Source organism: Vicugna pacos, chromosome 1 (assembly GCF_048564905.1).
Source record: "Vicugna pacos chromosome 1, VicPac4, whole genome shotgun sequence".
NCBI lineage: Eukaryota > Metazoa > Chordata > Mammalia > Artiodactyla > Camelidae > Vicugna > Vicugna pacos.
The window spans coordinates 18,726,993-18,871,171 of NC_132987.1; the positions used below are offsets into that span (position 1 = coordinate 18,726,993).

The 144,179-nt window shown below is 44.7% G+C and overlaps 1 protein-coding gene across 2 annotated transcripts; it reads right to left on the reverse strand.

The window, feature by feature from the left end:
- Positions 1 to 5,201: 5,201 nt before the first annotated feature.
- NMNAT3 (nicotinamide nucleotide adenylyltransferase 3) lies at positions 5,202 to 107,953 on the reverse strand. 2 transcript variants are annotated; one of them, XM_006218019.4, is made up of 5 exons: positions 107,752 to 107,953; positions 63,225 to 63,374; positions 17,475 to 17,658; positions 12,362 to 12,444; positions 5,202 to 6,378 (listed from the first exon to the last, which is right to left on the reverse strand). In XM_006218019.4, the coding sequence occupies exons 2-5, from the start codon at positions 63,331 to 63,333 to the stop codon at positions 6,020 to 6,022; spliced, it is 735 nt and encodes a 244-aa protein (XP_006218081.1). In that variant the 5' UTR covers positions 63,334 to 63,374; positions 107,752 to 107,953; the 3' UTR covers positions 5,202 to 6,019. The 2 variants fall into 2 exon arrangements, with proteins under 2 accessions (XP_006218081.1, XP_072814180.1); XM_072958079.1 differs by lacking the exon at positions 107,752 to 107,953 and having other exon boundaries at positions 63,225 to 63,396.
- Positions 107,954 to 144,179: the final 36,226 nt, after the last annotated feature.

The window sequence follows — 144,179 nt, forward strand, 5'->3', positions numbered from 1 at the left end:
CACATTTGATGACTTGCTTGAAGCACTCACAAGACTCAGAGGCAAAGGGTTATTATGGTGAAAAGATGCACAACAGGGCTGGCCAGGGGAAAAGGCACATGGGGTGGAGCCCGGAGGAGCCCAGGTGAAGGTTTCCAAAGTTCTCCCTCCTGGGGGGAAGACGTACACAACACGCTTCTTCCTCCAGCAGCGAAGCACAGCAACACTGTGCCTTGTTTCTGCCCAGGGGAGCCTGCCTGAGACTCAGGCTCCACGGTTTTCATCATGGGCTGGTGATGTCAGTGCTCTGCCTGCATGACCAGCCATGATTACTGACATTCCAGGCTCCTAGAAGGAAAGCAGGTGTTCGCTATAAATCACACTGCTTGTACAAACCGTCCAGGCAAGCTGGTACACCCGGATTCTGTGCCCCAGGCAGACAAAATAGCCTTATCAGTTAGAAATGTAGGCAATATTCCAAAAGCCAACTTCTCAGATGCCAGCCAAGGGCCAGCCTTCTATTGAGCAGCACTGAGCTGCTGTGTTGACCCTCCCGTGCACGTGTCTAGTCCAGTCTTTGGGTTATTTTAAACTGGGTTTTTATTCTTTCTGTCTTTTATTTTAATTTAATTTAAAAAGTTTTAAATTGAAGTATAGTTGATTTATAATGTGTTAATTTCTGGTGTACAGCATAGTGATTCAGTTAGATATATATCTTCCTTTCCATATTCTTTTTCATTATAGGCTATTACAAGGTATTGAATATAGTTCCCTGTGCTCTACAGTAGGTCTTTGTTGTTTATCTACTTTATATATAGTAGTGTGTATCTGCAAATCCCACACTCCCATTTTATCCCTCCCAACTCCCCTTTCCTGGTAGCCGTAAGTTTTTCTTTTGCTTTCACTTAGTATGATAATATCTAGGTCCATCCACGTTGCAGCAAATGGCGTTATTTCATTCTTTCCTATGGCTGAGTAGTATTCCACTGTATAAATATACCACGTCTTCTTTACCCAGTCATCTGCTGATGGACATTTAGTTTGCTCCCATGTCTTGGCTACTGTAAATAGTGCTGCTATAAACATTGGGTGTATGTGTCTTTTCAAGTTAGTTTTCCAGACATGTGCCCAGGAGTGGGATTGCTGGATTACAGGGTAAGTCTATTTTTAGTTTTTTAAGGAATCTCCATACTGTTTTCCATAATGGCTGCAGCATATTCTTCTCATTTTAATTGTTAGAGTTCTTTATATCTTCTGGACACAAGTCGTTTATTAGAAATACATTTTGCAAATGTGTTCTTCAAGTCTGTGTCTTCCATTTTCTTAGTGGCATCCCTTGGAAGACGTTTGGGCAAGGGAGGGATATGCCCAGATTTGTGCACACGCCTCTTCTGACTTTGACTCGGAGAATGGATTTCAGGGGCCAGCAGTGACTTGGGGAGGCCATCGCAGTGGTCCAGATAATAGATGATGGTAGTCTGGATTGGGAGGTGACAGGAGGGATGGAGAAAAGAGGCTGCATAGGAGGGATGTACAGAAAGTAAGACTGCCAAGGCATGGAAACACTCATTATGCGTTTCCTACAGGAGAAAGACTTGTCCACAAGACATCATTATTATTAGTAATAGTGATACTCCCATGACTTGGTGGGATTTTAGTGTTCTGATAATTTGGAAAAGGTGGGCCAGATAAACTTTAGGGTCCCTTCTAGTGTCATGTACAAACCTTTTGGGGATTATTTGAACAATTCTAAAATATTCTGAGGTGTGTGCCTAGGTGCATTATTATGGATTCATAGTCACACACACATGTATCTAAAATCCTGAGTTTTGGTCCAAGAAAATAACTTCATGACTGAAAGGGAACGCCATGGATGCAAGAAGACCCTTGCAAAAAGCAAACGCACTGTTAGCATAGAAAGTGGGCGGGTGGGGAGAAGAAATTCACATTCATGTATTAACCCCATTACCACAGGTACCTTGCATGCTGGAGCGCTGTTTAAAATGGGATTTCACATCATTCTGTCCCAAGTGACACAGACAGTATTATAAATGAAAAATCCTCTCCTCAGGCTGGGATACAGAGCTCTGCTCATTTGGACAGCATGTGCTATCATAGGAAAACCTTTATTTAAGGTTGGAAATTCTATTTACCCAGGAGCCCAAATCACTGTTTTATCTGTTCTTGCAAAATAAACAAAACACCCTGGCAAACGAGATGCAGAGGAGGCCCTGTGGAATGGAGAAGAATATGAAATCAGGTGTGCAGGTCAATGTCAATGCAATAAATCAAGAGCACAGCAGTGATACACATTTTCTCTTCTGATACTAAAAAAGGGAGGTGGCATGAATCAATGAGACAGAGTGAGAGTATGGAAATTTACATATAGTGTGTGTGTGTGTATGTGTGTATATATATATAGTAGGTTTTGTTGGATTGTTTTATTTCAGGGGCAATGTATGTAAAGGCTAAGAAATAAATGTTTTGCCTGGTGGGAGCCCCAAGATACAGACATGAATCAGAGAGATGAAGGCATCTCCTCTATCCTGGTTGGGCCGGTGCCCTGAGCCTACAGAAAGGCAGGACAGGGAGACAGATGGTGGCAAGCAAAGATGCCTGGTGTGAGGTGCACAGCATCATAAGCAACCCCTTCTTCAGGAGGTAATGATGAATCTAGCTCATCATGTTGTTCATTTTGCCCTCTCCTGCCACAGGGCCTTTGTACGTACTGTTCATTCTGCCCAAAAGTCAGTTGGCCTCCCCTCATCCCCAAGTCTTGTGAACTCATCTTTCAGGTCTCAAATCTATCCTCTCTTCCCCCATCTGCATTCTGTCATCAGGGTGAATCCCTGATATTTTATAAGACCTAAACTTTGTACAATCTTGAAGGCCCCTTTCCAGAAAAAGAATAAAAATTATGAGTGTGAAATGAAAGATCTACATAATTAAGGTCCCTCCAGTGTGTTGGAAAGGGCCTGGCCAGCGAGGCGCTGGAGCTTAAAGCTTCCTTACTTCACAGCGAACAGGCTGCTTCTGGCTGTCAGTGTGTGGTGTACTTGCCCTCAGAGCCCTCGTCCCAGTTAGAAATCCTGTTTAGTTGCGTGAATATTATTCCATTCCTATCTGGCCTGGAAGCTTCTGGAGGGGAGATACTGTGTCCATCCTGCTCACTATCGCTCTCCAAGTGTTTAGTGCCTGGCACAGGAGAGGTCCTCAAGAAATAGGATTTGAATAAATGAATCCTGAACTTTGAATCATAATTAGAATCATAGAACTGCTAGCTCCCACTCACTGGGGGTCTCTGCTGGCCGGGCCCTGAACGTCAGCACTGAGGGTGCGGGCTACATTGGAAGCTTCAGCCTGTAAAACATGGAAGAGAAAACCAGTATGGGCTCTGGGAGGCAAAGGGAGATTGAAACTGAGGGGAGGGTGCCTCTGAGTTAAGGACGTGGCTTCCAGTTCCTACTGTCAACAGCACTGTGTCCCTCAGAATAACTTCGTGAGTGGTGGGCATCTCCCCACCCCTAGACTAGACCTTCATAAGATTCTAAGCTTCTGTTTCCTAATTTCCCCTCTTGGGAAGCTGAGATCCCTCCTCATATACATACCTACCACCCCCCCACCTCCCAGCCATACTCTTAAACCAATGGGTCTCGGACCAAGGTGATTATTTTGTGCCCAGGGGACATCTGGCAATGGCTGGGGGCATTCTGTTGTTACAAGGGGCCATCTAATGGTTAGATTACCATCCAACAAATCAAGGCCAGGGATACTGCTAAGCACCTGGAATGCACAGGACAAGCCCTCACAGCAAAGAACTGTCTGGCACGGATGTCAGTAGTGCCCAAGGGGAGAAGCCTTGCCTCAAACCCACAGGCTCCCTCTCTTACTTCTTCTGGGCACTACAGCTATTTGCTGTTTTTTGGTTTTTTTTCCTCCTTTGCCTTCTATACCCCACACAGAACAGGTGGGCAGCGTTGCTCAGACAGTAAGGAGGAAGCTATTCACCAAAGTAAATGTGATGCAATTTCACTCATACAGTTTATTCAAAACAAAACTAATAGTTATCATAACAGGGACTATTCTAGGCAAGTGCACTGAATGGTGGGGGAAGCTGATTCAAACGCAGATTCTTAGTCAGTAGGTCTGGGGTGGGGCCTGAGAGCCTGCATTTCTAACCAGCTCCCAGGGCAGACAGACACTGGGCCTGGAACCACACTTGGAGTAGCAAATTTCTTGTCACTTAGGATACAGCAGCCAAAAAAAAAAAAAAAAAAAAAAGGCCCCCTCCACCCCACCCCCCCAAATAACCCTCCAGAACAGAGACCCCTGCCCTTGGGGAGCTTCCAGTCTGATCAGAAGTGTACTGGACCCAAAGAAGGGTGGAGAGGCTGAAGTCAGAGGCACTCAGAGTCTTAGAAAAATGGAAGAGAATTTAGAGGCTGTCTAATTAAACCTCCCCATTTTAGAGACTGGGAAACTAAGGCTCATGGTGGGGAAGGGAGGCAGTCAACTTGCTGTGGCAGCTCCTGGACAAGGCCATTTGATCCCTATTCCCCTGAATCATCAGGGTCCTTAAGGAGCTCTTAAGGGCAGAGCTCATTAGGGTGGGGAATGGCCAGCAGCTTCAAAGGTTGCAGGGGCGGAAGTCTGGGGACCCTCACCGGAGGGTCCCACTACTCTGGATGCAGGAAATCCTGATGATTTCCTGCTTCACTCATGTGCATCATGACACACCCACCAACACTGGGATATATTTCGGAAGATACTAGATTCTTCCCACCGACCCTTTGTGTTTCTGCATGATTACATTTGTAGCAAGGATGAACCAGCGTAAAATCCTGGAGAAGTCAATTCTGAATGCGTTCAGTCGTTTGGTCAGGAAGTAGAAAGAGTAAACTCAAACTGAATTCGGCCAATCAAAACCACCTCCTCCTAATTGGGGGTGGAAAGACAAATCCTGAACACACACAAGGTTCCTGTTTGTATCTTTCAGGGCTCACCTGAACACAGCCATCGACCCAGAGCTCAGAGCACTGTCTGCTTGGTGTTGAAAGCAGTGTCTTCCCTCCACTGCTCATCCTCGGGAACAGAAACTTTTAAATTCATGCCAGTTCGATTGGAACATTAGCAAATTTCATGGAATAGCCAAAAAGAAGAGCAACAGCTGGTACATCAGGCATGAATAATATAACAAAGAAAGAAAAAAGAGAAACTTTTCATTAGCACTTTTTGATGTCAATTTATTATTTATCCCTCTGCCAATATTCAAACAGGCAGGCAGTCATAAAACATTCAAGAAGATCCTCTAAAATAGTCAAGGCCTCTGTTTTACCTCAGTTCCTTTTTACAAACCTGGAAATCGGGAGTGCTAGCATTCATAGATTAGCTGTATTAGAAAAAAATATATATACTGTATCAAAAATATTGTTTGAGTATCACTACTTAGAAAGACTTAAGTTTAAATTCTATCGATGGCCAGTAGGCAGGCAGACAGTGGTTTGTAAGGGAAGATTCAATGTAAATCAGCAAAGTGCCGCTTCCAAATTCTTGACACCTTGACAGAGTGTTATTCTGTTGAAGCAATGCATTGACAAAGCCCACTGTTTGGTAATTAGCATCCTGTCAAGCCTCTCCAATCAAGACCGGCAAGCTGCACCTGGTCCTGGTTAGAAAAACACATTGTGGGCAATTCCGATCTGACCCTCAGTGGTCCCTGTCACGTGCAGAACCTTCAGTGCGCAGCCAAAACTACCATTTACAAAATAAGATCTCTTCAACCAGAGGTTCTGAGAGCTCTTGCCTAACCCCAGTGACCTGCCACACCATTTTAACGTCTATGATAAATGTCCCTCCTTGTGATGTAGACGTTTGCTCCTCCCAAAAGAAGGTATCTCTTCCTGGCACAGAAGACTCCTCAGAAGCAAAACTGCTGTTGAAACAGACCAAATGAAAAATGGAAAAATGAACAAAAACCAAGACCTTAGCCGGCTGTCCTCAGGAGGAGCTCGGTGGGGGAGGAAGGGCTGGTCCAGCCCATCTAATCTTCATTCCTCTCCGTGCTGGTGTCCCTGGTGTAGAGGCCGTGCTCCTTGATGTAGGAGATGACGGCGTCTGGGAGCAGGTACTTCACGCTCTGCCCTTGGGCCAGGGCCCTCCTGATGTACGTGGCGCTGATCTCGTTCTGCACAGGCTCCCTGGCCAGGTGGATGTTGTCCTGGTACTTCTGCAGGATGGGCGAGCCCAAGATGTACCCCTTTGGGTCATGCCCTACCCGGTCCACACACACCAAGCCGAACTTCTCCACTATCTCCTGGATGTGTGCATCTTTCCAGAGGTTGGGGGTCTGGAAGGTCTTCAGCACATCTGCCCCGCACAGGAGCTTCAGCTCAGGCACAGCTGGAAAAACAAGGGTGGATCCCAAGAAAATTACAGAGGACTCAGGGCCTGGAAAGATAACATCATATTCTGTTTGAAAAATTCACTAACTGCTTTTCTTGGGATGTATTGGGAACTCAATGTCTCCTTGTTCATGACTTCAAAAGAAAAAGCATATAAATGAATCTGAAGCTACTTTAGGGACATACAGGTAGAAGTAATACTTTAATCAATACATCTCAATACATCGTTTGTTTAATATTGGCAAAGTGGCAAGTAATACAAAATGGATTTTTTTTTTCAGGGTTATACCACAAGTCTGTCTGTGGTCGCTGGACCCCACGGCAGAGTGGCCCAAAGGGGGCTGTGCTGTACCCAAAACCCTGTCTTGTGATAGAAGATGAAGTTTTTAAATCCCTGAGACTAATAAGCTCCAACCCACACTGCCTTTCTCAAAATCTATTTCAGCCCTAACACGTGGTACTTTCATAAGGAAAATCTCATCATAAAGGTTAATTATAAAGGATCTTTGGGTAGCTAAAAGGTCTCTGAGAGCCCAGCTGGCGACCTTTTCATCTGTTTTCAATAAAACAAAGCTCTAGAACAACTGATCAATGTGGATAAGCCTCTGGCTTTGTTCTAACAGAGGATGATGAGAGTGATGTTAAAAGAAGAGCTTTTATTGGTTGCTTACTCTGAGCACTATTGCTAAGCACTCTCTGTGTGTAATCTCATTGGAGCCTCAGAACAATTTCATGAGGTAGGTGTTATTGTTGTGCCCATTTTGCGGAGGGGGAGACCAAGGCATAGAGAAGGCAAGTGACTTGCATGAGGTCACGCATTTAGGCAAAGTCAGGATTCAAATCCAGGCAGCCAAGCCTCCAGCTGGGGCAGTTGAAATTTCTGGGCTCTGCCGCCACCCGCTGGCAGGAATTGGACACGCGCCACCCCTGCCTGGATTTCCCCAGTCCGATCCTGTTCTTGTCCCCTTTAAATGGGCTGCTCCGAAAAGGAAAAACCGAGTCCACGATAGAAGTAAGCAAGCAGGCTCTCTGGTCCTTTTGGAAGCCAGTGCTAGCTTCAGGGAATGGCAAAGGCTGGGCTCCCAGAGCACTGGCATCTCTCAGTCACTGTGAAACCTCAGCTGGGAGGGGCTTCAGGGATACCAGCTGCAGAGGGAAACCTACTGCAGAACCTTCCAAGGAATCTGGACGTGGACCAGAGGGATGAGTTTACAAAGGAGCATCAGGCCAGTGGTGGACTGGAAAGTGAGAAGCTGGGGGTGTCACGGAGAGGTCGGAGTTCCAGCCTCCATCCAGCACAGGAGGGGGGCTGGAGCTGAGATCCTTCCTCCTCTGGGCCTCAGTCTCCCCATCTGTAAAATGGTGGCACTGGACCTGTTTACTCATTTTTAAAGCAGCAGATGTAATTACAGAAACACACTTCAAACTCCTGAGCAGCATAATATTGGTATAATAAAGTGATATTCAAACATTTACTCACGAATTCTCCATGGTGAAGAACTAAAACTCAAGAGCCAGACTCCTTGGATTCAAACCCTGGCTCTACCAGCTGACAGCCGGGTAACCTCAAGTTTAAAATGAAGATATTCACAGTACTTATCTCATAGGATTATTTTCGAATTGAATGAGCTTATAAATGTAAAGTACTTAGAACAGTGCTTGGAACAAAGTTAGTGTGCTATGTGTTAACTGCCATCCACCCACCTATTTAACTACTTTTTCAGCAATCCATTCAACACTCAGCGGAGTGTCTCCTCAGTGCCCAGCCTTTTAATATCAGTAAAACTGCATTTAAAAATTATTCAGTAACTTAAGACTTTTCACTGATTTGGGCTGGTCCCATGCTTCCCACATGTATGGGGATTTGAGCTGTTCTGCATCTGCGAGGTTTTACTTTAATTTCTTATTTATTTGACCATTGTAATATAGCAAGAGACCAGCATTAGACCTTTCAAACAACTGAGTAGTTCTGTGGTCTTTCTATGGGGGAGGTTAAGTGCTGTGCACTGAATTCCAGGGTCTCCTGGAGCCTGGGGCACAACCCCCTGTTCCCACAGGTCAAAAGTTCCTTTTCTCCTGGTGGATTTTTGTGGGGATGACTTCCACAAGTTTGCTTCAATATTAGATACTGTTTGATTCATTACAAATGATTCACTCTGAGCCCTTTCTCGGAAGGGATAAGTACCCACCCCTTCCCCCTTCCCCCAAGTCAAAGGCATGTCTGTGGGGCTGGATCGATGCAGCACGTGTCTCAGACCCCAGCTCTGCGCAGTCCTGTCATCAGGCCCTCCAGAGGCACGTACATCTCCCTTTCAGATCCATCCACATCACTGCTATCAAATCTGCAAACCGAGTGACTCTGACTGTCCAAGTCCAAAGACTGTAACTCTGAGGTTTTGAATAAAGGCTGCCAATTGCATTTGCCCTAATGGTGATACAGTGACATAAATAGATGTCCGTGGGTGTTTTAGGACAGTGTGCTCTGTCTTTGAATAGCTGCGGGCTTTAGAAAGCAGATGAAGCGGAGATTAACATAGAAAGTGGGAGAAGGGCCACCAGGACCTTTCCCTTTGAATGTCCAGCTGTCCCAACTCTTTGCCATCAAAGAGCACCAACCCTGAGGTCAGTCAGCCCTAGGGCCCTGGGATAGTTACGGCTGATGGACCTGTTAGGTGGGGATGATAAAGCCTCCTTTGGAAGTTATGGGAGCTGAGTGATGGAGAGAATGCAATGGAAATTTCCCGCTTCGAGCAGGAGATGAACACCGGCACGGAGAGTGGTGTGTGGAGTGTGGGACTTCTGGGTCCACACGGGACACCCGAGATGAAGCCAGGCATTGACAAATCTGAAGGGCGGCACCCAAATTAACCACACAAGGCCACCTGGAAACTGGTGGAGTGTTTGCTCTGGTTGTATGAGAGGAGAATCTTCTGAAGGTTGCTTGGCCCCATCAGCCAAGGCAGGGACCACCTTCACAGGAGACAGAGTCAGGGTGTGAAAGGACTGAGCCATCATCCATCCCACAGTGTGATGCCCAAGTGGCCCAGCACACAGCAGTCCACGTGCCTCTGGGTGAGTCCAAGGAGGACTGCAGATCACAGGAGTGATGGGCAAAGCCGGGCTCTGGCAGCCCAAAATGCCAAGCTCAGCTGGTAGTTTGCAGTCCCAGAGTAGGATAGCAGGCAGCAAAACACACAGCACACAAAATGGCCCTTAGGAAGATGTCACTAGGAACATACAAGCAACCTCGTCAAATGCCAAACTTACAGTGAGAAAAACTCCACCTTCCTTTTCTTAGTTGCTCTAGTTTTTTTTTTTTCTGACTACAAACAAAATCTGTGTCAATTATGGAATGTATGGAAAATATTTACGTATTTAAAGTGGAAAATAACAACAGTTCTGCTTTCTACAAAAAACTCAATATTTTAGTGTATTTCTTTAGTCTTTTCTATTTAGACATGCAAATAGATATGAAAGTATATTTACACATTTTTTATGTACTTGAGATTACACAGTAATTGTATACTGATTGTTTTCCACTTACCTCCTAAGTGTTCTCCCTATCATGAAAACCTTTTTCTGTAGATTCTTCATCAGATATATACAATATAACTTACTTACACATTTCCTTATATTTAAACACTGAGGATGCTTTTATCTGCCATTATAAAATTGGCTGTGATAAATATCTTTCTGCATAAATCTTTGTCCCAATTTCTAATTACCTCCTCAGCCAGATTCCTAGAAGGGGAATTTCTCAAGCAAAGGGTGCAAACATTTTTAAAACCCCTGATGTATTTTGGTAAATTGAAAAGCCCACTTTCTAAAACTTCCGTTTTTAACAGTTACTTCGGATGAGGGCAAGACGAGTGGGATTTAGGGTTTGAACGGAGAGAAAGGGGGTAAGGAATAAACCCCTAACATCACAGGGCCAAGTAGAGCAGGCTAGTAGCCCCTGGAAAAAGAAATCTAAAAAGAATGTGGGGTGAGCTTTGGCGGAGGGAGGGGCTGGTTTTATGGGGAAGGTGGGTTCCAAACTGGGCCTCACAGGACAGACAGGTTTTCAATAGAGGAGCCAAGAAGGGAAGGGGGATGAGGGGCAGGCCAGGACAAGAGGCAGGGATTCTGGAAGCATCTGCAGAGAGGTGAGGTGTAAAAAGCTGGGAGCAACAGAGCGGCATTCCTCCCACTTCACTGGCTGCCAGCTCCTTTCTGCTCCACTCCCTCTGGAGGCTCCAGCATTTCCCCACTGGCACGGAATGCCCAGCCCCTGTGTGCCTCACTCAGCTGCCCCTCTGCCCCAAACATCCCAATCCCAGATGAGTCTGCACCGCGGTGCAGGGGTCTCCTCCTCCAGACGATCTCCCTGATCCATGCCTGGACTCACCACCATACACAGCCTGTCCCCGGCTCAGGGCAGGGCTGGGGCAGGCTGTCTCTGTTCTCAGCCAGCATCTCTAGAACCCTCTTAGGTGTGATGCAGAGCCAGAGGTGATTCAGACAGAAGGCAAAGACTGAGCATGAACACTGTGCTGTACTCATGACCTGGGGACAGGCAGGGAGGAGCCCATTGCAGACAACCGAAGGGCGGACAGGGAGACCAGAGGCGTGTAATAAACACTGCATGCACTGATTATATAGGACACTCTGTAACTTCCTTAGGTTCCTCCTCCAGTACCGCTCCCCAGACTGGCGGTAGAGCAAATCCCAGGACTGCCTATTAAACATGCAGACTCCCAGGCCCCGTTCTCTGCTAAGGAGGTCTGGGGCGTGGCCTGGGAATTAGTGTTTTTAACCAGCTTTGCAAGTGAGTGATCCTTTGACCAGCATTCAGTATATCCTTTAGGGCCTGGTGGGATATTCAAGTCCTTTTCATTTTTTATTTTGTTTTAAAAGAATAATAACAACAACAACAACAATAATAAAATAATAATAATAATAAAAAATAATAATTTAATGGAGGTACAGGAGATTGAATGCAGGACCTCATGCATGCTAAGCATTCACTCTACCACCAAGCTATACCTTCCCCTCTTTTCAAACCCTTTTAGAAAAGCATTTCCCAGTCTGTGTTCTGGGGAGCACCAGTTCTGAGAAATACTAACAATGCATTAAAAAGAGTCCTGTAATTAAAAAGTGATAAGAATGCCTGAGACCTGTTCCCCTTTCTTACAGAGTCACAGTACACATGAACACAGTAAAGGCTCTGAAAAGTTTTGCAGTAAAGACGCCACTTTAAGTTTGTTTAACTGTGAAATTCCAGAGCCCTTCTGATCTGGAAATAGTGTCCCACTAACCAAAGTTGGGAGAGCTGCTTTAGGAAACCCTGCAGATGAGCCGGCCAGAATTTCGGCCCAGTGGGACCAGTGATTCCTTGCCCGCGCGCATCCTGCCTCCCATTGCTGGTGCTCCTGTGTATCTGCATGAGGGGCTGTGCATCTGACCCCGGGTACCAGAGCTGGCGTGTAGAAGGGAGGCACCCGGAAATCACAGCTGAAACGGTTCTGTCAAACACCGGCAGCTAACAACAAGGTAAAACTCAGGACTACAAATTAGAAGGATAATCCAAATTGACTTTAAATTCCTTAAAAATAAGTTTCCTCTTCTGAGTAAAACATTGAGTAACACTGCTCTGAAGTATTAGCCTCTCGATTTAAGGGTTATAATGGCACTTTTTGTATTCGAAAAGGCTGAGGTTTTCCAAAGCAGCCCAGCAGAACCCCGCAGTTTATCCCTGACTGTAATCCAGGTCATAAGCACAAGTCACAAGGGGAGGTAAACTCCCTTGGGGGCAGAAAATCCCAAATTAGTGTAACAACTTACAAGGGATGGTGGCAGATTGTTTATTTTGAACTTCTAACATGAGAAGCCAAGCAGGTCTCAAAAACTTTTATCTGTGTCCAGGGGGCTGTGACTCCCATCCGTTCTCGCCGGGAACCATGACATCTCACCCTCCCACGGATGAGGGGGTCAGCACCCACCTGCGGGGGCCGGGGAGGCGGCTCTGCCTTGGTCTGCGCCTTCTGTCTTGGGCAGAGATCTGAGCAGTTCGTTGCGATGATGCCTGTGTTGTAAGCAGACGGGGCTCAGGGTGTGTCCGTGCCACCTACAGTCCCCCAAAGCCACCCAGGGCGGGTCTCTGATTTTAAGCCTCAACCAGCTTTTGTCCATTTTAGGCAGCTCATTCCACAAATATTTGCTGAGTGCCTACTGTGGGCCAGGCCCTATGCCCAGGGCTGGGAACTAAAGCAGACAGGGCTGGGAGCTCACAGAGGGCCCTATCTGACAGCTCACTGCCTTCCCTGAGCCCTGCAGAGGGAAGGAAATGGGCATATTTCTACTCCTTCAGTATTTCCTTTCAGTATCTCACTTAAAAAAAAAAAAAGCTGAATAGGGATTAAGGACCTGGGCTACTAGAATCAGATGGACCTGAGCTCATTTGTAAAGCTGGGATAATACACCTACTTTTTAGACTTTTGTGATAGTAAGTGAGCTACCACACAGGAAGCACTGGCACAGTGCATGGCCTACAGTTGCTGCTCCAAAAGGATGCTCGCTCTTATTGGAAGCTAGTACTTCAGAACTTGACAGGGTGATGGCTCAGTGCCTGGCTTGGGGCCAGGCAGCCTGGGTTGAATCCCAGCTCCCCCACCAGCCAGATGTGGGACCCTGGGTGGGTGGTTTCCGGTCCCAGCACCTGCAAAGTGAGGAATGATGACAGTACCTGCCTCCAATGGGTGGTTATGAAGATGAAAGTAGTTACACATGCAACGTGCACGAAACGATGTGCAGCACAGGGCAAATCTCATTACGTGTTAGCAGTTCAAATATGATCTGACTTAAACCAATTTGGCAGGCCTAGCTCTTTCAGTAATCTGTCTTCTGCAAATCAAGAGATACCCGGGCCTTCTTTTTTTTAATCAAGCACAGATAATCATTACGTCTTGTATCAATTTGATCTTCAATCTTCCACCAACTGTAACATGCATCTACTGGAGCTGTGTTCAGGAGGGAGCAGTGCCTGGTATGAACAGCAGGTGCTTTGTAGCCAGAGTGGCCAGGTTCAAGTTTAGGCTCCCCTGCTTGTATGACTCTGGGTGAATCACTAACACTCTCAGAGCCTCCTTGACCTCTGTTAATTGGTCAGGAAAGTTAATGCCCGCCTTGCCTACACTGGGATCATAAGACCATGAAGGAGAAGTGCTTCTTCCTGGCTGGGCAAGTGGCTGATGCTGACTGTCACTGGGAGAAGGTGCAGTGGAAAGGTCAAGTTCTAGAATGAAATGGCCTGGAATTCTGGTTCCAACTAGCAATTGTGGAATCTTGGTGTTCCACAGGCAATCTGCCTCCAGCTTCCTTATCTGTAGAATGGGGGATGATACAGGACCACTCCAGAGGGCTGTTGTGAGGGTGAATTAAAGAGCTTAGCTTGTAAACTGACTATAATTCAATCAAAATATATATATTAAAAAAAATCTATGTATGTTCATGTATGACTGAAGCATTCTGCTGTACACAAGAAATTGACACAACTCGTAAACTGGCTATACTTCAATTAAAGAAATATATATTAAAGAGCTTAGCACATCCCCCGCACAGAGTGTGCCAAATCAACACTAGCTTTATTAGCATCATTACTCTCAGTCTATCTTCCCTACCAGACGGTGAACAGGGAGCTCGTTTAATTCATCCTTATATTCTCGGTCCTGAGAAAACTGCTTACCTAAAGTCAGCGGAATTCAGGAATGGTAGAAGGGGTGGATAAATAAATATATTTCATTCTGGTCCAAAATCCTTCCTGATGCTGTCAGAGACTCAGCTGAGTCTTCTTAGGGCCTTGCTGGATTTGTCTGTGTTTCCGTTATTGTCCTGTTGCTTTGGTTTTGGTAAATGTCATCTCTGAGGATTCAGTCCCGGGTTAGTCTGGAATCTCGCATTGGACTGAAGTAGGTCTGAGTCTCACCTCCACTTTCTAACTGTAGGACTTTGAGTATGTTGCTGACCCCTTTAGAGCCTCCATTCCCTCATCTGTGAAATGCAGTCAAACCCACCAATTGCTCAGAGTTGCTGAGCTGACCAGATCTCATACACCTGGCACACATAGTAGGTGATCAATAAAAGGTGGTACTATCATTTAATTTTATTTACCTTGAAGCCCCTAGTTCAAGTCGACCCTACTTTGATTATTAGCTGGAGCTCTGAATGCTGGTGTACAAATGATTACTTTCCGTGCCAAATACATCTTCCTCCCAGACTTCCACTCTGCCTTTGTGGGGCAGTAGTCACTGCTTCCTCTTGTTGCCTGCCTGAGTGGTACCCTGGGCCTGATGACTGACCCTGGAAGCATGTTCTCTGTGTCCTCAGCAGCTCCTGTGCTCCAGGGATGCCCAATCAGAGTCATTGTGGCAGGAGCAATGTCAGCCACACTGTGTTCCCACCAGTAAGATGACTGGTTTTGAAGATGGCCCTAAGAGTGACTTCAGAGTCCAACAGACTGGGGTTCCACCATGAGCTTATTTGTTGTGTGACTGTGATTAACTCTCTGAGCCTCAGTTTCCTCATCTGTAAAATGGGAACATGATCATCTTTGCAAAGGGGTACATGAGATGCTGCTGCTGATTTGACCACATCAAATAGCATCATGACAAAGGACCTCCCCCAAACATGGGGAAAAGATGAGTGAAAGAAGTTCCTAAATGACCTAAAAGCACGAAAGCTGGCTCATATTAAAAAAAAATAGAGTAAAAAGAAGCAATCTGACAAAGAGAAGAATATTCAATAAACCCTAGAGTGAATTTAGTTCATAGTGACGTACGTCACTGTCACCATGATGTAGAGCCACTGTTGACTCACCAAGAAGACACTAAATGGAGCAAAGGGTGCAGTGGATTTCTGCTGTGCTGCTAGAATCACCCAACTTTACAGTTTCAACTGGCTTTTCAACCTTAAAAAAATGCTTTTGGTAATTTTAGGAAAACATTAGTAATGAAGCAAATTTTCTAATGAAGCCCACTACAAATATTGAAAAAAAAATCATAATCAGCTATCTGCTAAAATGGTGTCGACTGTATCAGTGGATTCACCTTAGCTGCACAAAATAAATTATTTGGAGACCTTTAAAAAAATAGTCACATCTAGACCCTGCCCCAGGAAAACCATAATCCTGGGGTAGGGAAGGTGGAGCATTTACAAAAGCTTCCCAGGACTGAGACCACTGGTATTAACCATAAGCACGGTTCACACACTTGGTGACTGAGGCTGGGGGGCTCAACCCTGGCCACGCATTAGAATCACCAGGGAGCTCTTAAAAATCCTAATGCTCCATGCTGGACCAAGGACATCCCAGCCTCTGGGGTAAGACTCAGGCTTCAGTGCTTCTGAAAGCTGCCTAGTTGATTCAATGCACAGCCAGGGCTGAAAAGCACCAGGGTAAGGGATACAGTAAAAGAAGAAAAAGAATGTGTCCAGGAAAATCTTAGGCCTGCATTTTGCAGCAGAATATTGATTATGTGGTACTGTGGTCAAATCCTGTTTATCCGTGAATGGCTTATCTGTTCTAAGGATAAATTACGGGCCAGGGTTAGCGATGCAGGGAAGGTAGCTAACATGATTAAGCACCTCCTATAAACCAGGTTTTTCCTACATCATCTCACTTAATTCACACAGTATCCCAGTGAAGTAGGTGGTGTCATCCCCATCTTATTAGGTGAGAAACTGAGACTCAAAGAGGCTAACTCACTCACATCAAGTCACTTCGCTAGTAAATTTGGCTCCAAGATCTGGGCCCCAGGTCACATTACCTCCACGGGGCAGAGAAAGAGAGTGTTGGTTTGTTTCTAACTATGTGTTAAAGCTAAATGATTTGCTGGATTACCTGTTTTGTTTCCACTCCTATCAGCCTAGATAAATGGGAGCTGACTATACAGATTGCTTATTCTGAAAGGACAATTTGGGTGTAAATTTATCCCTTATGTTAAAAAAAAAAGAGCATACACCCTAACAATTATTTCACATTTGCTCCCCTTTAATTTGGCAACAGGTTTTGAAGTGCTGAATGCTTCTAGCTGGTTCCTTCCCCGCAAAGGGTAAGGAATAAGAACCAGGATATGGAAACTAAATGTTTGCCTTTTCTAAACAGGTAAAAATTTTTCTCCCACGTGACTGTGAAGAGAAATAAAAAATGAAAACCCAAACAAATTATGGGCAGGCCTGCCAGTTATTCAACCTCGTCACTTGTGTCTCCTCTTCCCTGACAATCCTAGTGCTTTCATACAGATAAAGGCACAGCTGAGAGTTTGCAATCCCTTGAGCAGAGCTGGCTGTCATTAGCGACAGGCAGGCCCCCTCACAATCCCCTCTGACAGCCAGGACAGGTGGGACTTCCTGCTTTTCTAGAAAACTCCCAGTAATGTTTCCCAGACACAAGTCAGTGACCCGCTGGTCTAACATACAGGGCTGGCCGGGGCTTTTAGACAGCTACTGTACTTAAGCCAAATGCTAATAGTAATTTCAGGAGAAAAAAAAAAATCTTGTGTAACTACTTCTAGATTCATAGTCTGTTTTTCTAAGTCGAGATTTATAGAACCCAGAATGTGTACAATTAGAAAAGATGGCCTATTATGTAAATACAGGTTTCAATCTAGTCAGTTATGACCATAACAAAAGGTCTCACTGAATATGACTAAGTGGTTCTGGGTCAGAAAAGTGATTTACATTTTCTTAATCCTCATTAGGTTGTATTGTCCTCATTTTGCAAGTGACAACTGTGTCCCTGAGAAGCTGTCATGCACCTAATGTCACACTGCTACTAGGTGGTGGCCCCGGAGCCCGGTTGCTGCAGCCCTTTAAAACAAGATTGGGCGTTTTCACAAAGTGAAACCTGAAGGGCAGTGGTTTGAGATTGTTTTCACCCAGGACCTCCTTGAGAATGTGAATCTGTTGGTCTCTCCTCCTTTAAGGAGAAACACTTTTCAGATTTGGGTGAGAAGGTCTGGCTGAAGCCCCCTCGACAGTCCATCCCTGCCTTCCACCCCGCGGGCTCTGCAGATGTGACCGTGGCCCCTGCTTATCCCATGAGCACGTGCCCACCGGTACCTCAGCACCTTGACCGTCTCCATCCACTGCGTCTGCTCGCTCTCCCAGGGGTCTACTCGGATCCAGTCGGACGTCTGCAGGGCCAGCCGGGCCATGGCCACCCGGTGCCGGGCAGCGGCGAGGTCTTTCTTCCCGTAGTGGTCGTTGACCGGAGAGATGATACCCCCGATCACCTGGTACCTTCCTAGGTGGGGAGAGAAGTGGTGTTCTGGTACAGGCTTGCCACCTGGCAGCGGGAATTCAGCCAGGTGCTAACAATCTCTGGGCCTCATCCCAAGTGGGAGCAGACCCTGGAATTCTTTCCTGAGCGGGCCAGCTCTTGTGGGCCTGGTAAATGCACTTCAGGAACCATGTGCCTCTCCTCCAGAGACTTCTACAACCCAGGGGAGCCGAGAAGAGGCTGTGAGGGTGGAGCCCAGTCAAGGCTCCCAGACAGCAGTGCAGACAATTAGGGTCGGAATATGTTGGAAGAACATGATGGCTCCCTGCTGTGTGGGACTTACAGGGTGCTGCTGTCCTCTAATCATGTGCGGGGCAAGAGTTACACATCTCAGCCCAGATAGGGGATTTCATGGATCAAAGATGGAGGGATGGGATTTAGCCTGAACCAAGTGTATTGGTAATGCGACCCACTGCACAGGCCCACTGTGGGCTCTGGAGGACTGCTGCTAAGGGGATGGAAGGCATACTTTGGAAAGGAAGTGGGCTGTCTGATGGGCGATGCTCATGGCTCAGGGGCTGGAGAATGAGGCATTTTAGGCTTAGAGCTCCAGTGAACTGTAGAAGGTACAGAGAATCATCACGGAAAGAGTAGGAATGGGACTCAGAGAGATATGGAGTGGGCCTCGGGTGGAAGCTCTAGTTCTATCACTCACTAGGATGCTTCAGGTAAATTACCAAACTATTGGAAAAAATAAAACGCTTAGCCATTTGAAGTTCAGTTTGCTTATCTGTAAAATGGGTTAATACCTGCTTTGCAGGACCTTATGTTAAAGGTGAAATTAGATAATGTTTATGTGGTGAGATAATATTTTGACTTAGTATATGATATATTAAAAGTTGTATTATAAAATTTAACATGCACATAAAAGGGGATAAAACACATACGGGTTTGACAAAGAGTTATAAATTACAAAGTATATCCTCTTTTAATCATCACCTAGATTATGATACAGAAGTTCCCTGTCACAGCCCCCACACTCTGATGGAAGCTAATCACTGTTCTCACTTTTATAATATTAATTCTCTTGCTTTCCTTTATAGCTTTACCATGTATTTACACAACGTTAAAAAACAGACTCATTTCACCTGCTTCGGAAACTTTTATAAATGGAATCATACTGAACGTATTCTTTCGTTAAGCTTTTTTCACTTTGTTAGTAAAATTAATGTAGTCCAACCAGTTTCATTGCTGCATAATGTTCTATTGTGTGATTCTATACCAAATGATCGATTCATCTCATTCTTACTGGACTTGGCTTGATTATGGCTTTAGACAATCACAGACAATGCTGCTATGAAAATCCTCGCACAAGTCGCCCTGTGCACACAGGCATCTATTTCTTAGGATACGTACCTAAGGGTGGAACTGCTGAGCCATTTGGTAGATGTGTTTGCAGCTTTACCAGATGATGCCAAGCAATTTCTAAAGTGGTTGTAGATATTAAGCTTCCAACCAGCAGTGTTTGAGAGTTTCATTTGTTCCGCACCATCGAGCAAATAACCAGACAGGGTTACTGTCAGGATTTTCCCATCTGATAGACATGTAGTTATACCTTATTGTGGTTTTTATGTTCATTTTCCTGCTTATCAAGGAGCCTGCACATTTATTCATAGATATTATTAAATATTCAAGCTTAATTATTTTTGTGAAGTGCCTGTTCAAATCATTTGCCCTTATTTTGGGTTATCTGCCTTTTTATCGATTTGTAGAGTTCTTCACATATTCCAAATATTAGTCCTTTGTTGGCTGGTTATTATGTGTCACAAATGCCTTCTCTCACCTGATGGCTTGTCTTACCGTTCTTTTGATGGTATCCTTGGAAAACAAGTGTTCATAATTTTTACGTAATTGAGTGGTCAGGTTTTCTTTTACGGCTAGTGCATTTTGTGTCATGAAGAAATTTTTTTATATTATCTCATAGAAGCTTTATAGTTTTGTTTTTCACATTTGTGTCTTTGTGCATGATGTGAGTCCTATTAAATTATTTTCCATTTGGTGAGCCAATTATTCCAGCATTGTTTACCAAAAAGATTCCTCCGCCCCGATGCTGTGCATTGTCACCCGTGCGGAACAACTGGCGTCCATCTGTGCACCGGGCTGTTCCTCCACTCTCTGTTCTGTTCTGTGGCCCCGTCTACCATCCCTGTACAATGCCACATTGCCTTGCTTAACAGAGCTTTGGTACACATCTTGATGTCTGGTTAAGCAAATCCTTCTGCCTTGTTCTTCAACAGTATCTTGGCAATTCTTGACTTATGGCATTTTTTGTATAAATTTTAGAAAGCACTTGTCAAGTTCCACAAAAATGAAACAGTTCCCCAACTAAAAACAAACAAAAAACTTGCTGAAATTTTGATAGGAACTGAATCAAATCTATAATTCAATTTAGGGAGAACTGACATCTTTACAACACTGAGACTTCCAATCCACGAGCATAGTATATCTTTCCACTTATTTAGGTCTTCTTAAATGTTTCTAAAAAAAGTCTTCCAATTTTTCTTGTAGAGCAATTATATATCTTTTGTAAGATTTATTCCTAGATATTTGATTTTTTTGATGCTATTATACACGGTGTTTTAAAAATATTTTCCCTATTGTTGATAATTGATTTAGGTATCCTGAATATGTATCTTGTAAACCTGCTGAACTCTCTCATTAATTCTAACAGTTTATCTGTAGAGTCTTTTGAATCTTCTACGTCTAAAATAATACCATCCGAAAATACTGACAGTTTTGCTGCTTCATTTTCAGTCCTTTTACACTTTTTTCTTGTTGTATTGTTTAAGATCTGTTGTATTGTTTAAGACCTGTAGTATAATGCTGAATAGAGATGGTGTTACCAGGCAATCTTGTGTTATTCCCACAATCAGAAGAAAAATTTTCAAGTTTCATTATTACATATGATGTTTGCTGCAAGTTTTCCACAGATACCCTTTTTCAGTTGTGGCAGAGACCATGCCATGTGTTCATTAAGACTCATTTTTATTTTTCCCCTTTCTGGGCATACAGAAAATGAACACTTCTGTTTCTCTTGAAATTAGGTTGGGTTTATGTGATTTGACTAAATTATAGTCAATGGGATGTGGGTGGAAGGGATGTATGCTTCATCTAGACTTGGCCATAAAAATTCTTGTACGACCTTCCAGCTCTTCATGGTGAATCTGAAAGCTACAATTAAGATAGCAAAGCCATAAATGGGGTCTACTGGGATCCCTGAGACAGCTTGGAAGGGAAATGCCCTGTAGACCTTCTGAGCCTATGTGGGATTTATCTGATGAGAGATAAACTTCATGTAAGTGTTAAGCTCCTCAAGTTGGGGGATTTGTTATTGCAGCCTAGCCTGGTCTATCCTGACATATGTGTTATTTAAGAGATGTTTAATATCCGAAATATATAAAGAATGTATACAACTCAACAATAAAAAAACAAACACCCTGATTTTAAAATGGGCAGAGGAGATGAATAGACATTTTTCCAAAGAGGACACAACAGGCCCATGAAAAGATGCTCAACATCACTAAACATCAGCGAAATGGAAGTCAAAATCACCATGGGGTACCACTCACACATGTCAGAATGGCTATTATCAAAAAGATAAGAAATAAAAAATGTTGGTGAGAATGTGAAAAAAAAAAAAAGAACACTCTTGCACTGTTGGTGGAAATGTAAATGGGTGCAGCCACTGAGGAAGACAGTATGGATTCCTCAAAAAATTAAGAATAAAACCATCATACAATTCAACTATCTCACTTCTGGATATTTATCCAAATAATATGGGAATACTAATCTGAAAAGATATATGCACCCCTATGTCCGCTGCAGCACTATTTACAATAGCCAAGATATGAAAGCAACCTAAGAGTCCATCAACAGATGACTGGATAAAGAAGCTGTGGTGTATATATATATGTGTGTGTGTGTATATGTATATCACATATATACACACATATATAACACATATATATGTACACAAATATATACATACTATGTATATACCATATACACACACACACACACGTATACATACAGTGGAATACTACTCAGTCATAAAAAGATGAAATCTTGCCATTTGTGACGACATGGATGGATCTTGAGGGTATTATGCTAAGCAAAATTAGCCAGATGAAGAAAGACAAATACCAAATGTGGAATATAAAAAAACTAATAAACCAAAAAAAATCCCAAATGAATAAACAAAACAAACAAAAACAAACATGAACACAAACATGTACATACAGAGAACAGAGTAGAAGTTACCAGATGGGGAGGTGTGGGCGAGGGTGAAACAGGTAAAGGAGATCAATGGTATGTTGACAGGTGGAAACTAAATTGTTGGTAGTGAGCACATGGTTATGGTATCCAGAAGTAGAAATATAATGTTGTACACAAGAAACTTACACAGTGTTATAAATCAATGTTGCCTCAATAAAATTAAAAAAAGAGAGACATTCCCAGCTATTCCTAGTTTAAGAGCTTTTGTCATAAATGACTTCTCTGCAATTCTTGGAAATGATTGTGTGGTTTTTCTCCTTCAATCAGTTAATATAGTGCATTGCATTGATTAACTTTCTAATCTTTAATATTGCATTCCTGAGATAAACTCTGTTTGGTCAAGATATATTATCTTTTCAATGTGTTGATGGATTCACTTTGCTAATTTTCTTTTTAGGAAGTAAGAGAAGTCTACAATTTTCTTTTCTTTAAATGTCCCCATCAGGTTTTGGTATCAAGGTCATGCTAGTCTCATAACAAGTGCTGGGAGTTCCCTCCTTTACTACGCTCTAAAAGAGCTTGTGTAGGATTGAAATAACATCCCCCCGCTACCTTGGGTGTTTGGTAGAACTCACCAGTGAAGTCTTACGAGGCTGAAGTTTTAATTTGTGTGTAATTTTTGGACTACGGACTTAATTTCTTAAATGGCTATGAAACGATTCAGATTTTTATTTATTCATTATAATTTTTGGCAATTGACATTTTTCCAGGATTCTGTCCATTATAGCTAAATTTTGAAACGTATTGGCAGAAGGCTGTTCCTGATATTCTCTGATCTGTTTAGTGTCGGCACCACCTGCAGTGATGTTGTTTTCACTCCTAATGTTGGTTGTGTTTCCATGTTTTCCCTTGTTCAGTCTTGCTCAAGGTTTGCAGTCTTACCAGTCTTTTCAAAGAACCAGCTTTTGGCTTTACTGATCTTCTCTACAGAATGTTTGTTTTCCATTTCAGCAATTTCTCTTCTTAATTTTATTAATTCTATCCTCCTACTTTCTTTGTGCTATTTTGCTGTTCTTTTTCTAACTTCTGGTGATGGATGCTTGGCTAGCTAATTAGCAGTTTGTTTTATTTTCTAATATACACAGTTCTGGCAGTAAAATTTCCCTTTAAGGATGACTTCACTTGTATCCTACAAGTTTTGATATGTAGTGTTTTCATGATCATTCAGTTCAAAATACTTTCTAATTTTTTATTATTATGCCTTTTTTGATCCATAAGTGATTTAGAAGTATTTTTCTGAATTACCAAACATATTGAGGTTTTTGGTGATCTTTTTGTTACTGACTCCTAGCTTAGTTGCACTGTAGCCAGAGAACATACTCTATATTAATTTCAATCACTTGAAATGTGCTGGTACTTGCTTCATGTCCCAGGATATGGCCAGTTTCAATTAATGTTCCATGTGTGCTTAAAAAGAAATATGTATTCTATGACTGTTGGGTGTGATGTTCTGTCCATTTACTCAATATTGCTAAATTGTTTTGTTTAAATCTATGTTCTTACTGATTTTTTTTTTTGCTGCTTGTTTTATTAGGTACTAAGAGAGACATGTTAAAACCTCCCATTGTGATTGTGAATTTTTCTAATTTGCCTTTTCGTTCTTTCAACTTTTGTTTCATATATTTAAGGATATGTTATTTAAGTGCCTACGTATTTATGATTCTTACATATCTTCCTTTGAATCAAGCCTCTTTCTCTCTACCCTCTAGTCATACTTTTTACTTAAAGTCTATATGCCTGATATTAACACAGCCTTAATGCTTTTATTTTGATTAGTAGATGTATGTCATTTTTTTTTTTACCCTTTTAACATTTCTATACTTTTGTTTTAGGCAAAGCTTTTGTAAATAGCCTATAGCTGGATTAAAAAAATTTTTTTTGGTCAAGTTTGACAATTATTGACTCTTAATTTAAACATTAAGTTCACTTACGTTTAATGTGAATGTTCGTAGATTTAAGTTTAAAGCTTCCATCTTATATAGTATTTTCTTTCTTATTACACAAGTTTATGTTTTTTTTCTCTTGTCCTGCCTATGTTTGGACTTTATTTTATTTTCCTTTGTCTCAGAGTGGAATTGTACATAGTCTCACATCCAAAGTAAATGTAGACCTTTCCCCTCTTCCTCAAAAACATGGGGACAGGAGAGCTCTGTCCATGCTAGTCTTGTACATATTTTAAGCCTATTTTTCCCCTTAACCCTACTAGACCTTATTATTCTGTTTTATACAACCAATGCTCATTGAAATTTACCCACCTATTTGCCACTCTCTTTGCACTCCATTTCTTCTTGCACATCAGACCTGCTATCTGGGAATCACTCCTTCTGGCCGAATTTATCCTGTAGAATTTCCTTAAGTTACTGGCTTCATCCTTGGAAGACATTTTCAAGATATTACACCCTTATTCTCAAAATCTATTTTCATTGGGTATGAAACCATTGTTTGGCAATCATTTTTCCTTAGTATTTTGAAGTTATGGTTCTACTGTTTTCTGACTTTAATTGATGCTGTTGGAAAGTCAGCTATAATCTAACAGCTATTCCTGGGAAGGTAATCTGTATTTCTCTGGTGGCTTTCAATTCCTTCTTCATCTACATAGGGAAGTGTATCTTGTTTTGGGATCACTGGGTCTCTTAAATCTGTGGAGTGGTATCTTTGATTACAGCTGGAAAATTCCTAGTTATTATCTCTTTAAAAAAATCCTCTGCCCCCTGCCCCCTGCCCTCAACTGGAGGGCACTAAGGGCCAGACGCGCCTTCTCAGATGCCAGGGCAATAAGCCACTTAGGATGCTTAACTCACTCTCGGGGAAGTGAGCAGGAAAAGATAAACTTGACTGCAAACTAACCTATAAGAGAATAAGCTTAAAATCAGAAAGTAGTTACCTTGAAGTGGCAATTTTTTTCACCATTCAAGAAAATGGTGGCTTAAGAGCAAAGAAAGCAAAAGAAGTTATACTTCTGCACATGTGAGTCCCATGCTATACATGGAAGATGTTAGTCTTTTCTCTTTTCTTCTTTAAAAGAGATGGGGGCTAGGAGGACTAACTCCTTGTGGGTGCCAACCGTCTTGGGAAATTTACATACATTTAACCTTCATGTTAATCTCTGTTTTACAGGAGGAAACTGGGGGTGGGGGTCAGGGGCTCCTCCAGGCAGCTCTGCTGGGCATCTTGGATACTCAGATGTCATCTGCGATGGTTTAGCTCATTTTGACAGGGAAGGTCGAGTTGTACACTGAGAAATCAATATTTTGTTATAGTTCCCTGGAGAGAAGAGTCAATGAAAATAACAATTTGAGCTAAAATTCCTTCTTGCCCTCCAAATGGTCGCAAGTTTAAGTCTTTCTCCTTCCCCACAATCCTACAATCCCAGTGTTATCTCTTACATGACCCCTTCTCCCTCTTGTTAGAGGGAGGTACTTCTCTGGTGACCCCGCTGTGGCCCAGGTACACCTCTGTTACAGGACTTGCACAATATTGAAGTCCTTACCTTTGCCTTTCCTTTGAGGCTGGTAGCTTTTTGAGGAAGTGAACCTATCTTTTCATTGTGGGTAACACCCAGCACATCGCTTAGTATGAAGCTATACCACCCTTACCTAGGGGTTGTCATGGCAACACGTGGCTGTGTGTGTTTAACACGGCAGACAGAAGTCCTTGTTTATCTCCACCCCATCTGAAAACTAATAAAATGGCAATAAATGAATAAAGGAAGTACGAAATGACAAGGGCAAAGAGAGTGGGAAAGGAGGCAGCAGTAGATGGGAAAGGTCAACACAAGTTTGGAAGCTGGAGAGTTGACGAACAGTGGTACCAGAGCCAGCAGTCTGCAGGTGGGAGAGGCAGGAAGAGGCGTGTTGCCATGCATGGCAGAAGCCCAGAGGGGACTGGGACCTGGAGGGGCCAGCAACCTTCCAGTGAGGATGCCAGAGGACCTGAATGCAGGGGGACTACTTGAAAGTTTGTCTGAGGAGCCCTTGGATCTAACTTATTCTCCCATCCTTGCAGAAGGCCAGATTTCTGCTTTCTGCCGAGATTGGACCAGAGAGACCCTTGACTCCCAGGCACAGCTGAGGGGAGGAGGAAGTGCTATCTTTAAGACAGGAAGGTTAAGTTTGGCTCCCCGAATACCAGGTTGGAGTTGTCTCTTCGGACACCTACAGACCCCCACATTCAGAGGTCTTGGACTTTGGGGCTGGGCACACACTGTGAGCCCCACCAGCCTCACCCACACACCCAGAGCTTCCAGATGACACTGAGGGCCTGACCTGCAGATGGGAGTGGACAGCCCAGGAAGAGACCAGTTTGAGACAGGTGCTGGCCATGAAAGACAGAGAGCAAAATGGCCAAGAGGAGAAAAGGAACTGGGAGGACACAAAGACAAGGCAGAAAGCAAAAGGGAGCTTCAAAAATCTCCAAATAATATTTTCAGGAAGTAAGACATGATATCCTATCCATGAAACATGACTGGAACGTTCCATGAAGGAACTATTGAAAAACAGGATGAAGCTCTTGGAAAATGAAAGATAACTTGTTCACTTGACAATATTCATCAATTGCCTATGACATGAGAGGGGCTGTGCTGGGGACTGGGGAAACACAGCAGTGATAGAGTGGACTGACTCTTGTCCTCAAGGAACTAAGACTGCTGGATGAGAGCAGCAGCAAAATACGTTAGGAGAAGATCCAGAAGATACATTCAAGGCAATCACACGCTAAAAAGAAGATAAACTTAGAGGACTGATCTGGGAGGTCCCAGAACTAACTCACAGACATCCCTGAAAGAGAGAACAGAGGGAGGAAAACATCAAAGAAATGATACAAATATCTTTCCAGACTAGAAGGACATAAGTCTTCAGAGTCAGAGGCCCTCTGAATACTTAGCACTTTGAATAAAAGAAAGTCCACACACTTGCAAACCATTATAACTTTTCAGACACCCAGGTTTAAAAGTTCCCAGAGAGAAGATAAGAGATTGAATACACAGAACCAGGAGAGCATTGGCCTTTCTGACACCAATTTGGGGAACTAGAAGATGGTGAAGAAGGCCCTCCAAACATTAAAGGAAAATTATTTCCAGCATGGAACTCTACATTTGTCCAAACAACCAATCAGGATGGGGTCAGCAAACTTTTTCTATTAAGGGACAGATATTACATAGTTTAGGCTTTGTGGGTTGTGTATGGTCTTTGTGGCATATTCCCTTTTGTTTTTTTGAAACAACACTTTTAAAGTGTAAAAATATCATTCTTAACTCCCAGAAAGCAAGAAAACAGGTTATGGGCCAGATCTGAATCATGGGCTGTGGTTTATGGACCTGTGAATTGGAGTGTGGAGTAAACTTGTGTTCATATATGGGAGATCTCAGAAAATTTATCTCCCATGGAGTCTCTCACAGAAAGATGCTACAGGATGCACTCCACCTAAATAAGAGAGTAAACCAAAACAAGGCAGGAGGCGTGGGATCCAAGACACAAGGGTTCTAGATCAGGAAACAGGCAAAAATCCCCAGGCAAACAGTGATGGGAAATCCCAGCTGACAGTGGCGCAGCAGGCATAGGGTGCTAGCTGTCCAGAGAGGAGCTGGAGGACTCCAGGAAGGAGATGAGCAGAAGCAAAATGGAACAGATTATTGCGAGTTTGCTTGTACTTCGAAGATTTTACAGTTTTTTTTTTTAATTTGGGACTGAATTAGTGGTAGGTCTAAGGAACCTAAGGAAACAAACAAAGCAATTATTAGCTCTAGGAAAAACCAACGTTTATGTGAGAGGCAATGAAATCTTAATGTAATACATGGTTTTGTTAATATTATTTACATAGACATAAGTGTAAACAATAAATATTAATTTAACCCTAATCAGTTTGGGAACATGTGGTGGAGGTGAAGTGTGAGAGTGAGGGTGGAGGTGTGACAGCTAAATTCTCCTCTTTCATAACTGGAAGCCAACAGATAATGCCTAAATCTGAAAAATCAAGAAACAACAGTATAAGCTTATTATTCAGAAATAGGGAGTCAAATACCACAGAAAACAGCTAAAAAAGTCAAAAGCAATTGCTCTGGGAACCAAGAATCAGACGTGGGGAAGGATGGAACAAACACTACTATAAACCTTATAGTGACTTAACTTTTATTATATATATGTCTATAAATATATAAAGTAAATTTAAAAATTAATGCATTTGGTAGAAATACTTAAGTATACTGAAAAGTGTAAAGAATCAAAAATTAACAAAGAGGTTAATGCTGTTTATATTTTGGCTAATTTTTGATTAACTTTCTTTGTCTTTTTCTTCTATTTTTCACATAGTATGAATTCAATTTTGTATCTTCTTTATTTAGACAGTATCATAAGCACTTGTCTTGGCCATTAGTAGTCTGAAAACGCCATTTGCAATGGCAGCATTGTAATAGTAAAAAATTTTTTGTGCTAGAATTGATAAAATTATGACCATCTTTGTAGGTCTTGGTTGCAAAATCTGGGTGAATTTTTAAGATGAATTATTAGAAAGGAAAACGACTGGCTTTATCATTTTGGGTGTTTTTGTTACATCTCGCTTAACGTCTTTCCAGAAATTCTGAAGAAGGGGAGAGAACCACCAGCAAGAGTCTGAGAGGGTTCATCTCACCCCATACTGGCCAGTACTGGGACTGCTCAGTTAAAACCATGTGCCAATTTGTAGGGAATTTTGTTTTGTGGTTTAAATTTTGCACTTAAATTACTCATGTGATTTTTATTATTTATTAATTACAGTTCTCCTTCGTGAATCCCTGCTCAGATTTGTTGCTTGTTTACCTATTGACCTGTATGAACTCTTTGAAAACAAGTATGTTAAATGCTTGCCTGTTGGGTCTGTTGGCAAACATATGGAGAGGATTCTCCTCAAAATCATGGACCTTCACTGACTCCTGTCTGGTGGCTATGAATTAGGTCCAGGTATTGGCCCAAATAAAATTCCCCACATCCATGTGTAATAAAGCCTCAAGTCTTCATCTCAGGGATATAGATCTTCCTCGACTTACAACAGGGCTAGTCCATACGAACCCATCATAAAGTTGAAAATACGTTAAGTCCAAAATGCATTTAATATTCCTAAATGACTGAACATCACAGCTTAGCCTAGACGACCTTAAATGTGCTCAGAACACTTATATTAGCCTACAGTTGGGGAAAATCCTATAACACAAAGCTCGTTTATTTTATTTTATAATAAAGTATTGACTTGTTTGTGTACTTGATTAAATACTGTACTGAAAGTGAAAGACAGAGTGGTTGTAAGTGTATGGGTTGTTACCCTCGTGGCTGTGGGGTAGACTGGGAGCTGCGGCTGGCTGCCCTGGGCTGGCATCACAAGAGAGGACCATACGGATACTGCTAGCCCCGGAAAAGAGCAAAGTTCAAACTTGGAAGTCCAGTGTCTACAGAATGCATCTCTTTCACATCAACATCAAGTAGAGAAATGGTAACAGGTCAGGGGCCGTCTGTACTTTGTTCTGTCATTTGTTTTTTGCTGCTGCTCCTCTGCTGTATCCTCTCGAACCCATCCTCTGTCTCGTCTCATAATTTTCATATCCTTATTCTTGTCCATATCATTTCATATCCATATTCTTTTTCTTGTGCTCTGGGAGAACTGTCTGGACTGGTGTCCTGATTCTCTGTTCAGTTGCCAGAAATGGCCTCTGCCGCCTGTCTCCACGGAGCTCTAATGTGGCGATGACAGTTTTCATCCCAAAAGCCCCTCCCTGTCCTCAGCCTGCTCCTTTCCCCCGATGGGCTGCTCTTTCGCTTTATCACATTCTCCTCTTGTCTCTCACGAGAACCAGAGATTTTAAAATTTTATCTCAAATGGAGGGTCACGTGGCCTAAACCTGCAGGCTGGGGGCATCTTTGGAAGTGTAGTTCCTTCTCAGATGACCCCTGACTTCTCTCCAGCCAGTCAATTGCCTCCAGAAAGGTCCATCTTTCCAGTATGGAAGGGTGGGCAGCCCTGTCAGAGTCTGGGTAGGTCCTCGTTTAATTATTTTGTTCACAGCTAAAGGATAAAGGCAACATTTAGGTTTATTGTAATTTTTCTTTGCATCTTAGAAATATTTCAAGGTACAGGTCAAAGGAAACAGCCATTGACAGGGAATTCGCCACTTCTAAGTTTTACCTGTAATATTATACTGACTGAAATGTACAAGGTAGGAAAAAACGGATTTTTTTCTTCAAATACTTAGGTGACTGACTGTTTCCTTTAACTAAATAATCTGTACCCCCCACCATTGACATTTTGTTTTTCCCTTGTCTTATATTATCTTTTCACGTAGAATTTATGTATCGTTGTGCTGTCCTGAGTCACTATCTCACTCATTTAATCACTATTTTAAAAACAATCACATTTTAATGTCTGAGAGAGCTTTCTGAGCACCAGTTTAGTCTTCCATGAGAAACCTGGGATATTGGTTCTCAAATAGAGGAAAATATCCATTGCTAAAAAAACAGTACAAATGAACTTATTTACAAACCAGAAAGGAACTCACGCACATAGAAAGCAAACTTATAGTTACCAAAGGGGAAAGAGGAGGAGGGATAAATTAGAAGTTTGGGATTAACAGATAGACGCTACTGAATATAAAACAGATAAACAACAAGGGCCTCCTACATAGCATATGGAACTATATTCAATAGCTTGTAAAAACCTATAATGGAACAGTATCTGAAAAAGAATATATACATAAAATTCACTTTGCTGTACACCAGAAACTAACACATTATAAATCAACTATACTTCAATAAATATTTTTTAATTAAAAAAAAAAGAAAGAAACATACCCAGTGGCATGTTCACTGAAAAGTCAATCAATGAATGCCCATTCCCCCGAGGAGCTGATCATATTTCGCTTGGTCAAATCTTTCAGCAGGGGGCAGAGCCTCTGCCTTCAGAGCCCCTCACGTTTTCTGGTTCATGTTAGCCCCAAGAACAGGTGCCCTGAGCTCTTGTGAGTGAATCTTTTTTTCCCTCATAGTTTATTTTATACACACACACACACACACACACACACACACACACGTTTTCATTATGTTGTATTGCAACTGTTATATAGAAAACTCTGTACTTTGTTTATTTTGAATCTGGGCTATGTTACTGAGCTTATTAGTTCTAACAGTTTTCCAAATGCCACTCCTGGATTTTCTAAGGTTACACTAACACCGCCTGCAATAATGAAAACTGAGTCTCCTTTCTATAACCATGTATCTTATTTTTGACTGATGCCATCAGAAAGTAACAGTGGTGAGTAGGCACTCTTTTCTATTTCCTTGCTTCTGTGGGAGTGCCACCATGCATTGCGCTAGGTAACTATCCTTCTAGTTCTAATTTACTAAGAGCTTTTAAAAAAAATCCCTGAGTAGGTGCTGGCTTTTATTGAATGACTTTTAAGTGTGTACTGAGATGATGATTTAGGTTTCATAAAAATATACTGTCTCAGTAATGAGATATATTAATAGATATCTTTATGGTATACTGGCCTTGAATACTAGGATACATGCTACTGGTCATGTTGAATTATTCTTTTAGTAGCAATTTGATAACCTACTACTTTATATGGGTATTTTGCATCCAAGATTATATTGTTAAACACTAGCTGTAATGCCACAATATCCTGATCCAATTTTCTTTGTTCTCCAAAATGGCTGTGGTAGATTGAATTATTCGTCTTAATTCCTCACTCTGCCATTATGATATCGCACACCCACACCTCTGCAGTCTCCCTAAGGCAGAACATACTTCCCTGTCCCTTGGCTTTGGGCTTGGCTGGAGACTTCCTTTGGCCAAATGGGATATTAGCAGATGCGACGTGATCAGAGACTTAAAACTTGCTTGCTTGGTGCCCATACTGTGCCTGTGCCACCCCTGTGAGAGCAAGTACACGAGGCAGCCACTGCTCCTTGTGTTCTCCTGGCCCCCAGAGTTATTTAAATGCTTTATGCTGGTAGGAATGTGATAGCGTGCGAACACTTCATGGCGCCGGGCTGGTGCTCAGCCATTGTGACTCCCTGGCCTGGCGGGTCAGCAGGGGAGGGAACTGTGGCAGATTGTATTTTACAAAGATGGTCAGCTCATTATCTCCCAGCCGGAGTGCTCTTCTGGACCTGGCCAGTCTTCCATCGAGAGGAGGACTTGGCCGGGCACCTCTGCTTGTGGTAAAAGTGAGACTGTGTGACTTTCAAGGCTGGGTCATTAAAGTGCCATGCACTTCCACCTTGTGATCTGGGGACACTTGGTCTTAGAACCCAGATACCAGGCTGTGAAAGCCCCAACTAGCCTACGCAGAGAGTCCCCACAGCTCAGCTGTGAATACATGAATAAAGTCAATGTCAACGTCCCATCTGAGTCCCCACCGGGACCCAGTATCAACTGCCAGACATGTGAGTGAAGGAGTCTCAAGACAATCCCTGCTCCCCACGTCCACTCTCTCCCAGTCTTTTTTTGTTGTTAATTATAAAACTATTAATAAACAAAATAAGTAAACTGCGCATAGATTCATTGCCATGACGTGAATGAAACTTTGGCATTTCAAAAGATAAGATGATTTTGGTGATATTCTGCATTTCTAGCCTGTATGACAAAGTGAAAGAAAGAAAGCATGCAACTTGAATTGTAAATATTTCGAGAGTGTTTTCTGTAGTGTGCATTTTTTTGTATATATATATTTTTATTGACGTATAGTCAGTTTGCAGCGTTGTGTTCTCCCAGTCTTTGAGTCTTCCCAGCTGAGCTCACAAATATCCTGGAGCAGAGAAAAGTCATCCCCATGGTGCTCTGAGCATCACAAAATGTCAACTTACACCACTAAGGTTGTGGTGGTTTGTTAATAGTAATAATAACTAGAACAGGAGCAGAGATTCAGAAAGGTTATATGATTTTTCCCACAGTTCTACTACCAGGAACCGGCAGGACTGTGATTTCATGGTCTTTTTATTATTATTATTATTATTATTATTATTATTATTATTATTATTATTGAAGTATCATCAGTTTACAATGTTGTGTCAATTTCTGGTGTACAGTGTAATAGTTCAGTCAACACATGAACATACATATGTTCGTTTTCATATTCTTTTTCATTATAGGTTACTATAAGATATTGAATAAAGTTCCCTGTGCTATACAGTAGAAACTTATTTTATATATATAGTAGTTAGTATCTTCAAATCTCAAAACTCCCAATTTATCCCTTCCCAGTACCTTCCCCGCTAGAAACCATAAGTTTGTTTTTATGTCTGTGAGTCAGTTTCCATTTTGTAAATAAGGTCACTTGTCTTTTTTTTAGATTCCACATATGAGTGATATTATATGGTATTTTTCTTTCTCTTTCTGGCTTACTTCATTTAGAACAATCTCCAGGCCCATCCCTGTTGCAGCAAATGGCAGTATTTTACTATTTTTTATGGCTAAGTAGTATTCCATTGTATAAATATACCACAACTTCTCTATCCAGTCATCTGTTGATGGACATTTAGGTTGTTTCCCTGAGGACTGTGATTTGAACATGGGTCTGCCTGTACTTTTTCTGTTGCACTAACTGATGACTGACACTGAGGTTGGGAACCCCTAAGCCAGTCAGGCCTAGAAGGGTACCACTAAGTAGCCCCATCTTTGTTTGTGGGTATCCCCAGATCAGATCCCTTGGGCGAATGACAGAGATTCTGCACCCTCCAGAGCTGACCTGACAGACGAGACCATCTCTCCCAGCAAGACTGGGCTACAGTAAAATATTACTGCTGCTCAAAATGCCAGCAGCCTCACAAACCATGAAGCAAGGACTTAATAGAATTCCAAACTGTAAAGACTTCATTATTTCCACAGAGCATGCCTTGGCACATTTACCAGCGTTCTATTAAGAATTACTGTACATATTTAAAACAAAACTACAGTGGTCAAAACAGCTGAGAAAAGTTTAGATAATGCGAGGAGGCATTTGACCACCTCCAATTCTGGGGCTTTTGCTGGGAGAGGCTCGGTGTCCACTGGGCACAGGCTCAGTCCCACCTGAACCCACTTCATGGACCCTCGTGTCCATTTTCTTCCTTCTTTTGTTGTTGCTGAAAAGCACCCTGGGCACCAGGCCCTGGCAGGCAGGAATCCTTTAAGAAATATCAGGAGCAACTGTTGCAAAAGCACTGTTAGGAATAAAGTAAACAAGGAAAAGAAGCTGGAGGGATGATAAGCAGGTTGAAGGGAAAAAATTAAAAAGAGACCAGGCTCTCAACTAAACGGATCTACCTGCTTTATAAAAGCAGTTGGCGTGATTACCTGGGCCTCCAACCTAAGCCTAGCAAACAGGACCTGGCTAAGGCGGTTGAAGTTTTGAGGCCATTTAGGCCCCTTTTCTCTATTTTTCCCATCAGCCCTCAAGCTTATTTAACAACTTTTGCTCCTTTCTTCTTGTTGTGGTGGTTTGTTTGTTTCTTCAGCAGGATTGATCTTAGCTCTGAGCTTGCCTATTTAGTGCTCTGCTCTGTGCACCACTGGCCAGAAGCTCCCATCAATTTTGATGTCCACTGCGGGCCTGGACCAGGGAGTCTGCAGCAGTGGGAAGAAGGGATCCAGCGTTCCCATTACCCCAGCAGTGCGGCGGCCCTCTGGAAGCACTGTGGGCCGGCTGGGTCCTTAGTGGCCATTGCTAGAAGTGCAACCATCCTCCCTCCCTCGGAGTGTGAGCCTCTTCTGTCTGCCCTCCACTTCCCTCACTTCTTTATGTGCAAAGACTCTTTCAAAACACAAAGCCCCCTCTGGTCTCCAGAGTCTTTCAATGCCTGAGCTTGTCAGCTTGTGGCTTCTCTTTCTTTCATATCCAAATGCCTGGTTTTGTGTGCAATTTCTTAAAAACTTGGCAGAGTAAACAACAAAGTGGCAACATTTCATAGGGTTTAAATTTCCCTCTGGTCCTGGATAGAAAGGACTTTTTGGTTTCCCCCTCTCCCATCCCATTCTCTACAATCTCCCTGAGCCTCAGGCACTTGGTGCTGGTCCATTGGCAGTGCCTTCAATCTGTCTGAGCCCTGACAAAGCCTCCAATGAGGTGGCTGGCTCCTCGGGGTCCAATGTGCTGTCAGAGTATCAGAACCTCTTTCTTTTGCATGCCTCTGTTTTCCATTATTTAACTCCCAGCGACTGCGTCTCTGCCTGCTGAATGGAATGAGTGTCCTTTCAGAGGAGGTGGGTTTTAAAAAGAACTCACCAGAACTCCCAGATACTAGGGTCTCATGGCTCCTCAGAAACTTGTTACCGACTTGCTGGGGCCTTATATCCGGCAGGAACATCACACAGGAAGAAAGGCAGTAGGGGCAGTTCTGGCTCGATGTATAATCTGCTGAAGGGGTGACTGTAAATCTGCCAGATCGCTGCTCCCAGCAACCTCTGCATGTGGAATCTATGCAAAGCAGCCTCGTTTCCCAGTAATGGATAACTGGTCCTGGGCAATCAGTCCCTTCAACTGTCCTCTCAAGACAGGCTTTGTAGGGGCAGGAACTTGAGGATTAGTAGGCAGAGGCTCACCTGAGCTTGAGACACAGCTCTGTAGCTGCAGGGCTGTATGACCCATGGCAAATCACTTAGCCTCTCTTTCCCCATTCTCTTCACCGGAATCAAATGAGCTAATGCAGGAGACAGAGACAAGTTCAGGGCGAACACGTGGATGGAGAACATGCTAGAAGTATCAGTTGAATTTGAATTTCCCCCTACTTCTCTCTTGTTTTCACTACAAACACCATTTCTCTTCTTAAGGCAAGAAGGGCCAGCTTGGCAGGCACTTTAAGCTGGGTGGTGCGCCAGCACTGTAAATCTGAAATAAATATGGGGCAGCCCTGCCCTCATGGGGGTTTAACCCTGGGGAGACAGACTGTCACTGCGGGGTGGCTAATGTGGGGCTGAGATGCACTGGGAGCCCCGCAGAGACTCTGAAGGGGTGGAGTAGATTTTCTGGAGGAGGGGACATCTAAACTGAGTCATCCACCATGTAGAAGGCAGACGGTGACCTGTGAAAGGTAAGTCTTGTTAATCAAATCAATTCTTTCCATTTTCACTGTATTGAAAAGAGACGTTAAAAAAATCCTCAGAACAACTGAAGCTTGATGACTTTTTGATTCTGCACTAATATCCTTGCCCATTTCTTGATACATTTTCAATTTACCTTCATGGTAATTTACACTCAAGGAAACTGTCCAAGATCTGCTAAGGGATTCAATGAAATAGGTCATGGAGTTAAATGCTGTGGTGAAACCTAGGGCTTAATTTTATGGATAAAATTTAAATTGCTTAGCTGCCTTTTTGCATTAATCGTGTTAAGACTAACGATTGCTCAGTGGCTGGGAAGAGATCAAGGTAGGAATCTGGATGCCATATTCCTGTTCTTTAAGCACATCTGGTGAGGTTGTGGACTTTGCACTTGAGGTAAACAGACCTTACATCAGGGAAGAGACCAGAGCAGCCCACTAGCCCACTTCCACCACTGGGGCTGCTCCTAAAACTGCTTCGGGAGAAGGAGCCTGCAACTGGAATTTCCCCCAAGATCGACATTGGGAGGAATGAGAGAGATGACAATGTTTTAACATCAGTACTTTTCTGGTACTTCTCAAAGTGAGGTCTGCATTGATGTTACTGTGAAAAATGCACATTCCATGCTGCACCCAGACATGCTCTCTGGCAGAGAGGCTTATGAACTTTCATTTTTTCCCAAGCATCCCAGGTGATTCTTGTGTGCCAGTGGAGAACTATGGGTCAGCCCTGGCCGTAGAGGGATCACTTCCGTTCAGTTATCCAAGGTTCTTTGATTGACCCAGCATCGGGCTCTGTGGTAAAGAAGGACCACTCTTCTATAATGACCAAATTACCAATTTTATGCATATGGACTAAGAGGATAAAGTTAATTATATCTCAACAAAAATATTTCATTAAAAAGGAAAGGAGTTCTTAGGTTGTAAATGTTTTAGAGTTTAATGAAATTTCATTTTTGAGGTTAGTTTCCAATAATACCCTTACTTTACGTGTCTAACATAGTCATCAGTCAATTCTGATTTATGTAAATTATAGATGATCTTGCTCACTTGCAAAATAGGACATAATTTAGAGTTGCAAAACTAACCTAAAGCTAACCATTCTCAGAAAGTACTAAAAAAATTAATCCCTCCGGGGGGAACATTTTTCTTAAAGTGTTCTTTTTCTTTTCATTTCAAGTGTTGTTGAGATTAGTGCTTCTGTAGTTGTTCTGTGAAATGGTTACTAGGCACCTAGCAGCTCCCTGAAAGAAAAAGCATTCCGTGATCCAAAAAGCTTGGGAAATGCTGGGGCAGACAAAATGAAAGAGGTTTTTACTGTAGACTGCAGATCCTCTGAGAGCCCCTAGTATGTGGATGTGCCCAGCAACTCTCCAAGAAGGGGACAGAAATCTTAGAGTTTGCCAAGCTTCTTTAGCTTTCATGAAACATTCTGCTAGATGAGCGTTCAGAGGCCCACAAGTTGTGAAATACTCAGTTTAACCCACTGGCAAACTATAGCAGGGGAATCAGGCTGCTTTCACTCCAATGTGCTGCCCTTAAGACCCAGACCTAGGAGAGTGTTCTACAGCTGGGGGTGTATGTCAGATCACAGGGGAGCTCCCTCCAGCACAAACCTCCCACTCTTGACATCCAAGTTTAAGCACTGATCTAATTAGGGAATTACGGTCTGCCTGGGAATCACCAGTACTCACAGCCACCATCATGATCAGCGTTTTTGCCCAGCCCCACAATCCCTACCATTACCATCACACTGACAGGGCCGCCACCACCATTCAATGACCAACAATACCACTGCCATCACCATTACCAACACCACACCAACCATCACTACCACCACCACACTATGAGCAACCAACGCCACTACCATTACTCTACTGTGATCTACACGACCACAGCCACTAGTGCAGCCATCCCCACCACTGCAGCCACCAGAACTCTGTCAGAGCAGCTACCGCCACTGCCCCACTGTTGCCATCATCTTTCCTACGTCCAGTCTGAAGATCAAAAACACAATGTTCTTCTTCCAGGTTGCACTCAACAGTTGGAAGGCTAGATATAATTGCATGTATTTATCCCTCATCACTGTGTCACCTCAGTAACCACCAAACAGAACCTGACATGATGTCCCAGCAGAATCTAAAGTTTAGAGTCTAAACATAATCTCGATCCAAGGCCAGAGTCCCTCAGTGACCTCTGTGACAAGAATGAAAAATGCCACACAGGGCTGCCATGCCAGCTCAGCTGATGGGAAGATGCAGCCCCAATCTGCTTTCAGAAATGTGGAAGCTGGACTTCATTGAGTTGCTGGGGAACAGTCCCTGTGCTAGCCATGTGGTAACCGTGGAGGGGCTTCACACCCAGCACAAAATGAAGCCTGCTGCTCCTTGAGGAGCCAGTCCTGGGGGTCACAGCAGAAAAGAACTTACCCAACTGTATGCTCTAGCTTATGTAATTGAATTATTTTCAAGTTATACGTTATGTACACACCACTGTATCTACTGTACATATATAAGTGGGTAATGATAATTATAATAATCTGGACAGTCCCTGATTTTATGATGGTGCAAAGGTGATATGCATTCAGTAGAAACCACACTTTGAATTTTGAAGTTTGACCTTCCCCGGGCTGGTGACATGCAGCATATACTCTCTCGTGATGCTGGGCAGTGGCAGACACAGCTCTCTCTTGGTCACGTGATCACCAGGATCAATCATCTATACACTTACAGACATTCTGTATACATACAACCATTTTGTTTTTCACTTTCAGAATGGTATTCCATAAATTGCATGATACTATCAACCCTTTATTATAAAATAGGCTTTATGTTAAACAATTTTGCCCAAGAGTAGGCTAATGTAAGTGTAACTGTTCTGAGCACACTTAAGGTGGGCTAAGCTAAGCTATGATGTTCAGTAGGTTAGGTGTCTTGTAAATGCATTTTTGACTTTCAACGTTTGCAACTTACAGTGGGTTTATCAGGATGTAACCCATTATAAGAGGAGAAGGATCTGTCATGGGTGGCATATATTGACTGCTAGCAAAGTGTTGGGAACTGTGCCAAAGGATTTACATATACTGTCTCTTTAACCCTCACACTCCTCTATGAAAGGAGGATTGTGATTGTGATTGTCATTCCCATTTTCCTGACGAACAAACTGAATCACAGATGTTAAGTGGCTGGACCAAGGTCACAAAGCAAATTCACTGCAGCACTGAGGTGTTAACCTAGGTAGTCTAGTTCCTGGGATGGTCTTCACCGAAACTCTAAGCTGTTAATGCACAGTCTGCACACTGCCTATCCCATACGCAGTGTATAACATCAGCTGTACACACATCATCCTGCATGGAGTGATTTAAGGGGTGTTCGAGGGTATTGTTGATGATGTGTGATTTGTCTCATGTGCTTATTTTTGAGCCTAGACCCAGAGGAGATGTAAATCCACTAAATCCCAAGTGGTAGAAGAGACACGAAAGACCACTAAGTGCAAATCAATTCAGTGCAAAATACGATAGTGGAGAGACAGTTACTTTCTAGGCAAAGTTCTCATAATTCATGTAATAAGTATGTGATGAGGGGCTGCGGTGTGCAGGGCAATGGGCGAGGCAGTGCCAAGGCCCTGCTCCTTATCTCATAGCTTGTGTGTGTTGAAGTTCTGAGCATTCTCAGGAAAAGATATCCTAGGTTCGAATAGTTGGGAAGTTTTCCAAGCACTGGAAGATGGTAGCAGCACTAGAGACAGATAGGGGATGATTCTGAGGGCAGTGCAGAGGGTGCCTGCCAAGTGACTGTCATCCTTCCTCCTCACCCTAGTTTGTTCCTTAGACATCTTGATATTAGAAATGGTCACTTTGCAAAGGTACCTATTTACTCTTAAAGATATACATATATGTGCAGACTTACGTCTACATGTAAACAGATACACCTAGATAGATTTTTTTAAAAAAAGAAATGGACTCCTTCAAATAGCGTTAAGCTGTGCCCCACTCTGAGTGTCTACAGTGTGGCCTGGACCATTGTCAGGGATACTCTGGCACCTGTAGCAGAGGAGGTTGCTGAGCTGAACTTGAAGGCACCCTCAGCCTAAGAAATCATCGCCACCACCCTCATCATCTCTTTCTTATCAAGTGCCCAGGGCGTGCCAGGCTCTGGACAGAGTGCTTATAGGGTTTAGATCCTCACAATAATCTCAAAATCCCCAAAGCTTTCTTAACCGTCTTGGCCAAGGTTGCATAGGATGGAAATGGCAATGCTGGGATCTGAAAGCAGGTCCATTTGTCTGGCTCTGAAGTTTTGCTTGTTTACATGCTTTGTGCTTGTTTTAACCATACCAAGTAACTCTTAGAGTAAGATTCTTCATTTCTAAAGCGGGGGGAAATAATGCTACCTTACGGGTTTGTTTGGGGGATTAATAACAGAATGTATATAAAAACATTTTATAAAATGCAAGGAGACATTCAAATGTAATATTATTATTATTATTTTGAATTCAAGCAATAAGATTAAGTATTTCTTACTATGTAATGTAACAAATTTGCTTAGTTATCTAGATAAGGATTTCACAATATAATTATTGGCTTCTTTGGTAATTTTATATCTTTTAACTTTTAATTTGAAAATAATTTTAGACTTAACAAAGATAGTACAACACTACTATATATAAAATAGATAAACAATAAGGACCTACTGTATAACACAGGGAACTATATTCAATATCTTGCAAGAACCTATAATGGAAAAGAATCTGAAAAAAATATATATATTTATATTTGTGTAGCTATATGTATATATAACTGAATCACTTTGCTGTACATCTGAAACTAACACTACATTGTAAATCAACTATACTTCAATTAAAAAAAAAAAAAGACAGTACCAAGACTTCCCATGTATCTTCACTCAGCTTCTGCTAATGTTAACCATCTTATATAAGCATGGTACAGTGATGTAAACCACGATATAACATTACCACCATTCACTAATCTACAGACATTGTTCATATTTCCCCTATTGTCTCACGATGGCTTTTTTTTCTAATGTAGGCTCTGATCCAGGATCCCACATTGCATGTAACTGTCTTGTAGCCTTCATCCCCTCTAACTGGGAACAGCTCGTAAGTGTTTCATGACCTGGACATTTCAGAAAAGTAGTGCCCAGTTATTTTGAGGAACATCCCTTAGTTTGATTTGTCTGATGTTTTCTCATGATTAGATTGAGCTTATGAACCTCAGCCAAGAAAATCTCAGAAATGACCTTGTGCCCTTCTCAGGTGCATCATATCGGTGTTGATTTGTTCTGATCAGTGATGCTTGGTTGAGGTAGTGTCTGCCAGATTTCTCTATTGTGAAATTACTATTTTCTCCTGTGTATCTGTAATTAGTAAGAATTTCACGGGAAAATACTTTGAGACTGCAAATATTATACTTTGCCCCCCTAATTTTAGCATCCATTGAGGATTTTGGTGTGCAACATTCATTACTATGATGTTGGCCAAATGGTGATTTTCTATTTCCAACATTCTTTGTAGAAAGAATTAGAATTCTACTGGAAGGAAGAAATGTCCTTTTTCCTGCATTTACTTATTCATTCAATCACTTATTTACATCAGTATGGACTCATGAATATTTATTTTATTCTATGGGGTGGGATCCATTATCATCATTTATTTTGTTTCTCAGATTATCTCAGATTTGCCCAATGGAATCTCCTTTAAATTGGCTCTTATGCCTTTGTGACAAGCTCCCATCATTTATTGAGCATTCCCTTGTTTTCTAGGACCACAGGATATTCAGGCTTATCCTGTACTTTCTCTGCCCCAGCTCTGGAATCAACCATTTCTCCAAGAAGCACTTGCTTCTTTTATTGGAGAATGGTATTTAGAAACCAAGAGGGCCAGCTGTGCTCATTGCTATTGGGGTTTTGTGGTTTCTAGGCACCTCTTAGAAGACAGAGCTAGGAAATTATATACACATATATATTTACATATGTGTATACCCACCTCACCATATTTATTTCTATAGCTGCCCATCTGGATATATATTAAAAACCATGAGTTCATACTGATACCTCCAATTCTCATCCAACACCACAGAGTTCATTCTGGGCTTCCCCTCCTTTCCTTTTTTGTAACTTCTTTCTTCCACAGTGAGAAATTTGGCTCTATTCACAGTAATTTACTCATTTGCTTGATCCTAGTACTTATATAAAACAGTTTCAAAATTGCTCACCTATACTCCTGTGGAAAACACATTTGCTAACTAGAGAACCGTATTTATGTACTTTTTTTTTTTTTTTTTGTCTTTAGCCTTGCAGGATCCGGTCATAATGCTGCTTTCCAAGTTACTGAGGGTTGGTTTTTTCCTTTCCCACTGCCTTCAGTGTGGTTATGTCTTCATTTGTTATAGAGACAGGCTCATTTGGGTTCCCTTCACATCCTGGTTGACCTTAATTATATAGTTTTTTGAAGGGGGTGGTATGAGGTTCCACAGTTCTAAGAGTCAGACTAAAAGCAGAGGTGAACTCAGAGAAGGCTGTCTCCTCCCTCATCCTAGTTTCTTTCCGGTTCCCATCCCCGCATTTCTTCCACTCTGTTCCCATCCACCCACTGGAAAGAACCAATCTCATCAGCTTATAAAATCCATTTTTAAATGATTTTGTCCTCCCAAGATTTTTTTTCCCTATAATTATCAGAACACATCTATCTCCCCAAGGTCGAACTCTTTCTTGACAACCTCATCTTTAGAAGTATTTATACAGACACATCTTTTCAATTCGTCTTAATTAATGCCCTTTGTGCTGTTGGGAGTGTTACTTCGCTGACTGTTTTATCTGATGTTGGCAGGGGTTTTCTGAGTGCTGTTGCATGAGTTCTCTTTCTGATCTGCTTAGCAAGCAGCCAAATGCTGGTGACTGATTCTGAATGATCTTTGCTTCCCATTTGGAAGACAGAGAAGGTTGCAAGTTCTGGCATATTAACTCTGGAGCTGTCTCCTCAGGGAGTTGAAGGTTCACCTAACTGGCTGGGGTGGTGGCAGCAGCAGCAGGTAGGGACAGCATGGTGTGCTCAGGAGAGGGGGGCCCCCATGGAGAGATGACAAGAGCACTGGCTTTGTATTCTGAGAGACTGAGGCTTTATCTTTTACTTGCCGGGGAGGTCTCATGCAAAATGTGTCACCTCACCAGGCCTCAAGTTTCCTTATACCTGTAAAATGGGAATACTAATACTCATAGGACTGTTTTGAAGATGACAGAACTGTATGTGAAAACCCAACCTAAATGTCCATTGAAAGATGATGGGATAAATAAGATGTGAGATATATATATATAGCAATAATATTCAGCCATAAAAAAGAATAAAATAATACCATTTGCAGCAACATGGATGGACCTGGAGATTGTCATTCTAAGTGAAGTAAGACAAAAAGAGAAAGAAAAATACCGTATGACATCACTCATATGTGGAATCTAAGAAAAAAAAGACACAAATGAACTTATTTACAAAACAGAAATAGACTCATGGACATAGAAAACAAACTTATGGTTACCAGGGAGGAGAGGAGGCAGGAAGCGATAAATTGGAAGTTTGAGATTTGCAGATTCTAACTACTATATATAAAATAGATAAACAGGATTCTACTGTATAGCACAGGGAACTATATTCAATATCTGTAGTAACCTATAATAAAAAAGAATATGAAAAGGAATATATGTATGTATATGTATGACTGAAACACTATGCTGTTGCCAGAAATTGACACAACATTGTAAACTGACTATACTTCAATTAAAAAAAATAGAAAAAAAAAAAGGAAACCCTTGGCATGGAAGAGGTCCACTAAAGGAAACTGCCCCACTTCACCCTTTCATCCTTATATTCATAAAATATATTGTTTCAATTTTTTCTTTTGTTTTTTAAATTAAACTTTTTGAGATGTAGATTTTTATGCATTTGTAAGAAGTGATACAGAGTGATCCCATGTGCCTTCACCCAGTGTCCCCCGGTGGTGACCTAAGTGTGATTCTATGATATCGCACCCAGGACATTGAGACAGATAGAATCCACCAATCCTATTCAGATTTCACACTTCACATGTACTTACTTGCTTGTGTGTGTGTGTGTGTGTTTAGTTCTATGAAATTTGTTTCTCTCCTGTTCATGTATCTACCATCAATAGCAAACTACATAATGGTCCCTTCACCACAAGGACCCCTCGTGTTGTCTTTTTATAACCACATCCACTTCCCTCCTGTTGCCCCCCAACTCTCATCCTAACCCCTGGCAATCACCAGTTTATTATTTATGCAAATTTGTCATTTCAGGAATGTTATATAAATGGAATCATTTAATATGTAACCTTTTACGATTGGCTTTTTCCACTTAGCATTACTCCCTGGAGAGTCATCAAAGTTGTTGTGTGTATAGTTCGCTACTTACTACTGAGTCTACTCTATGGTATGGATATATCCCAGTTTAATTGTTCACCCTTTGAAGGACATCTGGATTGTCTCCAGTTTTTAGTTATTATAAATGGAGATGTAATGAACATTTGAGTACAGGTTTTTGTGTGAACGTAAGTTTTCATTTCTCTGGGATAAATGCCCATGAGTGCAGTTGCTAGGTTATATGGTAGTTGCACTTTTAGTTTTACAAGAAACCACCAAACTGCTTTCCTGAGTGGCGGAGCCATTTTATGTTCCCACCAGCAATTATGAATGGTTCTGTTTCTCTGCATCCTTTCAAGCATTTAGTGTCATTATTTTTTATTTTAGCCATTTTGATAGGTATATGGTAATACCTTGTTATGTTTTTAAAGTTGCATTTCCCTAATGACTAATGTTGTCAAATACCTTTTTCATGTGCTTATTTGCCATCTGTGTATCCTCTTCAGTGAAATGTCTCTTTGTGTCTTTTGCCCATTTCCTTAAGGGGTTGTTTGTGTTTTTATTAAGTTTTGAGAATTCTTTTTTTTAAATTGAGGTAAAATGGGTATATAACATTATATTAGTTTCGGGTGTACAACACAATAATTTGATATTTGTACACACTACAAAGGGATCAACATAGCAAGTCTAGCTCCCATCCACCACCATACAATTGATGCCCTTCCCCATTTTTCATCCCCCAACCCATTCCTCCCTGTTAACCACTAATGTGATCTCAGTGTCTATGAGTTTGTTTTTGCTTTGTTTGTTCATTTTTTGGTGTGTTTTAGATTGTATGTATAAGTGAAATCATGGTATTTGTCTTTCTCTGTCTGGATTATTTCACTAAGCATAATATGCTCAAAGTCCATCCATGTTGTCGAAGTTGGCAAGATTTCCTTCTTTTTAATGGCTGGGTAGTATTCCATTATATATTTATACATTTTCACCATTCATTCGTCGATGGGCACTTTGGTTGTGTCCATATCTTGACTATTGTAAATAATGCTGCAATGAACATAGGGGTGCATATATCACTCTTTTTTGAATCAGTGTTTTCATATTCTTTGGATAAATACCCTGAAGTGGAATAGCTGGATCACATGGCAGTTCTATTTTTAATTTTCTTAGGAACCGCCATACTGTTTTCCATAGGGGCTATACCAGTTTATGTTCCCATCAACAGTGAATGAGGATGGGATTCTTTATACAATTCTGGACACTAGTTTTTTTTGTTGGATATGTGGTTTGCAATTTCAACTCTTTTTGAGGAATAAAACAGCAAAAAAAAAAAAATTCAACAAAAACCATGTGGTTGGGGGAAAGAAGAGGGTGGGAAACAAGGGGAAAAGGTGGCTGGCATCTTATAGTTTATGAGGACACGAGCAATGGCTTCCATTTTTCACAGCGTGTGCGTATGAGCTGCGGTGAGGCAGATGGAGACTAGGATGCAGGGGGCTCACCAAGTATCTGAGGGTCTCGCTATGATGCATACTCTCGGGTGAGGTTTTGTTCACTCCCTAACCTGGCGCAGCTGAGTCTGGGGCAAGAGTTCATGCTGAAGAAACTGCCTCCCCTTCAGCTCCTGCCAGACCAGCATCTGTTTCCTTTAAGCCACATCCCAAGGTAGACATAGAAGGATGAGGAAAATGCTGATTTGTTATTAAATCAGAAAAGCACCTCCTTTCAAAAGAATTTGGAATGTTACACTTGCACAGCCTCAAACTCTTGAAGCCTCACAAGATAAGGAACAAATTCCAAACAATTGCTGGAGTTATCCAATATTCTTAAGTCTATCTTCTCCAGAAAAATCTCTTAAATTAGAAATGTGAAAAGGAACGGTTTTTCAGACCAGGCTGGAGGATTGCCCATGAATATATATTAAAATCACTCTATTTGATTAATAAATGTCCGTGTCGGCCCAAGATTAAAGTAACATGCTGAGCTTATACAATATTTACTCACGCTCTGATGCTATCTACTAAAGCCCAGAAGACCTGGAACTGGGGCTGTCACTACCTTAAAGAGAATTATTACAGCTTAATTTTCCCCCTTATCTCAGATTGTACTGCACCACCATATCACGGTGCATTTAATTCTCTCTATATTCAGGGTGTAATAGAGAATCAAAATTAAAGTCACAGGGGTAGCAAAAGTGACGTGCCTCACGCTGGACACTAACTAGACATTTTTTCTTTAACACAGAAAACTGCTGGTGTAGATGATATTGCAATAAATATGCTTCCACTTAAAATGCAAGTTGCTGAGAGGAAAACCTGGGAGCCATAAAAATGCCTTTCCCCTCCTCAAGGTTGTCCAAAGGGAAAAAAAGGACAAGGCTTTCAACTGGGTTGTTATCTTTACGATGCAATTTAATCTGGGATGCCACAAACACGTGGGGGCAGGATTGTTAGGGAACAACATCATAAAGCATCAGGAAAGGGCTAAAGAAAACAGGAGGAACTGTTTTGCGGTTTTCCCGCTCCCATGCATAGATGTGAGACTATTGTGTTAAGCTGTCTGGTCGTGGCCACGGGACCAGGGGTGCTCTGAGCCGGCGCTGGGAGAGGCCTGCTCAGGGTGGAAGTGGAGAGACCAAACATGTACTGGATTTCTCGCACAGATTAGACCCTTCACGGACATCATCTCATTTAGGTCTTATTATAAATGACCTTGTAAGGTTGGGAAATATTTTTCCCATGTTGCAGTTGGGAAACACACATTGGAGGGGTGAAGTAATTTGCTCAGGATCATCGACTAGCAGATGGGTTGGACCCCAAGGCTGTCTTCAGAGACGCTGCTCTTCCTGGGACCTCACGGTCACAGGGAGGAGAGAGTGTCCTTTCTAAGGTTCAGCATTCTGAGATTCTTTCTTCTGTGGGGTGTGGCATCCAAGGGAAAGCAGAAACCAAGCTGAGACTCTCAGGACCCACGAGCAACTAAGTCAGAGCCGAGCGTGGCTGGGCGGGGTGCTGGCAGGCTGCCAGGCAGAGACACAGCCTCCGGGATCCTGCCTGGGCTGGGACAGAGATTTGGCTGTGAGCAGATCTGTGCCCACTTCGGCTCTGTGAGTCTAGTAAATTGATACTCTTCTTTTTTCCTGAAGGTATCTGTTGCATTGATTATAGAGTAAGTATAAAGAATAAATTCTGGAGACCATAGTTTGGGACCCAGAATGCAAACCAGAGCAAAATCAGGAACAGAGTCTGAAATTGACAGCTTCTGAGCGCTTAGAAAAAAATGTTGACTGTTCAGAGTTGGTAAGAGTTCACCAAGAACAAGTCATTTCCCTATTTGGTAGAGTTTTCAGATGGGCAGGAATGTAACAGCCATGAAGGCAGAACCTTATCTGGGCATTTGCCAAGGTCTCACAAGGTCACCTTGCAACTGGGCCCAGCTGCAGGCAGGAGGAGCTGTCCAGGGCCGTGTGCTTGCCCCCGAGGCCAAGTCCTGCTTGCTCTGGGGAAGAGGGCCTGACCTCTGAGTCAGCCAGTCCTGGCTCTGGCTGGGGACTGGGCTAGCCGGGTACAGGCTGCAGGGAGTACTCTGGCAGGTGCTCTTCTGAGGCCATCTATCTGAGGACCCCTGGACCAAGGCTCCTTCCAGGGCGGAGACCTCACCTGCTGGGCATCTGGCGGGGCAGCTGGTTAAAGGCTTTCAGTGAATCCCCTTCACCTAAAGTTTATACTCCTTACCTAGCATTTCAGACTCCAGCATCAAGCCCTGGCCATTCCCCACTTTCTGCTAGCCCACCCGGACTCTGCTCTCACCAAGGCTGTCTTTGGGACTCGCGCACTCAGGAGGCCTCACAAGGGTCTGCTGGTGCGTCTGTGCGGCACAGGGCAGCGAGAAGAACGCTGGCCTGGGGGCCCGAGGCCCGGGTTCAGGCTCCAGCTCCCCGTGTATTAGCTGTGTAAGTGCCAACCTCTCTAAGCCTTGGTTTCCCTGTCTGTAAAGGTAGGGACCATACCATCTCCGGACCCTGAACACGCGAGGTGCTCCAGTCTTGTACTTACACGGTCTCCTTTAATCATTACAGCCCTTGTGATGGTCTCTTGCACGTTGTTGTTACTCTTGTGCTCAAAGTTTTCCTTCTCATCCTGACTGCTCTCCTTGTCCCATTTGATTCAAAGGTTCTCCACAGTAGGACTAGAAGTACCTTTATCTTAGTAAAACCCTTCTGCGTTTGGTGGTTTGCACGTGATCAGTCTTTTATCTCCTACCCGATGGTCATTTTCACAAAGTTCTGTAGTTCCCCGCCCTGACTCAGCTGCCCACCCTCCTGTACCTCCTTCACTGAGAGCTCCGTCACCCCCTTACCCTCTATCTACTGAGCCACAAAATCATGGTCACGCTTGGTGTTAGCACTTGTGCACCATGAACCTCTCCACCTGGGGCAATTTCCAAGTCCACACCGACAACCTTTCTAACACATCTGTTCTCTGCCCCTCACCTCTGAGGGCTTCCCCTGGCACCCTGAAGACACCCAATGGTTCCATTACACACTGGATGCTGTCACCCCCCACACTGCTCCAGAGTCACTGATCCTTGTCCCTCCAGCTCTTCACAGTCACTTATTCCACCACTTCTGACAAGAATGTGCTTCCACGACACTGGGGCGTCCAGCCTGTGATGACCCTGCCCAGCCCACCCAGTCTCTCCTCCTGCACTGTACTTTTCATCCACCTGGGATCCCGGGTCATTCCTTTGCAGGATGCTCATGGTGGTACCCGAAGTTCCATGCTTCTTCATGCTTCCATCACACTCAGCCAGCAAACTCCTTCCTGGTTGAACCCAGCTACCCTCTTTCTCTGTAGTTGCCCTGCAGCAGCCAAAAGCCACTGGGAAAAGCCACCTCATGGGGACTGTGGCAGCACTGACCCCAGGGAGACTAGCCACATTGCCCTGCATCCGGTCCCCACAGCACATCCAATATCTTCCCTCCTCAAGCCTCTGAGCTCCCAGCAACCCTCACTCTCCGCTGGGGACCGTGCCACTGACCTCCGAGGACAAGAGAAGCCACACAGAGGAGCAGCCCCATCTTCCTGCAGCCAAACACCACTGACCAGCATCCCTCCTTGTCCAGCCTGTCCACCTGCCAGTAAAACCAGAGCAGCAGCCTGGGGCCAGTCTGTGCACCCGGGCTCCCAGCCCCTCTGGACTCCACAGAACGATGCTATGGAGGCCAAACACAGTCAGCTGCAGCCTGAAGCTGCCCACGGCGGGAGTGCCTGGCTTGGTCCACTTTTTTTTTTTTTTAAAGTCCACAATTGTTTTTTACTCTTTAATGACCCAACATGTAATATTTTAGAGCTTTCTAAAAAATACTTTTTATTTTGACATAACTTCAGGCTTAAGGAAAAGTGGCAAGAATAGTATGAAGAATTTTCATGTACACTTCACCCAGATTCCCTGAATGGTAACACAGACTACATTTGCTTTATCCTTCTCTCTTTCTCTACACACACACACACACACACACCTTGTTTTATTGCCCTTCACTTTATTGGACGTACTACAAATTGTGCTTTTTACAAATTGGAGGTTTGTGGCCACTCTGCGTGGAGCAAGTCTATCGGCAACGTTTCTCCGACAGAGTTTGCTCACTTCACGTCTCTGTGTCACATCTGGGTAATTCTCCCAATATTTCACACTGCCACATTATTGATTATATTTGTTTGGTGATCTGTGGTCAGTCATCTTTGATGCTGCTACTGGAATTGTGTGGGGTGACACGAACCATGCCCATACAAGACAGTGAACTTGACTGATAAATGTGTGTGTTCTGACTGCTCTCTCCCCCTCTCCGTGGGCCTCCCTATTCCCTGAGACATGACAACATTGAAACTGGGCCAATTAATAACCCTACAACGGCCTCTGAGTGTTCAAGTGAGAGGAAGAGTTGCATGTCACTCACCTTACACCGAGAGCTAGAAATGATTCAGCTTAGTGAGGAAGCTATGTCGAAAGCCAAGACAGGCCTCTTGCACTGAACAGTGAGCCAAGCTGTGAAGGCAAAGGAAAAGTTCTTGAAGGAAATGAAAAGTGCTGCTCCCGCGAACACACAAATGATAAGGAAGCAAAACAGCCTTGTTAATTTGGAGACAGTTTTAGCGGTCTGGATAGAAGATCAAATCAGACACAACATTCCCTTAAGCCAAAGCCTAATCCACAGCAAGGCCTGAACTCTCTGCAATTCTGTGAAGGCTGAGAGAGAGGAGGAAGGTGCAGAAGAAAAGTCTGAAGCCAGCAGAGGCGGGTTCATGAGGTTTAAGGAAAGAAGCTGTTTCTATAATATAAAAATGCAAGGTCAAGAGGCAAGTCCTGGTGGAGAAGCTGCAGCAAGTTCTCCAGAAGATCTAGCTCAGATCATTCATGAAGGTGTCTGCACTGAGCAACAGACTTTCAATGTACACAAAACAAACAGCCTTATTATATTGGAAGAAGATGCCATCTAGGACGCTCATAGCTAGAGAGGAGAAATCAGTGCCTGGCTTCAATGCTTCAAAAGACAGACTGACTCTCTTGTTAGGGGTTAGCGGAGCTGATGAGTTTAAGCGGAAGCCAATGCTCATTTACCATTCTGACAGTCTGACGGCCCTTAAGAATTATGCTCGACCTACTCTGTGTATGCTCTAGAAATGCAACAACAAGGCCTGGATAACAGAACATCTGTTTACAACATGGTTTACTGAATATTTTAAGCCCACTGTTGAGAACTACTGCTCAGAGAAAATGATTCCTTTCAAAATATGACTGCTCCTTGACAGTGAACCTGGTCACCCAAGAGCTGTGGTGGAGATGTACAGAGAGATTCATGTTGTCTTCATGCCTGCTGAACACAGCATCCATTCTGCAGCCCATGGATCAAAGAGTAATTTTGACCTTCAGGTTTTTTCAGTTAAGCAATACATTTTGCAAGGCTATAGCTGCCATAGACAGTGATTCCTCTGATGGATCTGGGCAAAGACAACTGAAAACCTTTTGGAAAGGAAACATTAAAAACACTTGTGATTCATGGGACGAGGTCAAAATGTCAACATGAACAGGGGTTTGGAAGAAGTTGATTCCAGCTCTCACGGATGACTTTGAGGAGTTTAAGATTTCAGTGGAGTAAGTAACTGCAATTGTGGTGGAAACAGCAAGACAACTAGAACTGGAAGTGGAGCCTGAAGATGGGACTGAACGGCTGCAGCCTCACAATAGAACTTTAACAGATGACGAGTCGCTTCTTAATGATGAGCAAAGAGATTGGTTTCTTATGATGGATCTACTCCTGGTCAAGATGCTGTGAAGGTGGTTGAAATGACAACAAAGGACATAGAATATTACACAAACTTAGTTGAAAAGCAGTGGCAGGATTTGAGAGGCTGACTCTAATGTTGAAACAAGTTCTACTGTGGGTAAAATGCTATCAACAACATCGCATAGTGAGAGAAATCATTCATGAAAGGAAGAATCAATCAATGCGGTAAACTTCATTGTCTTAGTTTAAGAAATTAACACAGCCACCCCAACCTGCAGCAACCACCGTCCTTATCAGTCAGCATCCATCAACCTCCAGGCAAGGTTACTACTTGCTGAAGGCTCAGAAGATGGTTAGCATTTTTTAGCAATAAAATATTTGAAAATTAAGGTATATACATTGTTTTTTAAGATATAATTCAATTGCACACTTAATACACCATAGTAGAGTGTAAACATAACTTTTATATGCACTGGGAAACCAAAAAATTCGTATGACTTGCTTTATTGTTATCTGCTTTACTGGGGTGGGCTGGAACTGAACCCTTATCATCTTGGGGGTATGCCTGTGTATTTTTTCTGAACTAGTTGAGTAAATTATAGACATGATGCCCCTTTATTCCTAAATACTTCAGTATGTTTCCTTTAACAAAAACGTTCTTTTATATAGCTACAGTAAAATGATCCAAATGAAGAACATTGATACAATACTATTATCTAACGTACAGACCTAACTCATATTTTACCAATTTTTCCACTGATGTCTATTACAGTATTAATAAATAAATAAGTTGGTCCATGATCATGGATTGCATTCAGCTGTCATGTCTCTTTAGCTCTTCTCTCATCTGGAATAGCTCTTTAGTCTGTCTTTCATGACACTGACATTCATCCAGGCCAGTTATCTTGTAGACTGTCTCATGCTTTAGGTCTGTCTGCTGTTTCCTCAGGAGAGATTCAGGGTGAGCACTTCCAGTGGGAAAGACACAGGAGTGATGGTGTGCTTTTCTCAGCACACCGGAGCAGGAAACACCTGGTGTCATTATGTCCCAGACCGGTGGTGTTGGCTTTGGTCATTTGATTAAGGTAGTGTCTGCCAGGTTTCTCCACTGTAATCATTTTTTTCCTTTCTAATTACTGAGTTTCTTATCAGGAGTTACTTGTTATTTCAACCTGCTAGTTTTAGAATCCATTCATGGTTCTTGCATGAATCAGTAACTTTATAGTTGCCAAATGGTGATTTTCTAACTCCACCACTCCTCCTGCGTTGGTTAGCTGGCATTCTACTGTAAGAAACAGTTTCCTTTCTCTCCCATTTATCCACTTGTTCATTTAATTAACTAACAAATTGATTTATATCAGCTTAGGCTATGGATTGTTACTTTATTCAATGAGTTTTATGTAATCCTTAACTTCATTATTTATTTTTAGGCTCAAATTGTCCCATATTTTATCAGTGGGAACCCCTTCAAGCTGGCTCCTGTGCACTATGGGTATTTTGGTGTCCCCACTATTTGAGTACTTCCTTACTTTCTGGCACCACAAGATGTTCCAACTTCATCTTCTACTTGCCCTGCCCCAGCCCCAGAACCGACCATTTTTCCAAGGAGCCCTTTTCATACAGAATGGTGTTAAGAAACCAAGATTAGAATGCTAGGTTGTTCTATTGTACTGGGATATAGTAATTTCTAGAGCCTCTGTAGATTAGGGGTAAGATATAGATGTATGTGTGTGTGTATGCATACTGACAGACATGTTTGTCCGTCTGTCTGTCTATCCATCCATCCATCTTTATCTATCTATCTATCTATCTATCTATCTATCTATCTATCTATCTAATCTATCTAAACTATCCATGAATTCACACTAATACCTTCAATTCCAATCTCACATCACTGGGATATTTCCAAGCTCCCTCTGTCCATATCTGTAACTCCCTTGTCCAACAGTGAGAAACCTGACTTTCACTGTCCACAGGATATTTAATTATTGCTTAATCCTAGGATACACAGAAAGTAGTTTCAGAACTGCTAGCCCGTAACTCAGGGAGAAAGAGACCTACTTATTAGGGTTGAATATTTGTTTACACTTGAATGTTTTATTTCCCATATTTTGCGATCACAAACAATGCAGCAATCAACAATCTTTTAAACATGAAAATTCATACGTGCACCTTCTCTTGAGAAATCAGAATGGCTCTTGCCCCCTTTGGACAGGGCAGGACAGGGCACATGTGCTGCCCCAGGGCTGCGGTCTGTTTGCTCTCTCTGCCTCTCTGCAAATAATCCCTCCGTGCTCTTGCACTTTCGAACCCCGCATGGCCTGGACCCATGCCATTCCTGGAAGGACTGTCTCCTCTAGGGCCTCCTTTCCCTTTCTGTCATTCCCTCCAACCTGGTCATCAGTCCACCGCTGCAGTAAAAGTTTTCTCACAGGGAACCAGCTCCACGCTGCCAACCCCACGGATGTGATTTTTCAGTCTTCCTCCAACTTGACTGCTTAGTCACGTTAAATGCTGGGATGCCTGGCTTTTTCTGTTCTGTGAAAAAAATCTGCTCTGGTTCCTTCCTACTCCTTGGCTCCCTGTGCAAGCCCATCCTCCTTTGTGGGGCTCCCCAGGGCTCACCTCCTACGGCACTCTCTGGGGCTCTACTTACCCCCACGGACATCTTCATTTATTGTCTATAGGGGACCTGCAAACGTCCATCTCCAGGTCTGTCTTCTCTGAGCTCTAGCCACCACCTGCTCTTAGACGTTTCACGGGTCTCTCAAAGTCAACAGGTGTGAAACTGAACTTGGCCCTGGCCCAAGTCAGCTCCACCTCCAGACTCTCTCCTTCCCCGACTCAGACGCAATCTGTTATCAGGTCAGCTTTGCCTTCTAATGACCTTCCCCATCTGCCAACTTCTTTTCATTGCCTTGTCACCCTTTCATCAGAAGTATTGCCTCAATTGTCTCTTTTTTATTTACTTATGTATGTATATATCTATGTATTTATTTTAATGGAGGTACTGGGCATTGAGTCCAGAACCTCGTGCATGCTAAGCATATTCTCTACCACTGAGCTATGTCCTCCCCCTTTCAATTGCCCCTTGACTGGCTTCCTTCCCTGGGCTCTTTAGTGGGGGTGTAGGCGGGGAAGGTATGGAAGGGAGGGAGGAAACGCAGCTCTTCTCACAGCTCTTAGGATGAAAAACAGATTCCTTAACAGTGGCCGGGAAGGTCCTCATGGTCTGCCCCCGCTCCTTTCCCTCCCGCAGTGCTCCCCTCTGTTCCTGCTTCCTGGTCATTACATCTGTCCATCCCTTGGGGCCATGTCCTCTTCCCCCACAGGGCCTTTGTACACGTGCTTTCCCAGCCCAAGACTGCTCTTTCCCTGCATCCGCTGGCCAACATCACTTTTAACCTAAAATGTGCCTCGCTATTCTTCTCCAGCTCAGTCCTTACGTTTTCAGAAACACTTTCCCTGGACTCTCTGTCTCTGTCAAACTGTCTCATTGTCCACCCTGATAGCATCGGAACCTCCCCTCGGGGGCATGTGTCACCTGAGTCATTCACCTCTGTGGGATGTGATTAATGTCTGCCTCCCTGTTATGGACGGAATGCTTGTGTCCCCCCAAGTTCATGTGCTGAGACTGTACCCCCGATGTGATGGTATTTGGAGATGCAGCCTTTGGAGGTGACTGGGGTTAGTCAAGGTCATGAGGGCGGAGCCCCTGTGAACGGGATTTGTGTCCAAGAGTCACGAGAGAGCCTGCTTTCTCCCTCTGCTCTCCTCCACATGAGGACATAATGAGAAGTCGGAGTCTGCATCTCTGACGAGGGCTCTCCCCAGACCCCAGCCATGTTGGCACCCTGATCTCAGACTTCCAGCCTCCAGACAGGGAGAAATAAACTTCTCTGGTTTACAAGCCACCCGTCTATGGCACTTTTGCTTTTAGCAGCCTAAATGGACCAAGGCTCTCCCCCGGGAGCACAGGGTCCGCTTTTGCTCTGGTGTTGCCTGCTTCTAACACGGTTCCCAGCACCGGCCGTCTGCTGAGTGACTGGAGGCAGTGTGGTGTGTGGCTTGGAGCACAGAGCCTGGGGGGGGGGACTGGCTCCACCACTGACTGGCTGTGTGATCTCCGGCAAGTTACCCTATCTCTCTGAGCCTCAGCTCCCCGCTCTGTAAAACAGGGAGAGTGATGGCACCCTCCTCACAAAGCTGTTATGAAGATTCAATGAGTTCATGCACGCAGTGACCCCAGAATACTGCCTGACAGATAGTAGGGATGAAGTATGTTTGTTAAGTATATAAAACGTATAGGTGCTAAATAGCCATTACATGAATAAGTATTAATTAAGCTGACAGAAAATCTGATTTTCAAAAAGAAAAACAAGTGGACTGTTGTGGAAATATAGGCCAACGGCCAAATTCTGTTGAGTAGAAATAACAGACTGTCTAAATAACAGAAAACAGGATTTAAATTTCAATTTAACCTCCATTAGTTAAGTTTGTGACTACACGTTGGAAAAACGGCTACTTACAACTGGGAAGACATCCAACACCTTAAGAGAAATGCGGGCTCGAATTCCTAATCTATTCAACGGGAACTTTAGGTGCATCTGATGCTACTGATGAGCCGTATGTTGGGCTGAACCATTTCTGTCACAAATCAGCAATCGAAGAATAAAAATTCCAAGTGAACTTCTTCAAAGCACCCACACCCACTACATGAATTTATCCATCAAGCCTTTGAGAACCTTCTCTGAGAGTCCTCGCACGGCACACAACACAAGGCCAGAGCGCGCCCACGGTTAGAGGACGACGCTATAAAACACAGAAAATCCACACTTACCACACCCTCCTACCAGCCCGCGTAGTATTCCTCAATATGATTTCAAGCACAGGAGGGTAAAACAATACAGCTGGCTCAACACCTTGTCCTCTGAGCATGTGTATTAACAATCTTCTGTCACTCTATTTACGATAAACACCTTCAGATCTAAGTTTTCACCCAATGTGTAACTTTTTCACTGTCAAGGGGTACGTTGTCACAGGACTAAAGATAGTGAAAAGTTCGGACATGTTACAGGGCCTCTGTCAGTTTTTAAGGCTTTGCTGTTGTTTCAGGAGTAAAAGGAAGGGAGGACAGCTGCAGTCTGAATTAGGGATGCTTGGGAAAGGGGGGAGCGCTCAGCACCAGAAAGTGACTAGAGCTGCGGCAGGAAACCAGGAAGACACTATTAATTTCTACTTAAAGGTACTAAACAAATTGCTTCAGCTTGTTTAGTTCAATTTATATGCACGCAATATCGAATTAAAATTGTGAGTTGTTTTAGTGAAAATACATTAACAGAAGGGAGTTTGCATTTTCTTCATGGAAAAAAAGAAAGTCAGCTGTGAGGCCAGATTTTTATCCAGACTTAACTGTGAGCTGATTCTGAGTGAGGGAAAAGGCTTGGTTTAAAATTTGTCCCTGGAGAGACGAGGGGTTGGGTGACAGCTTGGTGCACAGATCTATGGGCTGAGGGAGGCTGCAGCCGGTGATGGGGGCTGTGCGTAGGGGGAGACGGAGCCCAGCTGTGCGGGAAAGGGAAACACACCACACACTCCTCTCCGTGACCTGGGTCCTCCCTACCTTATCAGCCTCCCCTCTGTCTGGCGTGCTGGACTGTGATTCTCTTCCCTCTCCGTGTTTCACTCATGCTGCTTTCTCTGCCTATCATGCTCCCTAAACTGTGCTTGGCTAAGTCTTTCATGTTCTTCAAGACTTGGTGTCACCTCTCCCAAAAGCTTTCCCCAACTGCCAGGTGGGAGACGTCCCCTCCTTGGAACACAGTGCCACAATCACTTGCTGCCATGTGTCTCTCGCCACTTACAGTGTGCATCTCCTTTTGGGCAGGAGATGGAATTTAATCAACTCTATTTCCAGCGACAGTGCCTGGCTTGGAGAATGTGCAGTAAATATCTATGAAACATTGAAAGGTATCAATCTGTTGTCTTACACTCAAAGACACAGGCAGCAGAATCCGTTCTGGGCTTTCAGAAATGGCCAAGCATTTTCCATGGAGGAATGGCTGAGAATAAAGGCAACATGGTGCTTGAGGTCACATGTGGGGCCCCTCTACCTATAGCTAAATAGTCATTAGTTTTAGCGGTTCTAATAGTGGTGCAGTGGTATCTCACTGTGGTCTTAGTCTGCACTTCCCTTGTGCAATTAGGCATCTTTCCACGTGCTTCTTTGCCATCTATGTATCTTCTTTGGTGAAGAGTCTCTTCATGTATTTTTTTCAATTTTTATTGGGTTATTTGGGTTTTTAAAAAAATTACTGAATTGAGATATCCTTATATATTCTGGATACAAGTCCTTTAACAGATAAATGCTTTGCAAATCCTTTCTCCCAGGTTGCGGCTTGTCTTTTATTCTCTTAGTGCCTTTTGAAGAACAGAAGCTTTTAATTTTGGTGAAGTCTAATTTGTCTCTCCCTCGTTTTTTTTTTTTTTTTCTCGATTTTGGATCATGCTTTTGGTGGTGTCTTACCTAAGACATCTTTATCTAATTTAAGGTCATAAAGATTTTCTTCTAGAAATTTCATAGTTTTAGGTTTTACATTAAAGTTTATAATCCATTTTGAGTTAGTTTTTGTATACAGTGCAAGCTTTGGCTGAGTGCTTTGTTGGGGGGGCTGGGGGCGGGAAACAGACATTCAATTGTTCTAGTACCATTTTTAAAAAAGACTATCCTATCTCTTCCGCATTGCCTTTGCACTTTTGTCAAAAATCAGTTGTCTATGTAAGTGGGGGTCAAATTTGGTCCTCCGTATCCTGTTCCATTGATCTACTTAACTATTCCACACCAATACCACACTGTAACAAGCACTGCAGCTTTATAATCAGTCTTGAAATCAAATAGTGTTGATCTTCCACTTTGTTCTACTTTTTCAAGGCTACTCTGGCTATCCTAGGTCATTTGCATTTCCATAAAAAATTTTTAGAATCAGCTTATCAATTTCTACCAAAAAGCTTATTGAGACTGAGTTGAATCTACAGATAAACTTGGGGAGAAGTGAAATCTTAACACTGTTGAGTCTTATAACTCATGAAACAAGGTATATCTCTCCATTTTAATTAGGTTGTCTTTAATTATCTCAACATTTTGTAGTTTTTAGCAGATAGGTCTTGCACACTTTTGCCAGATTTATTCGTATTTCTTTTTTTATGCTATTGTAAATTGGTATTATTTTAAAATTTTAATTTATGATCCTTTGTTGCTTATATATAGAAATGCAATTGATTTTTATATATTGACCTTATATCTAGCAACCTTTCTAAACTCACTCATGAGTTCTAGGAGCTTTTTTGGTAGATTTCTATGTATTTTTCCCATAGATGACTATGTCGTCTACAAATCATTTTTTTTCCTACTCCAGTATGGATATCTATTATTTCTTTTTCTTGCTATTGTTCTGGCTAGAACCTTCAGTATAATGTTGAATAGAAGTGGTAAGAATGGACATCCTCATCTTTTTTATTTTTTCTAACTTTTTTTATTGAGTTATAGTCATTTTACAATGTTGTGTCAAATTTCAGTGTAGAGCACAATTTTTCAGTTATACGTGAATATACATATATTCATTGTCACATTTTTTTTTCACTGTGAGCTACCACAAGATCTTGTATATATTTCCCTGTGCTATAAAGTATAATCTTGTTTATCTATTCTACATTTTGAAATCCCAGTCTGTCCCTTCCCACCCTCTGCCCCCTTGGCAACCACAAGTTCGTATTCTATGTCTATTAGTCTGTTTCTGTTTTATTTGTTTGTTTGTTTGTTTGTTTTTTAGATTCTGAATATGAATGATCTCATATGGTATTTTTCTTTCTCTTTCTGGCTTAATTCACTTAGAATGACATTCTCCAGGAACATCCATGTTGCTGCAAATGGTGTTATGTTGTCAGTTTTTATGGCTGGATAGTATTCCATTGTATAAATACACCACATCTTCATTATCCAGCCATCTGTTGATGGACATTTAGGCTGTTTCCATGTCTTGGCTATTGTAAATAGTGCTGCTATGAACATTGGGGTGCAGGTGTCTTTTTGAAGTAGGGTTCCTTCTGGATATATGCCCAGGAGCGGGATTCCTGGGTCATATGGTAAGTCTATTCCTAGTCTTTTGAGGAATCTCCATACTGTTTTCCACAGTGGCTGCACCAAACTGCATTCCCACCAGCAGTGTAGGAGGGTTCCCTTTTCTCCACAGCCTCTCTCATCTTCTGACTGGAGAGTTTAATACATTTACAGTTAAGGTAATTACTGATTACTGATAAGGAATTCTGTAAGTTTTTGTTTCTTTTGTATTTTAATATTCTATAATTAAATTTTAAAAAAGGTTTAGGATTATTATTTCCTCTTAAAGAACTGACTGGCCTTTATGATTATGAAATGACCCTCTTTATCCCTAGAAATAGTCTTACCTCCGAAACCTCCTTTCTCTGATACTAGAACTATTTCAGCTTTCTTTTAATTAGTGTTAGCGTGGGATAGTTTTCTATTCATTTACTTTGAACCTAATTGTGCCTTTATATTTGGTGCGTTTCTTAAAGGCATCAAATAATTGTAGTTGGGTCTTGCTTATTTTATCCAGTCTGACAATGCATGCCTTTTAGCAGAAGCTGTTAGACTATTTATATTTAATGTGATTTAATGTGATGATTAGGTTTAAGTGTATCATTTTTAAATTTGCCTTCTATTTGTCCCATCTATTCTTTGGTCCCCCTTTCCTCTTTTTCTTCCTTCTTGGATTAACTGAATATATTCCGATTCCATTTTATCTCCTTTGTTTGCTTATTAGTTATAACTGTTTACTTTTTTATTTTAGTGGTTACATCAGGGTTCATAATAGTTATCTTTAATTTATCACAGTCTATCTCTAAGTGATATTATACCACTTCATGCACAGTATAAAAACCTTACAATAGTATTCTTCTGTTTTTCCCCTTCCAGTCTTTTTGACACTGTTGTCATAGATTTTACTTCCACATGTGTTATAAACTCCACAATATACTATTATTATTTTTGTTTAAATGGTGAATTATCTTTTAAAGATATTTAAATAATAAGAAAACCTTATATAGCTGGCCATGTGGTTATCAATGCTCTGTATTCCTTTGTGTAGATCCATTTTCCCATTTGGTATCATTTTCTTTCTTCCTAAAGGACATTAGCATTTCTGGTGGTACCGGTTTGTTGGTGGTGAAATCGTTCAGCTTTTGTAGATCTGAAAATGCCTTTATTTTGCTTTTGTTTTTGAAAGATATTTTTGTCAGATATAGACAGTTTTTTCTTTCAGAACTTTAAAGATTTGTTCCACTGAAATTCCCTTTTGCTAAATTCAGAAACAGGACATCTGTTATCTTCCTTATTTGTTCTTCTGGAGCTGCCTTTAAGATTTTCTCTTTATTCTTGGTTTTGAGAAATCTGATTATCATATACCTTGGTGTTGTTTTCTTCATGTTTCTTGTGCTTGTGGTTTGTCGGGCTACTTGATAAAATTTTCATCAAATTTGAAAACATTTTTCAGTGATTATTTCTTCAAATATTCTTTCCTGTCCTTCCTTTGGTTTTTTTTTTTTTCCCCTCTAGGAGTTCACTTACAAGTATATTAAGATGATTTAAGTTATCCCACATCTCACTGATATTCTTTTCTTTCTTTTTAAAAATCCCTTTTTTCTGTTTCATCTCGGATTGTTTCAGTTTGGATAGACTGCTGTATCTTCAAGTTCACTCATCTTTTCTTCTGCAGTGTCTAATCTGTTGTTAATCCTATTCAGTATCTCATTTCACATACCGTAGTGTTCATCTCTAGATATTTGATTTGAGTCCTTTTTTATGTTTTCCATGTCTCTGCTTAATTTCTGAACATAACTAGACTAACTTTCAACGTCTCTGTCTGCTAATTCTAACATCTATATCAGTTCTGGTCCAGTTTTCCTCTCATTACAGATATGAGTACAGACTTTAACTTTTTTTTTTCCCCACAGAGAACCAACTTGTCTTCCAAAAATGTTTTATCATTCACCCCATCACTACCAGTACATGAGAGTGCTCCCCTCCCTGTCCCTCCAGCACTGAATGTCGACAGTCTTTCATCTTTGCCAGCTTCATGGGCTAATGTGACTTCCCGCCACAACAGCTGTCTATTGAGCATCAATCATAAGCCCAGTGACAGATGATGGCAACTCTGTGGTGCTCAAGCAGCCACAGCAGCTGCCCTCGTGGTGCTTATCACCCTGTGGTGTTTATGTTTTACTTGCATTTGCATTGATTATTAGTGATGCTGAGCAGCTTTTCTCAAGTTTATTGTCTGTTTAGATTCTTCTTTGGTAAACTGCCTAATAATGTTCACTGACCAGTTTTAACTGGGTTGTTTGGATTTTTTTATTCCTATGTAAGAGCTATTTATTTACAAAGAATAAACTCCTGTTTTCACTTTTTGAATAATAAAAAATGTTTTGTAAACAAAGATATTTCTATAAAATAAATTGACATTTGTATGTAATTTCTTTGAAGAGATAATTTACATGTTATTCAAATGCTTTTTTCTATATTAGAAGTAAATAAAAATTGATTGTGGTGTAAAAAAACCATGCCCTTAAAGAGCATTTTTGATGAATACAAAAACACAAAATACATATATGAATACCTAAAATATACATAAATACATAATGAATAAAAATTTCATAGTTATCTGACACCAACAAATAAATGACTTGCATTTTCTAGAAATAATTATGCAGATTCCAAATGCCATTTTACTCTCTTAATAATGAAGTTGAAAGTCAAGGAGATGAAACATTCCCAGATTAAATGTTTTCAGCTGATTAAATATTTCTGGCAAAGCCATGCCATCTGTATTAGAAATGCCCTATATACGAGGCTGTTAATTTGTAATTGTCTAAGATCTATTCTTTCAGAGGAGAAAATGTCAAAATCTCCATTATAGAACATTTGCTTACCCACTGAAGAGTAGCAGGAGTTCTCAGAGGCACAGGCTACCTACTCACCTGAATGTGTGGGTAAATGCTTCCTGGAGCCCCAGGAAGGATGTCCTGATGGAGACACAGGTTCTAAAATGTGTCCAGTGTTTTTTTTTTAAGCATTCACGGACTATGTGAAGTGAACAGAGGGGTAGTGGACCCTGAGAAGCATTTCAGCTCTATGGCCAGGGATATGACTTGTACACATGTAATGTGGCTAAGGGTGTTAGTTCTCTGATTATGATGAAGGAAATGTGAATGAATAAACTGAGCAGTTTTATTTTATTTTATTTTTTACTTTTTTTTGTGGGGGGAGATTAGGTTTATTTATTTACTTATTTTTGGAGGAGATACTGGGGATTGAACCCAGGACCTTGTGCATGCTAGCCATGCACTCTACCTGTTAAGCTATATCCTCCCCACCTGAGCAGTTTTAATAATGTGGATAATGAAGGCAGTCAACAAAGCCTCATGAGGTCCGACCAACTAGTTCTTCCAGTGGACCCGGGCCTTCTGACTGACCTGTTTGGTGAAGGTGGTCCCTGGCAACCTCGAACAAGCGGAGGTGCATGTTGGTGATGGGGTTGAAGGAGCCACAGGCCAGGAGCACCACAGGGATCCGGCTCTTCATCTCGTCAGGCACATCGACACTTGCTGCAGCAGCCACCCTGCCTTCAAGGGGACAAACATTCATGTCAGGGAGGTGGTGCTAAGACAAGTGTCCAGATCAGTGTCTCTAAAACACATATAGGCCATTACTTCTCACTCGTAAGATGACTAAGGAGGCAAGAATAACAGCCTTTACGGGGGGCTCACCACAGGCCAGGGACTGTGCCAAGCACTACGCCAAGGGAAGCCCCCATCTCACCAAATCCTTTCAGCTCAATCCTGAGCAGTTACTTACACAGCTCAGGGGCTTCAGAAGCTGCAAGGCCAGGACTGGAACCCAGGCGGCCAGACCCAGAGACCATGCTCTGCTCATAACCTCGACACCCTCCCTGTGCCCTGATGGGCCACCTTGGGTCCAAAAGGAGTTATATGAGACCTCCAAAATGTCATCGCTGATAGCCAAGTAGAAGTCACAAGGTTCCAGAATGGACTGGTACTTTTTAAAAACTGATTTTAAAATAATTTCAGACTTACAAATAAGTTGCAAAATTTGTACAAAGAATTCCTATATACCTTTACCCAGATTCCCTAAATGTTAACCTTTTACCACATTTGCTACATCATTCATTCTCTCTTTCCATACACACGCACACATGCAGATCTGTATGCATCTGTAAGAATTTTCTTCTGAAATGTGTGAGAATAGGTTGTAGACATAATATCTCTTCACCTCTAAATACTTCAGTGTGTATTTTCTAAGAGCAAAGACATTTCCTTATATAACTGCAGAGCAATGATTAAAATCAGAAAATCAACATTGCTAGACGACTATTATCTAATCTACACATCTTTTTGTCCTTTATCAGAGACTAAGCATCTTGGGAGGGCCCAGCACATCCTCTTGTCTCCTCCCTCTAGCTTTCAGCACCAGGGTGAGGTGAGCATAAAGCTAGAAAACAGCCTGGGCTCCAGGGCAGGCCAGCCCCCTTCCCCTGAGGCGCTGCCTCCTGGAGTGATGGGGAAGAGCTCTGGTGGAGTCAGGCCTTGCTTTGACTCCTAGTTCTGTCTCTTACTGGCTGTGTGGCCTAGGGCAAGTCACAGTCCCTCTCTGAGCCTCAGTTTCCTCATGTGCAAGATGGGGATAATATGACTTACACTTACAGGAGTGTTGTGAGGATAAGTGAGCTGTGTGTGGAAAGTGTCTGGTGCACAAGGAACATCTAATAAATAATCACTGTGGCTGTGGTGATGATGATGCAATGAGGGAAAAGCTGCTGCTACTGATGATCAGAATAAGGAAGGTAGAGGGAAAAGATGGTGGCAGTGTGCTTGTGATCAGCAGCTTCAAAAAAGGCTCCCGGTGCTTCTCACCTCCTAGTAGTCCCCTGTAGACCCCTCCCATTGAGCAGGGGGTGGACCTAGTAACTTGCCTCTATGATTTAAGCACAGAGCCTGGCCCAGAGGAGGGCTGGGTGGAGACTGAACAGGGCACTGGCCAGCTGGGGAGTGGACCTGTATCCTGGTACTGGCAAGCCCTAAGCACCTCCTCAGGTGCATAGAGACTGTCCTGGGCATGTTCTGAGAAACAGCGTGAAGATAAAGAACTCTCAACCCAGGTGGGCTGTGGTTTCTTCCCGCCTACTCTGAGGCAGCATGGAGAAGAAAGCAGCCTGCTGGCGCTGGCTTCTTCTCGGGGAGGGGGATGCTTTAGAGAGATAGTATGTGCAGGGTGTGCGGAGCTACTCGCCAGGGCAGCCTTGTGATGAGTGTATCCAAAGAGGTGGCTGTTTTCCACCACTGTTAGGAAGCCTTTCGAAATTCTATTTCATTTTGGCAAAATATCATTTTTTTAGAGCCCTTAAAACATGTAACGGTAGCATCTCAGGTAACCTGGGGTTTTGATCTATTTTCCCCAAAGTTCCCAGAAATTGTAAATCAGAACATTAGTTTGTATGGGGGCATCAGTGGCGGTGCAGTGTGACGTTGGGAAGGAGAATAAACAACATTTAGGAAGTGTCTGTCTGTCTTCTTCCTCGCGTGGGCACACCAAGCCATGCTGCTCTACAGTGACTTACCCTACCTCAGCCGCATCGCAGGCGGGAGGCCGCCGTGGGTGCACGTTCCCAGGCTCAGAACCGAGGTCAGTGCAACCGCATCATCTGTACACTCCAGCTCGCTTCAGTTAAACACCCTCCCAAGCCCAAACTCAGAGAAACATAATAGGGCTGAAATGGACTCCCTCCAGGTGTCCACCAGGAGGATAAACCAGGTTCTGATCCGAGCGCAAGTCTCATCAGACACAAGGCCAGATGCATGCCATACAAGTGAGTCATCTGCCCTGTCATGCCATGGCATCCAGCGAGACGAAGCAAGCACGGGGGACTCCTGCTCCTGGGAAAGGCTCCTCATCAGTAAGCACTGAACGGGGTCCGCAGAGTGAGCTGCCGCTGCCGCTGAAGGATTTAACACATTGAGAAGGTGGCATACGGCGTTCTTGGACTTTATCATTAAACTGGAGTCAGGGCCAACAGAGTCCACCTCTAACCTGTCCCCTCTCCAGTTTACTGCCTCCGGCTTACAGCCGTCCCAACGGCATTTCATTCGGCTTCTCAAACGCAACATGCAGCTTCCTTTCTCTTGGCTTTTGTAAACGCTTTCCCACCACGTGAAATGCCCTCCTCACTCCTGCCTTGGGGTTGCTACCCAAGCCTCGCCTTACTCCCCGCCAACCCCGACCCCGTGCTAACTGTACTGTTACACGTTGTATCATCCTCTTCCTTCCTCCACCGCAGACCTGTCATTGCTTTGTTTCCACATTGCTCTTCCCCGAGCAGAGGGGGAACTCCTCCTGGGGGTTTCTCATTCCTCTAGGCCCCTCCACTCCTGCAGTGTGCCAGGTGCAGGTGATTAGAAATGCGTGTAGCATGAATGAGAGAAGGAGTGAATGTCTCCAACCAAGCATCCTCCTTCTCGGACGGTGACATCCTCTCTTTGGTTCTATCCTAGGAAGTCCATGGACTGGGCCTTCCAGGGATATAAGCTGACCCTTCCAACTTCTGAGAGTCACGTAAGGCCCTTCCCCGAGTCCCCGTTCCATCCAATTCAGACCGAAATCAAACAAAGTATTCCCGCACTGGTGTGCCACCTTAGATGCCAGGATCCCATCAACATGGGTACACCACGGCCTCCTGCACACTGACACCAAGGTCATTCCTCCACCCCGGAGAACTAGGGGTCATCAGCTGCAGCTTTGCTGGGCAAAGGGGCTTTGCAGATGTGATTAAGAGTCAGAAATGGGGAGGGTATCCTGGATGATCCAGGCGGGCCTGATTTTAACATGATTAGGGTCCTACTAAGAGGGAGGCAGGAGGGTCAGATAGATAAAGACATACAGACTGAAGCAGTGACCCAGAGAAAAGATGCTCTGCTGCTGGCTTTGAAGCTGGAGGGAAGGGCCATGACTGAGCAGTGCAAGTGGCCTCTAGAAGCTGGAATTAGCAAGGAAATGGATTCTCCTGGGAGCCTCCAGAAGGAGTGCAGCCCTGCAGACACTCTGATTTCAGACTTCCGACCTCCAGAACTAGAAGAAAATAAAATTGTGTGGTTTGAAGCTAACGATTTGTGACAATTTTGAAGCTAATGATTGTGACTATTACAGCAGACATAGGAAACTCAGACACTCGCCTATTTAGGGGCAGGCTTTCTGAAGGGGCCTTCCAGCTGGGGCAGAAAAGGCACAGGGGTTGAGCTGGTGAGGATGTGGACGTGTGTCAGGCCCAGGGAAAAGCACTGCAGAGGTTCAGAAACCGCCACTGGAGGTGGGCGATGAGCTAACAGCATGTCGATGTGAGCTCACGAGCGGGCGGCCCAAGATGAGGGCACGGAAGGTGTAAGGATCACACAGGACCCGCAGGGGTCTGTGGAGTCTAGATTTCATCCTATAGGCAATGAGGACCTGCTGAAGGATTTTAAACAGGGGTGTGATTTACTCATTTTTCTGTTTCAGAAGGAGCTCTCCATTAGGGGTTTGGGATTAAAATATACACAATACTGTATATAAAATAGATACACAACAAGGACCTACTTACAGCACAGGAACTATATTCAGTATCTTGTAACAACCTATAATGGAAAAGAATCTGAATATATATATATACACATACACATATATATGTATGTATATATATAACAGAATTGCTTTGCTGTACACCTGAAAGTAGCATTGTAAATCAACTACACTTCAGTAAAACATAAGAATTGGGAAAAAAAAAAAAAGAGCTCTCAAGTGCTCCCAGGATGGTGCATCAGGAAGCTCCAGGATGGTTACCCCGGGGACCCCTCTGCCTGGCGAAGGTCAGGCAGTACCCAGCTTCCCAGAAGATGGCCTTTCCTGCTGCCTACATTTCACCTCAATCACCAGGGAATGTGATGCTGGCCAGTGCCCCCCACGCACTAAATTCTAACTAAGTGCGTGCCCCTCGGCCCATTTGTCACAGGCCATCGCAGAGACACAGAAAGGAAAGGCGAGCTGGGAAGGTTAAGTGCCGTTACTGCAGATGTAATGTACTAATGCTCATCGCTTGGGAGACAGTCAATTTACCTTTCCCCGCGGTGAGTGCCTCTAACAGGACCCGGCCTGGGAAAGTGGCCGAAAACAGCCCTGTTTATTATAGACATAAAGCAGATGGCTTCGGGCAGAATGGAAATGGATTCCACAAACATCTTTCATTACGCAGACCTCTTGACTGGACTCCTCGTCTTAAAGAAAACAAGAGACGCAGTTTATATTTGTGGGGTTGATGAGCCCATTTTTCAGGACCCGGGGACATCGTTTCCATCCGTGCGAGTGTGCCAACTTCTCCGGGGCAATCAACCTTCACACAGACTCTGGGCACTTTTTCTTCTTGACTTTGCTAGATTCACCCGCTGTTGCTACGGGCACGTGGTGCTGCTAAGAACAAAAGCTGAGCCAGCATCCTCTGTCACTTGAGGATCCTCTGCCAGCCACCCCTTGGAGGAAACAAACATGCCAATTAAGTGCTTGTCCTAATTATGAGACTCGCAGGAAAGCAGGCAGCCTGGCTCTTCAGTTCTGAGAACTTTTGAAAGATCTGGAGGAGCCCAAGAAATGGAACGAAGTCTCTTGCAACCCCACATTCGGGAGCTGGGACTGATTTCAACAGCCATAGGAGGGAGTAACACTACTGTGTTTATCGAGTGATAGGCTAGCTGCTGCACTCATTATACACATCGGTGCTGACTCTTTCAACTCGCCTGGAAGCAAAGGGTTGGTGCTTGCAACTTCCCCGAGCCTCATCGAACCACACGGAAAATGCGGGTAATTACACGTACCTCCTAGGGCTGTCTGGAAGGTTATAGGAGTTGACTCACCTAGCACAGAACCCATAGTGGGTTCTTCAGAAATATTAGCTCTTTTTTGCTTCTTTTCATTATACTTAAAACAGAATTTATCATCCCCACATCTGCTTCCATATATCTGTTTACCATGTGTGAAAAAGCTCCACCGTTTTGCCGCTACCGGCAATTAAAACCTGGCAGGCTTTAGGACCATATCAGCATCCCCTTCCCGGGAGGCAGCTCACTCAGACCAGCCTGAGATGTCTTCACAGAAGAATGCTTCCATAAAGGCCACTTCCACACACCACTGCTGTGGTTTCTGTCTGGCTTCCACCAAAACCATCAGCAATAAGCATCACTTATCCCCAGAATTGAGTTAAGAGTTAAGTGAGAAACAGAGGAATGGGTAGTTTAATGTCATTCTGGTAGAAATAACATCTTCTGAAGATGAAGAAGAAATAAGCCCCAAATCACAGCCGACTTGCCAACTTGGAACAAAGAAGGTAGAAGAGGGGGTAGAAGGTGAGAAGAAGCACCTGGGGTCTGCTGTGAGGAGTGCAAAATAGCAGACAATTAAAATCACAACCGACTGGCTCTTGTGCTAGTGCCTTGGAGGTACAGGGACAAATGAAATCTGGCCCCTGTCCTCGAGAGAGTCACAGTCTCACAGGAAGAACAGACATCGAGGACATCAGATAGGGCAGAGTTTACTGGTGAGCTCCCAACATCCACTCTCCCCATTTTTGGCTGGGCATGTTGCTACGTTCCCCAGTCTCCTCTGCAGCAGGATGAGTCCATGTGACTAAGGCCTGGCCAGGGATCTGTGTATAAGCGTGTTGGGTGAGACTTCCAGGAACCCTCTTTAAAAGGGAAGATGCAGGCCTTTTCCCTCTTTTCCACTCTTGCTGTCTAGAATGTGATTGCTGGAGTATGGCAGCTAGATTGGACCCTAAGGATAAGGACCACCCAGGTTTGGTAGAGAATAGCCAAGAGAAAGCCAGGATCCTGATGACCCAGACTGCCGACCCCCAGGTTTCTTTTACTAGGGGGAGAAATAATCTCCTAAGCCACCACTATTTTCTGTTGTCTGTGATATGCAGCTCAACCTAATTCTAACTGGTATACTGATACCTAATGAATGTTAACTGACTTAGGATATAAAGGAATGAAAAGTGCGTGAACTTTTAGAAGTTTCTATTGCCCCAGTTAAACCTGTTTTACATGCAGAAACTCAAATGGATATGGTTTCAAAGGGAAAATACACCTAAGAGAAAAATTCTACCAGACTTAGTTTTTTATACGAATTTTTCATGGGAGGAAAAATCCTTACTCAGGACTCTACAAGGCTGAAACATGCAGCGGAGAATCTGCTTTTCTGTAGATCACGAAAGCCAGACTCTGTCCTATCTCCTTTCCCCCAAAACAGATTCATTATGGTGCATTGTCACACTCTGCTTCAAGTGGGCATTTGCCATATGGCTTGGCAGTTTAATAGTTTTCTGATACTTGACAAAAATGAAGCCCAATCATTTTGCAAGGAGTTTGCGTTCCTAGATGGGTCTTTTCCAAATAACAGCTGTGCCTCAAAATTGAGTTACTCAATTTGCAATTTGTGGACACAATACTCAAACATTTACAAGTGAGCAAAACCTCAAATCACATGGGCTATTTCCAGGCTTCAGAGTTTATGAAGTTTTTAGCAATGTTATGAGTGTGCAGCTGTCGACAAGCTCAAGCCAACATCTCTGAACTACCAGACTCAGCAGGCAGAAGAGATGTCCTACTTAAGCGGCATGTGGAGCCGACCACAAACCCTCGGGAGAGAAAGAACATGAGGGAGAGAAATGAGCCTCATGCCAAAGTCTATAGACTAATTCCTTAGCCCTTCATCTCTGCTCCATATCCCATCTGTGGAGATGACACCCGAATCTACTGCTCTAGTCCTGACCTTGCTGATGGCCCCTACAAGTCCATGAGTAGCCACCTGGCACTGGCTCGATAACAAGGCAGACAGACATGGATTCAAAGCCAATTAGCACTTCCTAATTGAATGACTATGGGTGTATCAGTCAGGAGAAGAAAGGCGAGGTGCATTAACAAATAACCCCCAAGTCTCAGTAGCTTAAAACAATGAAGGTTTATTTCATGTAACTTTATCTGCCCAGTCCATGCTGGCTGGGGACACTGCTCTGCTTCATCTTTGTCCCTCAATCCAGGACTCAAGCTAGTGAAGTCTCCACCTGGAATATAGTCTCAGTCACTTCCAGGAGGCTCTGGAAGGCTGCTTGACCTCAAATGGCCACATATTGCTTCCAACAACCCCACTCACCTTTGGTGAGCTGGAAAATACAACCTGAGTCTGTGTCCTGAACGTGGAGACCCAGAAATATTTGGTGAACAGCCCTGTGCCTGTGAGCTAGCCAACCACTCTGAGCCTCAGTGACCCACACAGAAAATGGAGATTATTACACATACCCCTCAGATCGTGATGGAGGTTATCAGAGTTCACTGTGTAGGGCACTTAGGATAGTGCCTGGCCCATAGGACTTTCTCCAGAAATATAAGCTCCTTTAACCTTTCTTTGTGTTCAAAACAGAACTCACCACCTCCCACAGCTGCTTCTGGCCGCCCATACCCCTCACCTGAAAAAGATTCCACTGTGTTCTAGTCACCCGTGACCAAAACCTGCCAGTTAGCTATGACATCTCTCCATCCTTCATCATGTCTCCCTAATACAACTAGTCTCCAGGTGCAGCCAATATTCTCTGCATAAGGTCCTCACCTTCCATCAGGACTCAGACCCTCCCTACTATAGGATTTCATCACTTTCTTGTATCACTTAGGGAAACTGCAAATGAGAAATGAGCTTTGGTTATCTTAGTTCCCTTCCCCACCAAAGGCAAAGCAGTGAAGGAGCATGGAATTATCTGAAGGCCACCAGGCCATCACACGGAATAAAGGAAGAGCTGAACAGGAGATCTCAGGGTGGACAGGAGACAGGGCAGTGCCATGGTCCCAGCCTGGACAAGGTCCCATGGTACAGACATGGTCACTGGGGCTCACACCAGTGGACAGTGCTGATCCCAGGGAAAGGCAGTTGATGTGGGCTGGACGGCCTCCATCTCACCCCCTGGGGATGGCTTCCACATTTGGCAAAGTGGGAGAAACTCTGGAATCTCATCCCCACTACCAATTTGGGCCCAATCCAACCTTTTTTCAATATGCTGAACAGACTAACCAGTTTTAAAGTTTGGCTTCAATCACTCAAACTGATGTGATAAACTGTTGAGTGTTTACCATGCACCAAGCACTGTATAAAATCTGGGCCTTTATGCTAAGCCAGTGATAAAGTCTTCAGTAACTTATTCTCCACTGGCCATGTCCTTCATTGGTGTAGAACTTTGGCGGCTCTGGCCTCCTCTTACCTCTCCTAACTGTCTCCCGGCCACCCGCTTTGGTCCCTACACATGCTCCACATTCTCACCAAGATGAGACCACCTGCCTGCCAAGCTCTGCCGTGCCTTCTGAGTCTTCCTGCTTCTGGGGCCTCTGTTGATGCCACTTCCTGGAGCTAGAATGGTCTCTTCCATGTCAACCCTCCCACAGAGCTCCCCCTGGTGGCCTGCCTGGATGTCAGTGTTTCGTCCTTGACCTCTTCAAGCTGTCAGTCTTGAATATCGTCCGGCCCCCTCACTTTTCTCACTTAGCCCACTGTAAATCCCGAGGGTTCTAATGCAGAGTGGAAGGCAGACAAGGAATGTTCACCTTATTCATTGGGGGACAAGATTAAAAGTGAAAAGTAGATCAAAATGAGAGCCAGGGAGCACTGGCCACTTCATGGCATGGTCTTGGCTGAAGCAGGCAGAAGCCACTGAGGAGGAAACCCCCTAAACCAGAGCAGCAGAGCCCCAGGCTCATCCACCCTCCCATCTCCCTTCTCTCTTCCAACACCCAAGTCTTCCTGGTCTCCAGTTTGCTTTATTTTACCCCGTGCAAACTTCTGTCTCACCATCTGGGCTGTCAGCTCCTTTCCTGACTGGAATTTTGCACTCACCCCATGAACTGTGTCTTGCCTTGACTGGGCCCCACCCAGGATCCTGATTCCTGACCCTCACCTCAAGGGCATAATTTGATTCCTCTCCCTGTCTCTGCCCGTGCCTTGTCCAGGGTGCGTGCCCAGGGCCCCACTCTAGTCTGGCAGGGGGCAGTGAGCCACAGTGAGTGCTGGGAAAGAAGATACACACTCTCCACAGCCCTGGGGGCTTTCCTATGTGGCAGCAAAATGCAGAACTTTTCATGTTCATAACGATGGCAGGGGATGTGCCCAAACCCTGTTAGAGCCCAAGCCACAAAACTGACAGCCATCTGGGCTCTTCCCTCTCCCTGGCCTTGACAGCCTGCCAGTTAAAATGCTGTAATATCTTTATTTTCCAGCCCTCTCTCAAATTCCACAGTTGCTGCCTTAGATTGGGGGTCATTATTTCTTCTCAACTGGACCTGAGTGAACTCTTAATCTGTCTCTTGTTTCCAGTCTCACCTCTGATCCATCTTCGGCTCAGCTGCCCAAGGGACCTTTTAACACACATATCTGGTCCCTGCTTAATCCCCTGCCACCCAGTCGCATCCTGGATAATGCTGAGACTCCTTAGCATGGCGTCCATTGGTCCTTATAATCCAGTCATGACCTGTTTCACCAGTCTTATCACTTATGTGCCAACCCTTCTCTGTGCTTGATCCATCAAACTGCTTTCCATTCCATCCCAGGTCCCCTTGGATTGAAATTTAGGACCAGCCTTAGAATCAAATGTAAAAATTCTAACAAAGAAGGCAATCTTGTTTAGCTCGTTTGTTCATTCACTCATTAGAAAAGAAAACAAGTTGCCACTGCTATCAAGCTCCTCCAGGCAACAGGAGGATGACAGGGGTCTCCTGAAATGCCTGGAAAGGCGAGGAGCTGGCTGGGCCCTCCGTGAAGGCAGGCCAGTCTAGTGGAGGCCCAGTGACCCACAGCAGGGGAGATGCAGGGAAGTCTTGCTGCTGAAGGATAGGAGAATTTCACTGGACATAATATAAGCAAGTCCAGAGCAATCCTTTCCCATCTCATGTAATATAATTTCCTCTAGAAATTTTAAGCCAAGCCGCCCATCTTCCCTTCTTTATTGCGCTATAAGCAGAATGCGACGGCCATAAGCAGATAACTGCAAATCTGTGCAGTGATCTACGAAGTCAGATCAGACCTGAGCCAGGTTTGGGGCTGTGATGAATTAAAATTTTTAGCTGAGTTCATCCAACATATATTTAATGTTATGCATAATCACTGTTGGCCGGAAATGAGGCCCAAACAGTGGGCAGTTCATAGGAACAACTGCTGTCTCTGTGAGTCTTTAACAGACAAAACTTGTCTTGTTTCTTCCCCCAGTTCCTCCTTCAGAATCCAGTAGGACCGGCAGCACAGGCCCTGTCCACGTCCCCACCGAAGCTCACACACAAGACAACATTCCTCGTGTGCACGAGGACGTGAGCACGCCAACACTGAAGGCCACGGGGCACTTCCTCTGGCCTTGAACTGAGGCTGCCTGTGCTGGCACTTGAGGGGCCTCTGAAATGGAAAAAACTTGGTTTTTTGTTCCAAGCTCTGTGACCCCAAATAAGCCCTCAGTCCTCCAGAAAGTGAGGATAACCCCACACCCATGATCCGTGGGGGCGCCATGAGGATGAACTAAAGAGACGCATTAGCACCAGGCCTCCTACACGGCTTCAAGAGGAGGAAGTCTTCTGTAACAAAGTTAGGGAACAGGATTCACACGTGCCAACCCTGGGTAAAGACACCACTGCCCATGACAGATTCGACCTGCTCCTGCCAGAGCAGACCAAATGAAGCCACTATTTGTCTGAGGACACCAGCCCTGCATGCACAGAATCAGGGATTTAATGAAGCTAGTGTTCCAGCCAACTCGGGCCTAGGCTGGGAGAGTCAAGAGGCCCAACATATCCACCAGCATGTCACATACAGCACTCTGGGTGACCTGTACCAGGCTCCCTCCCACAAAGTCAGTACTTGCTATCTTCCTTTACTACGCATGAATTAAAAAACTAGCCAAGACATTAATTTGCTCCCATGAGTTCTGAAGAACTAAATGCATTTAACTGGTTCACTCTGGCTGCTGGCATTTTTTATAGACCATTGTGATACACAGTGATCTGTGAGTGTACGTGCCATTGCACGGGGTTCCTAGTTGCTGGAAAGGAGAGGATGCCCAGAGGCCCCCCGGGCAAGAAGGGCCCTTGGGGAACAGGAACATTCTGGGACCTCACAGATAATGAGCAGAGCTAGAACTCAGTCAGGCCGGAAGAATTACAGAGTACCCCACACCCAGAAGCTAGGGTAAAGCCAGACACAGACATCTGGAGGTATCAGCTTCAAAATTATGACAGTGAAGCATCATCCCACAGGCTTCTGGCTCATGTAAACTCTCCTGCACGTGTTGGTCTCGCTAAATCAACAAAATAACAACTTAAGTGCAAAAGGAAATGGAACAAAAATGAAATAATTTAAGCTCACTGTCTTCCATGAGCAGATGTTCCAGAGGGAGTGAGATGTGGCAGAGATTTGGCTGGTCCTTCCTGCGGCATAGTGATTGCCAGCTCCCCTTGCTAACAAACCCCGATTTTGTTCAGAGACAAGAAGCATGGATCCAGACTGGAACCACGGCACCATGCCCACCTGGGTAGTCTGTCCCCTTGGGTGATTGGTCAGGTGTGGGCACGTGACCTGGTCCCAGCCAATGAGATGTGAGAGGAAGGGCCTGGAGGCCTCAGGGAAAGATGTCCTCACCCCATGAAAGAGCAGTGACAGGAAGTCTCTTTCTCTGCCCTTTCCTGCCCCGGACACTGGGGTATAGGGATGTGACACTCGGGGCTGCCTCAGCTCTCCTGCCGCCCCAGAAGGGAAGGCCTAGAGTGTAGCAGAGAGCAAAGGCCACCCAGAGACCTGATCTCATCAAGTCACTGAATTAACCTAGTCCTACGTCTCTCTAGGCTTTATTACACGAGCTCCTAAAATACCTTTATTGCTACAGCTGCTGCTGTTCAGGCTTCGGTGGACCAAGGTATCCACACAGATACACCTCAGGAGGCCTTGGTTCTTGCCTCCCCCTCACAGTGTGTGCACATCCATAGGCCGAGTGTGATTCCAGAGTGAAGACCTTCTGTATGACATGGTCCCTGAAGTCAAGGTGGCCACATCGTCTGGGTTGCAAGCTGAAGAGAGACTGCCCCTGTGCTTGAGGACATTCTGCTCAGTGGGACCCAGGGAAGGCTGGTATGTTGAACCCCAGTGTGGCACTATCAAGGGACTGTTTTGAACAAACATGAGTTTTGATTGACACTGGGCCCTCATAATCTAATCTCAGGGGAAGCTGCCTGCTAAGGCTCTTAACAGACCCTCTGAGCTGCATTCACTGTCCCCATGCTCCTGGCAGGGACCTCCTGGGGCAGCTCTGTATCTGGTGGGACTGTCTTTGAATCTTTGATGGCTCCTAAGGAGGACACCCTCCTCACTTCAGCTCTCCACAGGTGGGGACAGCTCTGCCTTTCCTGCTTCAGTGCTGGCTGTTTGCCTATCTGTGCCTTTGGCCCAGTGTGTCCTGGTGACTCAAGGAAGCCTGAACACATCCACACTGTCATCTCTGTGCCTTTGCTCCTGCTGGTCCCTCTGCCTAGAATGCCCTTCCTACCCATTTCTACCTATTAAACTTTGCTCCCCAGCACTCATCATATATTAGACCCACATAAAAGGTCTCCTTAACAACAACAGAAACAAATAACCCAATTGAAAAAGGACTTGAATAGACATTTCTCCAAAGAAGACATACAAGTGGCCAACAAGCACGTGAAAAAATGCTCAGTGTCACTAATCACTAGGGAAATGCAAATCAAAACTACAATAAGACCTACCTCATACCCATAAGGATGGCTACTATCAAAAATACAGAAAATAAGGGCTGTTGAGGAGGTGGAGAAACTGGAACCCTTGTGCACTACTGGTGGGAATGCAAAATGGTGCAGCTACTGTGAAAAACAGTATGGAGGGTCCTCAAAAAATTAAAAATATAATTTCCATATAACACATCAATTCTACCCCTGTCTAAAACCCAAAAGTATTGAAGGCAGAGTCCCAAAGAGCTATTTGTACGTGCATGTTCACAGCAGAATGATTCACTATAACTAAAATGTGGAAGCAACCCAAGTGTTCACTGATGGATGAACAGATAAGTAAAATGTGGTCTATACATACAATGGACTATTATTCGGCCTTCAAAAGGAAGGAAATTCTGTAACATGCTACAACATGGATAAACCTCCAGGGCATTGCTAAATGAAAAAAGCATCAGGAAAAGACAAATACTGAATGATTCCACTTACATGAGGGACCTAGAGCAGTCAAAGAGTCATAGAGACAGGCAGCAGAACAGGCGGTGGCCAGGGGTTGGCCGGAGGAGGGAAAGAGGAGTTGTGTAGTGGGGTATAGTTCCCGTTTTGCAAGATGAAGAGTTTTGAAGACGGTGTATAATGGTGTGAATGCACTTAACACTCCTGAACGATATACTTGGTTAAATGGTTAAGATGGTAAATTTTATGTTTTGTGTGTTTTACCACGATTACAACTTTAAAGTAAAAGGTTTTCTTTGGCGAGCCTTCTCTGCTGCCAGGCTCTGACTGCGCTGCATTGCCCATTAACCTCTGCCTTGCTTCCTTGTTTTCTGCTCTATCAGACCTACCCTATTCTTAAACCAAAAGAATCACAGAGAAATAGAGCCAGAGCCCTGACTGAACTTCTCCTAAAGTCAGTCCTATCTAGGGCATTTGATTATGTGAGCCAATAAATCCTCTTTATTAAGCAAGTTTGAGCTGGTGTCTTGTTACTTCAACCAAAATCACTCTAATTGCTAATACACTTGATCTGAAATAGCAGAACACCAAGGATAAAGAAAAGATGCTAAAGATTTTTAGGGAATAAGAAAGCTCACAAAGGAATGAAAATAAGACTGGCATCTGACCTCTCCTTTGCAACATTAGATGCAAAAGATAATGAGCCATGGCTGCAGGCTTCTGGGAGAAGATGACTTTGAATCCGGAATTCTCTAAATGGCTAGACTATCATTTAAGTATAAAAAGACAGAGTAAATACATTTTAGACTTGAATGGACTCAAAGTTTTCCTCTCAGGCATTCTTTCTCAAGAAGTTCTTTGAGAGCGTGTTTCAGCAAAACCAGGGAGAAAAACAATAAAGCAGAGGGCAAAGGATCCAACCTCAGAGACTGGTGAAGCTAGCATGAGAGTTGAACTGGCAGCGGAGCACAGCCCAGGGCAGAACAGGAAAAGGTGGGCCTCTAAGAAAAAGGTGCACGCCGAGAGGATGGATAAACTGAGCTTACAGTGAGAGTATTTCTCTCTCAACTATAACCGGAAAAAAAAAGTTCAAGTAAAACAAAATCCTATATAATAATATAATGTAAATTAAAATGTGATACAATTTTAAGCCCTTGATGGAATCTGAGAAAACAAAATTCATTTGATTCTGATATTAGGAATTTCCCTTTGAGTGGTCCAGGGCTACCTGACCCTGGAGTGAACATTCATGTAATCCAAATTATTTAAATGCTATGTAATGGTTTTCAACTTTTATAGTCAGTCTAGTGAAAGGTACAGAAGACTCAATTGTGAATGCAGAATAGAAAGACAATGTTAACACCCTTGGCAATGTTAGAATAAAGTTATCACAAGGGAAGTGGTCAGGGAAAGGATAATGGGACAAACAGGAGAAGCTCCAGTTTATCGTGTTACCTCATAGAGAGCCTAGATACTGATTACAGTTTATGAATAAGAAACAAGAGATTTGGCTGTGAGTAATAGATATGGGGAAAGTAGTGCTTTAAATAAGACAGGGCATACTTCTCACCTATAAAATCAAGCTGGAAAGGTGGGCAGTTCAGGGACAGGGCAACAGCTCTGATGTCATCAGCATCTCGGGATCTCTCTAGATTTCTCTGTCATTCTTGGAACATGACTCTAATCTACCCTCAAGATTGCCTCAGGGTCACAGGATGGCTGCTGCAGCTCCAACCATCATATCTGTGTTCCAAGTAAGGAGGAGGAAGGAGGAGAGGGCAAAAGAGGCCTACCTGCTGGGTCAGCCCACTAATTAAAAGCTTTCCTGAAACTTCATACAACAACTGCTTACCTCTTAGTGGCCAGAACACAGTGATATAACTGCCCCTATGACAAGGAAAACTGAAAAGTGTAGTATTTTTTTTTTTTTTAGATGGCACACGGCTGCTTTCAACAAAACTCGGTTTGCAAGAAAGGAAGAGGGATGGATATTGAGAAGGCAATTCTGTGGCAAGAAATAGAAAGTATATTATTTGAAGTAAAAAGGTAATCAATAAAAGAATTAAAATTGATAGAATCATCCAAAATGAGAGGAAGGAGGAAGGGTAGGGTGCAGAGTATAAATGAGTGAAATTAATCTTTCACAATGGGACTCAGTGGCTCTCTTACCAGGATACAATTCAGAGTTTTGCACTGAACCCCCAAAATAATGCAAAAAGACTAAAGAGGTGCTACCTTTGGGAGGCAGACAAGGGGGTAGGGGTAGAGCTCTAACTTTTTATTAAAAGTCCTTCTGAATTAGTTGAATTTTTAAAATATCATGTGCTCACATTTTTTATTACAAAAGTATCAGTGTTTAGTCTATTATATTGGGAAGCAAAGCATCACTCTATTTCCTTTATCCTCGACAACCTGGTTCAATGGTGTTTTTTAATTCCCCTCACTGGCTTAGAGAGGGACAAAACCCAGCCTAATTCCAGGCTTTATTTCACTTCTTTAAATTGATTTTTTTAAAAAACTCTAGCCATTTACATTCAAGATTCTTTACACGAAGACAGATTGTTTCTGGTGGGGCAAGTCCTCCTGAGCCCCACACTCTGTCTGAAAGGCAGCAGCCAGCATCTCCCTACGCTCATCCCCTTGGGTCTCCGGTCTGCTGGCAGACCTCTGTGCAGGAAGTGTGTTCTTTACCTGCCCGCTCTGCACTCTCAAATCGCTGTCCTAATGTCTCTATAATATATTAACAGGCGGTGGCCAAAGGGAGTTCTGCTGAAATAGGCAGTAGTTTGGGCCATTTTGGACTAAATCCTAGAACGCACACGATAATGCTGAGCGATGCAGTTTAATTTATGAGCATGCAGGTCTGCTGTGAAATTGGGAAATGGAAGTACAAGATACTAGCATTCACATGGCAAGGGCAGGGCCAAGTCCAAAACTGTAATAGGCCTTTCACACCGGAGACTTTGAAGGAGCCAACACTCTGTCAGTTAAATGTGCACTCACGAACCACATCCCTGTATTTTGACGCCACCACCCACCTGAGAGGTATATGCTTCTCCTGGTCTTATGCTCTTAATATTGCCCAACGTCTCCTGTTGTTTTCACAACAGTAGAACACGTGCATGCACGTCCTCTGGGCAGGTTTAAAAGATGAATTTCATGGTTTAATCTGCAGGAGGGAAGGTAGAACAGACGGTTTCTCATCTCCTTCTAGCTGGGGCATGCAAACTATCACGGCTAAATAGTTCCAAATTAAAAAGGGAAGACAGACATGTTTGTAATTTAACTCCTAGCAGCTGTACATGCAGTTCATGCCGTGTAGTCTCCACTTTAAAGAGCTCGTCAGCCAGAGATTTTGTCTGACTTTGACTTTCTAGCCCAGTTTTCAATGCACAGAGCAAAACAATATCTCTCTGTCTTCCCTATGAATGAAAATACACTCTTCTAAAGTTCAAACGAAACACTAAGTGTGCCTCAGCAGTAAGTTAAAGTATGATGGGAAAGAGGCTGCAGATCCCACAGTAGTAGGCTGAATGGTGTCCCCAAATGTATCAGGTCCTAATCCCTGGAACCTATCAATATGACCTTATTTAGAAAAAGAGTTTTTGCAGATGTGATTAAGTTATGGATCTTGAGATGAGGAGCTACTCTGAATTACTCAGAGGGCCCTAAATGCAGTCACATGTATCCTTGTAAGAAGGAGGGAAAGAGAGATTTGACACACACAGAGACAAAAGGCCATGTGAAGATGAAACAGAGAAATCTGGAGATGCTGGCCTTGAAAACTGGAGTGGTGCAGCCACAAGCTAAGGAATGCTAGCAGCTCCTAGAAGCTGAAAGAGGCAAGAAACAGACCCTGCCTCCTTCTTACACACACTCCCAGAACCTCCAAAGGGCATGTGGCCCTGCTGACACCTTGATTTTGGCTCAGTGATACTAATTGCAGACTTTTGGCCTCCAGAACTCTGAGAGAATAAATTTCTATTGTTTTAAATCACCAAGTTTGTGGTCTTTTGTTATAGCAGCCCCAGGAAACTAATACAACCATAGAGGTGCTGCAGGGGAGGGTTTGTACAAAACCACCCCAAACAGTCTGTGGTTCTTTTGATGGTATTTGGCAGAATTCATCTTCCTGCCTCTGAGCAAGTGGGATGTGAAAGGGGTGAATGCAGGGCATCCAGATCCGTGAAGCACAGGGTAAGAAAAGCAGGCAGCCATGCTCCTGGGTCCTTGGGAACCTCCTGGGTTCTCTGGGCAATTCCCCTCCTGAAGCAGGGGGCTGAGTGCATGAAGAAAACATGAATAGTCCTTAGAGCTATTATCTGAATAGGTAAGTGTGATGGGGATATCAAGGATTTAAGAAAATTCCCATAAATTAAACTCATAGCTCAGATTGGGCTATGTAGGTTGTGTGCGTGTGCGTGTGTGTGCACTGGGGGAGCAGATCTTCAAATAAATGCGTGTAATTATTAATAAACATGGCCAGATGCCTGCGAGCATATGTTACAAGGCTGTTCTCTGAAGGTACATCTGGAAGAGTGAAAAATTAGAGACTCAAATGTCTACCAACAGGGGAATGGTTAAACCCCATACTGTACCATGCAGCTATCAAAAAGTAACATTTCTATATATATACTAACATGGGAGGTTATTAATGAGTAAATGTTGAGGGAGAAAAAAGCACGATGTAGACAGTACTATAGTATTATCTCATGTTGCTTGAATGAAGCCACCTATGTTGCTGTAATATACATGAACATTGCATGGTATATACACCTATATATGTGTATAGATCCACTGGGCGGATACTCATCAAACGTAAGTCAAGGAGAGGCGGGAGGTTGTTGAGGGGATGGCAGTAAGAGTGGATGGACTTGGACTTCTTACCTTACATAAATGAGCTTTTTCCTTAAGTGTGTACACTTTCTGTAGTTTTAAGAAAAAAAAAGATGGACATGCAATAAAGATACGCTGTGAAAACATTGTCTAGTATGGTGCCAGGTAAATTGTGGCCTGAGGAAGGACTGGGCAGCCAGTGGTCTTTAGAGACTGGCTGTGGCTTCTTGAGGTTGCCTGTAAGTCAGCTAACGTCGCAGCGCTGGAGGCAAAGATCTTGGCTTTTACAGCACGCTCCCTCGTGGTGCTGCTGCCATATTTTTATTTATAAAGGAAAAAAGACACAGTCAGTAGATCACAGTCCCAGGCAAGTGTGTCTACTGTCTGTTCCACAGGAGTGGGGCAAAGTCTCTATTCATCAGCTCAACCATTTCACACCGAAGCTAAGGAAAATCTGTCTTGGGAGCACTTTCCTCCTGAGGAGTTAATTCTACATGAGGATGTTTCTAAAGGTTACTTCGCCCCCTTGAAGGGTGGTTTTTCTCACTGGCAAGCAGAACTGTCTGAGCACAGCCCTCTTCCTGCTGGTGGGCTGCCCAGCAGGACAGGAGCCTTCTTCCGTGAAGCACACCTCAAAGTGCACCCCAACCACACTCCACCATGTAGGAAAGCAGGGTTCTTGGATCAAGAGTCCCGCAGTTACTTACCCACTGGAAACACTCTTGGATTAATGTACAATTGGGTTGATCAACTGTGCACCAAAAAGACATTAATATAGCTGGGGCATATAGGCATTGACCTCCCACCATTCAATTCAAGGACGCCGAAGAGATGATGGGAGTGTGCCCCGGGATGCCAAAGCAGAGATGAGATTTCTGGACAATAAGAAACTACGAACTCAATTCCCTTTTGGATAAAAGCAGGGGTGCGGGTCACTTCTATCTCAAGCACACGCCACATGATAATGGTGCTCTGAAGGTAACAAGTCTCTGCAAACACTTCTGCAGTGATGGCTCTTTGGGAAATTATTGCTTTTTGTGAAATGAAAAGAACCAATCGTCTCTCTCCCCTGTATCATATGAAGTGTTTATTTTTCAAAGTGTGTATCTCCAAGATTTGCTGCAAATCCTAAAACGTCATGACATTTTATGATTCCTTATTATAAAGTTCAAAAAGGACTTTCATCTCCTATTTTTTAATGAAATTGTCCCCAAAACAAAGATTGGGAGCTAGATTTTTCCTTAAGCACAGGGGCTAGTGTATCTAGAAGGCTTATGTGTAATCAAAATATTGAGCCCTGGTGGTTTGGTGCTTCCATTTGCAGAATTTGAACATCTGGTCCAAACTCCCTGTTTTACAGTTGAGGAAACTGAGGACCAGAGAGGCGAAGTTGCTGATCCAAGGTCACACAGTAAAGTAGTAACAGAGTCAGAATCAGAGCTTGGGCTGGGGCTTCTATCGCACTGTGACACTGGGTTATAAGCCAAACTCTTTGGTTATGGAGATTTTTAAGTTTTATCCATGGACTGCATCCTGACATATAATCCTCATCACTAGACCTAATGAGACTGGTACTCTGGAACAAAAGTGGGGGCATGTGTAAGTCCCCTTTAGCACAGGTAATAAATTCAGAGAAATATGAGGTGGGAAAGGACCTGCAGGGACTCTCTACTCCACTTCCTTTCCTGGAGGCAGAAGTCGCTGACATCGTTCCAGGGGAGAAGTAGCTATCTTATTTCTAAAACCCTTCAGGGAAGATTTCATAACTCCACTTACAAAAAGGATATCTGATTTCCTCACAACAACAGGATCCAAGAAATAACCACAGAAAACCACCACATAGAAAATATAAGACTTTCTTCACCCTGATACCTCAGAAGTGATTATTTAAAATCACCTCCTAATTTAACCCAGTGTGAACATTTCTACTGGAAAAGAACAACATTTTGGAAAATAAGTATGGCGTTGTCCTGACACCTGAACTAAGATTTCTGTACGAATCTGTAAGAATGTAAGAGGCTCACTTGGGTCTGGTTGTACGAAGACCCTTGACAGAAGTGATAACATAGACCTGCAGAGAATAATACACTTGTAACAGGGAAGCTCCTGAGTTAGAAACTTCCCACTGTATGATTTTTATCTCTTAAGTTTTGTAAGGCATCCCATTTTTTTGCAAAGCAGTTTTTGTACTGGGCTTTAGCTGGAGAAAGTACATTTCTAAATAATCTGAAGGGGAAAAATTTTTGATTAAAAACTCCATCAATGATTCCACATATATTCATGCCAGATGAGTCAAAAGCCAGAGGTTATTCTGAGAGGAGGAAGTCTGCCTAACATCCGTGAGATTAAGAAAGAGGAAGCTAATAATGTGTGGCACTTTATCTGAAGATGATATCACTGACCCACCGCCAACCGCTTTGAACGGCTTTTCCATCAGATGATGAGATTCCAGTCTCCCGAGAAGCAAGGGGTGCATCTCAAAGGCAGCGGCCGGAGTTAAGGTGGTCCAAGCCTGTGACACAGTACCAGCTGGCTGCCTGTGTGTGGAGCTGGCAGGTCTGAGAACAAACATTCTGAACTCCATCCCCCTCCCCAAGGTGTTCAAGACTCTCCCATCCACTGATGAAGTATCTGGGGCCCACTCCTTGATCTGTGTCCAGTCCTCATCTTCCACCCAGCTTCAGGCCTGAGAGGGAAAGGTCTTGGTCCTCACCTAGAGCCCAGGCTGGAGGTGATACTTGGAGGACACAGGCCTGGGGAGGACTTGCACCCTGGGGTCTGTCATCAGCCAGCCAGTGCCCAGGCCAGGTGACGGGTACCAGGGGAGATTCAGCAGCATCTCAGCCTGGAGGCAGCCCACGGCTGGTGTAAGAGCCCTGTGAGTCAACACCCACAATCCAGTGAAGTGTGGGTGCCCACAAAATGCAAGGGAGCCCAGAAATGAGGTGAAGTGGCTCCGAGTGGATGAGCGGAGGAGTTAGCATCTGAGCCGGAGAACACTGTCACTAACTATTTATGGGGCACTGCTGCTAGCTGCTGACACACATTATTTCAATTAGATGCTATTATCTCCCCTTTGCGGATGAGGAAACTGGGGCTCGGAGAAGTGACCTAATTGTTCATGGTTACACAGCAAGAAGGCGTGAGTTGGGATCTGACCCCACACCACTGGCTCTCCAGCTGTCTCCTGGGTGTGAACCAGGTGACAACAGCGTGGATCTGTGAGCGCACGCTTGGGGGACTTCACAGCCTGGGTCCCAGGTCCCCAACAGCACAATGTTTAAGCGGAACTTCAAAATTCTCAAACATAAATTCATTTTAATTTTGAAAGCAAGAGTGAACAGATGCCCTACAGCCCTGGGAAAGGGGATGGGGAGGCTGTAAACCCCTGTCCCTTCCCTCCCTGGACTGGCCGGGAACCGCTGGAGAACCAAACACAGTCTGCTTCTCCGAGAATGAACAGCCTTGGCTGTAACTCTAGAAGTCCAGAAGAAATGCAAGAAAAGAAAAACTTGACCTTTGGGGGCTTAACCATGAAGATGTCCACTGACTCAATAGAAGACTAAAAACATTCAAATTCAAAGTACAAAACAGGGTTTCATGATAAGCATCTTACCCCTATTTTATTGAAACAACGGAGTTAAAATGTTAGAGGAACAGATGAATAAAGGGAGAAAAAGATGCAAGATGGTCAGTTTAAGGAATCCTGGTTTCATAAATGTCACCTTATTGGTGTTATTCTGTCATTTCCTGTGTCAACTCCAGTTTACAAAAAGATTTATGCCTGGATTAAAAGGTTCCTGTGCGGTCATTCTGCAAATAAAACCAGACTCAGAGATGGTTTTTTTAAAAAAAAATTCTGATGCACAAAACCTCACATCTCTTAATGTGTCACGGAATGATGTAAAAGGTAAGTGATATTGTTAAAAACCTCATAAAAAGGATTTTTAAAAAAACTGGTTTAATGAAAAAATAATAGAAAACTATAAATTGCTGACCTCTCCCTCTGCTCCCTCTCCTCCACTTCCTGAGTTGAGTTTCTGGCCTCCATCCAGGGCCCAGCACACTGCCCCCGCCCACAGCCCGCTCACCACCTCCCAGAACTCAACTGGTCATGACTCACTGTTTTCCACAAGAGTGGTCCCTCCTCCCACATCACTGACCCTGTGGATGGCCCTGTGGGTGGAACCCTCACACCTCGCTGCCCACCAAGCAGCCAAGCACCTCCCAGGTTGGCCCTTTCTCCTCTGTGTCTGAGACCCACCTGCTTGTTCCTAGCATTCCTGGCCTTCAACCTGGTACATGGATGGTGTTTAATCATCTTGCCGGGAGCCCCTTGCTTCCTTGCCTTCCTTTGAGCTCTTCTCTCCACCTGGAATGCCCTCCTCCACTCCCCACCTTCTCCAATTTTCCGTAAATGAACAGCACCACCATCCAGGCAGTTGTGTGGGAGGGATTCTGGGCCCTCCAGTTTCCTCCCACCACCACCCTCCTCTCAATTCATCCATCACCGAATCCTGTACACTCCACTTCTCAGATCTCTCTCTGACCTCCTTTCTTCTCCATCCCCCTGTAATGGCTGGCCCTGGGCTTCCTCCTGTCCATGGGGCCAATGGGGCCATCACATGGCTCCCTGGCTCCCTGCTGCCCTATCAAGCCTCTCCTGAAGACACACTGAGCCCCTCCCTCCCCTGCTCCCCTCCACCCTCAGGATGGAGCCAAGCTCGTTGATAAGGCAGAGAGGTGGTCCGTGACATGGCTTTTGCTGACCCCAGAGGACTCAGCTCCTAGCAGTCAGCCCTCGGTCCCACCCCAGCTGCTGCAGAAGCCCTTACCCAACCTTGGCTGGCCGCTACAGCAGAAAGGAATGGTCAAAGACTGGTTCGCTCAAAAAACGTCCAGGCGAACTTTATCTTTAAATTAAACCTATACAAGTAAGTGGTCTGATGTGGGACCAAGGCTTTGTTTTCAGAGCGGGGCTTGGAGCTTTCACAAACCCCACCCATCAGCGACAGTTCCCCAGGCCAGCTTCTTTCGAGTGGGGAGGGAACCTAAAGACGAGGACAGGGATCTGTCTCAGTTTCCCCGGTTCCCCTGCTCCCCTCCACCCGTCTCTTACGGTCTAGTTCTTTCACCAACACCTACGGGGATGGCAGTGGGGGGAGGTCAGCCACTCTCACCTTTTTGAGTCTTTTCATGGATTCAATTCATTCCTCAAAAAAACCTTCTTTCTTTTATCCTCATAACCCATCAGTTTAGGTAATATTTAATAACGTATTGGACTTACTGACAAGTACAATGAGCAGCAACACGTTTGGAGACAAACACAGCTGACCAGTAAGCACCTCGTGCATGACGTGGGCCGGGAGACTGTGTGCATGGGGCTTGGCCGAGCCCTGGGGGTGGCAACCGTGGCCAGTGGGCATGTGTGCACAGCGTGGCCTGCCTGCCCCACTGGATTATGCACTCTACATGAGAAAAGCCTGGCTCAGCTCGTGCCCTTGAGGATCTCTGTGTCTAGCATGGGACTGGAACATAACCTGGACTTAGGAGATGCTGGCTGAATGGAGAAATGAGCCTCCCCATAGACCAGCCCTACCCTGGCTCCAGAACCTCCTTGACCAAACCAGGTGGCCGAGACACCCCCTCCTCTCCCTACTTGGATTCACTGCCAGAGTCACATAGAGGACAACACCAAGTTCTAACTCAGACCCAGGGTGTGAGCGCATCTCAGAGCCAGATGAGGATACAAGGGATCAGAGATACTCGCTAGTGCAGCTGCATGGTTCACGGGTCAGGAAGATGGAGACCAGCCAGGGGATCCGGTCGGGCACGCAGGGCCTCCCACCTCCCAGTCCAGACTCCTTTCCTCTCTCGTCCCCTGGGTCCCAGAAGCTGGGAGAGTACACAGCACACATAGAGTCCCGTGATGGTACAGCCCCAGGCCAAGGATGGCTCTGGAACATCCCCACTCTATATGAGCGTCTTATAGGTGAGATCCTTTGGGCAGGAATCACACCTTACTCCCTTCTTCCCTGTGGCTTGGGGCATGAGAGGTAACTAGCTGGAAAGCGAGCCTTCAGCAAGGTAACCTTAAAGTCAACTTTAAACCAGGGGGCTGATTTCCATGTAAACGTTGCATCCCTACAGCCCATGAGCCTGGAACCGGCTCAGAATAAGGGCAGTGATGAGAAAGTCAGCTGCTGGCTGACGGCAGGCAGAGAGAGCGCTGGACGCTGGGTTACAGCAGAACAAGGGCGTAAGTGGAGAAAAAGTTGTTTCCTGGGCTCACAAATGCTTCATTTATAAGACTGACCTTCTTTTCCCACTGAAAGCATTTGTGTGCCCTTCAATACTTCCCATAATATCACAAAAATAAGATGTAAAGCAGTAAGCACACTTCAGTCCTCATTATGATACTGAGGCACATGGAATTTAAGACACAAGCAAAACCATTGACGTCTCTTGGGTTGGTTTTGCTTTTGACTTGAAAACTGGGCTGGCCTACCTCATGATCCACCCGACAGTTCATCACAAAACGAAACGTGGGCACAGAGGATCTACATCTCTCAGTTGGCTGTGGAAAGCATTATGGATTTATCGGATCAATGTGCTGTGTTTTAAAGACAAACTTTAAAATTGTTTCCAACTCCTTCACAGCCATTAATAATCCCTTCATTCAGCAAATATCAATCAGCATCTACTCTGTGTCAGGCAGTATGCCAGGAACCAGGGAGTCAGAAGTGTAAGCCACATTCTTGCCTGCATGGCTCACCTGACTGGGCTGATGGGGGGCAGATGGGATACCTGATGTTCAAAATGCATATTGAAACTGGCATAGATGGAAACAGAGGAAGCCTGAGTGCACAGAAGAGGGTCTCCTGCCAGCCAGGTAGAGAGTGTGCAAAAGGGGTATGGAAGGGTTCCAAGAGGAAGTAATAGGTGCTTTGGGTTTTGAAGGATGAATAGGAGCTGAGCAGGTGAATGAGTTCGGAAGAGAAAACTGTTTGTAAAGCCTGAAAGTGGGAGGCCATGGGGCATGTCAGGGATGCAAGAGGGTCAAGAAAGTAGCTAAGGTTGGTGGAGGGGGATGTAGGGGTGGTGGGGGAGATGACAGGGATATCCAGGGCCTGGTTGCCAAGGCCTTGTGTTCTATGTTGACAAGGTCAAACTTGATCCCGATGGTAGGGGCTGGTGAGCCCCTGCATGGCTTTACACAGGGTGATCAATCCATGCGTGACTACCTGAGGGTCTCCTGAAGAGCTGAGCAGCCCCAGGGACACCTTCCTTTATTCGCTGATTCTGAGGCAACAGCAACTTACAAGCCTCATTAGCAGGCACATCTCCAACAAACAACTCAGCCTGCTTCCCCTTCCACAACGCCCTCTCTTTGAGGCCACAGTTACCTTCTATTGCATTCTAATTTCAAGAAGTGATAAACATATGCTCATGTTTCCTTTTAGAAGTCTTTGATTATCAGCCTGGCATTGTAGCTGCAAATTACCCATTTTCTATTATAATTATTTTTACTTCTCTAGAGGAAGAAGGAAAAGAAGTGCTTTTAAGTGACTAAAGTGCCCGAGCCACAGAAGGAGGGAAGAATTAAGCACTGCTGCATCTTTTGCCAATAGCAACATAATAGTAAGGGTTTGAAAAATGGCATGCCAGCTTATGGGCTGTGTCAGATCTGGCTTTCTGAACAGGTGCGTTTGCTCACCGTGATCAGTTTACCTAAAACACAGCCTGGTCTGCAGCAAACCAGGAAGAGCTGGGCTGACGGCAGAACGGCTCCCTGAAAACTGGCTACTTTACGGAGCAGGTGGGTCCGTTGCGCTCTTGGTAATTTATTAACTCTTGCTTTTTCTGTCTCTGGGAGGAATTTTTTAGGATGGGATCGTCGCTAATTCAGATGCACCTCAGCAACTAAAACATTTGGTCATATTCTGGTTGGACTCCCACAAGGGTCTAGCCAGGCTCACTGTTGTCACGAACCCCTCTTCCAAAGGAGACCAGCACAGGGCCAGGTCGGGTGGTCTTCCTGTCCAGGTGGAGGCTGGCTGGGATGCGGGTGAGGAAGGCCTTGGGAATGGATGGGAGGGAAGGAATTCAGGTCACTAAATGAAATGGAGAGGATGTTAGTGTGCAGAGTTGTGTGCCCATTGGCAGCTTAATGTCCCATTTAATTGGCACGTAACATTAATTGACAGAGTAGCATGTAAATGAGAACATGGTCATGGCTTTGTGGAGTTGAAAGGTGATGGTGGTGGTTTTGTTTTGAAAGCTCAGCTCTGATGAGCTACACAGTTTCATTATTGGGATGACTTGCTCATCAAGAAACTGTGCCAGCCATCCTAATTCCTAACATCTTCCATGTGGGACTGTGCTCAGTCCTGGGGATGAGGTCACGGAGGACCCAGTCCCTGATCTCGCGTAGGGGGTCAGACGTGGAAAAAATAACAAGCAGCTACTTAACTGTTCAAAGTGACAGCTGTGGTCAAAGCAAAGACTCATCATCGTAGCTGTGGAAGCTCTAAATGCTCTCTTCACATTTAAACCCTCATGGATGACAATAATAAATCACAATCATCATAAATCAATAATACGAATAATGCCCACAGCTCGAAGTTACTCAGTGTACTGTGCAGTAGGCACTTTGTAGTTTGTTTTGGCAGCACCGACACCGTGCATGTGACTACACCGTCCTTTGTGTTATCTGTAATCTTTGCAAACATTGTGCAGAGAAGTACGTGTGGTCATTTTGTTTCTGACAGGGCTGCTGAAGCTCAGGGTTCATCCAAAGTTAAGGTCCCTGGAGACGCAGAGCAAGGCTCCTCTCTGAGCACAGAGACTGGGTCATTTCACTCCCCACTTCCTTAGAGGTGCAGAAGCCAGCAGGGGACCAGACCGCCCCTCCACCCAAGCCCTGGGCTCTTTGGTATTCAAGACGGGCTCATTCATTTTGGCAGGAAACAATAGCTGTAATCAGCACATTAACCATCCTTTAGATATAAATCCTTCCCTCAAGAGTAAATGGTTCGCCTTTCTGGGAATCTCAAGATCCTTGCGTGAGTAAGGAAAGGTGAGAGCAGGTTAACTCTACCCTCAATAGCAAAGGTAAGGGGGACTCCAAAGTCTGGCAGGGTGTGTGTGTGTGCATGGAAGTGTGTGTGTGCACAAGTTCAAGCAGTGGGGAGTGTGCTGTGGCTGTGTTGGGTTGTGTGTCATGGTGTCATGGAGGGGTCTGATGGAGGACGGGTCTGTGGATGTCTCATGGGAGGTGTGCGGTGGATATGGGGAAGTCAAGGGCAGGTGACAGAGGAGCTATGAAGCCCTGTGTGCACTGGAGGGGGGTTCTTGAGGGCTCTGCTGTGGGGGTGTGCTGTTAGAGGGTGATATGGAGGGTGCTGTGGGGTTGCACTGTGGGATGTATCATGGGGGGGTGCAGTGGGGGTCTGCTCTGGGGTTGCAGTTGGGATGTGTCACCATCTGCCTCCACAAGGATTAGGTCACGGGCCACTACAGTCACTGACCTTAACACTTCCTGAAAGGAGCTCAGGACGGAGATCAGGCATGAGGCACGCTGTGCTCTGGGAAGACTGGCAGAACAGGCCAGTTTTCAGGAGAAAATTTTATGAACCCCAATCTTGCATCATCCCACATGGAGAAAAGCACTGAAACCATCAACCAAGATGTCTATTCCTCGTGTCTGGCAGCAACCTTCTACTGAGATGTGCGCCTGATTACATGAACCCTTGGCCAAAAATCACATACACACTGGTCTCACCCCTTACCTCTTTGAAGCAGTTCCTCAGAGCTCTCTGAGAAGACGTCTCCTGGGAAGTGTCAGTGTCAGGAAGACACTGAATAAACTCAACTCACAGCACTTACATCATACATTTTCCCCCAAGTCTCTTTCCAGATGTCTTGTGGGGTTGTGCTGTGGAGGTGTATCGTGGGTATGGGGGTGTATCATGGGGTGCACTGTTAGGGGGTGCACTGTGGGGGTGTGCGGAGTACTGGGAGGACCCTGCAGCTAGAGAGCTGCCTCAGGTCCCTGTCAGTGCTGTGGGGCACCCTAGACGGCCCGAGACCAGGTCCGAGAAGGCCACTCTTGCCCACTGCACCTGCCTGGTCCCCATGATGGGAAGCTTATGCCTCAGCACCCCACCTCCCTCACCACATCCCCAGGCTCCGGATGCCCAGGGAGACACTGGGGTGGCATGTTCTGGAGTTCTGCTGGTTGGAGGAGCCCGGGAAGCCCCTCTCTTCCTCACCCACTCACACCTGCCTTTCAGTGGCAGGGTCCAGATGCTATTTTCAGGTCACATCTGACACAGCCTCCACACAGCCTCTCCCAGGGAACACTCAGGACACAGCGTCGTGAGAGGAGGGAGTGCCCTTGGCTTTCTCCTCTTGCAGGGGGACCAGCACAGGGAGCCACAGTCCTCTCTCCCAGAGCAGCAGCCTCTCTGTTAAGGACCCTGCCCTTCCACGCCTGGCTCAGCCCTCCGATCGACCATAGGAGCCATTGGAATGGCACATGCCAGAGGGCTCAGGCATGTGCGGGAAGCACCTGTTTGCTGTTTTGAATGTAGATGCCATTTTCCCCTCAATCTTTAAAAGGAAAGATGTTCAAACATACCGCAAAGTTGAAAGAATTTAAAAATGAACACCAGGATATTTCCCACCTGGGCTCTACCATTCATATTTTATTATGTCTGTTTTATGTTTTATCATATATCTAGCTCTCCCTCCATTCATCAATCCAGCTTACTTTTTTGATACCTTTCAAAGTAAGCTGAAGACAGCAATGCACTTCTCCCTGAATGCTTCAGCACGCATACCACTGACTGGGGTTCAGTATTGGTTTAGTGTTCTTTTTCCTTTTTTTTGGAACATAGAATGAAATGCACAAATCTTGAGGGTACCAGTCAATGAATTTTGACAGATGCATGCACCCATGTTACTCCATCCCCTACCAAGACACAGAACATCCTATCGCCCCAGGAAAAGCACAGCTCTAGAGTAGAGACTCATAAAATATGAGGGAATGCCACAACTTTAATATGTTTGTTTTTACAGGTGTGTTCCGTATCTGGCCTGTGAAACTAGTTTCCCTACATGAGGAGGATATACAGTTGCTTTAAAAAATTTTTTTTGGGAGGGAGAGGTAATTAGGTTTACTTATTTATTATTATTATTACTATTTTTTAATTTAATGGAGGTACTAGGGATTGAACCCATGACCTCATGCATGCTAAGCATGAGCTCTACCACTGAGCTATACCCTCCCCTCATAGTTGCTTTTTAAATAAGTTTACTTACTAAAAAAAAAAAAAAGAAAGAAAAAAACCTTTAAAGAAATACTAAATATACAGGGGGTAAAGATAGGGAAAAAAATCATGAGATTTGTATGCAATCCTGGATGCACATTCAAATCACCTGGGAGCTTTGAAAACACTGATGCCTGGGTCGCCACCTCCAGAGCCACTCGCATAACTGGCCAAGGTGTATCCAGGCATCCATAGGTTTAAAAAGCTCCCCAGGTGATTCTAATGTGCAGCTGGGCTGACAAGAACAGCTTGGAAAGCCTCCAAGCGTGGTTCCTGGGCTGGCGGGTATCACATCACCTGGACATTTGTAGGACATACAAATCCTTAGGCCCCCCTCCAGACCTACTGAGTCAGAAACTGGGGCTAGGGCCCAGCAATCTGGAGCTTCACAAGCCCTCCAGATGTGCCTGACACTGCCCAAGTTTGAGAACCACTTCTCAAGGGGCGGGGGACACAAGTTCTAAAAGCAGCCTTCATTTAGCTCCCAAGACTGAAGTCTGTGCCATCATGGTAACTACCTGGCCAAAGTCAGTCAGCTCTGCCTGATCCAGCCTCTGGAAAGCCCTTCTCCTCTCTGGGACAGAGAGGGAGCATGGAGGCCAGGTGGTGAGCAGCTGCTGACCAATTACCAAGGCGATGACATCCTAGGGTCCACTGTGTCTTAACCTCAATTAATACACAAACCAGTTAATCAGCCCCCAGAAAATCCACTGTTGACTGTAATTTTATTTTCACCATGATTTTTGATTATCACTGACCTCCTTCCACTCCATTACCCTTGTTAATTGAGAATTGACTATGCAGTTAAAATGAATGTTTCCTCCACTAACAGAGCTGTACCGGATTCATCTTAGAGTCCCTTGCAGCTCAAAAAATGTGATGAGTCTACGGGTATATTGATCTGATACAATTCATTTCACCTGGAATTTATGAAATTACCACTCAGAGGTCACCTATTATGCATTCCAATGTCCAAAGTCTTAAAGGGAAGAAAAAGAGGGTTAGTGGAAGAATAACATTGTATTTAGAGAGCTAAGCTAGTACTTAGCCAAGTCTGGCCTCTCGAGGAGGCTTGCTAGTCTACTGTCCCACGTGAAGGACGGCGTGTGGATGTCACACACTGCAGGGGTATCTGCCAGTGATGCCTGTATTAAAAGATGCTTAGCCCAGTTCTACAGATTTGGCAAACACTTTGAAAATATTGAAAAGATAAGGTAAGAACAAACACTAAGGGTTGCTTCTCTTCACCAGCTGGTTATTTTGATAAGGAAAAATGCAAAGAAAGAGGAGGCTACTAGAAGGGGAAAAAAAAAAGAGGCTAATGGAAGATCAGGGAATCTGATTATCTCTTCCAATGCTAAGTTTGAAAAATGGAATTTTCACGTACAAACCAAGAGATTACAGGTTTTGCCAAAGAAAATGTGCTAAGGAGTCAGCAGCAACAAATGGAATTCCTGTTAAGTATATGTATCGGGAGATGTTGGACAAAACACCACGGTCGTTTTCTCATATCATATAACACAGAGGAGTAATGCCACTGCGAAGGACAAATCAGCCCGCCTGAGGACAGACGGTCACACACTGCGAGGACTCTCTCCATAATCAGGCATCAAAAAAGACTCCAGCTGCCTCGTAGTTACCTGACTGGGAACTAACTACAAATAGCTGGGCAGGAGCAACTACAACTGGGAAAGCCAGAATCCAGGCGACTGCGTGACTTCCTCTGGGAGCCCGCCCCCTCGGAGGACCGCCCCTGCCACGCCCCTCCGCCTCTCCCTCCCAAGCTCTTTCTTTGTGGGTCTTTTGAGTGCAGAGCTGTCTAATTCAGCCTAAGACCGAGTACATCCTAAGACCTCACTGAATGACTTAAAAAAAACTTTATTATAAAAAATGACATCATACGGAAAGTAGAAGAAATAGTGTCATGGACTGCAATGCAGCAGTCTCCAAATGATCATTAACACATTTCCATGTTTACTTAACCTTTTTTCCCCTGGAAGTATACTGAAGTACATATATTATAAACACCATGACACTTCACCTCTAAACACTTCAAAAATAAAGGACACTTCCTAAAGCAAGGACACTTTCTTACTTATTCATAACACCATGTTCACACTTGACAAAATTAACAATTAACAAAAAGTCCTCAGTATCATCTAATACCAGTCTAAATGTCAGCATATGTCTATGGAAAGAGAGAGAGCAGATGTGAATGCCCCCACAAGGCCCCCAGGAAGCAGATGGGCCGAACTCGTCCCACATGGGGGCTCAATCATTCTCAGAGGTGTAGGAGGGTGGAGGGGCATCCCCTCGAGTGAGGGCCTCCTTTTGGAGACTTCGGGCACCTTGCTCCCAAAGTTCCATTGCATCCAAAACCCCTCCAGTCAGCCTTCTCCCACCCAGTGACCAGTCTTGTCCAGGAGGCTGGATCTGGAGTCAGACGATCCTAGCTGTGGTCACTGACTACCCTGGCTCTCCCACTGACAAACTGACCCAGAGCAAGATGCCTGGGCTTTTGGGGCCTCTGTTTGCTCCTCTGTAATATGGGAAATGAGGCCTGCCTCAGAGGGCTGTCATGAAAACAGAAAGGGTCAGTGACACAGGCTCTGTCACAGAGCGCCTAGCACACTGCTGGGCTGTAAGGAGCTCACGAAGTTCCACTGCTGCCCCAGGGGAGGCAGTCATCACCTTTAGGCCATAAAGGCAGCCCAAGGCATGAGGCTGAGTGTCAGAGAGTGTTCCTGGGCCGACCAGGAGAGTCCATGAAAACTGGGCTTTGGCCCTGGGCCTCCTGAGGTACACCCATGAAGCCGGGCAGGACAGAGTGACAGTTTCAGTGACAGACTGAGGGAGGACCCCCTTAGACCTCAAGTGGTAACTGCCACAGAGAGATATGGCTACAAACGAAATTAGAGGAGGTAGAACACAGGCTATCCAGGAACCTGTTCTCAGTCACCCTCCTCAGCACAGAGCAAGATGCCTGGCCTCCTCTGCACAGCGTGGATACCGAGATCCCTGTGCCAGGCAGTGGGGAAACGAGCTTCACCGCGACAGCCCATGGCCTGTGGGAGCCCACCTCCAGTGAGAGGAGGCAGGTAAGTGCATGATGGAAGGCGATGGAAGGCCCTGTGGGAAGAGGATACACGTAACGAGTGAGAGCTCTCGAGGAGGCTTGCTAGTCTACTGTCCCACGTGAAGGACGGCGTGTGGATGTCACGCACTGCAGGGGCATCTGTCACAGCGAAAGACTACGAACAGCCCGGTGTCCACCCATACAGAGCTGGTGGAGTAAACCGGGTAAAGTTGCTCAGTGGAATACTGTGCATCTGTAAGAGAGTGGGGGGAAGGGAGGAGGGAGAGGAGAGAAAGAAGGTGGGAGGGGGAAGGGAGAGGAGGGAGAGAACGCTCTATGTACTGATAAGGAAATCTCTCTCAGACATATTGTTAAGAAAAAACAAAAAGCAAAGAGCAGAACAGTGAGTATAGAATACTACGTTTTGTATAAAAAGGGTGAAATGTAAAAATAGCTATAAACTCTAAAAGGATATAAAGAAACACAACAGTGGTTGTCTATGGGGAGGTAGGGGTATGGGATATGGGATGAGAAAGACCATTTTCATTGTACACATTTTATTTTTCATTTTATTTATTTATTTATTTATTTACTTACTTATTTTTAATTGAGGTACCATCAGTTACAATGTGTCAATCTCTGGTGTACAGAACAATGTCCCAGTACATAATGTACATAACATTTTATTTTTTCTTAACTTTCCATTCATGTAAATATGTTATGTCTTCAAAAAAATTTTTTTTAATAAAACGTAAAGCTCCTGCGGCATTTAGGGTAGCTCACAGAGGGATAGTTAGACATGTTTGGGGACTGTAGCTAGATGCATTTCCAGCATGGTCACAATGTGACACTGATGTGCGTTCCATTGAGAAGCAGGTCTATGTTGCATCCCTCTGCAGCCGGGCAGGCCAGTAAATACGGCAGAAGTGATGCTATGAGACTTCTGAGGATGTGTCATGAGAGGTGACGAAGCTTCCACCCAGTCCTCTTGGGATGCCTGTTCCTAGAGCCTAGCTGCCATGCCATGAGGAACCGAAGCCATGACAAGGCATTCCAGCCAACAGCCTGGTCGAGGTCCAGCCACCAGGCCCTGAGCAAGGGGCCTCTGAGACGGCTTCAGCCCCAGCCACCAACTAACTGCCACTGGATGAGAGCCCTGGGGTGGGACCTGCCTCTCTGAGCCCAGTCAAGCCCCAGAACTGGGAGAGACAACAACCAAATAACTGTTTTCTTTCAAGCCCCTAAGTGATGAGGAGCAGTTCTTGGTTTGTGCCCTTGTCTTACACTGAATTTTCAAAATGGAAGCTTTCTGACATGCTTAGAACAGTTTACCTAAAACCCCAAGGAGGGAACAGAAATTGCCCAGGGTGGGGGCAGGGGCCAGGTATTTAGTTGGCCCTGTGAAAGTAGGAATAGTCCAAACAAACAAAACACATGACTCTGGGTGCCTAAGGGGACCACAAGAGGCACCATGTAGCAGGCTGCTGATATCAAGGTCTGGACTCCAGAGAGGGGATGTGATAGAGATGAGGATGCAGGAGGCATCTACGTAAAGGTGGTAGTTAAAACCCAGGGGGTGGGGGAGGGGGATGAAATCATCCACATGGAGTGGACGGACAAGACCCCAAGGTAAGAGCCCTGGGGATGCCCCCGCTGAGAAGGCAAGCAGAGGAAAGGGAGCAGGAAGAAGTCAAACAATCATCATCAGGGAGGGAGGAAGAAAACGCAAGAAAGAAGAATTCAAGAGGTGTCAGATTTTGCAGCAAAGATACAGACAGAGAGCCCAGAAGACGTGGCAACGCAGAGGTCACTGGTGACCTACTTATAGTCATCCTGAAGGGGTGGGAAAAAATGGAAATATCAGTGCATTCCCATCAATACAAGTCACTTCAGCCAAACTTGATGAGGTCAAAGAGCAAATAATTCAAGGCTCCCTGTTTTTTCTTCTGAGCAACATTAGAGGAACAACAGGAAGAACGGAAAAAATAAAAATGCACAAAATAGAAGGAAAAAAGGAGGGGAGACAAACACTGACAAATTGAATAACTACTGTCTGCATGACAAAGAGGTGACTAAAAAGGCACAAGCTGATAAAACCAACTGCCTCTTGAATACATGTCTCTTCTTTTTTTTTTTTTTTTTTTTGAGAGAGAGACTGTGGAAGATTCCTTTGCTGACCATTCAGACCAGTAGCAAGGCTGGGTAAAGAAGTGTGCAACAGCGTAGGGGAGTCTACCGGCTTCATGTAGTGAGCCGGTACTGATGTAAGGCAGTGGCTGCCAGAAGCACGTTGTACAGGAGGATGCAGGCTTGGGTATCAGGGAGTGATGTCTGCTGTGAGCACAGGACCCGGGAATTTGGCACTGACACCGAGCATTCGCCATCTATGTCTTCATGGTATGCATACTGAACCATACCTTAAAAGGAAATGGCCTTATTTCTCTAAAATACCAGGATCTTGAATCCTTTCTATGTAAATACTAAAATGCCCATAACTCAAAGCTTATGAAATTTCACCACTAAATCTTACTGAGAGTGCTACTGGAACAATTTTAAATCACCTCTTGGAGTAAGGCCTTCATTTGTAGTGACAAGTATGCCAATAGACAATAACAATAAATACAGGGAAATGTTTCTAGAATCTGCACTATGCCCCCAAATTTCTGCCATTATTTCTCCTGCATGCATAGAAAAAACAAGCAAATAAAATGGACTGGGACTCCAACTACAGAGTGAATTAAGTTGAAATGTCAGCACAACCAAATTGTACGCCTCGATTGTTAACAGATATTTTGATGAAGAGCTTACTAGATCTTTAATTGGAGATGGAGTGTTTGTATATAAAGGCAATGACCACAAAACATTTATCACAGTGCCTAAAGCCGGAAGTACATTCTCCCCTGTCCTCTGGTATTAGTATCAGTGTGGTGAATCTGGTATTAATATTAAAACATGGCATTGAAGGCATAATCATGGGTTGATACAGATGAGGTTATACAAAACAGAAACAGACTCATAGACATAGAATACAAACTTGTGGTTGCCACGGGGGCGGGGGGTGGGAAGGGACAGACTGGGATTTTAAAATGTAGAGTAGATAAACAAGATTATACTGTATAGCAAAGGGAAATATATACAAGATCTTGCGGTAGCTCACAGAGAAAAAAATGTGACAACGAATATGTATATGTTCATCTATAACTGAAAAATTGTGCTCGACACTGGAATTTGACACAACATTGTAAAATGATTATAAATCAATAAAAATGTTTTAAAACAAAACAAAAACAAAAACAAATGAGGTTAGACGTTTTTTCCCAGTTGAGCTTTTCTTTTAGGATCATCTTCATGTACTTGCGAAATAACAGAAAAAAAATCAAGCTGCAACAGAGGGGGAAACGTTGCCATGATAAAGATACATCTTATATACTCAGGCTCTCGCAGACCATTGGGTTTCAAAGTGCACGGCTGCAGAACACTAGTGTTCTGCCACTTCAGACAAATACGGGTAGTCTAGCCCAGTTCACGGGGGAAAATACGGTAATGTTCTTCTTAACTCAAAGAAGTTTTCTTTCCATAATTTTACTTTTTGTGGTTGGTTACTACTTAATGTAATTTTCAATTGAATACAAACGGGTCTCTGACTCAGCACAGAATTAGGGACTTGGTTATTTCCAGTTAAGTGCACTGATGATGTTTATGGTGTTTAGGGAAGATGCTGTCAATGCTGTGCCCTGAGTTCTCAGGACTCATCGTTTTAGACCAAGCTGGCTTGACTTCTGTATGTGGACATCTTCATCCCTTTGCCCTGATGTTTTTTTTTTTTTTTCACCTGGTGACTGGAGGCTGCCGGAAGTCCCAGAGAATTCATTGCCCCCTAATGAGCAATGGTGTATATATACCCAGCCACCAATTCCCATGAAAGGTTAATTCTGGGATGGGTGCTCTATGCTGGCTGCTGGAGACCCCCAGCAGGTTTAAACTCTGGTGGTCCACACTGGTGACCTGCTGGATGATGTGCTTCTCTGGCTCATTTCCCTACTTCTTTATGTGGGATCTCCTCCCAAATAAATCACGCAGACTGGAATCCTTGTCTCAAATAAGGACACGTGTCGTGATTTCCCAATGTATGGCCAATCGTGTTCAAGAACTGCTGCTTTAGGATGTGCCATTGGCCACACACTAGGCCCCTGCCAGCATTGAGCAGCAGAGGATGCATGGGGACAGGGCTGAGTCAGGGAGGGGCTGGTATCAAGAATGTAAACTCTAGTCTCCGAGATGCTGGAGTACCAAGGCCTGAGCAGGACAAGAAGCCCCAGTGATGTAGGGCTGCCCAAGGCCAGTGCTGATCTAAGGAGCATGTGCGTGCGTGCATGTGCATGTGTGCATGCGTGTGCGTGTGCGTGTGTATGCATGAGTGTGAGATGGGGGCAGAGTTTGAAACAACCAAATGAGGCCCCAAAGGTTGCAAACCCAAACTCCCCATCCCCACCCCACCAGTGAGGACCAGGTAGGGAACAAGGACGAAAGAGACTGGCAGAGGGTCCTGAGGCTACAGGGCAGGGAGGGGAGGAGCTTACTCCAACGTAAAAACTCTGAGAACCGGAATCTTCAGGGACAGAGGGAGCCTATCTGTGGGCAACTCAGCCAGTGGACCCTTGATCAGAGACACGGAGGCCGGGAGCCAAGCCCGGTGTTAAAAATTGTTTAGAGAAAGATTTAATCAGAGGGGCATGGGTATAGCTCAGTGGTAGAGCACATGCTTAGCATGCACGGGGTCCTGGGTTCAATCTCCAGTACCTCCATTTAAAAAAAAAAAAGGGCAATCAAACAAACAAAAAAGATTTCATCAGGATAAGGTTTCGAATGCAGTGACCTCAAAACTGCAAACACAGCATAAAGATCATTACTTAACTTGCCTCATTTTAGGATTTAAAATAAGTTATAGGAATAGTAAAACAACATAGAAAGTTTAAAATATGAAAAAAGTCATTCATTGTTCTACTCTTCAAATGCGATTCTTATCCCTTTGGGGCATCCTTTACAGCCTACTTTCCTGAACACATCTTTCATGAAATGGTATTCTGTTCACTGAGCAAGTAGTAACTTCCTGCATTACTAATCTTTATATGTTTAAATACTGCATAATATTCCACCAACATGGTGTTCTGTAATTTGACTCTCCTCCTTTATTCTATATTCTAGTCACTTCTAAGTTTTCACCATTACAAATAAAAACGTATCTTTATACAGTGGCATTTTCCACTTTTCAAATTATTTTCTTAAGACAGAATTCCAGAAGCAGCCAAAAGGTAGTGGCAATTCAGTGACACCTGAAACAGGAAGCCCCCTATTGTCTTTGGTTACTCACAAAATTTAAAGTAGGTAATGGACACTGGCATCCTTTTCCTTACAAAAAATATATTAAGACAAGATTTATGCTGTACACCAGAAATCGACACAACATTGTAAACTGACTATACTTCAATTAAAAAAAAATATATATACAAAACAAGAGACAATATTGACCAATAGGGAGGGAGGGAGTATGTGTACGTGTGTGTGTGTGTGTGTGTGAGAGTGTGTGTGTGTATGTTACTACACAGAAGAAGGCCAGATGGGAGAATTAAAAAGCAAAGCAGTCTTTAATACTAAGTATAGGGTCCATGCAATCAATACCTATTTCTGATCTTTAAAATGAACCTTTTAATGTCAATAAGAATTTCAAGTTAGACTCCTGCATGCTAATTCATGCAACAGGCACTCTGTCCTAATGATCACCTGCTCAGAGAGAAACTTCTAACCTTTTGAAGCCTACTGTTTACCTGGCCTGGTGGGATTCCCTCACTGACACTGACATTCATTCTCTCCCATATGCCACTTACTGAGCCCAAATTTGGCTTAGTTTGCTTCACTTGTTTTCATCATTTTTCCCCGCCCCCTCAAACGCCTCCAATTGCAAACCTTTTTCAGTGAGCAGACTGGCTGACAACAGAGTCGCCGGTGGCTGTGGCAGGGGGCAGTTAGGCTGAACCCACGCCTCTCTTCCGGACACTGTGACTAGGTGGGAAGGACAGGAATCCAGACACTAACCCCTCACACATCTGCCTTTAATACATTAAGCCTGCAAGTCAGTTCCCACACTCCTACCTGGGCTATATCCTGCCCTGACAGTTCATTTCTATAAAAGGAAGCAAAGGGAGGAGGGTGCTGACGGAAGAGGGAAGGCAGGTAGGAAGATTGGCTCTAATTTAAAACCATCTTAGGAGCTCTAAAGAGTTCCAGGCTGACGGATGGGCACATTTACTCCTCAGAACCCTTTTCATAAATACCTACCACTTAACATGCACTTCCAAGAGGCATAAATACCATCGCTGCGTGTCAGCCTTATGCGAGGGAGATTTTCAGAGCCACTTCTTTTCTCCATGGCTCAGAGCCACACGATTACAACCCTATTAAAGCCGTACGCTGAGAATACAGCAGTCAGCCCCACCCCACCTAGACTGGCGCGAGGCCTTCTCAATGTCTGCTCCGCGATGCGAGTTTCCTTCCTTTGCTCCGGGGAAGATGGAAGCTCACCTCTCGTAATAAGGTCTACCTCTGAGGCAGGTGGAGATGGAAGAGGTATTCTGTCATTAGCACTGGCCAGATGAATAAAATAACTCTCCAATAACATTTAGTCATGGAGAGAGAATGCTTCCTGGGGCTGTTTGGATCATGTCTTATTTAAAACTGGACTTTAGTATTACTTTCTCCTTCTTTTCAGAGGAAGTGAATGGGCTTGCAAGCAGGCGTGGTGTCCCTCTGGAGGATGCTGGTTCCTCATGAGGGACCTCACAGGGACGGCATGGCTCTGCTGGGGTAGGTCGCTGCCATCTCGCCCTGCCTCAGCTGTGTGCAGACCAGTGGTCCCCCCAGCCTGGATGGCAGAAGTGAGCTCTGCCCTTCTTTCCCCTTGAATGGTCACTGGATGCAATGTGATGGGATCTGTGCTGGAACCGCAGTCTGGTGTACCCAGGGGTGTCAAAGGAGAAAAAAAAAAAACAGGCTCTCAGTGGACCTGTCACTCAGAAGGGAGGGGGCTTCGATGTCCACGGCACCAGATCTACTTTCAGGTGAGCTGGATGCACATTTACGGCCAGCACCCAGCATGAGAAGTAGGATGCTGAGAACTAGAGCATCCAATGGGACACCAGCCGAGGAGGGGCTCTGTAACTCTAAAGGGTCAGGAAATTGGAGCATGAGCATTATTCTCCCTTTCTGAAGCCAAAGCATGATGACTTTTCAAAGCACATATTCTTTTAAGATTACCTTGGCCACATAAAACATTGTTTGCCAGCATTTATAGAAAAATACCATCCAATGGTCTTCAAAGGTATATTTATAATTGAGTCTAAGCCTCTAACCAACATTTAGGGGCCCACTCTATCTAGACTGATACTGACTACATTTCTGTATCTGTCCCACCTCTACCCATTCTTGTGACATGCTGGGCTTCGCCTTCATGGCAGTTAATCCAGTTTCTAATTTGATGCTGTGTGTGTGTTCATGTGCTTAATTCCTGCTTTATTAATAATCTGTCTTGTGATGCCTTTGGGTGGAATGAGGGCCAACACTGTGTCATTTAGTCTCAGCATTTTAATCCCCAGGACACTGCCTGAAGAATGTATAGGAGGAAGAAAGGGCAAGAAGGAGGGAGGATAATGAGCCAAGTACAGTGCTGGGTACTAGGGATGCTTGGTCTAATAGCTGTGGAAGGGCTCACAGTCTCGTAAAGAAGGTAATTCCAGGGCAGCTGGAGAAGGGATGCCTGGCAGAGGTGCCCACTGGGACTATGGGAGTGCAGGGTCGATTCAGATAGGCTTCCCTGCAAGAGGCAGGTGATGCAGGGATTCTGGCTTTAGGAGCAGTTCTGGTCAGAGGCAGGGACAGCAGGGAGGCACAGGGATACAGATCAGACCTTTACTGGGCAGGTCGGACCCAGGGATGGTGCTCCTGGGTGGTAAGGGCAGACGGCTCTGACTTCTAGAAGACATGCCATCTTCATCCAAGGCACTTTCACCCAAAAACCCAGTACTGAGAAACTTAGATTTCCCCAGATTCACACTAGGGGCAGAATGCCTTTCTATTCCTAGTTCCTGGATTGGTGCTGTGGGCCTATGTGCACGTGGTGAGGGAATCATGAGTCCACTGTGGTTTGTTAAACATACCGTGCAGAACTTCACGGCTAGACAGTGGGGCAGGAGCTGCCGTCCCGAGGCCTGCCCTGCAAAATGGGATGTCTGTCTTTACCAGGGAACTATGATAAACGAGCAAAGACAGACACTGGTCAGGACGAGCCACTTTATTTAAAAGCTTCAACAGCACAAAGTGGTTTAACATAGATGCAAGGAAGATTTATCTAGATGATAAAATACCTGAACTTGAAAGGCACATAAATTATAATTTTACAGTTTTTTTTCCTTTCAAGATTTCAGAGTCAAGTGCCTTAAGTAATGAATGAAATGCACATAAAGCTGTCTAGTTAGTGTCTGCAGAGCGCCTCTGCTTCCAGATGGGACTGAGTTCAGAATCAACACCACCTATCCGTGTCTGTGGCCTTCGGTTTCCTCATCACAGTGGATAGCATTGGGAGGATTAATAAATACAGTAGTCATAACTGCAGCCATAACTGATCAAGTAACTTACCATAACTCGAGCAGTGCACTGAGGACGGCATTCCATATACTTACATATATGATCATTACTTTAAAGCTCAGTATAGCCCTATGAGTTAGGTACAATGATTCTCATCTTGCAGATGCAAAACTGAGCTTTAGAGGGTTTCTGTGAGGTTACACGCAATTTCATCTGACTCCAATGCTGCAGTGTTCACCACTAAGCTGACACATACGTGAAAACGCTTGGCCCTTAGCAAGGGCTTAAAAACATTAGTTATCTTTCCCTGTCTATCTTCCTACTCCTGTCTTTGAACAGCACCCTTACACACAGGGATGTTTGCCCTGAGGTTCATTCATCCACCATGGACCTAGTATTCTGCTGGGTACAGGGCTTACAGAATTGGATTCCAAAGCTCCTGGACCAGTCTCAGGCAATTACCATACCCAAAGGAGGGCAGGGGTCAGCATGGGGGCAGGAGCAGCCCCTCACAGGGGGCCCACACCCATCTGTGGGTTAAAGACAACCTGAACAAGACAGTTGTAGATCATTTGTCACCGTAGTTCCCCTCCCCCCATGCTTTTGTCGTGTTTTCTTTAGCCTGAGTTTTCAGGCCTTTTGACAGCTTGGCTTCCCGAGAGGCCCTTTATCATGCAGCACACCCCTCTCTCCCGCCAGGGCTGATGCTTTCTGGTGAAACCACTACGACAGATAACACAACTCTCCCACTAATCACCCTGCACAGGCCCTCAGAACCACCCCCTCACCCCACCTCCCACCCTCTGCCTGCCTCGTTTCACCAATTTTTGCCCAGCATAAGGAATAATAGCAGCAGTAGCAGCAGCAGCAGTGACTTCTACAAGGCAGGCACTGTTCTGTGTATTTTAGGTACATTAACTCATTAAGTCCCCATAATAATGCTCTGAGGTAGGCACTATTATTACTCCTATCTTAGTTCATTTAGAGGAAGAGGGAGGGAGGTAATATTTCTTTAGGGCCAACTAGAGGCCAAGTACTGTCTACAGCCTGCACAATCAGATAAGAAGTGACCTGCCTAGGCTCAGGCACAGAGCTGGGAAGTAACAAATAAGGATCTGAACCCAGATCTGTGACAGCACAGCCTAGGGCTCCCTGCTGCTCTCTGCAGGTGCATGGTCTGCCAACTGAAACGGAGTGGTTGCACAAAGCCTGCCCTCTCCCCCTCTCCCTCCAGCACTTTCTGTTAATACCTGTCCTGTTTTTTCACCCCTCCCCACAAACAGTGCCAGACTCCTTTGAACTATGTTCTCCCACTCTCTGAGTCTCCCTGCCTCTTTTCATGGAGAATCCATGTTTCCATCCAATTTCATGTTTCAAATTCCCAAGCTACACCAACAGTATAAACTGAGCCAAAGAAGGAATTGGCATCATTAAAGCCAATAAAATACACCAAGCAGATGCCAGCCAGGTGTTTTCTGAAGCCCGCAAACCTCTTCTAAATCCCTGGGGGTCCTCAGCGAGGGACGAGCAGGGTTGCTGCCTCTTGGGAGTTTTCTGGCCAGATTTACGGGGTGATGCCACCAATGAAAGTAAGGAAGTAACTGATGCTCAGCTGAAGAGTGTGAGCCTTATGTTCTCAGGGGGCTCGTGGAGCTGGCAGCAACAGGTGAGGCTTTCTGGGAAACGCAAACCTGGTCCTGGCCGGAAGCAGAGGGGTTTTCCCTGGCAAGTCCAGAGGGTCAGACCCTTTCCTCTGGGCTCCCGGAGCACCACACCCATCAGGCTGGAACCGTCAGTGTACTTCACCTGGCCCACCCCATACCAGCTCCAGGAGGGCTGGGCCAGTGTTAAGTGGGCACCAGGTAAATATTTCAAGAATGAATGACTAAAGCAGTCATCATTTCAGAGAACAAGTTGAGAGATTCTACTCAGACGAGGAAACAGGACTCCAGGAGAGGGCAAGTGAGTTTGCCCAGAGGCCACACACTGTGTTCAGCCCAGATCAACAAGCTGCTCCCTCCAGGAACATCTCCACTTTTACTTCACTTATTGCATGCTTGGAACACCACTAAAGTCATTTACATTCAACCTCTCAAACACCACTGGGAAAGAACAGTCCTGTGTTACATAGGAAATTAAGGTACTTGCTTTCCTTCCAGCTCTCTGTGGGCCGGCCCCACTGACCTTCCTTTCCTCAGATAAGCCACATTCTCTCCAACAAAGTGTGTCTGCTCTGTGGGTCTCCACCTGGGAACCCTGCCATTCAAACTGAAGTGTGAGCTCCAGCATCCTTTACAGTCAGGCACCACAGGCTGAACGCTCTCCCGGGACCCTGCACCCCACATCTTCACAGCCCTTTCAGAGTTTGAACTTCTACACTTACGTGTGGAGACTACCTATTTGCCGTGGGTCTCTCCCACCAGGCTCCGAGCTCCACGGCGACGGGCACCTTTCGTTGGCCCGCCACTGTATCCCCACACTGAGCCCAGTGGCGGGCACTCAGTGGCACGTAGGACATGTTGGATACTTATTTGTATCTGTTGAGTGCACCGCAAGAGCGCTGAAGGTGGGATCCGAACTCACTCGGCGAGGCTCGGGCCTGAGCCACAGGGGCGCTGGGGTTAGGTTGATAACGCCGTGGCGAGTACCGGCGGCGGCAGAGGGGGGCGTTCTGGGGTCCACCCGACCCAGGACAGGCTACCGAGCTCCGCGCCCGGACGCCACCTGTCGCCCTGGCGCCGGCCAGGTCTCGGCGGGCGCCCGTGAGGGGAAAGGCGGGCTGACTAGTCCCGGCCCTGGCAGCGCTTACCTGCGCGTCGCGGGACTCCACAGAGGCGCTCGGTGAGCCTCGGGGGACTTCAGAGGACTGGGGACTCGGCCGCGCCGAACCCGGGCTCTCTCTCCGCCCGTGCCCGGCCCAGCACCCAAGGCCCGGCGGGGACCGCGCCAGGCCTCCAAACGCACCGCCCTTTACGGTGGGGCAGCCCGAGACCTGTCCGCCCCGCCCCAACGCTGGGGGGCGGGGCAAAGACGAACTTGACCCCGCGCTTACGGGGCTCCCCGCGGTGGGCGGAGTCAGAGGGAAACAGCCTGCGCCGGGATCCCTCACTGGGGGCGGGCCCTAAGGAAACCTGGTCTGTGCCCCGCCCCTTTGCTCCAAGCCCCGCCTATTACCCGCCCCCCCTTCACTCCGGGTCTTTTTGTGCCATGTGCCAGTTTGCATTTAATTTCTACATTTTTTATTCCATTTTATTTCTTATTTTTATTTAACTGTACTTCCTTTTTTAAAAGCTCGAATTAAAAAATATATCAAATTAATGCATGAGCGCTTTTTACAAAATAAAACTATCGAGATGTTCCTATAATGAACACAGGGCCCTCTCCCTTGTGCCTCACATACAGCCCTTCATATCAGTTCCTCCACTGAGTTCTTTTAGTGGCTACCCCCTTGTCGCTAAAAAATAAGCTTACATGGCGGTTTCTTGATTTATCTATTGACTTTCTGCCATGTTAGATGAGGATTTACTCTCTTACTGTGCCCCTGCCTCCCTTCTCCTGACAAATTTACACCTCTGTTCTCAAGTTCTGCCCTGGTGAGCTCTGAGACCTCAAACCAGGAGCAGATGAAGGTTTTCTGGGGCCTGAAGCTTATACAATTGTGGAGGGAGGGGGAGAGGAAGACTGTTTTAGAAAGCCCTACAGATTCAAGGCTCGAGAGTGAAAATTTATTTAGAATGAAAAAAGCAATCACAACAAAATCCTGGGGCCTTTGGAGATTCAGATCAGTATCCTCTGAGATCTTCGCAGGTAATTTATTTCCTGAATTTGCTTCCCCAGAGTGGCCTGGCTTCCTCTGCCCACCCAGAACCTTCATAACTCTCCCCGCTCCCCCTGGGTGGGGGGCGCTGTGAAAGTGAGGATGCATCAGTTTCTGCCAATAGGATTTCCTAGTAGAGTGAACCAAAGTGTGCAAAAAAGAGACATCAAGGTTGATGTCAGGGTTTTATGATTGCTGCACACCTAATTCCCAGCTTTTCCAGGTATTGGTGACAGGTTCTTAGCATGGAGTGTTTTGTAAAGCTGACTCTGAGATTCACAGCCCCTGCCTGGTCACCAGATCTTCACAGTGCTCCCATGAGGCTGGCTGGACAGGCATAGTGTCCCCATTTTTAGGAGGGTCTGTACTTGCCCCTCTTGTATTAGCCCAGGGAGTACGTAGCTATCACCCAATATGTGCACAGATGTAGGGGCTGGTCCCCACTCCTTACTCAGATGGAAGAAGCAGTGTCTGGACCCTCCCTGACATCCCTTCTCTCCTCAGAGAGTTCAGCCCTTCCCCTTCCTCTGCTCTGCCTCCCGTCTCTCCTGCTCACTGCCCTTCCTCCCAAGTTCAGCTCCTGAGAATCAGGAGTAACTCCCTTCAGGTGTGCGGCTCCACATGGTGACCTTGGGCAAAGTCACTTCTTCAAGCCTCAGGATCCTTCTCTGAAATTGGAGGTAACAATATTTTGGGAAGGAGTAAGCGGCTTCATATCTATATGTATGGGGATAGTTTTTCCTCCTTTTTAAAAACTCTATTTTTTTAAAAAAACCCAGAAATTAAAAAAAATTTAAATTTTTTGATATTTTGACTGCTTGGTCTTTGTTGCAAAAATTCCTTTATATCTTGACTTCTCCCCTGCCTCTTTGGAGCAGTTTCCCTCAGAGCAATCTGAGAAGCTGTCATCCCAGGCTTAAGACCCCAGAAATGTCAGCCAAATAAAACAGAACTCTCAACTTTTAGACTGTGCACTTTTTCAGTTGACACAAGTAATCCAGATTGGATTCCTCTGAAACTGGGTAGAATTGTGGGAGCAGAGAGAGAAAAAATAAAAAGAACTGGTTGAGATGCTTTACATAATCTGATTCATAATTACAGGTGAGTAGACTGAGAACTTTTGCTATTTTACATTGGTCCCAATGTCTGTGTTAAATATTTAAGCAAAGTTTAGCTTGAAAGGCTACATACTCATTTAAAAGTAGTAAGAAGAAAAAAAGAAGAAAAAAGTTTCCCCTAGTCATTTAAATAATTCAGAATGGTGTTCTGTGGCTTCTGTTACCATTTGAGGGCCCAAGATGGTAACTGCTTACCTGAAAATAGAGGCCTTGATCAAATATTTAAGATCTCACTTATTTTCATTTTCTTCATATTTTTTATTCCTGCTTCCCACTTTTTTTTTTAACCCATTCTGCAGGCACACAATTCACACACCAAAGTTAATAGAAATGTCTCATGGATTATTAAATGCAGCTAAGCAATGAGCTTTTGCTAGAACAGAAGGCCAAACTGAGGCCGCTTTGCTGTTCTAACAAAGTAATTTTTCCTTAAAGGTACGACCTATGAATTTACAGAGTCCTCTGTCCTGTATTCTGAAATCTTGTAAAACAGATGTATGTCTGCTGCAGAAGAGACTTTAAAGTGAAAACAAAGACTCCCTAAAAAATAGGTTTTACACTGATGCAATGAAGCAGTCTTAGAATCAAGAACAGTTGAAACCATAGAATTGGCCAGTGGGTCTTTAAAATTCACAGCAGGATGACACAAAATAGTGCCTATTTGCTAAGGAAAACGTTGCACTCTGGTGTCACCAGCAGTGGAGTGGTTTTGGTGAGCATCCACCTAGGCTTAATTGTCTAAGGAGTGTGCTGATAGCAGCTCCCCAATGCTGTAAATTATTTTTCCTAATGGAACTTTTATAGTCTACCCCTGTTGCTAAAACTCTAATGCAAAGCGAGGGTATAGCTCAGTCGTAGAGTAGGGGTGCATGTTTAGCATGCATGAGGTCCTGGGTTCAGACTCCAGTGCCTCCATTAAAATAAATAAATAAATAAACCTAATTACACTCCCTCTCCAAAAAACAAAACAAAACAAAACAAAAACTCTAATCCAGGTTGTGCTGTCCATCTGGGCCCACTTGGTTACAAAGCAGGCCTTCTGAAAGAGGTCAAAGTCATGATGCCTCACATCAGAAAGCACTTTAGGAATAACTCATTGTTTTCCTTGAGGAGAGTGTACCCAAAGAGGTTAAATGGTTTTCTTACGATCACATGTAGCTGGTCAGAGATGGGGTTGGAGAATCACCAGGACTTTTTTGTTGGTGTTATAAACAACAGACAGTCTCTGCTAACTGAGTAGAAGAGAATTTGTTGGTAGGATTGAACTTTGAGAATTTACAGGAAGGTTGAAAACCCAGGCTTAGAAAGGGATGGAAAGAAAGCACTTCTGAAAAGCTAGAAAGTGAAATCCCTAGGAATTATCTTTTAGCAGAAATGGTCTAGTCAGGAAGTCACGGCAGGGAGAGGTGATTAAATTGTAGCCACTTCTTTTGTCTTTACTGCACTCATGTGTGAGCCAAGGTCCTGGGAGGGACCCTCTCAGTGGCCGAGATTAGGACACGCTCCCTTGGCTGTCCTGGGGCAAATGTTGGCAAGCCCCTTCAACTTTGGTTATTGAAGAAGAAAGTGCCTGAACTTACTCTTCTGCTAAGCCTTTCATGGTGGAGAGAGGCAAATCCCCAAAAGGAACCCCAAAGATGCTGTTAGGAGCAAGCCAGGGATGCAGAGAAGCCCGGATACAATGAAATGCTGATTTTGTTTAAAGTGGGAGACGGCATGGTGATGAGAAGCAAATGGGAGTTTGCTTGGGATTAGTAGGAAGGTGGTGCTTTCCAAACACAGGAGCTCCCTGCCCTTCTCCTCCTTCCTTCTTCTGTCTTGGAATGTGAACCTGAGCCTGGAGGCCAAGCAGCCATCTTGAGTCTACGAGGTGACAAGCATGAACTCCAAAGTCGCTTGCTAAGGTTATTTATCCACTGGCTGAGCGGATAAATAGAAAAAGTCTGATATCCTAAATACAACATGGGGCTGCTGCACCAGCTGGGAACTGCTTACCTGCTGACTTCTTAATTTGTAAGAAAATTAAAAACCTATCTGGCCAGGCCACTATAGCTGGGAATCAGGAACACACAGCTTTGCACAGTCTAATAATACAAATTGGGCCTAAAACTCTGGTCTCTCCATCTCCTGTGCAGCACCTTTCCTGTCCTACTTACAGAGACGCGATTCCCGCTTTTACGAAGCGGATGGCTGAACTGAAATTAAAACAATACTCTAAAGCAAGTAGACAGCAAGAACTGTGATGTATAATAAAGACATTCTGAGCAGTGAAGAACAGATGACAATGGCAAAGAGAGAGTTCCAAGGCCAGCCCTTCTGTCCAGGCCCTTGCGCCATCCTCCCGTCCCCGGGCTCTGACTGTACTACCGTTCTCCTCTGTCTCTTGACCTTTGCTGCTTCTCTGCTCCTTTGTCTTAGCTTATAAAGAGTCTCAAGTCTCCCCTACCCTAAGAAGAATACACCCTTGACCAATGGCCTCTCTAACAACCTTCTCTTCTTATCCAGACCCCTCAAAGGAGTGGCCTGTCCACATCTCCTCTCTTCCCATTGACTCCTCAACCCAGAGCATCTAGCTTCTGTCCCTGTTCTCACACTAAAACCATTCTACTAATTGCTGATTCGTGCAGGTAGATCTTTGTCCTCATTTGCCTGGTCCTGTTGCTGCCTTTGACAATGTTGGCCACTGCCTTCATAGAAACTTCTCCCTTGGCTCTGTGCCCTCACATCCTCCTGGTTCTCTTCTCACCATAGGCATCCTGTCTTGCCAAGCCTACTAATCAAGGCATCAGACCATATTCTAGTTAATGGGATGACACTCTATTTCTCCCTAGAAGTTGAATGGTGATCAGAGAAACTAGTTTACTAAAATGGTGGCCTTTTTCCATTTTCATGGCAGTGCCCCAGTGGAACTGTTGAAGAGCTCCTACCACACAGGGCCCCAGAGCTGCCAGGTTTCTGTCTGCCCCCTCCCTGGTTCTTTAGCTTCTCTGTGGCCTCCATGTAAATCTTTTCTTTTGCATTATCCAGAGTCAGTTTCTGTTGCTGGTGCCCAGAGAGGCCTGACTGATACCTTGTTCTTCACTAAGATTTCTAAATACGTGTGTGTAAAGTACGCCATGGGCTTTGGTTTGTACCTGTGTCCTCAGGGAGCTCCCTCTTCAAGTCTCAGATATCCCTCCTCCTCCATGCAGCCCTCCATGTTCCATGTCCTTGCAGTAAACTTTGGCTTAGAATCTGGGGCAGACCCTGAAAAAGCTACCAGCCAGAGGCTGTCAGGAAGCCACACCCCTCCCACTAGGGAAGCCAGTCTTTCTGAAGGTGGATCTAAGCCAGGCATCTCCATGTCTGCCATACCTCCTACCAACCAGTCTTTGTCTATGGGAGCTCATGGACTGGCCTAGGTCCCCACACAGTTCATGGCTCTGGGCCAAATTTTCTGGCAAAGTGAGGCAGAGGTGAGAGCTGTGTCTGTAGCAAGAGAGAAGTTTTGTTCCTATCTCAGACTCTGAAATAACAGCTTGAACTGAAATCCTCACCACTGAGTTCTTGTACCCAAGGGGTAAAAGCTCAGTCATGAATCTTGGCTCTGCTGGTCCCTGCCCTGTCGCCTTGCCCACACTTCCTCTGCATGCCACTCAGGCTGCTGACGTCTGGGAACAGTGCTGCACTCAAAGGTCCCACTGGCTGAATGAGTGAAAGAATGAATGCATTATGGCGTGAGTGAAGGAAAGAATGATGAGCCAGATAAAAGAATGCGGGAAGGATGAAACAGCCCAAGAAAAGAGAAAATTGAATAAAGATACTTTAGCAACAGAACTACCAATGGAGTCACATAGGGGTAAGATGATCACGTCCACCCACCACTACCCCATCCCGCTCGCCACTAGGATTCTATGAAAAATTACTAGACTGCTCCATCCAGGGGCAGAAGCAGTGTCTGCTCGCTCTCCTGCCTATTCATCAATAATGACAGCAAATCTTTTTCCTCTGCGCCTTCAGCCTTGAGGTTAAGTCACCATTCTTTCCTCGAAGGCAGCTTTGCTAAAAGCCCAAAGAGCACAGGCTACCTGTGAAGGCTGTGTGACTCTCTGGATCTCAGCCCACAGCGGGTAATTGCCTGCACTACCCTGAGCCTTCCCTCCGTCCATTTTTATTTTTCCCCCTTTGCCCAGATGGCACCGGAGCATGGAGCCTCCAATTGTGGCTGCAGTTAATGGGGGCTTAGTGCCCCTTGAGGGGAGGACAGTGGGTAGAGTGCTCCCTTCCATGTGGTCCTATATGACTCCAGCCGGGTGCTCATTGGCCTGTGTCCCTTGCGCAGTTCCTGAGCCTGTAACTGGGACTGGTTTAGACAGCTTGGCCCCAGCAAGAGAATGTGCTGCAGAAATACACCCTAGAGGAAGAGATCATTTTTGGAAAGACAGGTGGAACTTCACACTGCTGCTTTGGTCGAGACCTCCCCTATATTTCCGTTCCACGAAGAAGAAGTAGGAAATGCATTAGTGACTCCCTGTGCATTTGCAGTTTTGTATAAACTGAGTCAGTCAGCTAAGGCTAAGTGATGCTGTGGTAGCCAACAACCCTTGCCTCTCAATGGCTTACAAAAATGGTGATCTATTTCTTGCTCAAGCTGCATGTCCATCCCTGGCCCACTATAGCTCTGCTCCCTGTTTACACCTGGACCTTCTTGGTGGGGGCGTGGCCTTGTGGCCAAAGGGAGGAAGACACGGAGAACCATAAGCTGGCTGGTGATATGGCCTTTCTATTCATGTGTTATTAAGCCAAGCAAGTCATATGCCACTTCCAAGTTCAACAGGCTCAGGATGTCTAGTCCTCCCACAAGTCACAGGTCTGATGCGTGAGGCAGAATTCTGCCCCGGGGAAGGCTAATATGGTGAATCATAACCTACAGGACCACTTGCGTTTACAGCGAGGAGTGGGGCAAGGCAGCTCAGATGATCTAGTGGATCCAGTGAGCTTTTGGGTGTGTGAAAGCCTCTGCACCTGCAGGTAAAGCTGAGGATAGGCCTCTATAGCCGTGTGATTTAGTGGCTGGGGACCTAACATCTAGTTTGATTGTCACCTCTGCTTGTGTGACCTTGAGCAAGTTGCCTGACCTTTCTGAACTTCTAAATGGATCTATTAATATCTAGGACTGTTGTGAAGATTAAAGCAGCTATCTGGCAGGTGCCTAATACATTGGAGATTTTAGTTCAGGCTTGCCTTGGACAATTTGGAAAGCTCAGAATAATAGGAAGAAATAAATAACATTAAAGCATTTCTTGCCACCCAAAGACAGTGTTAAAATTTTGGCATATTTCCTTCAAAAGATGAAAGCAAGCTATTTTTAAAGCTGCAGCTGTTTCTGGGTTTGGGCAGAAGGACAAGGAAGACATTTGTTTGGGAAGACACCTTAATGGGGTTTATTATCTCCCATCCCTTACCCTCCCTGGCTAGTCTGGATGGAAAACGTTGAAAGGAAATTTTTCTGGATTGTCTGCATGCTAATCAGACAGAAGTTTTTTAGTTGTCTGTTGAAAGCAGAGAGGAAGGGGGGTTCTGTTTTGGGGGGGCTCTGGAAATTAGGAAAGAAAGGATGTGAACATGTTATTGGCCAGCGTTCTTGGAATCAATCAATAGGAATTGATAAGAGGCCAGACAAGAAATTCAGGCAAGGCTTTATTGAAATTCATGCTACAGCCCAAGGGAGCAAGAAGAAGTAACAAGTTCCTTTGCTTGCTCCCTGAGTCGGGGTGAGCTGGTCCCTTAAATGGGGTGAGGGTACGGGCGGAGCAGTGGGTCAGGACAGGAGGGAAGTCTTAGGCGGTCAGCCCACCCACTTGGTGGTGCTGTGTGCAGGGATCATGCGTAGTCCCTGCTTTTGCCTCAGACACCTCAAAAGTGGCAGCTGGGTTTTGGCCTTTTTGTATCTTGTTGTTCGTGGTTTGCCCTAACTGTGCATGTACAGTTATTTTTGGTCTTTACAGTATTTTTTTTGTATTCTTTCGCTTGAGGAGACATTTGCCCAGATGTAAGCACTGCAGTAAATGGTCCCAGGTCCCAGCCTGCCTCAAACACAGTGGGAAGCCTAAGACAGAGATACACATAGGGAGACAGTGAAGGACAGCCAGAGAGAGAAAATGACACAGAAGGATGGAATGCAGAGTAGGGAACATAGAAAGACACAGAGAGGGACACACAGAAAGCTGGAGAGGAACAGAAACATACACACACACAGGCAACGTGAAACCCAGTGACACCAGCTTGACAAGAAGTCAAGCTGATTTTGCTTGATTGAGACCCAGCATGTGCAGTGGACTTCAGAGACTAAAGCATGATTTTCAGCTCTCAGCACTGCTCCACCTTCTGCCATGCACCGACCTCATCCTCAAACCTTTAGGATAAAAGTCTGTTTCACAAAACAGCCTGATGCTGCTGGGGTCTTGGGGGAATGCAGGAGGTGGGTCCTTGTCCTGAGAGGGATGACGTGGCTTGAGGAGGAGCCAGGTGCTGTGGAACTGTGCTGAGGGAGCCAAGAGGAGGATTTGGAATAAGAGGTGAGGAGCAATCCCTAGAAAAATGAAATCCACAGGGATCCTTGAAATCTCAAGGAGGAGGTTTTGAATCTCTGCATTTCTGTGAGATTGAGGTGAGTATTTGGATATTTAAAAAAATCTGGTGATTGAGATGTATAAACTATCCAATAGAGTCAAACATCATGATAGTTATATATTGAGATATAGATATTCAACACAGTTGAAATCAGACTGTCCACATATTGTATATCCTGCTTTTTCTCCTAAGCATTATATTCCAGTCTCCCACATCATTAAAAACTCTCCACAAACATCATTTTAGGGCATTTCCTTTTTAACAGCTATTGTGTTGCTTTCTCTCTGCTCTCCCTTCCTGGACCTCCTCCCGCCTCCGTCCGCCCACCCGCTTTATTTTATGAATTCTTCCGGACTGAGCTCGGGGAGGGCCCTCTGACAAGGTCCTTGGTGGGCTCAATTATGGAAAACATGGCCTGAGTCACGAGATGAGTGATTGCTGGGTCCCTCCCGCCTGTTCTGGGAGCCGCCGGCACGAAGATGCTTCCAGAGTGCAGGCGCAATTTTGTTATTTGCCATTGTGGTTAATGAAAAGATGAAATTGGAGCCTATGAGCACAACATGTAGGCAGCACCATAATTAGCCCTTTGGAAGGTGAAGGATCCACTTTAAAATAAAAGAAAATAGCTTTACTCCCACAATGAAATGGCTGCAATTTTCCAGCTAATGCAGAACCTGCAGTATTTCTGTAATTATGTCCCCTAGGTCTTCTATTCACGGTAATTTCTTCCTTTCTTTTTCTCTCTTTTTCCTGGTTTTTTTTTTTTTTTTTTTTACTTTTAAGTAAATTCCCTTTGGTACCAAGAAGAAGAAACAATATTATTTGCAAACAGGAGGAAAAAGCTCTTGCCCACGTGATGAATGCATTTTCTTTTGAAAAGCAAAAATAAATAAATAAATAAATAAATAACCGAATAATTAAATTCTTAGCCTGGTAGAGCTGTGCTGTCTACAATTCAACCAAACCTATCTAGGTGAGATGGTCTTGTTTCTTCATCAAAGTTCAGGTGGACAAGGGAAGGTGGTTTCCTGGAGGTGACTGACAGCTGTGACAAATCACAGGCAGGATGAGCCAGCAAAGTTGGTGGGGCCAGGCCACCTGACCTCTGTCCCAGACCGGACCTTGAGACCCTCACCTCACCTCTCTGTGCCTCAGTAAACTCATGTATAAAATGTCTAAAAATACCTGCCTTGCAGTCCTGTCGCAAACATGCAAGAATGCCCAGAACAGAGTTTGAATCACGGTCAGGACCCAACAATAGTCATGATTCCTTCCACCCTGCGGTCATTGAATGAATGAACATTTAACACAGAAAGCCTGAGCCTGCAGTGACTCATTGCTTTCAGAAGACTTACGGCTCAGGCTCCCAGAGTCTAGAAGATGGCCAAAGCGAGAATCTTTTGATTTTTCTCAAAGCAGCACCTTGAGAAGCTTTGCAGCAAATAATCTTGCGAGACAGATGCTATTTCCCTATTTTGTAAATGAGGAGACAGAGACAAGGCAACCTGCCCTAGGCCACACCTCTTGTGAGTGGCAGAGCCGAGATGTCCATCCCATTCTCTCTGAAGCCCGTGTTCATTTCTCCGCAGCTTTTCTTAAATCCTGGCCTGAGTCTACTGCGGATTTATTTCTCATCTGCAGAATGGGCATGTTGCTTTTGTTACAGTGGTCAAGTGCACAGCCTTTGTTATCAGACAGACCTGAATTTCAAGCTCCAGCCCTCCCATCTCCTAGCTGTATGACTTTAGGCAAGAGACTTAATATCCCTGGGTTCCACCTGTGAAATAAGAATGCTAACAGATTCTGTGGGCATAAAGGAAACAGTGTTTATAAAGCAAGTGTGTCTAGGACCTGGCATCTCAGAAGCACCCAGTCAAATAATAGCTTTAATGACCTCTCCTCCTATGTTGTCATTGTGAAAATTCATGGAGTTCACAGAAATTAAAGACTTTATGACTTGGGAAGCCTAGATCCACACTGGCCCTTATTAACATACTTTATTTCACCAATTTCCACCCCCCTCCCCCCAGTAATGATGACCCTTATAAGCTGGGATAAGAAAACTACCCCTACAACTCTTAATCTCTCAGCTCTGAGCTGCCCCGAGAACTGAGAGGACTTTACCATGTGAAAATGTTTGTAGGAGGCTCAGCAGCCAGTGCAGAGGCTTAAGCAGCAATCCTCCTTCCTGATTAGTTTCACGGCAGATTCTAGTCAAACAGACTCCCAGGCCCCTCAGCACAGGCGGCACTGAGACTTGGCAGGGATGGTGGGGCTGAGGGGGGGAAGCAGCTGATCTGCGATTAAAAATTCACTGCGGATCACCAGCCAACAAATCGTGCCCTTTGGGAAGACTAAAAATTGACTGCAGGGTCAGTTTACTGCCCTAGCCTGGGAACTTGTGCCCTGATCTGGGGATAGAGAAATCAGCGTCCTTGTCAGATCTGAAAGTCAGGTGATGGTGGGAGGTCAGACCAGGTAGGGCTGGAAGGGAGGTATGGCAGATCTGTGGGGGACAGAATTCCTCCCTCTCTCTCTCCCTTCCTTTCTCTTCACAAGTAATTTTTGAGTCCTGATTGGGCCAGGTCATGGTCTTGGCTCTGAGCTAGAGAATGAATCTGATCCAGCTCTGGCCTCAAGGGGTACAGAGAAGTCAAGGACAATGACATTGATTGGTGGGCCATGATAGAGGTAAGCATAGGTGCCAAGGGAGCCCAGAGGGCGCTCAGCCTTGGTGATGGGGGTGGGGAATGGAGTTGGAGGATGTCCAGGAAAGCCTTCTTGAAGAAACAGCATCTGAGCTGAGCTTTGAGAAGCGTTGGACAGACTGAGGTGGGATTTAGAGGAGCCTGGGCACTGGCCCAATGACACCTGGGGGATACAAATAATTCAGGGAGAGCAAGAATGGAGAAGGTGAGGCTGGAGAGGCAGGCTGGGCAGGAAGCAGCCTATAAGCCAGGCTGCAGCGGGAAGAGTGAGTCAGACTGGCCCAGGGCGTGACTGATGGCCTCAAATCCTAATTCTGTCATTTAGGGACTGTAGAGCTGCGGGCTGGCTTCTCACCCTTAAGGGTTATCTATATCAATGGGAATTCTGACACCTACCTCATAGGGGTAAATTTCAAGCCAGTGTCTGGCCCATTTGGACTGTCAGCAAATGGTACTGCTAGGTAGTTAGATAAGTGGGGGCACCAGGCAGACAGGTGGAGGAGAGGGAGGATGGTATGGAAGATGGTGTTATGCCTGCCTCCAGCGTAAAGGGACTTTACTTCTTCTAAATGAGTGCCAGCAAGAAACCGGTTAGAACCCGACAGCCACGACTGCGTGGTAGCAGAAAGGACTTAAGCAGACACGACCCAATGCTCATTGTATTACAGTTAACATTGTGGTTTAGGCACCCCCCCCACCCCATTGGGTTTTTCTGTGTGCACCATGAGTAAGGACACGTGCAAAGGGGCCAAACATGACTAAGCATTCCAGGGACAAGAGCTGTCAATCAACCAAGAGACCACCTGTAAGCAAGGGTAGAAGAGAAGAGACAAAACCCGTTGCTTTTCCTCCCTTGCATCAGCCCGCCTCCCGTTCTTGAAGGTGTACTTGTCCTTTTCTAAATAAATTTTTAAAAATCTTCCGCTGTACAACACACTGTCTCCCAACTGCAAACTTATCTTTCAGGTGTGACAAGAACCGAGGTCTTCTTCTTTTGGGGTAACGGTGCCTTCTTCTTTTCCCCGAGTGTGGGTATTGGAGAGAATGTGGGGCAGGAAACCAGGCAGGCCAGTGTCTGGCCAGTAACTCTTCCTCTCTGGTAGAATCACCTATCGCCTTTAAGGTTTATTACAATGCTGTGCATTGAATGAAGAAATTTACAGCAAAAAATATCAATGATACAATCACATTCTGCATTTTTATTCCACGTGAGGCAACAAACACTGTGATTTAGTGCATAAACTGTGGCACCGGATGGCCTGAGTTGCGAGCCTGGTTCTGCTACTGGCTGTGTGACCTTGAGTAAATTGTAAACCTCTCTGTGCCTTGGTTTCCATATTTTTAATTATATGATTACTGTAATTAAATAAATTAATAGGTACAACACATACAACAGAGCCTGCATTTGAGTAAGGGCTCTATTAAGTTGAAGTTGTTATTATAGCTAAAAATATTGGGGGCTTATTCTCTAGCTAGACTTCTGGAAAAAGATAATAAAGGGAAAACAGTAGCTGGGTCCTGTTCACTGAAGAGGCTTTGAGGTCTGGGCCATGGTTTTGAGGGTATTTTAACAACTCTGCTGATTAGTGAAAAAAATAATTGATTAGCAAGCCAAATTTTCCAATCTTGGCCCAGTTGCAGACTTGATTATAGCTGTGGCTTAAATCACAGGCTTTGGCTGCCCCTGGAAGCACAGGTGGTCCTTGGCCTCTGGGCCATGTTACTGTGCAGGTCTGTACTCAAGTTAACAGAATGAAATAAGTTAAAGCAACAAGGATGACAGAGAGAGTCGGGTAATATTTTTCCTCCCTGAGATGAACAGAAGGGTAGAGCCCTGCAATGGAGTAAATGAATTTAATCACCCGTTACTTTAGGACAACCACTAAAATAAAAAGTAGATCTTGGGAAGGGTAATAGCTTAGTGGTAGAGCACGTGCTTAGCAGGTACGACGTCCTGGGTTCAATCTCCAGTACCTCCATTAAAAATAATAATAGCAAAATAAATAAATAAAATTAAAAATGTATTATTAAAAAAACTGATCTTACATTTCCAAGCAATGGAAATTCCATTGGTAAATTCAAGCTACAGCAAGAAGGCAATCTTGCCATTGACTGCTGTCGCTGGACTTTTTAAATAAATGGATAATTTTATGAAACAATACGCTAGCTATCAAATCATATACCCAGCTTTTACAAAAGACTAAAAGAAATACTTCCCTCATCCTAGAACACTGTTTCACGACTGGGCAGAGGCATCTGGGCCTGCTCCTGCTGGAGGACACCTCCGCTTCAGCTAGTGCTTTGCTTCTGGTGTAAAAGTAGCCAAGGTAATTGCAATGGATAAGAACAGTTTGGGAATACATTCTTCCCCTCCCCTTTTTAAATCTGTAGCTTTCATGCCACGCCAACCCCGATCAGTGTCCGAGCCTAGATACAGGGCTGGTCCTTCCTAGGAAAACTCCCTGCAGGATGGTGAGCCCAGTTCATCACAGAATTATACACCGTTGGTGCTGTTTGTGGCGTTGTTCAGATTCATCACTCCCAACCAATAAAGCCAAGGCAGAAGTTCTTTAGGAGGGAGCAGGGATTTTCTTTTCACCACAGGGAAGTCCAGACGTACGCGTGTATTAATACTTACTTCCCCAACTAACAGATCTCAGCCCGATTTCCAGCTGGGTCGCTCCAAGGCCCTAATGGGCTGGAAGGACGTTCATTTTTGTTAATTTTGCAGCCGACAATTTCTACCCTGGTGTAAGCGGCCTGCAGACTGTGATTTGTTAGTTCTCATTAGAAGGGAAAAGGTGTAGTTCCGTCCTCGGCGGCTTTCATAAATCACATTTTCAGGTGGCTTTAGCATGCGAGAACATCTCTGAGCACAGGTCCTGACAGGAATAATCCAACGATGTGTCTCTGTGCTGGGCAGCGGCACCCGAAGATCCCATCTGTGATTCACCGAACATTCGTGCCGAGGCGCAGACAAAGGTGAATTAGTTCCAGACAAAAATGCATCAATGCTCTATTGAATAGTCAATTATTAAACACATAATGGAATCTGTGGTTAGCAAGGCATGCTGAAGATGTGCCATGTTTGCACAATTTCTAACCCGGAAAGGAAGGCTGGCTTCTGGTCTGTGAGAAATGAAACAATTCAGTGGTGTTTAAGGCAAACTTGAAAACACACATCTTTCCTTAGAGGGGTGTGCAAGATTTGTGTTCACGATTCACATTTTCTTCCATTTCTCCCTTTAATTAGACCTCATGGCAGTCAACCCTTGACACTCAACAGTGAGCAGTTCTGGATGGGACAGATACAGGTGGATATTTCAAAGTGGTACGCCACCCAACAATCTTTCTATTTTTGGTTTGTTTGGTGTTTATTCTTATGTGTGAATATGGATGTGTGTGTTCTGAAACTCACAGGGCTTCAAACAAAATAGCACATGGTGGAGCTTGTGTTCTTACCCTGCAACCTCAGTTTCAAGTTCTCAAATGGAAGCAGAGTCCCATCTAAGAGTTCTCTGCGGTCTCTGCTGGCTTTTACACTGCAACTGTCCTCCTGGTGTGCAGCTTTGCAGGCAGTTCTGAATCCACACTCAGCATTTTGTTACTCGCATGTGTATTTGCTTTTCTGATTTCATCCAATCCTTACAGGGGCACATGACCCTGGATATTCAGGGCTATTGAAATACAGACTGTTGAAGGGATTTCTGGTTCTCAGAGGTTATCATTTTAGTCGGAACCAAGGTGTACTTGCATTTCACCATGAATGGGGAGGGTTGGTAAGAAGCCACCCTTCCTGCACCTGCTCCTGCAGCAGAGACACAAGGTGGGGTGACTGTGCGACTCTGCAAGGGAGTTCTGAAAGGAGGTCCCACGTGAAGCAGAGACCCTTGCCTCTGAGGAATGGCAGGGCCTCTGTAGTGAGGGAGACCATGGCTAACACGTGCCTTGAAACAGGTGAGGCAGACTGGTTCCATAGTAGGCTGTGACATGGCCCCGTGGGGCTACCATGTAGGGGGCGCACAGGAGACAGAGGGAGGCACTCTGTGGGAGACTCCATACGGAAGATGAACAAGTAATGTCTGGTCAGGTGAACTGTTTCCAGGCCAGCCACTTCTGGTTGACTTACCCCAGAATGCTGAATAAAGGGTTCGCTTCTGGTCTCAGCTCCACCTCTGGGCCCGCGGGGAACACCTTTGTATCCTCTCTCTTCTCATCACTGTCCCAGCGTGGGGGCAGCGTCCATCTCGGGCTAAGCTTCTTAGACATGGGGGTCAGGTTCTATTGTGGTAACAAAGAAATCCCCTAATCCCAGTGGCTTAGCACAGTCATTTATTTCTCACTTAAATCAGGTGTGATACTAGTCAGTAAAGGCTGGCTCCGACCTGGTGACTCAGGGGCCCAGACTCCCTCCATTTTGGGAGGCCACCATCTTAACACACGTTCCTCTGAGATCTCAGGGAGGGAGCAGATCTCTTCTTGAGTCCACCCTGGATGCCCTGGTTTAATTTCCTTAATAAATGCTGCATTTCCTCACAGGCCTTCTAGACATTTGCCATGTACAAAAGATAGTTCTATCTCCACCATAGATTATTGTAATATACTTGCCCCATAATGTTACAATGAGTTAGGGCCAGACTTGTCACAGCCGCACGAGATCCGGTAATGACCCTGTGCATTTATATAGCCCTTTTATTTTCCAAGAGCTTTCAGATTTATCTTCTCATTTCACTCCTTCCACATCTTTCTGGAGTGAAGGCCCGCTTCCTCCCTACACTGTCCAGTTGGAGAGGCCAAGTTCAGCACTTCTGTGTGCTTCACCTGTGCCCCAGAGGTGTGGCTGACCCACCCAGTGGTCCAACTGCAGTGAAGTTAGGGTAACAACAGAAGGGTGGTACCCTCATGTCCCTCCAGACCTCCCTCTCCTTTCTCTCCCCCACCTCCTGTCCAGGCTGCCCCAAGGGGTCTCCCTTCCCCACCTGTCTGGAACCTGTCCTACTGTGAGTGCTGCCACTACCCCTAGATCTTACAGAGAGCTGAGTATCCAGTTTAATAATGTAGTAATAATTCAGTCAACTCCCGCTGAGTACTTGATGATTGGCTCCTAAGCAGACATATAGAGTTTGAAGTGGGTTGAGTTTATCCTTTCTTGAAATTCCCAAAAGTTTTTAAGGCTCTAGAAAATGTGTTTGAACTGTCAAAAGTAAGAAATTTGGCAATTTAAATTGCGAAATACACATCACATTTGGTAGGAAACAATATAAAATTGCAATTTTTGAAACAAAAGAAATAAAAGCAGAGACTTGGACTTAAACAAGATGCTTTGCACACATGCATGTATCTCTCTTCCCTCCTGAGACCCCAGTAAAATGAAAAAAGGAATAAAAATGGTATAAATCTGCCAAGACAAACTGATTAGGAGCAAAGAAGGCAATGGGTCAACAAGGTTGGGAAGATGGGGTGCTGCTGGTGGAGATGCTGAAATGCACGTGACTGGGTAGCTCTGAACACAGGGTAAGTCCCAAGACAGGTTGGTAGAATACAAGTCTGTGGAAGGAGCAGGTAGAACCCCAGACCTCCTCTTCCTTGGCTGGCGATGAGGGATGGCTCTGAAACAGGCAGGACTTCCAACACAGAGCAGAGGGGGCTCTGGGAATTGCGTTGAGACAGAGGAGTCAAGTCAAAGTTTGGAACTGATGAGGGAGAGCCCAGCTTCTTTTATCACTCAGCTCCCACCAGAATGGTGACTGTCTAGTTTATCACCCACATGTAGAAGTCAAGAGAAGTATTCTAGGATGGAGAACAAAAAAGTAGAAATAAGACCAAAAAGGAAAAAAAAAAAAAAGGAAAAGAAAATTATGGACTCAATCTACAAGGTCTAAATCTAACTAATAGAAGTTCCAGAAAGGGAGAGCAGAAAAGATTGGTGGGAGGAAATTATCAAAGACATAATAAAAGTACATTTCTCAGACTGAAGTACTTGAGTTTCAAAGACAAAGGGCCTGTCACATGCCCAGCACGGTGGGTGAAAAATGACCTATACCAAGGCCACAGTACCAGAGATGGAGCAAAGATCCTAAAAACGTTCAGAGAGAGATGAGGGAGGGAGAGGGAGAGGGAATGAATCATATAAAAATAAGTGGGAATCAAAATGGCATCAGACTTCTTAACAGGAACTCAGGATGCTGGCAGATAAAGAGCAATTCTTCAAAATCCTTAGGGGAAATGTTTTCCAGGCTAGAATTCTCTGCATGGGCAAACTGTCAAGGATGAAACAATGACCTCTCATGCACCCGTTTTTTAGAAGGGTAGCCTCTACAAAAATGGAGTGCAAGAAAGCAAAAACAGAACAAAACAAACCCTGCAAGATCTAGGAGACAGAGGAGCCAACACAGAGAGAGGTGAAGGGGATTGGCCAGCTGGTGTCAAAGGATGTCCTGGGTGACGGGAACAGCTTTGCAGACTGCGGTAGGAGGATGGAGGGGCCCAGGAGCGGTGTCACCAGAAAAAGAACAAGTGGAATGTGGTATTCAACTGTAAGGAGAGTTGTTTTACAGCTAGGTCCAAGTTTAGCATGACTTAGTGATTGGTGCCCAGAAAAGGTGAGGCAATCTCAACTTTAGGAAAAATGTAAAACGTACACAAGAAAATAAATGTAATGACAACACACTATTTGGTTCCATCATGAACCCTATTTATATGGTTCCAGAAATGTACACTATAGTAATTCATCCAAAAATTGTGATGTGATTCTACTGGGCGGTTGGAGAGGAGAGGTCGTGGGACGGAGGAGGGGGCCCCCTCCTCACCTTTTATAATAAAAGTTGGTGGATCTTACCTAGAACAGAGCTAGGACTGGCCTCATGAGTGTCCTACTTAGCAAGATGAAGATACAGACCAGAAAAAAAAACAGGCAGAAGGGTTGGAAAGTTTTTCCTCTGAGAAGCAGAACTTGGGTATAGATGCTGATGAGGGGACAGATCCAGATGTTGTGCCTGAAACTTACACAATTTGGGGAACCTCTAAGAAAAAGAATTACAAATACAAATGTAGGCATGCTGTTTGTCATCGTAAACTGTATGGCATTATTCATTGCTTAATACCATGCATTGTATTATTCTACATGCATAAAAAAAGAAAAAGAATGAACTCATTGCTAAAATCCAACTAATGATGTCTCTTGAATCAAATCATTCCTGCTTGGCTTTACCTGGTGCTGTGCATATTGATACTTACCCTTTTGCATTGCTTGGTACATGAAGTACTTCCTCTTCCATTTAAAAAGTTTAAAAGTGAATTTTCTCATAAAGCTTTGTGCTTGTTTGGCTAAGAGCCCTAGCGTGAATATATTAAAAAAAAATCTGCCCACCTTCTCTCACCTGCCCCCATGCCCAAGTTTATGTCCTGCAAGCCTCCTTGACAGAAGGACATCTCCCTTGGCCCAGGCAACCATCGCAGTGGTTGGGCCAGTTCCCCTGAGGAGCAGAAACACTTGTTTCAGGGGAAAGCTCAGTCTCTCTCAGCTGGCAGAGCTCAGCTCAGAGCTCAGGGTAGGGACAGGAAGGAGGCAACAGGTGGACTGCACGTTTTGGTGGGACAGAATGTCTCCAGAGCACTCTTACTGGTCCCCTGCCAGCTCCCCCAAAGTCATCTAAAAAGAAGGCCATCATTCTGTTAAAATGGTGCAGTATTTGATTGTATTTGATTATGCAAAAGGTTTCAGCCACATTCAATAGCCATGCATTGAACATCAACTATGTACAGGGGACTGTGCAAGGCTGTGTGTGAGTGGGACCTCGGAATGAGTATGTGAGTGTTTGAGGGATTCGCCCTACCAAATAGGTAATACCTGGCCCTGCTCATTTTTTAAAAAATGTTATTTTATTGAGTTACAGTCAGTTTACAATGTTGTGTCAATTTCCAATATAGAACACAATTTTTCAGTTATACATGAACATACATATATTCATTGTCGCATACTTTTTCACCATGAGCTACCACAAGATCTTGTATATATTTCCCTGTGCTATACAGTATGATCTTGTTTATCTATTCTACATATGCGTGTCAGTATCTACAATTTTGAACTCCCAGTCTGTCCCTTCCCACCCCTCTCCCTCCTGGCAACCACAAGTTTGTATTCTACATCTATGAATCTGTTTCTGTTTTGCATTTAAGTTCATTTATCTTTTTCTTTTCTTTCTTTCTTTTTTTATTTTTTAGATTCCACATATGAGCGATCTCATATGGTATTTTTCTTTCTCTTTCTGGCTTACTTCACTTAGAATGGCATTTTCCAGGGACATCCATGTTGCTGCAAATGGCATTGTGTTGTCGTTTTTTATGGCTGAATAATATTCCATGGTATAAACATACCACGTCTTCTTTATCCAATACCTGGCCCTGCTCTTAAAGAGTCCATGACCTAGGGCTCAGGCTTGCCCTACTTCCTCAGCCTGGAAGCTACCCTCCACCTTCCAGGGCTAATAGGATCCTTTCTGTGTGCCACACTCTGCTCTCAGAACAGGGGATTCAGACACAGGTAGAAAAGATGCAGTGTCTGACCTCTGGGAGTTCTCTATCTTATCTGTGCTAAATGGTTCCTGCTTTCGAGAAAGCAATAGTCCATCTGTGAACATAAAAGACATCTGTTTAAATCTGGAGTTGGATGCAATACAATTCAGAGAAGGCAAAGAAAGTGCCTGTAATTGGGGAATTTCTTATAGATAGGGGTTTTGTCCTTTTCCTTTGACCAAGATTTATTACATTTACAAACAAATGAAGAAGAAAAATATCAAGAGTACAGATGTTCACTTATTTTGAGCATTATTGATCAAATAAACTTGAACTTGAAGTCATAGTGGTTTCCCCTCCTCCTGGGGTATGTATTGGCTGTGTCCTGAGCCAAGGATGCCTGAATGACATCTATTAAATCATTAACAGCCAGCCCAGGATTCCTCTTCCAGGGAGCCTCCCAGGAAATCCGGGTTGATCTGAGCCCTTCCACTCTGCCCCCAAACCTCACTCAATAGAAATGTGAATCTCATGGAATAGAAACTACCCGCTTCCCTACCAGACTGTGATTAACTAAAGTCAGGGAATGCTTTGCTGAAGACTGTGGTGTCCAGTCCAGAACCTGGCACTTGCTAACTGCTCAGAGGATGCTTCTCATGGTGACCAGGACATAGTCTGGGATCTGCTCTTGCGTGTATCATTGACCTCCTTCAGGTAGCTGGGTGACTATGCAGGTGGATGCTGCATCTTCTCTATCTCAGGCTGGTCCCCACTCTGCTTGCATGGCTTTAAGAAAGATGACCAGCACTGATGCCCCTCTCATGTCTGATAAGAAATGGGAGTTCAGAAACTCTGGTTTGCAGGATAGAAGCTTAAATGTGTCTTCCTAACAGTTCTTGTCTGTCCCTCTAGCTATCTGATGATCTGTTTTTTTCCTTCCATCTTAATTTTGAAATAATGTAAAAAATAATGATAAAATTTAGGGCATGGGAGTCAAAAACATTTTAAGATGAGTATTTCTAGACCTGACTAGATTAAAATATTTACTAATCCTAACATAATTGAAAGTCAATCTATTTAAAAGAGAAAGGGTTAAAATCCAAGCAGGCAAATGACCTAACTTAAAAATGGGCAAAGAATCCAAATAGACAGTTTCCCAGAGAAGATATACAAATGACCAAGAAGCATGCGAAAAGACGTTCAATATAATTAGCCATTAGGGAAAAAGCAAATCAAAACCACAATGACATGCCACTTCACACCCACTAGAATGGCTATAATCAGAAAGACAGGTAATAAAATGTTAGCAAGAATGCAGAGAAATTGAAACCCTCATATACTGTTGGTCAGAATACAAGATGGTACAGCCCCTTTGGAAACCATCTGGCAATATTCAGAATGTTAAACATAGAGTTACCATATGACCTAGCTATTCTACTTCTAGATATTTCTCCAAGACAAATGGAAATAGGTCCATACAAAAACTTTCACTCCATGCTCACAGCAGCATTATTTATAATAGCAAAAAGTGGAAACAACTCATACGTGCATCAGCTGATAAATGGATCAACAAAATGTGGTATAGCCACACAATGAATATTATTTGGCCACAAAAAGGAATGAAGTATGGATAGGTGCTACAACATGAAACATGATGCTAAATGAAAGAAGACAGTCACCAAAGACCACACATTGCGTGATTTCATTTATAGTAAATAACCAAGGTAGGCAAATTTATAGAGACAAAATAGACTGGTGGTTGCCTAGGACCGGGGCAGGGAGAGTAGCAAGTAACTGCTAGTGGACACCAGGTTTTTCTCTGGAGTGATGAAGATGTTGGAAAATTGACTGTGATGATGTTTGCACAAGTATGTGATATGCCAAAAATCATTGAATTTTATACTTAAGTGGGTGAATTGTATGGTATGTGAATTATATGCCAGTAAAACTGTCAAAAAATCTGAAAGGGGCAACTGTCTGCAGCCTGCCCTGACTCTACAGCCTTCCTCCCACTAAACTCACCCAGGGCTTCTCCCCAGCAAGGGCTCATCCACGCTCCTGGGGCTCGTGTTAGGTATTAGGCCAGTCTCTTGCACCTGGATTGTGAGTTCCATAAGGGTAAATTTTGTACCTTCTGCCTTGGTTATCCAGTTGGAGTAAACACATTGCCCAGCACCAGGGTGTTTGATTGTTGGTTGATTGGTACATACTGATAAGTTGATAAATGTCTTTTGATATCATGTGATTTTTGTCTTTCTCTGTCTGACTTACTTCACTTAGTATGATAATCTCTAGATCCATCCATGTTTCTGCAAATGGTATTATTTCATTCTTTTTTATGGTTGAGTAGTATTCCATTGTGTATGTATGTATGCCACATCTTCTTTATCCATTCATCTGTTGATGGGTATTTAGGTTGATTCCATGTCTTGGCTATTGTAAATAGTGCTGCTATGAACATAGGGGTGCATATATCTTTTCAAATTAGAGTTTTCTGTGGATCTGTACCCAGGAGTGGGATTGCTGGATCACAGGGTAAGTCTATTTTCAGTTTTTTAACGAATCGCCTTACTGTTTTCCATAGAGGCTGCACCAAATTACATTCCCGCCAACAGCGTAGGAGGGTTCCCTTTTCTTCACATCCTCTCCAGTATTTAAAGTTTGTGGACTTTCAAATGGTGGAATCTAAAAAATATGACACAGATGGACTTATTTGCAAAACAGAAAACAGACTTGCAGACATAGAAAACAAACTTATGGTTACCAAAGGGGTAAGGGGGGAGGGATAAATTAGGAGTTTGAGATTAGCAAATATAGACTACTATATATAAAACAGATGACCAATAAGATCTTTCTGTACAGCACAGGGAACTATATTCAATAGCTTGTAATAACCTATAATGAAAAAGAATATGAAAAAGAATATATATGTAATGTATAAGTGAATCACTATGCTGTACACTAGAAACTAACACATTGTAAATCAACTATATTTCAGTAAAAAAAGTCTTTTGAAATGCAAAGACGGAATAGAGAAGCAATCTGCTACACCTTCCACTATCCACAGGTGGTACGTGTGTGTGCCTGCAGGAGAGAGAGAGGATGGGGGAAGGGGAAGGGAGGGAGTGCAAGAGCGAGGGTGTTGGGGTGTTTGGATGGGAGTTGTTCATACCTCTCCAGTCCTTGTGAAGATGATAGGCAAGTGAGTGGGGAGGGGGAAGGGCACTGTGAGGAATGGAGGGACCTGCATTTTCATTCTGCTCAGCTGATACCTGGCCTGTGGTTTGGGTTCTGGGTCTCAGCTGCCCATCTGTGAAAGAAGGGGCTGGAGGTCAGGTCTCAAAGATGCCTTGTAGCCTGGACACCATGAGATTGAGTCTAGGGGAAAGATACTGATTGGGGTCTGGAATATGAGTTCTGTCACAAGCTTTCAAAGGTTTACATCTCGTTTCCTCTCTGGGCTAGCATTTTCCTATGTGTACTAATTTCAGCTGGGTTCCGGGGACTCCCTGTTTTCTTCTATCAGCACGTTTCCACCTGGGAGCCCGCCTAGATCGCGGCCTTGGGCCCTAGCTCTGTGGGTGGTCATACTTGCTGGAGTCAAGGATGTTCATGGGTGGCTTTTTTCCCTTCTAGTCCCAACTTGACTTTTCACTTGCCCTCTGGCCAAAAGAAGAAAAGATGAAAAAACAGAGCAATGTGATTAGAGCAGATAGGGGAGGAGGAAGAGGGGGAAGGGGGATTGGGAAGGAGATGGGGAGGAGAAAGTGGAGAAGAGGGGGAGGAAGAGGAAGAGAAAGGAAAAAAGAGGAAGGGGAGGAGGAAGAAAAGCCCCAGTGGTGAAAGCAGGAAACGTAGAGCAAAGGGTCTGGAATTGGCAGCAACATGTGATGAGGGATTCGAGGAGAGGCAGCGGCAAGAGCAGGCATAAAGGTGTGGCCCTCAGCCAGCTATCCTTGAGCCACTTTGGGTGGATGTTGTGGCAGTCGGCAGTGACTGCTCTGGGACCCTGGCTGGCAGCAGGTCCCTGTCATTCTCCCCAGAATGAAGCACCTGCTCACCTGCCTCTGTGTTTGCTGACTTATCCGGCCGCTACAGGGGCTTTTCGTCCGCTGACATCATACTGCTAGTAGTCACTCTTTTATATTTTCAGCATCAAGCACTGCAATTCCTTACCATATCCTCATGAGGCAACTATTATGACCCCCGCTTTACAGATGGGGGAGCTGAGGGCACAGGGACTAGGACAGCCCCCAAGAGCACGTGCCTCTGCAGACCCCAGTCCTCCTGCCCCGCGAGGCTGTGCTCCGGTGACCAGGGCTGGGCTCTTCCCTCTTTCCTCCCACCACATCCACCACTTCGCCGACATTTTAGGTTTGACCTGGATTTGATCCTGAAGAGACAAAGCTCCAAAAAGACTCGCTCTGGGGTGTGTCCCCCAAGGGTGTCCTTCACAGCTCCCAATAGAGGGTTGGGCCCTGGGCAGGGGGGTAACCTGCCTCACCCTCCTGGGAATGAGTGTCAGCTGTGGGAGGGACGCATCTAGGGCTGTAGTGTCAAACTCAATATTCCCAAATGGTCCTCTTAAGTCAGTGTCCCTGCTGCCACCAGATACATCCCCCAGGAAGGGACAGCAGTCACTGGCTGTTTGGCCGGGGCCGGGTCAGATTTCACACATGCTGACTCTCCATGACTACATTCTCTGGTATCCAGAATGGAGTCTGTCAAAGTGCTTGTTAAGACTATTTTTAAAAAGTCCCATTTAGCATCGAAGTGATGCCAGAAATGCAGCCTATAAAGAAAGATGACAAATGATCACTTCCTTTTCCAATTCTGTCCCAGGCCTGAAGCTGGAAGACTTATGCGGAATCTATTCTTGGGCATTCAAGACAGAAGTTTCTTTTACTATTATTATTATTATTTAAAAATGCCAATCGAAATGTCATGTTATTAACAGTCTTTGGGAGTCCACGGATATCATGTGAGCCAAGGAGGTAGATTATGATCAACAGCAGAATTGTCATTACGGAGATAAAGTCAGAGTGCTCCAGTAACATACGTGAATTTATGGAGATGAAAGTCAATCTCTTGCTGAATGCCACCTTCCAACAGTGTTTATGGGGCAGCTCTGGCCTTTGAGAGGGAAGACCCATAGGCAGTGTAGTAGGAGGACCCCAAACAACGCAGAAAACTTTCTTAGCACTAACACTGTGTCAGACAATGTTTTAAGTAGTGCTTTACATATTTACAGCATTTAAACCATATAAGCACACTGGTAGGTCTGTACTACTATTATCTTCATTTTACAGATAAGGAAACTACATCTCAGAGAGGTTAAGTAACTAGCCCAAAGTCACACAGCTAGTAGGTGACAGAGCTGGGATTCAAAACTCATGCAGCCAGGCTTCAAAGTGCAGACTCTTAACGGCTGCATTGACTGCCTCTCTGATACTCAGATGATACTTAGAGAGGTCATGCTAGCAAGGTCAAGGAGGCTTCCTGGAGGCAGTAGATGGAGCCAGCATTGGCACTTGAAAGGGGGCCGCCGGGGCCCCCTGTGATCGTTCTCCCACTGGGGCCCCCACTGTGCCCTGCGCTCTCTCTTACGGTCTTGCTGATGATGCTTAGTTCCCCGTCTCCATGGCTTGTCTCTCCCCCTCGTCTCCCCCCATCACTAGCTCTGGGAGAGCAGAATCTCTGCCCTTGTCTTCTCTGGCCTGGCCCAGGGTAGAGCTCTGTGAACTTGGACTGAATGGAGGTGTTGATGAGAGGAGGGAAGGAGTGGAGAGGGCATCTCAGGGTGGACGGAAGTGTGGCCGCGGGGATGGAGGGGAGGTCTGCAGAGAGTCTGTGAATCCATGGGGAGTCCAGGTCAGAAAGGCAAGGTTGTGGAGGGCCTTGAAGACAAGAAAGGAGTGAAATTCAACCAAAGTAGAGTTACACTTGGACAAGTAGGCTTCAGGCAGGAAGAACTTTGGAAATTTAAAGTGACCTTGAGGACATGGGGAACACTGGAGGAGCCCAAGCCGTGGGCCATCAAATGCAGACAAGAGCCCTGGGAAAATTTCTGATATCTGAGAGAGGGAGGTTTAAAGGAGGCACAGGCGGGAGAAATTAGCAAAATCAGAACAAAGTCTAAATCAAGTAGAAGCAAAAACTGATGGGAACTTGCCCTGTTGTGAAATGGGTGTTCACTCCACTGGGTGTGGGGGAGCCCTGACCACAGTGGCCTCCACCCAGCCTTCCCTCCCTCCCCCAGCAAGGCTTTGGAGAGAAGGCCAAGGAGCTCTGTTCAAAGCGGCCAGTTGACTTTATCTTGTTGGACCCTATTAGACCCACACTGTGTTTCTTACCACAGCCATCTTTCCCATCACATTGGCGGAGCCAACAACCCTTCATCTTTTCCCCAGGGCTGCAGTCTCAGACATATTTTCCTCTCGTACAAGAAACCCAACTCTTTTATCCCACTCCATCACGCTGGAGTGGGGAAAAAAAGAATTGCTCACCCTCAGCAAAATTGATGCAGATGCCAACTCTGATTTGAAAACAGCCCGGTCATTGGGAAGCTGAGTTTCTCTCTTCTAAGCTCCTCTTGAGCTCCCAGGGAAGTAGAATAATAAGAATAGTAAAATCATTTGCATGGTCTGACAGGGTCTACGTCCCAGCAGGCTCAACTACGAAGCAGGTGCTAACCCCCAGCGCTCTGTTTTGCTAACAGACCCCTTCCTTTAAGCACTGGGGTCTTTGGGCACTGGAAGCCCAGCACAAACCCTTAGCTAGTAACTAGAGCAGTGCTAAGGGCTCCTTGTAGGCGTTACAGACTCTCTTTCCTCCTCTTTGATCTTTGCTAGGGTGTTCTCACCTAATCCGGAAGGTCCAAGCTCTTCCCCAGCACTGGTAATAGTAACTATTATTTACAAAGCATTTGCCACATGCTAGGAGCTTGCACATCATCATAGTTAACGCTCACCACAAGTCTGTGGGGATGCTATTTTTATCTGTATTTGTGGATGAAGACAATAAGACACAGAGAGCTTAAGGAACAGAGTGTGGGAAGATTCAGGACATGAAACCAGGAAGGTTTCTGACTCCAGAGACATGCCCTTCCCATTCTCCTGTGCCACTCTCAGCAGCATTGCCTCGGTAGTGTCTGGTACAAAAGAGGTAGCAGTGGAGGCCACTGTGGTTTCTAGGGAAAAGGTGGTTGTGACAAGGTCCAGGGTAGAATGAATATCCCGCTGGTAGAATGAAATGATCTGTGCAATGGCTAATTAAAAGACTGTGCATGTCCTCATTGTCCCGTCACTTTGAAGTCCTCAACGTTAGTGCTGAGCACGGACTTGATTTAGGAACAATTGTGGCTACTGTTCACAGAGCCTCGGCTACTTATGCTCCTTTGACATAGGTACTGTGAACATTTCTATTTTACAGCTGAAGAGAGTGAGAAAGAGTCCAGTGAAGAAACTTGCTCAAGGTCAAATCTGTTAAGTAGCAGAACCAGGATTAAAAGCCAGGCAATTTACTCCAGAGCCATTGCCAGGGAAATGCTTCTTTTGCGCCCGTGCTTTCTCTCCCATGTTCTTTCCTCCTCTGATCGGGACTCTACTGCCAAGGTGGAGGTTCCCATACCCTTCCGTTCATACCTCACCAGTGCCACCCATCCATGCAGGACTCCTCTCTGGATCTGTTTGTTTGTTTACCACCTAGCTGTTTATTTCCCCCCACCTCTGATCTCCACATCTCTCTCGCCCTAACTCCCCATAAGCTCTTATGCTAATGAGTTTTATGTAAAAATCTTAAATATGCATATCTGCTTATAAAATATCTGGAGTTGTTTTATGCATGCTTGGCTTTAATTGATTTAAAAGAGTATTGTGCCGTAAATCCCATTCTGGTTCTGACTTTTCTCATTCAAATCTATGCTTTTAAGATCTCTCCATGTTGATTTATATGCATCTAGTCCACAGCTCTTCACTGCTGCCTGGGATTTTATTCCCCAGCAAATTTCACTTAATTATCCCTCCAGTGATGGACCCCCAAGTTTAAATTTCTGCCATTAGAAATAATAACACTGTCAACAAATATCCTCATATTGATTCTCTTATTAGATCTGTAGCAAATCTCTGGGTTGTAAAAACAGGAATGGAATTGCCAGTTCATAGGCCATAAATACCCATAATTTTACTAAATTCTGTTAGATTGCTTTCCAAAGCAGCTGTACCAACTGGAAACTCCCAGCAAGAAGTGCCCAAATATTCCTATCTCCTCACTTCCTCACCTGAACTCGAATTACCCACTTTTCTAATTTCTGCTACTCTGATGGCTGTAAAGCACTCTTCTTCATGATTTAATTTGCATATCTTTGATTACTAGAGAGTAAAAACATCAGCTTATTGTTCATTTTTCTGTGAATTCACAGATTTATATCCTTGATTCATATCCTTGCCCCTTAAAAATAATTGGTTTTTTTCTTGATGACTTGGAGTCCCTGGTAAAGTCTAGAGTAGATATTAATCCATTATTGGTATTAGATATTGTAATATCTTCTCCCTGTCTGTCACTGATATGTTAATTTTATCTGTGGTACTCTTTGTTAAACCCCATGACTACCAAGTTGTGATATCTACTGATTTTTGTTATTTTAGCCTTATGGTTTGTGCTTTGGGGTATTTGATTATAGATATCCATCTATATTTTCTTCTATGAAGTTTATAGTTTAACTTTCCATGCTTAGGTGTTTGTTCTATTCGGAATCTTTTGGCATGAAGTGACAATGTGGCTTTCTTTTCCTCTTCATGGCAAGCCAGTTTCCTAGCACCACTGACTAGACAAATCTTTCCTTCTCCTATTATCTGTCGTGTCACTTAGGTCATCTAGAAAGTTGCCACATAGGAGCTGCCCCTTGGCAGAGGGTGAGCCTCCTGTGCTGACTGGCATTTTTGTGTCAAGTCCAGGGGGTTCAAGTGAGATCTGGACACTGATGGGTGCCATACTTAGAAAGGGTTGCTCTCAGATGGGATTGCTGACCTCCAGACTGTAGTTAATACGCAAGAGAATACTAATAAAGATCCCAGGGTGGCCTCAGTCTCTGGCTCAAACCTGTCTTCAGAGCAGCAGTCTCTACTGCATGTATGAGTGTGTGTAAAGCCAGACTTAGATCACAATGGTTTGAGTTTGAAGCCTAGTTGCATCTCCTATAAGCTGGGTGAACTTGGTAAATAACTTAATTTCTCAGAATCTTAGTTTTATCACCAGTCAATAGTAGGGGGTGCTAAAAATACCTATTTCATAGGGCCATCAAGAAGATGAAAGGAAGTACCTTGCACGTTTTTGGGCACATGGCAAGTCCTTAGTAAATGACAGCCCCCGCTGGGGAACCAAAAGAAAAGGCTTCATAGAAAAGGTAATGCTTGAAAAATGGATAGATGTTTACCAGACACCTACACTGGGTGGGTGGAGGGGAGGCTCCAGCTGGGAGAGAGCATTAGGACAAAGGCCTCGAGGCGTGAAATAGCCTGACATTTCAGAAAGCTGTGAGTGGTTTGGTTTGGCTGGAGCATAATGTAGGGGAGAGGAGGGACATGCTGGTCTGTGGCATAATATAGACAGTTAATTATAGCTAGTCTTGAGTGGTTCTCTAAATGCTGCCCATGTGTGTCTGGTCATCTGGAGAAGATGGCTGTTTCCCTGGGGTTGGAGGCTTCTGTCTGGTGCTCTGCTTGGCAGCAGGACCAAGCTGGACATCCTTGACATGGGCTACCTCTTCATATTCTAGGTTCAGCCATCAGCACAGTGAGTCATGGCTGGGTTGGCAGGGAGGCTTCAGAATCATGGTCCGGGATAATCACCTGAATCCCCTGGCCCTGAGGGCCTCCAGCCCACCACCAGCCAGAGCCCTCTGCCGTCTCTCTGCAGACTGGAGGCAAGTTACAGATTGGGGCACCCCCTGATCCTACTACACCTGCAGCCACTGCCTTCTGGTCCCAAAGCCAATGCCTCTTGTTTTCACTTTCTTTTACAACAGCATCCCACTCCTATTGCCAATCAGGACTTAAGAACTGGAGCCACTGTGCATGTCATGGAATAAGGAGTGTATGATAAGAACCAGACTTTCCACAGTTGGAGGAGGAGATGGAAAGAGAAGGTCTGTGTTGTGGGCTGAACTGTGTCCCCCTCCCCAAATTCATATGTTGAAGCCCTAACCCCCAGTACCTCAAAATATGGCTATGTTTGGAGAAAGGGTCTTTAAAGAGATAATTAAAATTAAACGAGGTCACTAGAGTGGGTCCTAATCCAATCTGACTGGTGTCCTTATAAGAAGAGGAGATCAGGACACAAACCCACATGTGAGGGAAGACCACATGTAGACCCAGAGAGAGAACCACCATCTACAAGCCAAGGAGAGAGGCCTCAGAAGAAACCAGACTGGCAGATATGTTGACCTCAGACTTCCAGCCTCCAGGACAATGAGACAATAAATTCTGGTCATTTGACTCACCAGCCTGTGATACTTTGTTATGGGAGGCAGCCCGAGCAAACTACTATACTCTGGAAGGGAGGCCAGAGGACCAATAAAGAGTTACAATCCGTCTTCCTATAGCCCTGGGGTGGATAGACAGTTGGATCTGGCAGGGCAAATCTGAGAATCTGGGCAGGTCAGGCTGCTGAAGTGGGAATGTGAACGGGGAGCCCCCGGAGGGGTCTATGGGAAGTTGCTGCCTCTCCAGCTGCCCGCTCTGTTACTAAGAATCCAGTGGTGAGCCTGGGGCCACTGTTGGTGATCAGGGTTAGAGACCGGGAAGAAGAGCCAGGCACAGAGTGATAGAACACAGCAAGCTGGAATCCATCAGGCAACTCCATGTCCACCTGTACCCTTCTTTGAACTCAGAAACCTTCAGAGGGAAGTGGTTACTGCTTCATTTCCACTTCCTGAATCGCATGCAAATTCCGCTTTTAGCCAGCTTGAACTTGGAACCCTGGAGAGGAGGGGTTTCTGGGTAACATAGCTTCCCACTTGACCCAGGTGACTAAAGAATTAACCCTTCGAGATGCTCTGGAAATAAAAGAAAGGCAGTCTGAGATCTAACAGGCTGTATAAGTACCACAAACTATAACCCTCATCATTTGCACATTAAAGACTCTTAGAAGTCTTGCTGAAAAGAAACCCATTTAATTTTGATCAAACATTTCCCAGACTTCTTTGGTCACTGAAACCTTCTTTCTCCTGGGCATAGCAACTATTGACAACCTGGTGCCCTGGATGGATGGGTGTTGGGCACCACTGCTGCTGGCAGCCTGTCAAGCAGTTGTCCATTCTCCTGCTCAATCCCCTTCTTGGCTGTGTTCTCCTCCCAGACAGCAGCTCCTTCCTCAGTTGGCACTTTTGCCCAAGAGTCCTCCTCTGCTTCCTCTTGCCAGTTCCTGTCCTGCCCCGGGGCCACACAGCATCTGCCCTGAAAGTCAAGCCTACCATGCTCTTTTCCCAGCCATCACCAGCATCGTGAATGGGTCGGGGCTGACCAGTACTAACCTGGAGCTGAAGGGGCAGACTGGGTGGATGACGTTTGTGAAGGGACTCTGGAGGAACTCAGCCAGTGGGTTCCCGGCTGCCCAAGATCCAACACAGACTGTCTCTAAAAATCCTTGTTTGTGACAGATTCACTTTTGGAACAGATTAGAGCAGATACTTTGCTGTCCCTTAACAGCATCACGCTCACTCCCCTGCTTGGCAAGATTGCTTCTTTGAGTGGAGAGGTTGGCGATGGCTCAGAGTGGAGTCAGAAAGGGAATCACGCGTGGCCCAGGGAAGCCCATGGGAGTGCGGCACCCACGTGACTCTCATCCGTCATGTGATCCAAGTGCATACGATAGGAAGCCCAGCTGCTTTGGACAAATGGTAGGGATTATTACTTGGATAAGGTTTTAAGCAATCAACCAGATGTTTCCAAATCTATTGCCTCAGAATCCAGGCTATTGTGATATTTACACTTGGCCCCACCGGGCCCTGTGGATCTGAACAAATGCGCTCTGCAGTACCGAAGGTGCTGGAAACGCTGGCCCAAACAGAAACCAGAGCAGAGGGAAGCTTTGCACTGTGTCTTGATACTCTTATTTTCTTTGTCACTTTGAACATTCATTTAGGACTTGAAAGCTAAGTTTTACCTACATCAATCTCATCCTGGAACTCGAAGATGAAAATAAAAAGACAGACATCTTTCTGACAAGATTGCAGCAATTGGTTAGCTTGACAGGGCTTTAAATAGCGGTTACTGGAAAAGAGCTGAAGCGTCTAAAAAGAGTGCATTCCATTTCTCACCTCCTGCCCCCCACTCCCAAGGGTCAGTGGGCAAAAGAACTATAATTACACCTCAAGTGGTCTTAATGACACAGGAGGGAATTCTGAAGTCCTAGGTTGGAACAAAAGCAGAGGCCTGTGTTCAGTTGGGCATAGTTCACAAATCTCCTAGCTTTCTCCAGATAAAAACAGTCCTGAGAATTCCTGAGGGACAAGAGTCCCTGGAGGGGGCCCAGAGATGGAAATAGATGCATTTATTTTAAGTAGCTTGGAACCCTGGCCTCTAAGACCATCTCTTCTCTACCCTTCAAATTTCTATGTAAATTAGGGCTTGGAAGACAGTCAGACTTGGGTAGTTTTTCATATTCTTGGGGAAATCTATTCTGGGAGCGAAATTCCCAGTTTCTCCCTGAGGAACCAAAGTCATCAGAAACATCTATGTGTCCTCTTAAGTAGCTGAAAAGAAAGGAAGGAAGGAAGGAAGGAAGCAAGCCAGCAAGAGCCACCCGTGGTGTGTATGTGTGCTTGTGCGTGGGCATATATGTGTGTTGGGAGCAGCGGGGATACCAAAATTATCACCTGGCTCAAGGCCACACCCCAGCTTCCCTTGGCCTCCTGGCTCTCCTGCCTTGAGGCTGATTGGGATATCCACAATGGTTACCCCAGGCACTCCGGAGAAGAGCAGGGGAAGGAGAAAGACATGTGAGAGGGAGTACCCTGGCTGCGGCCAGTTCCATCCGGAGCAAGGATCCTGGCCAAACAGATGCATTTCCCAAAGAACCAGCAGAGGGAGCCTGGCGTGGAAGCCAACAGTCTCCAAAGACCTCAGCTGAGAGTATTAGCAATTCTGATTTCCATCTGTTTCTCTGCGTTGTTGACACCAAACAAATAACAAAGAACCTCTCCTTGAAGTTGCAGGTGGATTTATGCTCCTCAGCTGATGAGAGGTGCCTCCTAGTTCAGGCGGTGTGGAGGCAGCCCTGCCGCTTTAAGGCGAGCAGTCTGCTCACCTGCTCCTCCGCGCTGATGAATCCTTCCCGTCCCCCCAAGCCCGGTGCATAGAAGCCCTGAGGAGTGGGAGCCGCTGTCCCCACGGTGGAAGGATGCGGCGTGGGGCTGCCACCACTAGACACTTGAGGGACAAGGTGGCCACTCAAGAAGGAGTCCCTACTGGAAGATAAAGTTTTCCAGGACAATGTGAATGGAGCCAGAGGGGAGAGGCTTGGCCCCACCTGAGAAGGATGACAACTTAGATAACAGGGCAGACTTGCTGGCCAGCGAGGTGGGTCAGCACAGGGACAGGTGGGAAAATTTATGAGAGAGATGTATTTAATTTTTTGTATTACATTTTTTCCTTTTTGGTCGAGATATAATATACACATCATAAAATGTATAGAATGCACAAGTCTTGAGTGCACAGTTGATGGTTTTCTACCTCTGCAGATGTCCATGTGACACCATCCAGATCAAGATATTGAACATTTCTAGCACCCAAGAAGTCTCCTTTGAGCCTTTTCCCACTCAGTACCTACTCTCCCATGATACTCTTTTAACTTGTTATCATTCGTAAATTTTGCCAGTTGTTTGACTATGTACAGTACGTTTACATTTGTGTCTGGATTTTTTTTAACCCAGTGTGAAGTCTGTATGATTTGTTCACATTATGTTGAGCACAAGTAATTTATTCTTTCCCAAGGCCGGGTGGTATTCCATTGCACAAATATGCCACAATTTGTTTATCCAGTCTTCCGATGATGGACATTTTGGTTGTTATTGTTTCGTGACTATTATAAATAAAGCTGCTGTGAACATACATTCTTGGGCCAGTCTTTGTGCAGACATATGTGCTCATTTCTGTTGGGTATATATCGAGAAATGGAATTGCTGGTTATAGGGTAGTTTTATGTTTAGCTTTAGTCAGTACTGCCTAACAGTTTTGTAAAGTGTTGGACCAATTTACATTCCTGCCAGCAGTGAGGGCTGTTATAATGGAGAGCTTCTTAACCAAGATTGTCATGACCACACCTCTAGCCTGACTCCCCACTGTTTTTCTGGCTCTCTTGCAGGCTCCACTTAGGCCAACACCCTGCCTTGGTCATGACTAGGGTCATGAATAGGTAGTTATCCCGACAGGATTTAGTTCAAGGCCATGGTCAGTCTTGGTCAGTGTTAAGGATCAGACTGCAGCCAAGGAGAGAGAAAGAGCATCTTCTGATGCAGGCACTGAACCAGTCTTTTTGGCTGACATTCTTTGGGGCTCTTCACTCACTGTGATATCAGTGACTGGGATGCTGCTGACTGACGGTACCACTGACTGAGCCTCTAGTGTTGGCCACTGTCTCCTCCAGTCCTCATGATAATCTGATATGGGAGATAATATTATCCCTTCCTAGAAACTGAGGAAACCAAAGCTCAGCAAGGTTAGACAGCCCCCTCCACATACACAGCTGGTAGATGGTGGAAGGGATTCATTCCCTCATACAAAACCCTTGCTTTTCTTTCCTTCTGTAAGTTTGCTTATTCTTTGCAAATACACATTTGACATATATTCAAAAAGACAAAAATAGAAAACACAAAGAAGAGTAAGCCATGCTTCTACCTCCTCTTCCACCCAGTTCTTCTCCCAGGTCCGACCACCATCACCAGTTCCTTGTGTGTCCTTCCATGGGTTGTGCATTTACAAACATAGACGGATATTGAGAACAGTATTTTTTCCGACACACTATCATGCATCTTGTTTTCTTAATTTAACAAAACATGTTGGGTTGCTTTTGATTTAGGTATACATCACGACCTCCTTTTTCACACCGACCCACTGGTCTCATACTCCATCCTGAGCCCCTAAACAGCTGGCTGCAGGGGGAAGAGATGCTTCCTTTTCCAGGACAAGAACCTCCTGCCAACCAGTCTTCATTTACATTGTGTTGACTTATTAAAGTGAGATCCAAATGTTTCATTGCTCTCAATTACATTTATTAATGGAAGCCAAAAGCTTCCAAGGGTGAAGCTTATTGGAACATATGGTCAACTTTCCACTCTGAGAGCCTGGGGCTGAGGAGTACAGGGAGGCAAGAGATAAGGATTTTAATAACTATTTGGTTTTTCTTGATCCCTCCCTCCCCCAAATCATTAAAAAATGACCTCTCCTTCTTACCTTAAGAAGAAGGATTGGACAATTTAAATCAAGAAAAACTCAAGAAAAGACTAGGGGATATACTCAAATAATAGTAATAACATCTACAGATATAGACAGCAGTTATCTTTCAAATTTTGCCTAGTTTCTCCATGGTTTTAATACTCAGTTGGAGAAAATTTGTGGATTTAGGGCTGCATAAAAGACTCCATCAATGCCTGGTTTACAGTTAAGGAAACTGAGTCTGAGAAAGAGAAGCATCATGCCCAAGGTGACCATGTGCACAGAAAGAGAAAGAGACAGAGGCTGATGGATTGGGGTCATCCGGAAAGCTTTTGGGGGGAGGTGGGCTTGAGTTTTGATTTGAAGGGTGGTTAGCATTTGATTATGTGAAAAGAAAGGAGAAGGAACCAAGGTAGGGGACACTGAGCAAATGTACAGAAACATGACTAGATGAGATGTGCTTTGTAGTCAGTAAACATGACAGTGTGGCTTGAAAAAAAGGTGTGTGTAAGGTAGTGGGAAATGAAGTCATGAGTGGAGGTTGGGACTTTGGAGGGAGACAGCTAAGTTGTTCACATTTTGTCTTTGAGCGGCCTTTTGGGGGTTAGTGCCTAGGGGAGTATTAGAACAGATGATCTGGTAGTTCACCAAGATGTGGGTCTCCAGCTGGTCCAGCAAACACCCACTTGGCACCCTCCACCACCACGTGCCAGCTATTGCGATTGGCGCTGAAGACACACGGTGGAAAACACCAAGCCCGGCAGTGAGGCATCATAGTTTCATGAGGGAGATTTGCTCCATGATGGGAGCCAAGGAAGATAAATTAGGGGATAGAAGATTTCACGTGTGGAAAGATGTGGGCTTTTACCAGTGTATTTGTGGCGGTCATGTGGGGAGGAAAAGATGAGGGGAGGATTTTAAACAAGGAACTAGAGGCCAAGGGGAAAGACGGGATTTTGGTGATGAGTCTGGGAGGAGGTGACATTAGTCAAATGCCTGTGAGCAGTGTTTCTGAATCGCTGTGCTGTTGACAGTTC

Bases quoted from the DNA above. Each gene is read 5' to 3' on its own strand.
- NMNAT3 (XM_072958079.1), bottom strand. From the start codon at position 63,396: ATGAATGTTTGTCCCCTTGAAGGCAGGGTGGCTGCTGCAGCAAGTGTC. The intron at 17,659-63,224 runs GTCAGTCAGAAG...CTCCCCACCTAG, and splicing joins GGACCACCTTCACCAAACAG to GAAGGTACCAGGTGATCGGG. The intron at 12,445-17,474 runs GTACCGGTGGGC...CTTACAACACAG, and splicing joins GAGACGGTCAAGGTGCTGAG to GCATCATCGCAACGAACTGC.